We start from the raw sequence: 144179 nt of genomic DNA on the forward strand, positions 1-144179 counted from the left end.
AAGTTACACCCGGGGTGTTACAACACTCCACCACTACGAAAGGATCTCGTCCCGAGATCTAAGACAGAAAGAACTTCGGATATTCAGAACGGAGGTGGTCCTCGCGTTCCCAGGTGGCTTCTCGGTCGGAATGGTGTGACCACTTCACTTTCTGGAATTTGATATACTTGTTGCGAGTCTTGCGCTCAGTTTCTTCAAGAATAGCAATGGGATGCTCATGATAAGACAAATCTTCTTGAAGATCAATCTCTTCGAAGTTGATGGTGCACTCATGAGTCTTGAAGCACTTGCGTAGCTGTGACACGTGAAACACATCGTGCACGTTTGCGAAGTTGGACGGAAGCTCAAGTTGATGGGCGAGATCACCTATTTTGCCAATGATCTTGAAAGGACCCACATATCTAGGGGCAAGCTTCCCTTTGATACTGAAGCGACGAGTGCCTTTCATTGGAGAGACGTGGAGGTAGACATGGTCTCCGATCTCGAAAGCCAAGTCATGATGCTTGCTATCATAGTAACTCTTCTGGCGTGATTGCGTGACTTTGAGATTTTCATGGATGACTTTGCACATTTCTTCAGCTTCTGTGATTAAGTCATTGCCAAGAAGTTGGCGTTCACCAGTCTCTGACCAATTAAGAGGAGTACGACACTTTCTGCCATAGAGAATTTCGAATGGGGCCTTGCCCGAACTCGCTTGGAAGCTGTTGTTGTTGTAGGATAACTCGGCATATGGAAGACAATCTTCCCACTTCATACCGAAGGAAATGACACAAGCCCTGAGCATATCTTCAAGAATTTGATTGACTCGCTCGACTTGACCACTAGTTTGAGGATGGAAGGCTGTGCTGAACCAAATGTTGGTGCCCATGGCCTTCTGAAAGGAGTCCTAGAACATAGAAGTGAAGATGCTTCCAGGATCTGAAGATATCAATTACGGAATGTTGTGCAAAGAGACAATCCTAGAGGTGTATAGCTGTGCCAGCTGAGCTGCCGTAATAGATTCTTTTATAGGAAGAAAATGAGCCACTTTAGTAAGCTTGTCGATGACAACGAAGATAGCATCATTTCCACGCTTGGACTTGGGAAATCCAGTCATGAAGTCCATCTCAATATGGTCAAACTTCCATTCTGGAATAACAATAGGTTGGAGGAGACCAGCTGGCCGTTGGTGTTCTGCTTTCACTCTTTTGCATACATCACATTCATTCACAAATTGAGCAATTTCTCACTTCATTCGAGTCCACTGATACGACTGCTTGAGGTCATGGTACATCTTTGTACTTCCAGGATGAATGGATAGAAGGGAATTGTGAGCCTCATTCATAATGACTTTCCTTAGACCACCTTTAGGAACCACAATTCGATCCTCGAAGAATAGAGTGTCTTTGTCATCAATGCGATAGCACTTGTACTTGGGTTGGCTCTTGGCAATCCCATGTTTCACCTTCTTCACCATGGAATCAAGAAGTTGTGCCTCACGAATTTGATCTTCCAAAGTAGGAGAGACTTGGAGGTTGGCAAGAAAGCCTTGAGGAACAACTTGGAGGTTCAGTTTGTGGAAAGCTTCACAAAGGTCCAGTTGGAAGGGCTTAAGAATTAAGCTGTTGCAGTAAGCCTTCCTGCTCAAAGCATCTGCAATGACATTGGCCTTGCCTGGAGTATATTCAATACTCAGATTGTATTCTTGAATTATTTCAACCCAATGAGTCTGCATGAGGTTGAGGTTGGGTTGAGTGAAGATGTACTTGAGGCTCTTATGATCAGTGAGGATGTCCACTTTCCTTCCCAATAAGAGATGTCTCCACGTTAATAGAGCATGGACAACTGCCGCCAACTCGAGGTCATGAGTGGGGTAGTTCTTTTCGCTGGGCTTCAAATGGCGAGAGGTATAGGACACAACTTTCTTCTCTTGCATTAACACAATACCGAGACCTTGCAGGGAGGCATCACAGAAAACTTCAAAAGGTTTGGATTCATCGGGAGGAGTCAAGACAGGAGCTGTGACTAACTTCTCTTTTAGGGTGTTGAAAGCAACGTCACATTCAGGCGTCCAGACATACTTGACATGCTTCTGGAGGAGTTTGGAAAGAGGCTTTGCAATCTTAGAGAAATTCTCAACGAATCTTCGACAATAGCTTGCAAGCCCAAGAAAACTGCGGAGCTGCTTGACATGCTGAGGCGGTTCCCAATTCACAATTGCAGACACCTTCTCAGGATTAACAGCGATGCCTTTGGCGGAGATGATATGACCAAGGTAGAGAACCTCATCAAGCCAAAACTCACAATTTGAAAACTTCGCATAGAATTGATGCTCTCTGAGTTTGTCGACTACCAATCTCAAATGCTTGGCATGATCCTCCTTATTCTTGGAAAAGACCAAAATATCATCGAGATACACCAGGACGAAATCATTTGTGTAAGGGTTGAAGATGAAGTTCATCATGCGAGAGAACGTTGGAGGAGCATTGACACAGCCGAAATACATGACAATATATTCATAAGAACCATAGCTTGTTCTAAATGTTGTCTTGGGGATATCTTGTTCACGAATGTGAATCTGATGATAACCCATACGGAAGTCAAGCTTGGAGAATACTTGAGCACCCTCAGGTCTCTTGAAAAGCTCATTGATGTTGGGAAGTGGATACTTTTTCTTTATTGTCTTCTTGTTCAATGGACGGTAGTCGACGCAGAGTCGTTCCGTTCCATCCTTCTTCTTGACAAAAAGAACACCACAACCCCATGGAGATGAACTCGATCTGATCAGACCCATGCGCTCTTGTTCATTGAGTTGTTTTTCAACTCCTTTAACTCTTCTGGTCCAAGCTTGTAAGGACGGTTGCAAATAGGTCCCGTGCTAGGCTCAAGATCGATAACGAATTCAACTGGCCGGTGAGGAGGCATTCCTGGAAGCTCTTCTGGAAAGATGTCTTGATATTCACAAATGACTGGAATCTGAGAGATGGCATTCAACTCGCCCTTCTCATTGAGAGAAAACAGTCGAATGGTATCATCACGAGCGGCATAGATGATCACATCCTCAGAAAACAGTCAAAAACGATTACATTCTCAGACGAATGAGTCAATTGAATTTGCCTGGCAGCACAATCAAGCTGAGCCTTGTGCTTAGAAAGCCAGTCTATGCCAAGAATTAGATCAATATCCAAGTCACCAAGAACCATTGGAGAAGACAGAAATTTATAGTCTCCCATCTTGATGGAAACATCCGGAGCCATCATTTTGGTGTTCATGAACAAACCCGGAGAGGCAACCGCTATCGGCTTAGGCAAATCGACAGTATGAAAATCGTGCATGGATGCAAAAGTCTTTGATATAAATGAAATAGATGCACCAGTATCAAATAAGACTCTTCCAGGAATATCATTAACTGGAAGATTACCCATGATCACTTCTGAAGAATCCTCTGCCTGAGCTGCGTTCATCATGTTCGCCCTTGCCGACTTGGAATTATGCTTGACCACTGCATTGCTGGCAGATCTCACAGGACGAGGAGGCGGAAGGAGCCTTTGGTTGAAGCACTTGTTTGCATAGTGCCCTTTCTGCTGACACTTGTTGCAAGTAACCTCTGAGAGCGGACGGTGATAAGGAGCACTTGACCTTGGAGTATGAGACTGAGCTTTGTTCTGATAGCCTGGGTTGGGTGGGTGGGAAGATCCACTGCCACCTTTGCTCTTCTTCTGGTAGGGCTGACGGAACGGAGGAGGAGGCAACCAGAACTTCTGTTGCTTAGCTGCCACTTGAGTTGAAGAAGAAGATTGAGCTGCATCCCTGACTCTCTTCTTAGAGGCATCACACTTAAGCTGAGCGGCTTCTTGGTTTAGTGCCATGTTGTAGAATTCATCATACTTAGTCGGCTCAAGAAGCATGAGAGCTAATTGCAGATCTTCTCTAAGGCCACCTCTGAATTGATAAATCATACTCTTTTCATTAGGGACGTCTTGTTTAGCGAAGCGAGCCAGTTTCTGAAACTGGATATTGTATTGATACACGGACATGCTACCTTGCTTGAGATTGCGAAACTCCTCACGCTTACTCTGAGCAACACTTTGTGGATTGTGATGAGCTTTAAAGTCTCGACGGAAATCATCCTAGGTAATCAAACAACCTCCTCTGGAATCTCTGTATTGTTGATACCACTCAGCAGCTTATCCTTGAGTTGGAACGAAGCAAACTTGACAAAATCCTCAGGCCTGACATTGTTACACTGAAAATGTTTGCAGATATCCACGAGCCAGTCGTCGACATCTTTGGCCTCGACAAAGTTGCTGAAGGACTTCGGCTGGTTTGTGAGGAACTGGTTGAGGGTAGCAAACTGAGGCTGATTGTTGCCTTGGCCTTGATTTCCTTGGTTGCCTTGCCCTTGGTTGCGCTCTTGCAAGAGTTGCCAAAGCATCTGAGTGTTGGCGTTGGTGGCTACCATGACAACTTGCCATGCCTCGGAAGGCAGAGGTGGTGGCGGAGGTTCCGGATTCTAACGCTTTCGAGCCATCCTGAAGAGGTTGACATCTGTTGGCATCTTGAAAGACATATATTCAAGCCGAATCAATGAATCGAAATTGCAACATATAGCCTTAACATTCGAACAAGAATGAACGAATGAATTCCAAAGTAAACCATCACACGTCCATAAAGTTGAGAAGTGTCGGATGTGGGGTTCCGGCAAACCCTTAAGGTTCGAACCCTGGGGTGCGCGCGAAGTCTTTCCTTCCCACCAATCTACGCCCTAGCTCGCTAAGATCTCGTAGAAGAACTCAACGAACTCGCAACACAGAAAGACACAAGATTTATACTGGTTCGGGCCACCGTTGTGGTGTAATACCCTACTCCAATGTGGTGGTGGTGGATTGCCTCTGGGGCTGATGATGAACAGTACAAGGGAAGAACAGCCTCCTGAGGTTGAGGTGTTCTTGAGCTCAGTGAGTTTGTGTGTGCATGGATGGTCTGAAAGATCCATCCCTCGAATCCTCCCCCTCTCTAAGGTGGTGGCTAGTCCTATTTATATAGGCCCTGGTCCTCTTCCCAAATATCGAGCGGGAAGGGAGCCAACAATGGCGGGCTAATTCGATGGGGGACAACTAGTACAAGCTATCCTGACAAAAGTGGTCTTTGCCTGCCAAAAGCTCTATGGTGACGCCTTCTTGGGCTCCACGATGACCTCCGTCTTGCTGTACTCCTGGTCTTGATATCGTTGCACCAATATGGCAGCCTTTGCCTGATGCCTCGGTACTCCTCGCCTGCGCTTGCCTCCTTAGCACCAAAGAGGAAACAAGGACGCTGCGCACACTGGCGCCCGCCTAGCGCCTGCTGGTCTCGTGCGTCATCGCTCACATCATGAGGGTCTTGTGAGGTTTTCCCCACCTTGATGTCTCTGCTCCTCGTGAGCCTGCCCAGCTAGGCCACTCCCGAGTAGGTCTTGCGTCGTCCGCCTCGCGAGGCTTGGACCCTCGCGAGGGTCTTGGATTCCTTGCTGGTGAAGCTGGATCATACGGCCTGCTGGCTCAGCCACGCCGCGTGCCGCAGGCAGGCAAGTCTGGGGATCCCCGTTCCCAGAACGCCGTTAGTAGCCCCCAGGCCCAAGCTGCGCTCGGGCTTGGCTTCACGGCGAAGCCAAGGGCCAAGTTCGGAGCACCGCGGGCCCCAAAAGCCTGCGACCTCGATTGACGCGTGGTGGATGATTGTACGTGGGCGCCTCCGCTTCCCCATGTTGCCTCGGCAACTGCTCGACTTGACAAGTCCCTGTGACATGCAAGGAAAACCATCATTACCTGCGATCATGGGAGACGCTGGTTGGACTTCTATTGCTATCAATGGGGAGGGGGGCGGAGCCCCCGTTGCCCATCTCTTCCTCGCTTGCTTGCTTCTTCCTCCTTGCTCCACTGCTGACAACAATGGCACCCATCAGAAAGTTCTCTACTGAAGAGAAAGCAAAGGCTCCCCGCGATGATCCAGGGCCTCTTCCGCCGAAGAAGAGGTCGATGCATCGCCGTGATGAAGTGGCGATGCAGGTGGTGTTGAGGCCTTGGTGCGAGCGGCCTCCTCTGGGGTACCCGCTGCCCTTGTACGCCCAAGCCGAGGGCTCGGGAGGATGGAGTGATGAGCAGCGCCGCCCACGCCGCATCTAGGGCCGCCGCGCCACGGCGACGCGTGCCGTCGCCCCTGGGGTTCACGTCGCGGACTCCTCGCGCAAGTTGGTGCTGTGGGCACCGATGCCTCCAAGTTCCTGGATCCACTTCGCGCGGTTCTTCTACGACGTGATGCCGCTGAGGGGGCCTCTCGAGCTCTGGCTGCAGCATGCCGACTGCAGCGCTCCGGCGACTGGAGCAGAGATTGAAGCGGTCCCCACCGGCAAGATCTTCATGACGTGCGGCAGGGGTGAGATCGCGTGGGTCTGCCGTGCGAGGGGCGCCCTTGCGATCCACTTTGAGTACGACGGTGTCTCCACGCTCTTCTTCAAGGTCTTCGATGCCGAGGGCCGACGCATGGAGTGCTGCTCCGGAGAGGAGCGCGAGGCTGATGCGCGCCCCGCTCGCGACCACTCCTGCAGCAGCCCTTGGGAGTCCAGCAGCTCTCCTGGGTTCTATGAGACTCCGAAGACGAGCGACGACAGCTACGTGCCCCCGAGCTCTCGCCGCGCTCGGATCAGGGCTGCGGCGTCCGGCCATCGCCGCCACTGATCTGGATGGGGTTGGCGCCGGCCTCCCGTGGCCCACTGTTGATGATGGTGTCCACCACGGAAGTATGTAGATAGGATTCCCCTTAGTATCGGCTTTTGTTTCCTGCAATGAATCATGAATTACCCTATGGGGGCATGTAAGGGTCCGTAATGCCTTTTGTGCTTATCTTCCCTGTTATGAAAATTTGGTGAACGCATGTCCCGTTAAGGCTCGGTCCCCCCTTTCTTTCCTCGCGATAGATTGTTGCTCTACGCCGACAGGTCCCGGTCCCCAGGTAGGCTACAACCGTCGCTGGTATGCCAGGTCGCGTGCCGTGGTCAAGGCTAGGAGGTGTGTGGCCCGAGGTCCAGTAAGAGCCCCTGAGGCGCGAAGCTCAGGAGGTCCCCCTTAGAGCTCAAGAAGCCATGGTAAGACGAGAAAGGGAGTTGACGTAGCCGCAACGGGGCTGCGACAAAGCGTGAGTGACCATTAGGCCCAAACATTTAGCCAATCCGAGTGCGGGACCTATCTCGTTGAGCTCGTGGCGACTCCTGACGTTGCGCTAGGGTTGCACGCCTACTCGTGCGGCATAGCTAGGCTGGCCCATACGAGTTTCCCTCCCCTGATGCTCTCCTTAGTGCTCTACGTCCTCAGGTCCCGGCCCTCGAGCGAGCTCAGCCGCCGCTGGTATGCCAGGTCGCGATGCCGTGGTTAAGGCCAGGGGGTGAGGGATGGAGAGCCAGTAAGAGCTCCTGAGTCACGATGCTCAGGAGCCCCCCTTTTAATGCGCAAGCAAATTGCACGAGAGAAAAGGAGACTCGTGGTGCCGCCTGCTATCATTCCCACGGGGTCCCTGTGAACAGGCACAAGAAGAAACACGGTTTGCCGTCGCAGCTGTCAGCCTGCCTCTGGTTGCTCTGGATGAGGAGAAGGCCCTGAGGGCCTGGTGAGGTGACGTGCGCGGGGCATGCCGCGAGCCAGAGCTCGATCGCTCAGATTTGTCGATGTGGCAGGGACGGACCCATGCACCAGCGTCATGCCTGCGTGGAGGCCCCAGGGGGGGGACGATGATCGAGCAGGTGATGGCAATTGGCAGGTTAAGCATGTAGAGCATATCAGCTTGGATAAATGCAGGAAGATACATGCCACCAGGTCCGGCCTGAGCGGCTTGGGGATGATGCAGCCTGAAGGGCGCCCCCAACAAAGTAAGCTAAAGACATAAAGCAAAACGGGTACATGCCGCAGGGACGGACCCACGCGGCCTGGGAATAATGCAGCCCGAGGGGCGCTCCCAGCTAAACGAGCTTGGAAGATGTCACCTGGTTTTATAGACGAAGTAGAGTTGGTGCAGCTGAAGGCGTGCGTTGAAGAAATGACTCCTCATGAGCCGCCAGAACCCTGAGCCTCGGGAGGCTCTGAGGGTTCAGGAGGTTCCCTGAAGACCGTCGCCATCTCCTCCAGAACGGTGTGGTACCTGGCTTCCTGAGCCGCCAGGACACGTTGCATGTTGCGCTGATAGGCCGACGACATGCTCGGCAAGCCAAAGGGCATACGAACATAGTTGTGCGGTGGGCCCTCGCAGCGGCCCACACGCGAAGGCCAGAAACGCTCCTGAGATGCGGCCCTGTTGAGCCCTGGGACATCGATGCAGACACGTAGCCCAGCATCCTCGCCATGATGCGGAGCTGCGCCCCGTGGGCAGCTGTCGCCGCACACGGCTCTTGCTTCTTGCAGTTCCTGGATGGTCTTGGTGATGAACTCCTGAGTGGTGGGCACTCCTTGCTCTCTGCTCTCCTGAGGGTCACGTGCCGTGAAGCACGCTTCCAAGTGGTGCCCAAGTGCCTCCCTCGTGAGGTTGGCAAGGTCTGTGGCCCTCAGAAGAGAGCCCCCGAGCCCTGCCTGAGGAGGGCGCCGGGCGCGCCTTCTTATGCGACGGAGGGAGGCGCCCCTGGAGCGGGCACTGGTTCTGACGTGGCTTTTGCCGTGACGCCGTCCTCCTGAGGTCCTGCACGGAGCAGCTTCTTCTTCTTGGGGATGGCCTCCAGAGGGCCTTCATTTCTGCTATCTGGGTCATCGATTGCTGCGGCTTGAAAGGCGCGCTCGAGGGAGCACACCGCATCCCTCTCTTCACACAGGAACGTGATGATTCCTCCGCTTCCTGGCATCTTGAGAACGTTGTAGCCGTGATGAGTGATTGCCATGAACTTGGCCAGGGCTGGATACCCGAGGATGGCATTGTACGGTAGGCGGATGTGCGCGACGTCGAAGTCGATGAGCTCGATGCGGTAGTTCTTGCGCTCCCCGAAGGTGACAGGTAGGCGGACCTGCCCTATCGGCGTGGTGGAGCCGTCGGGCACTCCTGAGAAAGGCTTGGTGGGCTGGAGCTGCTCATATGGCACTTGGAGGTTGTCGAATGTGTCGACGGACAGGACGTTGAACCCTGCGCCGCCGTCGATGAGGGTCTTGGTGACCTGCACATTGCTGATCACTAGGGAACACAGCATAGGGAGGGTGCCAGCGGTGGCTGCGCACTTAAGTTGATCTGCCGAGTTGAAAGTGATAGCGCATTGGGACCACCTGAGCGGGCGCGTGGCCTCGAGCTTCGGGAGCGCCGCATTCACCTTGCGAGCAAACTGCTTGAAGACGCGCTGAGAGGCTGGGGCCTGGGCGCCACCCAAGATGCAGGCGATTGCGCGCGGCTCCTGGAAGCCCCCAGCCCCCTCGTCCAGGTGGTGGTCGTCGTTCCTTCTTGGTGGCGACAGCGGGGGAAGATCGGCGTTGCCCTGGGAGCGATCCTCATGAGGCGGGTCCCTCCAGGTGCCCTCACGAGGCTGGTTCTGCCAGCAGTCCTCACGAGGCCGGTCGCGCCACTCCTTGCAGGGGCCACGGTCGTCCCAGCGTCCGCCTCCACGTCCTCCTCCGCGGCCATAGCCCCGGTCGTTGCGCTCGGGGCGTCGACCGTAGCATCCTTCTCATATGGCTATGAGCTCTTGATAGTCGCTGGTTTTGTGGGTGTTCAGGTTGTGGAAGGCGCAGAACGGTCGGCTGTTCTTGGATGACTTGGGCTGATCTGTGCCCCGCTTGATGTCGGGCTCCGCTGCGAGCACAGCTACCTCCTTGCGCTTCACGTCGTTGGCCTTGGCTTTCTTCTCCTCCGCGCCCATGGATGGCGGCTCAAGGAGAGAGAGGCGCCCCTCCTCAGCTCTTGCGCACCTGGTCGCCAGGTTGAACAACTCCTGAGATGTGCAGAGCTCCTCGTGGATGGCGAGCTCTTCCTTCATCTTGACGTCGCGGACGCCGTCGGAGAACGCGGAGATGATGGCCTCGTCCGTGACCTTGGGGATCTTGAGGAGGGTGTTGTTGAAGCGCTGGATGTACTTCTGGAGGGTCTCTCCTGGCTACTGCCTGATGCGGCGTAGGTTAGGTCACCTGCGGCCGGTGGGCAGTCACGAGTGCCCTGGAAGTTGGCGATGAAGTGGTCGCACATCTCGTCCCAAGAGGAGATCGAGCCGTGCTGCAGGTTCAGGAGCCAGGAGCGAGCTCCATCCTTGAGAGCCATGGGAAACCAGTTCGCCATGACCTTTTCGTCGCCGTTGGCCGCTTCGATGCTCAGCTCATAGAGCTGCAGGAACTCCGCGGGGTCGGCGGTACCGTCGTAGCGAGGAGGCAGATCCGGCTTGAACTTGCCCGGCCAGGCGAAGCTATGCAACTCGGGAGTGAAGGCGCGGCAGCCATCTATGGTTGCTGGGGCCTGCTTCGGAGGTGGAGCTTGGTCTTGACGGGGTCCGTGCTGCACCGCTGCGGGCGATGTGCAGTCTTGACGAGGTGGCGCGGGGAGCGCAGGTCCAGCTTCTCGCAGCCGCGGAATTTATTGGCAGCTTTTCTCTTCACGCGCAGGCGCCGCGCGCGGCGGATCACGTCGCGGAGCCGCGCGCCTTGGTGCCAAGGCGATGTCTTGGGGCTGAGGTGGTGGAGGCGCACCATGAGCCCCGTCGCCCGCGGCTAGTTGAGGGGGAGGCAGAGAGTGGGACGGTGCCGGAGAACCCCTCGCAGCGCGGACGAGCTCGGCGACGCGTTCGAGCCACTCCTCGTAGAGGTCGTCGATGGGGTGGTAGCGCAGGAGCTCGTTCGCTGCGAGGAGCGCGGCCCGTGCCTCCATGGGAGCGCGGTGCGCGTGAGACGAAGAACCGGCAGGGGTCAGTGATGGAGTGGCGGTGCGGCCGTCCTGCCGCACCGAAGGATGCAGCGAGGACACTTGCTGCTCGTTCCCTGCCAGGCCGGTGGCAGCGTTGGCGGCGGGGGACGGAGAACGGCGATGTGGCCCACTGACGGGAGCCGTCTGAGCGACGCGGGCGGCGAGGGCAGCCCGACGCTCAGCTCGAGCATGGCGTGCGTCCGCCATGGAGACGACGGAGTGACGAACTGATGGAAGGGAAGCTACGGCGCACCCCTACCGGGCGCACCAAATGTCAGCCGTGGGGTTCCGGCAAACCCTTAAGGTTCGAACACTGGGGTGCGCGCGAAGTCTTTCCTTCGCACCAATCTATGCCCTAGCTCGCTATGATCTCGCGGACGAACTCGACGAACTCGCAACATAGAAAGACACACGATTTATACTGGTTCGGGCCACCGTTGTGGTGTAATACCCTACTCTAGTGTGGTGATGGTGGATTGCCTCTGGGGATGATGATGAATAGTACAAGGGAAGAACAGCCTCCTGAGGTTGAGGTGTTCTTGAGCTCAGTGAGCTTGTGTGTGCGTGGATGGTCTAAAAGATCCGTCCCTCGAATCCTCCCCCTCTCTAAGGTGGTGGCTAGTCCTATTTATATAGGCCCTGGTTCTCTTCCCAAATATCGAGTGGGAAGGGAGCCAACAATGGTGGGCTAATTCGAAGGGGATAACTAGTACAAGCTATCCTGACAAAAGTGGGCTTCGCCTGCCAAAAGCTCTATGGTGACGCCGTCTTGGGCTCCACGATGACCTCCATCTTGCCGTCCTCCTGGTCTTGGTCTCGTTGCACCAATATGGCAACCTTTGCCTGATTCCTCGATACTCGTCGCTGCGCTTGCCTCCTTAGCACCAAAGAGGAAACAAGGATGCTGCGCGCGCTGGCGCCCGCCTCATGTCGTGCGTCATGGCTCACGTCACGAGGGTCTCATGAGGTTTGCCCCGCCTTGATATCTCTGCTCCTTGTGAGCCTGCCCGGCTAGGCCACTCCCGACGAGGTCTTGCGTCGTCCGCCTCGTGAGGGTCTTGGATGCCTTGCTGGTGAAGATGGGCCGTATGGCCTGTTGGCTCAGCCACGCCGCGGGCCGTAGGCAGGCAAGTCCGGGGCCCCCCGTTCCCAGAACGCCGACAAGAAGCCACTTAGATAAAGGTAGATGAATAAAGCAACAAGGTATGGATATTAACAAATAAGTGGTAAGGATTACCCAATCACAAACCAAATATCTGCGGTAAGAAATACTAGAGCTACATGAATTCCCACCTATAAAACTCCCAAAACTTTCTGGTTATGCAATTAGGTGTTGGGGATACAGGGGAAGCATAATATCTCACCCAAAACTAGCAAAACCTACATCCAGCTGTATCCATCCTTCAACACATATCCAAGAAACCTTCGGAAATCATTTACCTCAACCGTCGAAAAGCATCCGTTATACGAGTTATGGCAATACTCCCGAACTCCCGCCCCAGTACTGGGTGGCGTCGAGGTTATCTCACTAACAACTGCATAAAAGAGATTTTCGATGTCGGCGAACTCAGGTATTCCAGAACTGCCACTATAAAATTGTGACGACAACACCTCGGAGCTCAACTCCCCGGGACACTGCCACAACCCCTAAATGTCAGGAGGCACCAAGAACAATGTTCTCGTCACAAAACCATCGGAACGATTCCAAGATACCCGCGTGATCCTAAATTTTTTTTCATGAAATTTGAGGAGAGAAGAGTCAAAACTCTACGTCAGGAGGCCTCACCAGAGCGACGAAGGGACTGAGATGTAAAAAGAATCCTACTCTCCGATATATATACTCCTAAAACTCAAAACATTTTGTTCTAGACACAACAACGTCAGCGATTCGATCAAGCAGGGGGCTCCTAAGTCGGGGAAGGCTCTGACACCAACTTGTAACACCCACAATGCTAGATCCCCGATCGTCCCAACGGGGCTCCTCTACTCATCATCCGGAAAAGAAACATAGTAACGGCCCGAATCCTCGTCGAACTCCCACTTGAGTTCGGTAGCATCCCCTTCACTGGCATCATCGGCACCTGCATCTATTTGGAAGCATCTGTGAGTCACGGGGACTCCGCAATCTCACACCCTCGCGATCAAGACTATTTAAGCTTAAGGGTAGGAAAGGGTAGTGAGGTGGAGTTGCAGCAAAGCACTAAGCATATATGGTGGCTAACTTACGCAAAAGAGAGTGAGAAGAGAAGCAAAGCACAGTCGAGAAGGTAATAGTGATCAAGAAGTGATCCTGAAACTACTTACGTTCAAGCATAACACAACACCGTGTTCTCTTCCCGGACTCCGCCGAAAAGAGACCATCACGGCTACACACGGGGTTGATTCATTTTAATTAAGTTAAGTGTCAAGTTTTCTACAACAAGATATTAACAAATTCCCATCTGCCCATAACCGTGGGCACGGCTTTCGAAAGTTCAAAACCCTGCAGGGGTGTCCCAACATAGCCCATCACAAGCTCTCACGGTCAACGAAGGATATTCCTTCTTGCGGGAAGACCCGATCAGTCTCGGAATCCCGGTTAAAAGACATTTCGACAATGGTAAAACAAGACCAGCAAAGCCACCCGATGTGCCGACAAATCCCGATAGGAGTCGCACGTATCTCGTTCTCAGGGCACACCAGATGGGCAATACGTCGGGTTGGCATAGACCCTGGTTGCCCAGGGGGCGCCGGACATCACCCAGTTTGGACCAACACTCAGAGGAGCACTGGCCCGAGAGTTTAAAATAAAGATGATCGTTGAGTCCATGGAACCCAAGGGAAAAAGGCTTAGGTGACAAATGGTAAACCCAAGGTTGGGCCTTGCTGGAGGAGTTTTATTCAAGGCGAACTGTCAAGGGGTTCCCATAACACCCAACCGCGTACCGAATGCAAAATCAAGGAACATAACACTAGTATGACAGAAACTAGGGCGGCAAGAGTGGAAAAAACGCCAGGCATAAGGCCGAGCCTTCCACCCTTTACCAAGTATAAAAATGCATTAAAGTAAATAAGAGATAATAATGATATCCCAACAATATCCATGTTCCAACAAGGAACAAACTTCAACTTCACCTGCAACTAGCAACGCTCTAAGAGGGGCTGAGCAAAAGCGGTAACATAGCCAAACAACGGTTTGCTAGGAAAGGTGGGTTAGCGGCTTGACAAGGCAATATGGGAGGCATGATATAGCAAGTGGTAGGTATCATGGCATAGCAATAGAGCAAACAACTAGCACGCAAAGATAGAAGTGATTTCGAGGGTATGGTCATCTTGCCTGCAAAGTTCTCAGAGTTGACAAAAGCTTGATCCTCGTTAACGTACTCAATAGGTTCCTCGATCACGTACTCGTCTCCCAGCTCTACCCAAAGCAAGAACACAAGCAAAAGGACCAACAATCAATCACGGTGTAATGCACAATCAACATGATGCAAAAACATGCTATGATATGCGAGATGTGATATGCAATGCATATGCGTGCTCCGGAAGGAAAAGATTGAACAAGGCATCAACTTGGCAAACCAAGTGTGCCGCTGGAATGATGAGATGATTTCGGTAGAAATCGATATAAATATCGCCGGAATCGGATGCATGGTTTGCAACTGGCAATCAAAACAAGAATGGCAAAATTCTACGATTAACAACACGATGCCATCTAGAATGCAACAAGAAACTAAGCTACTGCACTCCAACATAGAACCAAAGAATATGGCAGTTATGCACTCAAGATTCTTGACAAAACATGAACACTGAGCTATGGCTAAATCACACAATAGCAGGTTCAAACAAGCATGGCAAAAGTGTAAAAGATTTCAGCATCACAGACTTAGTGAAAATACTAACATGACAGAGAATAACATCAGAAAGCCATGTTTAGAGCAAGCAAACAACATGCTACAGGAACACATCATAGCAAACAAAGGCATGCCATGAATATACTAAATACATAGATCAAAAGTCCCTTACTGATCATGAGCCAAAAAGGCACATAAGATATGATGGCACCCATGTAAACATAGCAAGTTTTATTAACAGTTTCAGACTTGGCAGAAAACAGAGAATGGCATAAACAGAATTATGAAGGCATCTTTGCGTGCTCAAATCACTCATCACAAACCTTGCATGACAAGATAAGCATACTAACAGCAAGAAGACATGTTCATGAAGCTAACCATGTCAAGACCAATCTCATAGCATGCATGGATCACTAGCAACAACCATGGAAAAATTTATTAACATGTAAACAATTTGCCAAGAACATTTTATAGCAAAAGTAGAGCAAGATTAAGACATGCTAGGGCACTCCATAATTGCAAACAGGGGCATGGATGGATAGAGCATAATCATATGTTCAAAACATCCTTAGTGAAGATACTCAAAACAAGCATGGATATCACTGTAGCATCATGTTTACATGGTATAAAAATAACAGCAGAGCAAGGACTTAGCAAAATCCTAAGTCACTAAAATCAGCAATATCACGAAGACTACTTTGCATGCTTGTGCTAGTCACCACATTGATCACAAAAATAAATGGCAAGCACCCCTGTAAGATGGCAAGGCATAGTTCAAAACACATGTAGAGCTCATGCCCATATGATGCACACAACAAATGTGACAAAAATGACAATTCATCATAATCTGCTAAGTAACAGGAGTAAACATTTTATAGCACTCTTGCATCAATGATTTGGGCATCAATATGGACTCAAACAAGCATGTCACAATGAAATGAAATTAATAGCACCTCCCAATGAACATTTTGGTATCTCATGCGCATGAAACGCAGCTACGGTCATGGAGTTATGATGCCATGAACATGGTCATAAAACATGAGGGGGAAAGGACTTAGTGGAAAATTTAGACCTCGGGTGAACAGTGGTCAACGGAGCGGATTGGCTAGATCAGGTCGATGGAGGCGGAGCAGTTGGAGCAGACACGGGTCCGGCCGGCGAGATCTCTCCGGCGAGTTTGGGGCGGCGGATCCAGGGCCGGGGAGACCGGATCCGGTGGCCGGCGAGCTCGGATGGCGAGAGGCGGCGCAGGTGAGGACGAGGCGAAGCGGCGCCGGTGGAGGGCGGTGAGGCGGTGGCCGGAGCAGGCGACAGCAGCGGGCGAAGGCGGCGGTGCGGGACGACAGCGCTAGGAGGCGCGGGGCGGCTCGGGCCCGCGGGGGCCGGCGATGGGTCTCGGCGGGTCGCGGCGGCTGGCGGGGCGGGGATGCCACGTGGCGGCGGCTGGTTTCCCGAGCGACGACGGGCAGACGTGTCCGGCGCGGTCCGGATGCGTCCGACGGCGAGGAGGAGCGGGGCTAGGGTTGGACTACGTGAAAAATTTGGGGAGGGCACCTATTTATAGGTAGGAGGTAGGAGTGTCCAAATGGAGTGTAGTTTTCGCCCATGCGATCGTGATCCGACGGCGGAGGACATGGAAGAGGTTTGGATGGGTTATTGGGCCGTTTTGGAGGGGTGTTGGGCTGCAACACGAAAGAGGCCTTCCCGGTTACCCGGTTAATTGTTGGAGTATCAAACAGACTCCAAATGGCACGAAATTTGACAGGCGTCTACCGGTGGTGTACCAAGGCCACATGGCAAATCTTGGTCCATTCCGGGAATGTTTAACACCCGCTCCTGAAAAGAGACAAAAGTGGTACACCGGTGCCCGTGGGAGTGTTGGATTGCAAAATGGACAACAGGGAAAATGATCGGATACATGAGACGAACACGAATGCAAATGCGATGCACATGATGACATGATATGAAATGCATGACATGAACAAAATGCAAAATGCAAAATGAAGACAAAACCCAACCATGAAGGAAAATCTCATAACTTAAAGCTGAAAATGGCACAGTCGGAGTTACAATTATAGCTAGTTACATCCGGGGTGTTACAGAGGCTTAATTCAATGATATATTCATGCCCCAATCATGAGCTCTTAAGAGAAATTATTAAACAGAATTTTTATGCTCAGCTTTCTCGTAATGATCAAACCATGCTTGATACTTGTTGTGTTGGTTCTTTTATGAAGAAGACTATTGAATTCCGGTGGGATCTTTTGGAAAGAATTAAACGCAACACTGAAGATTAGGAACTCGACGAAGGTAAAGAGTTGGGTATTAAACTTAAATATGATTGTGTTAAATCTTTTAGGGATACCGATGCTTTTCAAAAGTTTGGCACTAAATATGGATTTGACTCTGAGATAGTAGCCTCCTTTTGTGAATCATTTTCTACTCTTGTTGAACTCCCTAAAGAGAAGTGGTTTAAATATCACCCACCTATTAAAGAAGGAACTGAAGAACTGGTACCGGTTAAAGAAGAAACTATACTTTATAATGTTGATCATGTTGTTCCTTCTGCTTATATTGAAAAACACCTTTCCCTGTTAGGATAAAGGAACATGCTAAAGTTTCAACTGTGGTTAACAAAGGCTATATTAGAACACCTAAACCTGTGAACATATTAAAGTAGAACCTAGTATTGCTATGGTTAAAGATCTCTTGGAAGAATATATGGATGGGCGTGTTATTTACTTCTGTGAAGAAGTTGCTAGAATTGCCAAACCTGGTAAAAAGGAAAAACATAGACCTGTTGTTGGCATGCCTGTCATCTTAGTTAAAATAGGAGATCACTGTTATCATGGTTTATGTGACATAGGTGCTAGTGTGAGTAGTATTCCTTACACATTATATCAAGAAATTATGAATGACATAGCACCCACAGAAATAGAAGACATAGATGTTACCATTAAACTTGCTAATAGAGACACTATATCACAGATTGGGATTGTTAGAGATGTTGAAGTCCTGTCTGGGAAAATAAAATACACTACTGATTTTCTTGTTCTTGGTTCCCCACAAGATGACTTTTGTCCCATTATCTTTGGTAGACCTTTCTTGAACACCATTAATGCTAAGATAGATTGTGAGAAACAAACTGTCGGTGTTTGTTTTGGTGATGAGTCTCATGAGTTTAATTTTTCCAAGTTTAGTAGAAAGCTTCATGAAAAAGAATTGCCAAGTAAGGATGAATTAATTGGTCTTGCTTCTATTGTTGTTCCACCTACTGATCCTTTAGAACAATATTTGCTAGACCATGAAAATGATTTACATATGCATGAAAGAAATGAAATAGATAAAAATTTCTTTGAACAACGTCCTCTGCTTAAACACAATTTGCCTATTGAAACTCTGGGAGGTCCTCCTCCACCTAAAGGTGGTCCTGTGTTTGAATTAAAACAATTGCCAAACACTTTGAAATATGCTTATCTTGATGAAAAGACAATATATCCTGTTATTATTAGTGCTAACCTTTCATAACATGAAGAAGGAAGATTATTGAAAGTTCTGAGGAAGCACCGAGCTGCTATTGGATATACTCTTGATGATTGAAAGGGCATTAGTCCCACTCTATGTCAGCACAAAATTAATATGGAAACTTATGCTAAACCCGTTGTTGATCACCAATGTTGGTTAAATCCGAAGATGAAAGAAGTGGTAAGAACGGAAATATTAAAACTTCTGGAAACAGGTATAATCTATCATATAGCTGAGAGTAGATGGGTAAGTCATGTTCATTGTGTTCCTAAGAAAGGAGGTATAACTGTTGTTCCTAATGATAAGAATGAACTTATTCCACAAAGAATTGTTACATGCTATAGAATGGTAATATATTTAAAAAAATTAAACAAAGCAACTAGAAAAGATCATTACCATTTTCCTTTTATTGATCAAATGCTTGAAAGATTATCTAAGCACACACACTTTTGCTTCCTTGATTGATATTCTGGCTTTTCACAAATATCTGTTTCTCAACCTGATCAAGAAAAGACCACTTTTACTTGTCCTTTTGAAACCTATGCTTATAGATGTATGCCTTTTGGTTTATGTAATGCACCTGCAACCTTTCAAAGATGTATGAGTGCTATATTCTTTGACTTTTGTGAAAAGATTGTTGAGGTTTTCATGGATGACTTTTCTCTTTATGGGAAGTCTTTTGATGATTGTTTAAGCAATCTTGATCGAGTTTTGCAGAGATGTGAACAAACAAATCTTGTCTTGAATTGGGAGAAGTTCCACTTTATGGTTAATGAAGGCATTGTCTTGGGTTAAAAAAATTCTAAAAGAGGTATTGAAGTGGACAAAGCTAAGGTTGATGCAATTGAGAAAATGCCATGTCCTAAAGATATAAAAGGTATTCGTAGTTTCCTAGGTCATGCTGGTTTCTATAGGAGATTTATCAAAGACTTCTCTTAAATTTCTAGGCCTCTCACTAGTCTCTTGCAAAAGGATATTCCATTTGTTTTTGATGATGATTGTCTAGAAGCCTTTGAAACACTCAAGAAAGCCTTAATTTCTGCACCTATTGTTCAAACACCTGATTGGAACTTGCCTTTTGAAATTATGTGTGATGCTAGTAATTATGTTGTTGGTGTTGTTCTAGGACAAAGAGTTGATAAGAAACTTAATGTAATTCATTACGCTAGTAAAACTCTAGACAGTGCTCAAAGGAACTATGCTACCACTGAAAAAGAATTCTTAGTAGCGGTGTTTGCTTGTGATAAGTTTAGACCGTATATTGTTGATTCCAAAGTAACTGTTCACACAGACAATGCTGCTATTAAATATCTTATGGAAAAGAAAGATGCTAACCCTAGACTTATCTGATTGGTTCTCTTGTTACAAGAATTTGATTTACATATCATTGATATAAAAGGAGCTGAGAACCCAGTAGATGATAATTTATCTGGGCTTGAAAATGTGCTTGATGACCCACTACCTATTGATGATAGTTTTCCTGATGAGCAGTTAGCTGCAATAAATGTTGCTCATAATACTCCTTGGTATGCTGACTATGCTAATTACATTGTTGCTAAATATTGACCACCTAGCTTTACATACCAACAAAATAAAAATTCTTCTATGATTTAAGACATTACTTTTGGGATGATCCACATCTTTATAAAGAAGGAGTAGATGGTATTATTACACGTTGTGTACCTGAGCATGAATAGGGACAAATCCTATGAAAATGTCACTCTTAAGCTTATGGAGGGCATCATGCTGGTATTGTAGTCTGGATTTTATTGGCCTACTCTCTTCAAGGATGCCCGTAAGTTCGTCTTATCTTATGATGAATGTCAAAGAATAGGTAATATTGGTAAGAATCTAGAAATGCCTATGAATTATTCACTTGCTGTTGAACCATTTGATGTTTGGGGATTTGATTACACGGGACCTTTTCCTTCCTCTAATGGGTATACACATATTTTGGTTGTTATTGATTATGTTACTAAATGGGTAGAAGCTATTCCAACCAGTAGTGATGATCACAACACCTCTATTAAAATGCTTAAGTTAATTTTTCCCAAGGTTTGGAGTCCCTAGATATTTAATGACTGGTGGTGGTTCACACTTTATTCATGGTGCTTTCCGTAAAATGCTTGCCAAGTATGATGTTAACCATAGAATTGCATCACCCTATCATCCTCAGTGTAGTGGTCAAGTTGAACTTAGCAATAGAGAAATAAAATTAATTTTGCAAAAGACTGTTAATAGGTCCAGGAAGAATTGGTCTAAGAAATTAGATGGTGCACTTTGGGCTTATAGAACGGCGTATAAAAATCCTATGGGTATGTCTCCTTATAAAATGTTTATGGAAAAGCTTGTCATTTTCCTCTTGAGTTAGAACATAAAGCATTTTCGGCAGTCAAAGAACTCAACTATGATTTCAAAGTTGCTGGTGAAAAGAGGTTATTTGATATTAGCTCATTATATGAGGGGAGAACCCAAGCTTATGAAAATGCAAAATTATTAAAAGAAAAAGTAAAAGGATGGCAAGACAAAAGAATCCAAAAGCATGAGTTTAAAGTCAGAGAGTATGTTCTTTTGTACAACTCTCATTTCAGATTCTTTGCAGGAAAACTCCTCTCAAAATGGGAAGGCCCCTATGTTATCGAGGAGGTTTACCGGTCTGGAGCCATCAAAATAAATAATTTCGAAGGTACTAACCCGAAGGTTGTCAATGGGCAACGAATAAAGCATTATATCGCAGGTACGCGTATTAATGTTGAAAGTAATGTTATCCAAACTTTGACACCGGAAGAACACATAAAAGAGTCCTTCTGGAACACTCCAGAATCATGCAAATAAGGAGGTACGTGATACGGTAAGTAAACGGACTCCGAAAAATCCACAAATTTTTTTTATCAGCTTTGGAATATTAAAAAAAATTGGAAATAAAGAAACTTCCAGGAAGCGTCCCCTGGTGGGCACAAGACACCAGGGCGCGCTAGGCGTGCCCAAGTGGGTTGTGCCCACCTGGGACACCTCCCGGACTCCTTTTTCTACTGTATGCTTGTCCTCCAAGATAAACAAAATCTATATGCGTGTACTTCCCGAACCTATTGATCACCGTATTGTGGAGAAATCATCTATTTTCTTTTCTTGCTGTTTTCTGTGCAGCTTTGAAAATATGTCGTCCCAAGACTCCGATGGAGAGAGCTATGTCTCACATCTCATTGATGACCCAAAGACCTATGTGAAGGAAATATGCCCTAGAGGCAATAATAAATTTATTATTTATTTCCTTATTTCATGATGAATGTTTATTATTCATGCTAGAATTGTATTAACCGGAAACATAATACATGTGTGAATACATAGACAACCAGAGTGTCACTAGTATGCCTCTACTTGACTAGCTCGTTAATCAAAGATGGTTATGTTTCCTAACCATGAACAAAGTGTTTTTATTTGATTAACGAGGTCACATCATTAGTTGAATGATCTGATTGACATGACCCATTCCATTAGCTTAGCACCCGATCGTTTAGTATGTTGCTATTGCTTTCTTCATGACTTATACATGTTCCTATGACTATGAGATTATGCAACTCCCGTTTGCCGGAGGAACACTTTGGGTGCTACCAAATGTCACAACGTAACTGGGTGATTATAAAGGAGCATTACAGGTGTCTCCAAAGGGAGATGTTGGGTTGGCGTATTTCGAGATTAGGATTTGTCACTCCGATTGTCGGAGAGGTATCTCTGGGCCCTCTCGGTAATGCACATCACTTAAGCCTTGCAAGCATTGCAACTAGATGAGTTAGTTGCGGGATGATGTATTACAGAACGAGTAAAGAGACTTGACGGTAACGAGATTGAACTAGGTATTGGAATACCGACGATCGAATCTCGGGCAAGTAACATACCGATGACAAAGGGAACAACGTATGTTGTTATGCGGTCTGACCGATAAAGATCTTCGTAGAATATGTAGGAGCCAATATGGGCATCCAGGTCCCGCTATTGGTTATTGACCGGAGACGTGTCTCGGTCATGTCTACATTGTTCTCGAACCCGTAGGGTCCGCACGCTTAAGGTTTCGATGACAGTTATATTATGAGTTTATGCATTTTGATATACCGAAGGTTGTTCGGAGTCCCGGATGTGATCACAGACATGACGAGGAGTCTCTAAATGGTCGATACATAAAGATTGATATATTGGAAGCCTATGTTTGGATATCAAAAGTGTTTCGGGTGAAATCGGGATTTTACCGGAGTACCGGGAAGGTTACCGGAACCCCCCGGGAGCTAAATGGGCCATGATGGGCCTTAGTGGAAAAGAGAAGAGGCAGCCCTACATGGGCTGTGCGCCTCCCCCTTCCCCTAGTCCTATTAGGACTAGGAGAGGTGGCCGGCCCCCTCTCTCTCTTTTCCCCCTCCGCGAATCCTATTCCAACTAGGATTGGGGGGGGGGGGAATCCTACTCCCAGAGGGAGTAGGACTCTCCTGGCGCGCCTCCTATGGCCGGCCAGCCTCCCCCCTCTAGTCCTTTATATACTGAGGCAGAGGCACCCCAGAAACACACAAGTTGATCCACGTGATCTATTCCTTAGCCGTGTGCGGTGCCCCCTGCCACCATAGTCCTCGATAATACTGTAGCGGAGTTTAGGCGAAGCCCTGCTGCTGTAGTGCATCAAGATCGTCACCACACCGTCGTGCTGACGGAACTCTTCCCCGACGCTTTGCTGGATCGGAGTCCAGGGATCGTCATCGAGCTGAACGTGTGCTCGAACTCGGAGGTGCCGTAGTTTCGGTGCTTGATCGGTTGGATCGTGAAGACGTACGACTACTTCCTCTACGTTGTGTCATCGCTTCCGCAGTCGGTCTGCGTGGGTACGTAGACAACACTCTCCCCTCTCGTTGCTATGCATCACATGATCTTGTGTGTGCGTAGGAATTTTTTTGAAATTACTACGAAACCCAACACTATGGGGACCTATCCCTTATGGTCGAACTACAGATGACGAAGAGGGTGCTCACTTGATGAAGATTGATGATTCAAGCTTGGAGGAAGAGGATGTCCCTCTACCTCAACCTGGGGATATGCATGTGGAATTCAAGGAGTCAAGTATTCCTAATGGAGCTAACTGGTCTAAAAACCAATCTATTGCTTTTTCATTTTATGCGGAAAATCAAAGGGGATTTATGTGACAAGATCTTGAAGCTGGAGTTGGAAGTCGATGATTTAATGGAGGAAACTGCTCTCCTCAACTATAATATGAAAAAGTTGAAGGCGCAATTGTCATCATCACCATCATCATCTTCACCACCAAAAGAGAACTGAGTATTGGGTATGGGCACTCCCCTTGGCTTCCGCCAAGCTTGGGGGTGGTGCCCTGGTATCGTATCATCCCACTATCTTATTACTTTTACTTGCTTTAGTTCGATCTTTTTGCTTTACATGGATAAAATTTATTTCGATCCTTTCTTCTTTGAGAGTTTTCTTAGTGATCTATCCTTGTAATCGTGTGCAAGTTATATAATAAAAGTTTAGTTTGAGTTTTTGCTTTCTTTACTTTCATATTGCAAATAAAAGGAAATAAATAATGGAAATATCATATACTAATCCTATGGTAGGTGATAGCACCACATAAGGAAAAGTATAAGTACAAAATTTTATTAGAGATTGACTAGCATTATTCAATGATGCAACTCATGAAAGAATTAATAAGGGAAGAGAAGATTCACATATAAATATACTATCCTAGAAACCTTTTGTGATTGTGAGCCCTCATCAAAATATTATATGCCAAAATTGATGACGTTGGACAAGGAAGACAACTTAATGATTTATGTTTGTTTATATTCACATAGAAGTCATATTGTCATAGATCCTTCAACATGTGGTGCTTGCCCCCTATATTTGCAAGCCAAAACAAATTCCGCACTAAGTAGAGATACTGCTTGTGCATCCAAAAACTCTTAAACCCAAATCCTATTTTCAAGTGTCCACCATACCTACCTAGGGATTGAGCAAGATCCCTCAAGTAAGTTGTTATCAGTGCAAAAAGGCAATAAAATTTCTTCTAAATGTGTGAGATCATTTAGTGTAAGAGAAAATTAAGCGTTGCACGAACTTGTGATGGTGAAGAATAAAAGCGAAAGACTACATAATAAAGGTCGCTATCACAAGGGGCAATGTAACGTTACGTTCTTTTGCACTAAGGGGTTTAGCATACAAACTAATAAGCGCTTGGCAACCTCTGCTTCCCTCTGTGAAGGGCCTATCTTTTACATTTATGTATTTACTTTTATGCAAAGAGTCAAAGTTTTCCTTCTATTCCTTTTTATTTTCTCCTTTGGAAAGCTTCATGTGGTGAGGAAAGATCTAGGCACATATGTCCAACTGAATATAGATAGCATGAATCATTATTGTTGACATCACCCTTGAGGTGAGTATGTTGGGAGGCAAAACTATAAGCCCCTATCTTTCTATGTGTCCGGTTGAAACGTTTTGCTCATGGGTACGCGGTGAGTGTTAGCAATCATAGAAGACTATATGATGGTTGAGTATGTGACTTGCCTAAAGGCTCCGATACGTGACCCTTCCTAAAAATATGATGAATTGTAGTTGCAAAGTTGACTGAGAACATAGTTTGTTGGTTTCGAATAGAGTTTTTGCTTTATACTTCGATTGTGTGATGAACTGTTACTTATTCATGGGAAGTATATGATAAAAGTTCTATGATAAGAGTCCTATGTTTAATTTTATTGCTATTATGATAATCAACATGATGCTTCTATGTCCGTATTTTGTTTTTTATCGACACCTCTCTCTCAAAGCACGTGGACATGTTTTTTGATTTTGATTTTTGCTTGAGGACAAGCGAGGTCTAAGCGTGGGGGAGTTGATACGTCCATTTTGCATCATGTTTTCTTACTGTTATTTATGATGTTTTTATCCATAATAAAGCTTTTTGGAGTAATTCTAATGCCTTTTCTCTCATAATATGCAAGGTATACACCAAGAGGGAGAATTACGGCAGTTGGAAATCCGGACCTGAAGAAAAGCTACATTGGGCTACCTATTCTGCACAACTCCAAATGAGCTAAAACTTCACGAGGATTTTTTATGGAATATATGAGAATTATTGAAACAAATAACTACCAGAGGGGGCCCACTAGGTGGGCACTACCCACCTGGGCGCACCAGGCAGACCAGAAGTGCCCTGGTGGGTTGTGCTCTCCTCGACCCACCTCTAGTGCCCATCTTCGGGTATATAAGTCATTTTGACCTCGAAAAAATAAGGAGAGGACTTTCGGGATGAAGCGCCACCGCCTCGAGGCGGAACTTGGGCAGGAGCACTTTTGCCCTCCGGCGGAGCAATTCCGCCAGGGGGAACTTCCCTCCCGGAGGAGGAAATCATCGTCATCATCATCACCAACAACTATCCCATCTTGGGGAGGGCAATCTCCATCAACATCTTCAACAACACCATCTCATCTCAAACCCTAGTTCATCTCTTGTGTTCAATCTTGTTACCGAAACTATAGATTGGTGCTTGTGGGTGACTAGTAGTGTTGATTACATCTTGTAGTTGATTACTACACTACTAGGAAAAGGGCTATAGCTAATATGGACATTAATGGCGCACCATGTATGTGGTGCGCCACTGCTATATAGCAGTGGTGCACCAGATACAGGTACGCCATTATTGACATATTACTAATGGCGCACTTGGTGTGTGGTGCGCCATTACTAGTTTTGAAAAAAAAATGTTAGCAGTGGCGCATCAGGGGATAGTGCGCCATTACTAGTTGACATAGTAATGGCACACCTGTACAAAGTGCGCCATTACTATGCGTATGACTGGGTCAAACCTTGGTCAAACTTAGTAATGGCGCACTTTGCATAGGTGTGCCATTACTATGTCAAACTTAGTAATGGCGCACCTATGCAAAGTACGCCATTACTAAGTTTGACCAAGGTTTGACCAAGTCATACACATAGTAATGGTGCACTTTGTACAGATGCGCCATTACTAAAACCAAATGCACCCCCGTGGACCGCCTTTCCAATTTAAAAAAAATAAAAGAAAATGATGGAAATGTCAAAAAAATAAAAGAAAATAAGTTTCCCACGTGATATGTGGTCTAGTTGTTGGGAAAATTTACAAATATGAATTTTGACTTTATTTGCAAAATCTCTTTGGAATTTAGTAAAATGGGCACAACTTTTGCATACGAACTCTGATTAAAAAGTTTTTTATATGAAAAAGCATCTACTCGAAAAGTTACATCCAAATTCAACTAGGGGAACCCCGTTGAAGATTTTCAGAATCCACAAAAACCTAACAGAATAAAAGATACGGGGCTTTTAAGATCTAGAGGGGGGAAAATGAAAAAATAAATTCAAACTTAGTAGTGGCGAACCATTTGCTAGGTGCGCCACTAGTAACAGAAAAAAATTAGTTTCGAATTTTTTTGGAAAAAATGTTCAAAATATGATACGTAATATAACCGGGAAGTTTGAAATATTTTTTCAAAATTTCATCACACTCATGAATATGAACAAAGTCCTAGACATCAATAAGGTTTAATAGGTTGATATGATAGATATATCAACAAGTGCGTGTTAAGTGAGCTGGTGCTGGGGTTGGATAGAACTACGAAGTTAAGCGTGCTCGGGCTGGAGTAGTGTGAGGATGGGTGACCTTCCTGGAAGTTTGTCCACGGAGTGCGATTTGACTTGAGATTAAGCATATTGACCCGAGATTAAGCCATAGTGACTCGGGATTAAGAAAAAAAACAAAAAAATTGAATTTTTTTTGAAAAAAAAATTCAGAAAAAAATTTGAATTTTTTTGTTAGTAATGGCGCACTTCTATGCGGTGCACCATTACTAAGTCAGATAGTAATGGCGCACTTCTAGGCATAGTAATGGCACACTATAGGTGCGCCATTACTATCACGCCATTACTATTTGTTACTAGTGGCGTGGTAATAGTGGCGCACCTATAGTGCGCCATTAATGGCAAAAATAGGTGCGCCACTAACAGGCCTTTTTCTAGTAGTGTTATATGGTTTATTTGGTGGAAGATTATATGTTCAGATCCAATATGCTATTTAATACCCCTCTGATCTTGAGCATGTTTATCATTTGTGAGTATTTACTTTTATTCTTGAGGTCACGGGAGAAATCATGTTGCATGTAATCATGCGAACTTGATATGTGTTCGATATTTTGATAGTATGTATGTTGTGATTCCCTTAGTGGTGTCATGTGAACATCGACTACATGACACTTCACCATATTTGGGCCTAAGGGAATGCATTGTGGAGTAGAAATTAGATGATGGGTTGCGAGAGTGACAGAAGCTTAAACCCCAGTTTATGCGCTATTCCGTAAGGGACCGATTGGATCCAAAAGTTTAATGCTATGGTAAGAATTTATTCTTAATACTTTTCTCCTAGTTGCGGATGCTTGCAGGAGGGTTAATCATAAGTAGGAGGTTTGTTCAAGTAAGAACAAAACCTAAGAACCCATCCACCCACATATCAAATTATCAAAGTAGCGAACACAAATCGAACCAACATGATGAAAGTGACTAGATGAAATTCCCGTGTACCCTCAAGAACGCTTTGCTTATCATAAGAGACCGTTTTAGCCTATACTTTGCCTCAAAAGGATTGGGCTACCTTGCTGCACTTTTTTTACTACTACCGTTACTTGCTCGTTACAAATTATCTTGCTATCAAACTACTCCGCTACTTACAATTTCAGCACTTGCAGACATTACCTTGCTGAAAAGCACTTGTCATTTCCTTCTGCTCCTCGTTGGGTTCGACACTCTTACTTATCGAAAAGAGCTACACTTGATCCCCTATAATTGTGGATCATCATCTAATGGGGTACGTTGCCGTGCTAAGCAGATTCATTTCCAAGTCTGCTGAGCATGCCCTGCCGTTCTTCAAAATCCTGAAGAAGGCGGGACCCATGAAGTGGACCCCAGAAGCAGACGCATCCTTACAAGAGTTGAAGACCTACTTGTCCTATGTGTCCACCTTGGTTTCCCACAAGAACCGTTGCTGCTACACCTGGCGGCAACCAACCAAGTGGTTAATGCAGCCTTGGTGGCACAGATGGAAGTGGACGAGGCAGGGAGCGAGCAAGGACCGGCAGAGCCAAAGAAGGATCACGACAGAAATTAGCACGGCGGCAAGAGCAACCCCAAGGACACGGCAAGGAAGAAAGTGGTGCGGTGCTTAGTGTACTTCTTCAGTTCCTTACTACAAGTGGCTAGGTTGAGGTACTCTGGAGTGCAAAAGTTGATCTTTGGTCAAATCATGAGATCACGGTTGTCACTCACTTCCCGTTGCAAAGGATACTCCAAAACCCTGAGGCTACCGACAGAATAGTGGAGTGGGCTTTGGAGTTATCTAGTTTTGGTCTGAAGTTTGAGAGCACATCGACAATTGAAAGCAGGGCATTGGCAAAGTTTATTGCAGAATGGACGCCAACCCCTGATGAAGAAGTACCGAAAATAGTTATAACCGGCAAGGAGGCGCGCCAAGAATGGATTATGTATTTCGATGGTGCCTTTTCCCTGCAAGGTGGCTGGCGTGATTCTCGTTGCCCCCTCCAGGGAGAACTTTAAGTACGTCGCCCAAATGCATTTTTCCTGAGAAGAGGCAACCAACAATGCAGCAGAGTATGAAGGGCTCCTTGCCGGGCTCAGGATTGACGCAGAATTGGGAATTGAGAAGCTGATCATTCAAGGAGATTCACAACTTGTGGTGAGACAAGTCAACAAGGTTTATCAAAGCCCATTGATGGAGGCCTAAATTGAGGAAGTGAGGAGATTGGAGGAGCGCTTTGACGGATTACAAACAGAGCACGTACCTCATGCAAAAAACAGCATAGCTGATCATCTATCAATGCTGCGCAAAAGCTTCCTATGGAACCAGGGACTTTTGTTCTCCATCTTACTCAACCCTTCGTATCCCCAGCAAAAATGGCCTGGAAAAGGAGAAAGATGGACTCCGGTAAGCCTCTCCCGGTAGAGCCTTCCGCTCCTAGCAGAGACCCTGCCGGAAACAACTCCTCACCACCTGTCGGCCCGCACCCTCCAGCTGGGCCCATGGTCCCTGCGAACGAGGAATGTGCCCCCGTAGTTGAGGACGTGCCGCTACTCCTCGTTGTCGAGCCCCAGGCTCCAACTTAGGGAAGGCACATAGTCCACTTTCTCCAAACCGGAGAACTTCCCGACGACCAGGATGAAGCTAAAAGAGTGGCCCGGAGGGCCAGTATGTATCAGTTTGTCGATGACACTCTATATAGAAGGAGGACCAACGGTGTGAAATTGAAGTGCATCTGGCGGGAAGAACGAAAGGAACTGTTGGCTGAGATACACAAAGGCATGTCTGGCTCCCACATTGGATAAAGGGCATTGGTTGGGAAAGCATTCCGGCAAGGATTATATTGGCCCACAGCCCTCCAAGATGCTGTCAAGCTAGTCACCAGATGTGAAGCCTGCCAGTTCCATTCCAAGAATATACACTTGCCTGCCCAAGCTCTTTAGACAATCCCTTTATCATGGCCATTTTCAGTCTGGGGGATCGATATCCTCAGGCATTTCCCCCGAGCGATCGGGGGCACCAAATTCTTGTTTGTTGCTATCGACAAGTTTACAAAGTGGCCGGAAGTGACTACCGTGAGAAAGGTGACCACTCATTCAACTATCAAGTTCTTGAAAGAATTGGTGTGTCATTTTGGAGTTCCTGCAAGGATCATTACCGACAACGGCACCCAGTTTATGAGCCGCGCCTTCATGAAATATGTTCATACCCTCAGAATCAAGATCTCATTTGCCTCCGTCGCACATCGCAGAAGCAATGGGCAAGCTGAGAGGGAGAACACTGAAGTGTTGTAGGGACTCAAGACAAGAACCTTTGATACGCTGCGGAAGCATGACAGGCAGTGGATCGATGAGCTGCCGATAGTTATGTGGTCCCTCAGAACGACACCTAATCGAGCTACCGGACAGACTCCCTTCTCCCTAGTCTATGGGGCAGAAGCAGTTATCCCCATGGAACTCATTTACGTGTCGCCTCGAGTGCTTGCCTACGATGAAGTAGCACAAGATCGGCACCGGCATGACGACGCTGTGCGACTCGAGGAGAACCGTCTCCGGGCTGCTACGCGTGTTGCACGCTATCAGCAGACCATGCGTCGCTATCATAGCCGTAGGGTTCATACCCGGTGTTTTGAGAAAGGTGACCTTGTCCTTAGGCGCGCTCAGTCTGCCAAGGGTACAAACAAGTTGACGCCGAAGTGGGAAGGCTCTTACTGGGTAGTACAAGTCACCAGACCTGGTGCCGTCCGTCTGGAGACCAGAGATGGCATTAAATTGCAAAACTCATGGAATATTGAGCATCTCTGCAAGTTCTACTCATAAGGTGCGGCTGTCGGGCCCTGCCCGGCAGCCACCCTTTTGTACAAGCCTTGCCTCAGTTGCATGTAACCCCTTGTACAAAGCCAGGAGATGACCCTGAGCACCATAGAAATAAACAAAGTGCTGGGGCCCCCAACCAAGTTGCATGCATGCATAAGCATTCCAAGAGTGTTGCATAAGCATCTCATAAGCATTTTCATATGCATATAGATAGGATCGCATCTTGCATCATTCCCATTTGCATGAAGTTACAGGTTCCTACTGTGGACTTGGCCTCTACAAGGAGTTGGGAAGATGGACCAACACTGCGATCCCCGGCAAGCCAAATAGATAAGTTTTACCTCTTGTCCATAAAGTGTTCTGTAAGCTTAAACTTGTGCATGAGAAAACCTCGTCGCACCTTTTGAAACTTAGGTGCTCCTATCCTTAACTTGAATGTCGCTTTAGTAAGGATGGTCGCAGTGGACTTTGTTGAAAGGAGGTTGACAGGGGGCTGGTCCCTCTAATTTTTTGCCCAGTAGGCTCGGTCCTCCGACAAGCAAAATAAGAAGGGTATCAGCAGGATAGCCTGCCGCGGAAGACTCATTTATTTAAAACTAAAGAGGTATCCCACCTCTGCATGGACATATACATGCACGAGTTCCTAGCAAGGTTCATCTTTTTCATTAATATGCTGATATTACAATTACACATCTTACAGAACACAAACATGGACTTGAGAGATTACATTATTTGAATCGAAATTTGGCAAGTGCCTACAAGTTTAAGGTTGAAAAAAAGATAAGTGCCTGGTAATCCCCTCTTTTCATTTTCCCTCCCGCCAGGCATTGCGGTGGACGGAGGAAAATACGAGAAAGACACCCAAGCAGGAGCCCATCCCGGCCCGGCCGTGGTCCGCCAGGTGCGGCCTGACAAGGTCGGGAGTGCTGAGGCTGCGAAGCAGGGGCATGGAGGGCAGAGCGGCACCCTCAGGTCGCCACCTCCAGGACCAGCGAGAAGCCCCAGCTTGGGCACCGGTGGAGTCATCCACCAAAGCCCAGTCGTAAGACTGTTGGAGGGGAGGCGAAGGCACCAAGAGAACATCCCTCCCCGGCTATCACCCTAGGAGGCTGGTGATGATGGTACCGGGAGGGACGGGAAGAGCGGAAAGACAAGGCGGCAGGTCGCCGGTCGGAGGCGAAGGCATACACACCATCGTACTCCGACATGACCCCCCGCCACCCGCTTTCTCCATCTTCCCTCATTTCCTCCTCACCACTCCTACTCCCGAGAAACGCCGGGACTCCAGCCCGGCGGCTTCTCCGGAGAGACGGCGAACGGCTAAGATGACCGAGGGGCTCGTGGTGCGCCGCTCCCCACCTTGGCGGGTAGGAAGGCGTGCCTCCCGTCGACATCAGTCCAAGACCTCCGGAAGGGGCAGTGCTGGGATTACCAATGATCCCTAGCCCTACCTCCCGGGAAAGCCCCAAAGACACTGAAGACCAAGCCACCAGTACCGCGAGCGACGGAGGCTCATGGCCAAACACCGCGCCACCTGGTGGGCTGCCAACCATGGAAGAAGGAGCAAGCTTTTTCCCGCAATGGGAAAGCTTGATATCTCCCACACCACAGGCAGTTTTTCCGTCGCGTCTTCTCCAGGCTTGGACTAGGCTTACTCCCCAAACATCAGCACAGGCGTTCAATTTCACTAACCTCAAGCTGGAGCCCGGGGCCTGGCCCAAGGCTCTTCTCTTCGACATAACCAGCAGGAAGCAGAAAACAGAGGAGGAGGAGCACAAGGACGAATGACCCCGTCCTCCCCTCACCCATCCTTTTTATAGGCGGGCCAGGGAGGGGAGCCGCTCCCTCAAAACGGGCGACCACCGTCCTCCTCCACCAATTCAAGAAGACCGGGCCCTCGCCTTGACGCTCTCCCGCACCATGCGCCTCCGTTACCTACCCCGCGCGATACATGCAACATACGTGGCTAAGGATAAGGGCATGGTGGGAATAGTGAATTGGCAGTTTCTACCCTGTGCGTTAAAGTCACTCATGGGCCATTACAAGGGCAGCCTCACCACTATTGGCTCTACACAACGTGCGGAGAAACCGAAAACTGGCCCAGGCTCAAGATTAATGAAGAAGCAAAGACAACCTCAAGAGACTGGCATCTTCCATGCCCCTGCGTGCGCACTTATTAGGCCTTGCCCCGATGACGCACGACAGCGCATTCAAGGCAGGCCCGGGGCTTCTGTCGGTGCAACAAACCTTGGGTCTGTTGCCCAGAATGCGCGCAGGCACGGGAACGCGATTTACGGCACCAAGCCATATCCGAATACAAGAAACCAAGATCTTCGAAGGACCAACATGCAGATCAAGAGGACCAAGATCAAGCTAGAGAAGCAGGATACCACCAGGAGAAGAGCCTCCCTTACCAGGCAGGCAAGCTCGGCGAGGGCGGGGTCCCCCTGGTAGAAAACGCCCAAGACGTCCCGGCAGGGCCTGCCGGGACTCGCGGAGGCAAAACCACCGCACCCAGCTACTCCGCCACAACCCATGTTGTCAATTAGTGTGGTGACAAGCCGCAAAGTGACTAAGTGACAGCCATTCGCCACATGGTGACCTCTTTCTACAGGAGAAGCCTACAAGCGACAGCCGTCCTGCGACGTGTCGAGCGAGCAAGTGTGAAGCTGGCAAAATAGCCCGGCAAGGCTTGACGGGCAAGCGATGATGTGACGTCGAGAAGCTCATTTAATGCGCCATGTCAGCCTACAGGGTTAGGTATGATAGCACTGTTTGCTATCTTATCAATGCATAATGACTACTTTGCCATTGTGGTGACCCCTTAACCTATAAAACGAGCCCATGGCAACCGTAGAAAGGTTTAGAAGGTTGAATCCCCACGCATTCATACGTGCGTAGCCACTACCGCTCCTAGGCAACCCTGTCGGGAAGGTGTACTATGCTCCACCACCATTCTTCCACCATCAGTCCACCAAAGCAGGAGTAGGGTTATACGCCTCAAGGCGGCCCGAACCTGGGTAAAATCGCCTGCGTGATCACTGTTGTGCTGCCCCACGCTATTCTGCTCTTTGTGCAATGTGACATCCCCCCTGCTGAACCAGCAAGGGACACTTGGTCCCATAGGTGGATGTGGTTTCCCACGACAAATACAAAATTCATTTGATATTGCTGGGTAAGCCAACATGCAGATACTTAAAAAGAAAACTTACTTCGAACAAAGTCTGGACGGATTATAACACCGGGGAAGTTAGCATATATCTCATGACCAGGCCCTTTTATGTGCAGTGCAATTATAATGCCAGCTTTTAGTACATAAAACTTATAAATTTCATTCCAAAGGCTAGTGCCAAAATAGGAGTCACCACGTTCGTCAAGTCTTATAGTAGCAACGATTGTAAATCCATGGTTTCTGTTCAGTATGACTTCCATGCAGTCTTGATTATGTTAAAGGGAAAGATTATGCACTACAGATTCTGTTGCATAGCAAGGGACATGCCGCAGAAAATGGTAGGATTGTTGAAGAAAAGATGTTAACATGCAAATATGGGCCCAAATTGAAAGAACTGTACATCAGTTGAAATCGAAGGACAAAAATCTATAATTCAACAGATAGGGTAAACATGATGTCATGGAAATATGAGAGTAATTGAAATAACAATACATCATTAATTTTCCTAATATGGAAAGAAGAGGGGGAAATCCCCTTTGACGTATATGGTGCATGTGGCACCTTTTATCCAAATGTAGCAATATTTAGAATACATTCAGGATAGTAGGCCATGCCAACCGATTTAGGGTGAGATTGAACAGACCGCGTGCATCCTCAAGTCATCTGGTACGGTGAAATGGAATGTCTGGCAGAGGCCGCAAGGTCCTGATGTGTCCACGCACTATAAACTCTATGAACGGAAGAAAACCCTCAAATCACCTCGAATAGAAATGAATTCACGGTGATTTCGGCCGAGTGATTAAAGGAGGCAGATGAACTGGGATAAGAGATGAGATAATATATCATTAAATTAATTACCCTGTTGTCCATGAGAAAGAACCCTCAGTACGGCAGATTCCCCAACCGCGCGGAGCTGGGTCGACCGCGAGCAGCATCGAGAAACTCGATGGCGATAGGCGGCGGCAAGTGAAAGTGGCGAAATGCGGCAAGCTTTGCCGGCAGCCTGGAGGCGGCGGCGGGCGGTGAGCTAAGTGGTTGTCGTCGCGATAGGCGGTGTCATGCATAGACGCGGAGGAGCTTGTGTAGGTGTGAATGGGGACCAGAGGGGGTGGCGGGCGGGGTGAGGGTTTTTGTGACGTGGGGTGGTGAGGGTTTTCTTTTTTGAATTGGGTGGTGAGGGTTTTCTGTCCCACAAAGAATTTTGGAGGCGATGGTTTGCTAGAGCCAACCATGTGTGATTGACGCAATAGGCAAAATGAAAGTCATTGCACACGGTTCCAATTTTGGGAACCATGTGTGATTGACGTACTAGCTCTGTCCTGTTTATTGGTCCCCTTTGTAATTTTTACCAAATATTTAACTAAGAAATGTTTATGCATGTCACCAAAAATTATATCATTGAACACTATGCTCAAATACCCATCCAACGATATAATTTTTGCTGACCCACACTAACATTTTGTCAGTTAAACCTTTGGTCAAAATTTAACACAAATTACAAAGGGGACAAAAAACCAAGACGGAGGTAGATTCCATCAACCCTACTGATTGCATCCATATCCCATGGTTAGACATAAGTAAACATACATTAAACACACTTAGATACAGATAATAAGCGTACATGTACACAAGCATAGTTCAACCATAAGTACATAGTTCAACCGTCATTAAGCATACTCAAGAGTACATAGTTCGATCCCACGTCTCATCTCACATGCCGGCACGATCCTGAAGCTTCTCCAGGTACTCGGTCTACGCATCGTGCACCACCCTGCGAGAATATTTCTACTTGAAGGAGCCAACGGCCCATCCTCTTGCATGCGCCAGAACACTTAGATACGCATCATGAAGCTTGTGGTTGCAAAATGGGCATCGATAGCCGCCGTTCCAGGTCTTAATATGCCTGTTATGCTTTCCCAAATAAAGCTCCCTTGGGATTTTCCTCTTGTACCTCCTCTGGCCATCTTCTTCCTTGCTGTCCACGTCGTCGGACAGCACCTATACAAATAGTAAAAAAAATTGGCATGAAATCAATGTATACATGCCGTGAAGTAGGATTAGGAATTTATGTCTATTTATTTATACATATCCAGATATTATGGTTCAATTTTTAAGCATTGTCATTTATGTATAGACCAATCTTGAAGAGAATAATGGCACAAACATATGTAGGTCATTTAAAATCAATTGTCATGTCCTGGCTAGGAATTATTAGCACGAACACTAACCCTAGTCGGATTACTAGCAGAAATCATTTGCACAGATGAAACAACTAATCACTTATCACTTGTACCATTCAAACAATCAATACACTACATGGACCTAACGAAACTTACTCAGGTTTCATGGATTGGGAGAACATAAACATAGGATTTCTATTCCAAAAAGGGTGAGGCGGGAGTAACCAGAGAAACCCTAGGATCTATTTGACACATTAATGGGTATAGACGACTAACCAGTTGTCTCTCGTCATCGGAGTCGTCGCCGAAGTGGTTGTCGGAGTTGTCATCGGGGTCATCGCCCGAGTCGTCACCAGAGTCGGTGTGGAAGTCCGCCTCTGGCTGTGTAAGCTCGACGCCATCGACGACTTTAGGGTGTAGCAATAACTCGCCGCTGGTGACGGCAACCTCTGTCTCCATCTCAATGTCGTGCTCCGATGCTTCAGCAGCCCCGGCATCGCCACTCCCTCCGATGGAGCGCATCAGCGACATCCTCATACATTGACGGCTTTGAGGACTGAGAGCGGCATCGAGGATGCAAGCGGAGAGAGAGGATTGTGTGTGCGGCAAGGATGGGAGGGGGGCGCTTGGGCACACCATTAATATGGAGTAGTGGGAGAGAGGTAGGCGGCGGTCAAACCGCTGGCTCGCCTCCCGGTGAGCCTGTGCACCGGACTGCTGGCATGCCTACCGTTGTTTCACATAGCTACTCGCATGCCTCCCGATGTCACTTGGCAGCGAGCATGCTCCGTAAAATGAAACACCTGCACGCACGCCTCCCAGCCTGCCTGCGTGGTGGACTACTCGCATGCATCCTGTCAACTCACCTGCTCACACGGCACACGAGTCGCGTGGCAGCACGTATATTGTTTTTCTATTTGGATGATTAATGATGCCGCTTTATTGCTTAACTGAAGCATGCCACGTATCCATTGTTGGTCTAACGCTAACGGTTCGAATAAATAATTCGTTTGGTATATTTGTTCCCAATTATTAATAATCTCTCGTTTGTAATTACATAAAGATTACATCAAAACTGGTCTCAAAATTGAAAAAAAAGTACAATGCCACTTTGTATTGGTGTCCATATGACAACACGATAAGTTTCATGAACTTCAAATAAGTTTTGGATGTACTAGAATTTAAAAATCAAGATTCTCGATGTTTGAAATTTCTTGCATGGGGAGTAAACCATGCACCCAGTGAGACACATGTGTTTTTGCAATCCATTTAGGTGCACTGTCACATGTGCATGTAGCTCAAATTTGATTTTTGCACATTATACCCGTAGAAAATCGATCAATTAATGCACTAAAATGCCTTAATGATCTCTATTTCTTCGAAATTAAAACGTCCATCCTTTGGTAACGTATGTTCACCACGGGATAATTTAACATGCATTGTAGTTGCGGTGGACTCATGGTGTGTGTGTGTGTGTGTCTCAGGGGTGGCATGTGGCTCGTAGTACACTACGAGTTGTGAGCCACCGTGTGGGTTGGCCGTTTTATTAGGCATGTGCGACATCGGAGTCATGAATTCGTTATTTAAGACATTACACAACCCTTTCATACATACATGTTTTGGCCACATGCAGTCGATGATTGTCCTACACGACACTCGATACTCGCGTGTGACGCTTTCTGTCGGCCCGCGAGGTCGTCGTCCATCACTTTGACGAACAACCGGCACTAAGGTTAATTTGACCAGAAAGGTAGAATATTTTTTGTTTGGGTTATGGTGGTATATAGTACGCGTAGAAGAGGTGGGAGGGGACTGGCATATATACTATACGTACGCGTCCGTGAACAAGTACACCTCACTCGGTGTAGGAACTTTTCAGTTTCCTAGGCACGTGCCACATCAAAGTTGTGAAATTGGCTATTCAAACATCACACAAGACCTCTTTGGCCCACATGCATGCAGGCGGTGGTTATCCTAGCTAGGACACTCACGTGTGACGCTTCCATCTATGGGCCCACGAGGCCATTGATAGGTCTCCAACGTATCTATAATTTTTTATTGTTCCATGCTGTTATATGATAATTCTTGGATGTTTTATAATCATTTTATAGTAATTTTATATCATTCTTTGGTACTAACCTATTGACATAGTGCAAAGTGTCAGTTGCTGTTTTTTGCATGTTTCTTACATCGCAGGAAATCAATACCAAACGGAGTCCAAACGCAGCGAAACTTTCTGTGGATTTTTTTTGGACCAGAAGACATGCAATGGGCCGGAGAAGCGCATGGGGGTGTTGGGTTGTGCCCACCTTAGATACCCCCCAGACAGCCTCTTTACTATATAAATACCACAATATTCCAGAAACCCTAGGGGAGTCGACAAAAAATAATTCCAGCCGCCGCAAGTTCCAGAAACACCAGGTCCAATCTAGACACCATCATGGAGGGGTTCATCATGTCCATTGGGAACTCTCTGATGATGTGTGAGTAGTTATTTGTAGACCTTCAGGTCTGTAGTTAGTAGCTAGATGGCTTCCTCTCTCTCGTTTGATTCTCAATACAATGGTCTCTTGGAGATCCATATGATGTAATTCTTTTGTGGTGTGTTTGTTGGGATCCGATGAACTTTGAGTTTATGATTAGATCTATCTCTTTTTATCCACTTATATGCATGATTGCTTATAGCCTCGTATTTCTTCTCTGACAATTGGGTTTTGTTTGGCCAACTTGATCTATTTATCTTGCAATGGGAAGAGGTGCTTTGTGATGGGTTCGATCTTACGGTGCTTGATCCTAGTAACAGAAGGGGAACCGACACGTATGTATCATTGCCATTAAGGATAACAAGATGGGGTCTATTTCTTCATAAATAGATCTTGTCTACATCAGGTCATCATCCTTATTGCATGACTCCATTTCCCCATGAAATTAATACACTAGATGCATGTTGTATAGCGGTCGATGTGTGGAGTAATAGTAGTAGATGCAGGCAGGAGTCAGTCTACTAATCTTGGACGTGATGCCTATATAATGATCATTGCATGGATATTGTCATGATTATTTGAAGTTCTATCAATTTCCCAATAGTAATTTGTTTACCCACCGTTTGCTATTTTTCTTGACAGAAGTCACTAGTGAAATCTACGCCCCCCGGGTCTATTCCTTAATATATTTTCCTTTGCGGTCTATTTTCCTTTGCTTTTATTTTCAGATCTATTAAACCAAAAATACAAAAATACCTTGCTGCAATTTATTTTATCCGAGATCTATTGTTCCCATCTATCATATTTTTATCACGTCTGTTTGCCAATTTGTGGCACCGTTACCCGAAAGGGATTGACAACCCCTTTTACACGTCGGGTTGCGAGTATTTGTTAGTTGTGTGCAGGTGGTATTTCCGTAGTGTTGCTTGGTTCTCCTACTCGTTCGATAACCTTGGTCTCATCACTGAGGGAAATACCTACCGTCGCTGTGTTGCATCATCCCTTCCTATTTGGGAAAATACCTACCGTCGCTGTGTTGCATCATCCCTTCCTCTTTAGAAAAGCGTTCTCTAGTGATTGCTTTCATAAAAGTGATGTAGATCTTAAAATGATTGGTGTTTCTTCTATTGATTCCTTGTTTAGTAAAATTAAGATGATTGAAAAAGGGATTTAAGAAGAGTCAACTTTAGCTAGAAGGCGTCCCGATAATTCGGAGGGTGAAAATCTTGTTGAGAAAATTGATAAAAGTGGGTTTGAAGAGGTCAAAACTTTAACTAGTGATGTGCCCACTCTTTTGGATTACAAACACTTTAATTATGATAGTTGCTCTTTGATTGATTTCATTTCTTTGTTGCAATCCATGATGAATTCACCCCATGCTTATGAACAAAATAAAGCTTTTACTAAACACATTGTTGATGCTTTGATGAAATCTTTCAAAGAAAAGTTTGAATTAGAAGTTTCAATTCCTAAAAAATTACATGATGAGTGGGAACCTACTATCAAAGTCAAGATTAAAAATTATGAGTGTTTTGGTTTATGTGACTCAGGTTCTAGTGGTTCTACAATTCCGAAATCTTTATGTAATGTGCTTGGTCTTATCGATATTGAAGAGTGTTCTTTAAATTTGCACTTGGCGGATTCTACTAATAAAAAGCCTATGGGAAGAATTAATGATGTTCTTATTCTTGCAAATAGGAATTATGTGCCCATAGATTTTATTGTTCTTGATACTGATTGCAATCCGTCTTGTCCAATTATTCTTGGTAGACCGGTTTTACGCATTATCGGTGCCGTGATTGATATGAAAGAAGGCAATATTAAGTTCCAATTTCCATTGAGGAAGGGTATGGAACACTTCCCTAGAACAAGAATTAGGCCACCATATGAATCAATCATGAGGGCATCTTATGGATCTAAAAACAAGGATGACAAAACTTAGATCCTTGCTTAATGCCTACCTAGGAGCGTGAAACAATAGCGTTTGTTGGGAGGCAACCCAATGAATAAATTTTATTTTTTCTTTTTGCTTCCTGTTATTGAGTGTTTGCGCAATTATGCTACTATTATGATTGTGTTTTAATTAGTGTTTGTGCCAAGTAAAGCCTTTAGGATCTTCTTGAGTGATAGTTGACTTGATCTTGCTGAAAAACAGAAACTTTTGTGCTCACGAAAATAATTTTAATTTTTAATCAAAGCGTGACAAAATACCAATTATTATTTCAGAAGATTAATATACAAATTTCTCAGGTGGTCATAATTTTTTAGAATCTTTGGAGTTACAGTAGTATTCAAAATACCCAGATTGCTACAGACTATTCTGTTTTTGACAGATTCTATTTTCTTTGCGTTGTGTGCTTGTTTTGATGATTCTAGGGTTTTCTTTGAAGAGTTTTTGCCATACAAAAGTTGGAATAAAGTAGATATAATTCAAGAATAAAATATGAATTGGTTTTCAACAACACTTATAGTAGTGATTTGTTTTCTTATACTAACGGATCTCACGAAGGTTTTGTTGAGTTTTGTGTGATTGAAGTTTTCAAGTTTTCGGTTATCTTACAATGGATGAAGGAATAAGGAGTAAGAAGAGCCTAACTTGGGGATGCCCCAGCATCCCCCACTATTATCCAAAAGAGAGCAAGCAACTAAGCTTGGGGATGCCCCCGAGTGGCATCCCCTCTTTCTTCTAAGGACCATCGGTATTTTACTTGAAGCTATATTTTTATTCGTCACATACTATGAGTTTTGCTTGGAGCGTCTTGTATGATATGACTCTTTGCATGTTTCGCTTTGTATTTTAAGTCTTGAATCCTTTCTAGACACACCTATTTGAGAGAGCCAAAATTATGCCATGACTTATTAGAATTGCTCTCTATGCTTCACTTAAATCTTTATGAGCTACGTAATTGCTCTAGTGCTTCACTTGTATCTTTTTGAGCACGGTGTGCTTTGTTATTTTTTTAAGAAATGCTCTCTTGCTTCCCTTAGATTTATTTGAGAGTTAGTAAATTTTTTTAATAAATTCTCTCTTGCTTCACTTAAATTAATTTGAGATAAAGAAATATTATGCTTACGATCTTCACTTATATTTGTTTGAGCTTATCAAAAGCAACACATGAAAATTAGTCCCAAAGTGATAGATATCCAAGAAGGATATAATAAAAACTTTCATGAAGATCATTGGACAAAATAAACTTGATTCCTTCTAATAGTTTTGAGATATGATGATGTGATATGTGAGTCATGTTGATGAGTAATTGTGCTTTAGTAAGGATATTGGTGTTAAGGTTTGTGATTCCCTATGCAAGCACGAAAGTCAATAATTATGCAATGAAATTACATCCTACTTGTGGTGCATTATTCGGTGTTAATTATGCTCAATGCACGCTTATGAGATTTTTTGTTTCTTGGTTGGTCGCTTCTCAATCTTTTGCTAGCCTTCATTTTGCACCAAGTATGATCACTACTTGTGCATCCAAAATCTTTTAAACCAGTTTTGCCAGATGAGTCCACTATACCTACCTATATGCGGTATTCTTTTGCCGTTCTTAGCAAATTTGTATGTGCCATCTCTAATTTCAAAATAAATTTCCCTTTTGTGTGCTCGTACCGCTCGTGAAGTGGTAAGGGGTGGCCGATATTTTCCATGCTAGATGTGTTATTCTCACGATGAGTGTTTATTCACTTGTCATTGCACGATAGTAAGGCAAAGGTATTAGGGATGCCCAGTCCCGAAATGAAAAAAAGAATTTACTTTATGTTGTCAAATAATAAATTCCTTGGAAAGTGTTGGTATGGAAGGCACCCGCGGATATGGTTAGCCATGGAAAGTGAAAGTATGGTGGAAAAAGGAATGAACTTTAATTTATGTTTGGGAACCGCCTATGATATATCTAGCATGGAAAGTGTGGGGAACTCTAAGTCGTTTTCGTTGGTGGGAAAAGTATGCCTCTCAAAATGTTTTTATCTCTCAATTTTCTCTTTGAGCTCTGGCACCTCTACAAATCCCTACTTCCCTCAGCGAAGGGCCTTTCTTTTACTTTATGTAATTTTTTTATTTGAGTCTCCATCTTCTCTTGTAAAGCGCCAACTAGGGGGCACTATGATCGTACTTGAGCATTGGGTGTAGCTAATATGCGAGTGTGTTTCATGAATGGACCAATGATTTAGCATGATGAGCTAGGGATAACTTATTTTAGCGTTGATATTTTGAAAGACATGGTTGCTTGTTGATATGCTTGAGTATTTAAGTCTCATGTCAAAACTAGACTAAGTCTCATGTCAAAACTAGACTATTGCTTTGAATCATACAAAAGTCCAAATGTCCATGTTATAAAGAAAAGAATATGAGATGACATGTTAGGCAGCATTCCACATCAAAAATTCTGTTTTTATCATTTACCTACTCGAGGACGAGCAGGAATTAAGCTTGGGATACTGATACGTCTCCAACGTATCTATAATTTTTGATTGTTCCATGTTGATATATTATCATTCTTGGATGTTTTATAATCATTTTATAGTCATTTTATATCATATTTTGGTACTAACCTATTGACATAGTGCCAAGTGCCAATTGCTGCTTTTTGCGTGTTTTTTACATCGCAAGAAATCAATACCAAATGGAGTCCAAACGCAGCGAAACTTTTTGTTGATTTTTTCGGACCAGAAGACATCCAATGTGCCGGAGAAGCGCCCGGGGGTGCTCCGAGGAGAGCACAACCCCCATGCGCGCCCTGGTGGGTTGTGCCCACCTCGGGTGCCCCCCGGACCGCCTCTTTACTCTATAAATACCCTGTCGGTGGAAACGACACCTATGGAATCACTGGGATCCCTTCTACGGTTCGCGGGCGCGGGGTTGTGCAAAGAGCGGGTCTAGTAGCCAGCACAAAGATCGTTTACCCAGGTTCGGGCCGCAAGGATGCGTAATACCCTAGTCTTGCTTTGGTGTATATTTGAGTGTTCTTGAGCTTCTGAACTAGCTGGGTGCGTGCGTAGTCCAAAAGATCCGAATCCTTCTCCAGTATGCCTCGGGCCTCCTTTTATAGTCAAAAAGGAGTGGCACACAGGAGGTGGAAAGGTAAATAGTGTACAAGCTTATCGCCTGTCATTACGGGACAAGGCGCATTAAATGCACTCCTTAGGTGTCTCGTTGATTTATTGGGGATGGCAACAAGGCTCGTCCCGTCCATCATCGTTCCGCCTTGCTCCGACACGCGTCCAGGCCAACGAGGCATGCAGCGCCACGTAAGCTGGCAGGCTACTGAGATGGCGTGGTGGTAGGGTCTTCATTAAGATCTGCATGCCACCACGCAGGTGCTTGACTAGCTGGATTAGCATCCACGTACTGCCATGTGGGCACTAGCCTTAGTTGATGGGTTGGCCGCTGAGCTGGGGCGGTGACGGGGCGGCAAGGTCTTGTCGTGCTCCCGCGTATATTCCCGGCAAAGGTCTTGCCGGGGTCTTATGATCGCCCTTGGCAAGAGTCTTGCCGGGGCCATGCAAGTGTTTTAGGCAAGGAGCCTTGTCGGGGCCTCGGAGGCATCCTCGGCAAGGGGGCTTACGATTGTCTTGTCTTCTGGTCACCGTCTAGTCTTGTGGGATCTTTGTCTTCACAAAGATTTGTATGGCACCATGGAGGTGCCCCCCGAGCCTTGGTTCCAATGTGGTTGATGGTGTTGGAACCCTTGGGCTCAAGGGTGGAGCGCTCTGCTGGTGTTGGGCAAGTTGCCCCGACAAGGCTCTTGCCGGGGCTGCGGAGGCCACCCCGGCAAGGGTCTTGCAGGGGGAGTCCACCTCGCCCTCTTGCTCTTTGTGTCTCTGGTCTTGGCGTTGTTCTGGTTGTCTTGTGCTTCTACTTCCTCTACCCCGCTAGGTATGGCCGTAGGCGCGGCTCTAACTGTCCGCCCACAAGTAAAGGGGTAAAAAAGAGAGCCCCTACTTTTGTGCACCGATAAGAGCCCCGGGGCTTGGGCCATACATAAGCGCAACACGTTGTTGGGATAGGCCCAAAATGGTGCGCGGGCATGTGGGGCTGAGTTTTACTACTATAACTTTCTCATCTATCGCACTTCCCCACGACCCGCGTCGAATGCGCAACGCGGGGGTCGTGTGTGATGTGGGGGTCATGCGTGGGGCGGTTGCTTCCCTCACGCGTCACATCGCAGTGTATGGTAAAGAGGCAGCCCGCGCCTTCCCTATAAGAAAAAGGGGAAACTGCGGGCGTGCTGCTCATTTACCCTCCGCGTCTCTCTAATTTCGAAACCGCCATCCCCCTTCTTACTCAAGCAAAAAATCTGAAACCCCCGCCTCCAACCGCCGCCGCCGCGCCCCCATTGCCCCCAATCTCCCACTGCTCCAGATTCTTCACCTCTTTCCTAGCCGCTATGGCACCCAAAACTAGTAAGGGCAAGGGAGTGGCCAAGGACGTCGATGAGAAGGAGATGCCCGAGAGCAAGTCGACGGCGCTTCGGACATAGATTGCCTTCTTCCCCTCGACGGTTGATGCGGTCCACCTCAGGGACTACTTCAAGCCTTTGTGGGGGGTGAAGACGACGGGGCATCCGGCTACGCACATCATCCCCGCCAATTTTGCCAAGGCCGGCCCGAATCGGTATACTTTCTTTGTTGACTACTTCTCCTGTGGGCTTTGCCCCCCTTTATCCAACTTTTTCAACGATGTCATGCACACCTTCGGCTTCCATCTTCTTGATTTCACGCCGAATGTCGTGGCGTGTATGGACCTCTTCGCCCACCTCTGCGAGGGCTTTGCCAGAATGCTTCCTAGCACGGCGCTTTTCTGCCACTATTTCTTTCCCCGTATCCTGGCGGGGGGTGCCATCTCTGGCTGCGTCACCTGGATCCCATGGACCCAGGAGAAAGGCACGTATCAAGAGGGTGCCTAGAAGGAGAGGTGGGAGGAGTGGCGGGGCCGGTGGCTATGGATCGAGGAGGAGGATCTGTAGGAATTCTGCCAAGTTCGTTAGAGCCCGCCAGTCCACCGCAAGGATTGGAGCGACGCCGACGCCGATGACAAGAAGCTCGAGATTGCTACCACTAGGATCCATTGCCTCACTATGGCCGGGCTCACCCTTGAGATGATTGGGGCCGACTTCATCCGCTGCCACATCACCCCACTGCATAACAAGGGGAGGCCGACCTGGCTCTTCAGGAACGCGGCCGATGTCATGAGGCTTCGCCCCAGCTTGAAGCACAACTTCACGATGATGGGGCACGCTCATTTTTGTCAGCGGCTTTTCTAGCTCGATGTGAGTGACGACGGCAGGGCTGAGAGAGCCGGCAAGGCCGCGAAGGCCGGCAAGGTCATCAAGGGGCCTCTGCTCGGGTTGCCGGCAAGGCCGCGAAGGCCGGCAAGGTCATCAAGGGGCCTCTGCTCGGGTTGCCGGCGGGAATGGTCCCACTGAGCAACAACTCTCGCCAAGCCGACACCATCGCCATGATGCCAGACTTCAATGTGCATGGCCTTGACCCAAGGTGGGCCGTGCCGGAGGAGGAGCGGGTGCAGGAGTTCTTCAACAACCTGTCGGAGAGGTATGTCCGCGATGATCCACTGCTTATCAAGGACACCACCAAGGAGGAGCTAGACTACATTGCCGCCAGGGCGGCGGAGGTGGCGCTTGCCAGGGAAGCTAGCAGCGTCGGCCACGTGGAGAATGAGGCCGAGGTGGCTGCGGAGGAGGAGGATCTTGCTAGATGGGCAGAGCCTGCTGGGGAGGCTAGCAGCGCCGGCACCGGGGCCCCTCTCATCGAAGACATGGTCGAGGAGTCGACCGAGGGAGAGGCCGCGGCCGACGACTCTCCGGCAACGGGGAGAAAGCATGTCCTACAGCGGGCCAGCTCTAGTAAGCCGGTCCGGCCCGGCAGGACCGGGCAGCGGCAAGAGGCCCAAGGGGAGTGAGGGAGTCCTGGATTAGGGGGTCTCCGGACAGCCGGACTATATACTTTGGCCAGATTGTTAGACTATGAAGATACAAGATTGAAGACTTCGTCTCGTGTCCGGATGGGACTCTACTTGGCATGGAAGGCAAGCTAGGCAATATAGATATGCGTATCTCCTCCTTTGTAACCGACCTTTTGTAACCCTAACCCTCTCCGGTGTCTATATAAACCATAGGGTTTTAGTCTGTAGGACAACATACAATCATACCATAGGCTAGCTTCTAGGGTTTAGCCTCTCCGATCTCGTGGTAGATCTACTCTTGTACTACCCATATCATCAATATTAATCAAGCATGACATAGGGTTTTACCTCCATCAAGAGGGCCCGAACCTGGGTAAAACATCGTGTCCCCTGCCTCCTGTTACCATCCGCCTTAGACGCACAGTTCGGGACCCCCTACCCGAGATCCACCGGTTTTGACACCGACATTGGTGCTTTCATTGAGAGTTCCTCTGTGTCATCACCGTTAGGCTTGATGGCTCCTACTATCATCGATAGCGATGCAGTCCAGGGTGAGACTTTCCTCCCCGGACAGATCTTTGTGTTCGGCGGCTTTGCACTGCGGGCCAATTCGCTTGGCCATCTGGAGCAGATTGAAAGCTATGCCCCTGGCCACCAGGTCAGGTTTGGAAGCTTAAACTACACGGCCGATGTCCGCGGAGACTTGATCTTCGACGGATTCGAGCCTCTGCCTTGTGCGTCACGCGGTCACGATGAGTACGATTTAGCTCTACATCAGACAGTGTTCAGGAGATCGCACCGGCAGCCGCTCTGACTCTCAATTTGGAGCCAGTTGCGCCGTCCATGGACGGGTGGATGGACCCCACCACGGAGGCCTTACCCTCAGCGGCGATCGAGCCAAACATCGACCTTACCTTGCACGAGAGCCGTATTGTTAAATTGCCAGATCCTTCTCCGGCCATGGACTCCGAACCGCCTGCGCCCGTTCCTAGCGAATCTGATTGGGCGCCGATCATGGAGTTTACCTCCGCGGATATTTTTCAGCACTCGCCCTTTGGCGACATACTAAACCCATTAAGGTCTCTCTCCTTGTCAGGAGGATCCTGGCCGAACTATGTCCGGCAGGACTGGGATGCGGACGACGAAGAAATTCGCGGCCCACCCACCACCCACTTAGTAGCCACTGTCGATGACTTAACCGACATGCTCGACTTCGACTCCGAAGACATCGACGGTATGGACAATGATGCGGGAGACGAAGAGGAACCACTGCCAACAGGGCACTGGATAGCCACCTCATCATACGATATATACATGGTGGATACACCCAAAGAAGGCAATGGCGACGAGACAGCGGAGGATGACCCCTCCAAGAAACAACCCAAGCACTGACGTCGGTGACGCTGCTCTAAGTCCCGCCAAAGCAAAAGTGGTGATACCGGCACAGGAGGTAATAACACTCCGGATAGTGCCGAAGACAACAACAACCCCCTCCAGCAAGAGTTAGAGCAGGAGGATGGAGGAGCCATCCCTCCTGAGAGAGCGGCAGATGGATAGGCGGAGGATGATAATTACATGCCCCCTCCGAAGACGAGGCAAGCCTCGGCGATGACGAATTTGTCGTGCCAGAGGATCCCGTCGAACAAGAGCGCTTCTAGCATCGGCTTATGGCCACGGCAAATAGCCTTAAGAAAAAGTAGCAGCAGCTTCAAGTTGATCAAGATCTGCTAGCTGACAGATGGACTGAAGTCCTCGCGGCCGAGGAATATAAACTCGAGCGCCCCTCCAAGAGTTACCCAAAATGCAGGTTGCTACCTCGACTGGAGGAAGAAGCGTATGACGCGGCTGATCGGCCACCTCGTGGCCATGATAGAGATGCATTCCAACCAAAAGCTCAGCCTGCACCCCGACGCCATTCAAATAAAAAAGCATGGGGAAACACACCAGACCTGTGAGACGTATTGGAGGACAAAGCAAAACATGCAAGATCAATCTACGGATCACGAGGGCGCACCACTATGCGAGACGATAAACGTCACGCCGGATACAGTAAAAGTAAATCTGGCCGGGCCGAACACAGTGGGCAAGACCCATTCCAGATGCGTCGCTATATAGCCCAATATAGAGGTGCCACACACCCCTTATGCTTCACAGACGAAGTAATGAATCATCAAATCCCAGAAGGTTTCAAACCCGTAAATATTGAATCATACAACGGCACAACAGATCCTGCGGTATGGATCGAGGATTTCCTCCTCCACATCCACATGGCCCGCGGTGATGACTTACACGACATCAAATACCTCCCACTAAAGCTCAAAGGACCAACGCAGCATTGGCTTAACAGCTTGCCAGCAGAATCCATTAGCTGTTGGGAAGATCTGGAAGCCGCATTCCTCGACAACTTTCAGGGCACTTATGTGCGACCACCAGATGCCGATGACTTGAGCCACATAATTCAGCAGCCAGAAGAATCGGCCAGGCAATTCTAGACTCGGTTCCTAACAAAGAAAAACCAAATCGTCGACTGTCCGGATGCAGAGGCCCTAGCAGCTTTCAAACACAACATCCGCGACGAGTGGCTAGCCCGACACCTTGGTCAGGAAAAGCCTAAATCTATGGCAGCCCTCACGACACTCATGACCCGCTTTTGTGCGGGAGAAGACAGCTGGCTGGCTCACAGTAACAATATGTCAAAGAACCATGGTACTTCGGATACCAAGGACGGCAATAGCAGTTCATGTCGCAACAAACATAAGCGCCGCATTAATAGCGATAATACTGAAGCTACATCAGTCAATGCCGGATTCAAAGGCTCTAAACCCGGTTAGCGGAAAAAGCCATTCAAAAGAAGCACTCCGGGCCCGTCCAGTTTGGTCCATATACTCGATCGCTTGTGTCAAATACACGGCACCCCCGACAAGCCAGCCAACCACACCAACAGGGATTGTTGGGTGTTCAAGCAGGCCGGCAAGTTAATTGCCGAAGACAAAGATAAGGGGCCACATAGCGATGACGAGGAAGAGCCCCGACAACCGAACACCGGAGGATAGAAGAGGTTCCCCCCACAAGTGCAGACGGTGAACATGATATACGCAACCCACATCCCCAAGAGGGAGCGGAAGCGTGCGCTCAGGGACGTATATGCGTTGGAGCCAGTCGCCCCAAAGTTCAACCCATGGTCCTCCTGTCTGATCACCTTTGATTGCAGAGACCACTCCACTAGTATCCGTCATGGAGGATTCGCCGCACTGGTCCTAGACCCAATCATTGACGGATTTCACCTCACTCGAGTCCTTATGATGGCGGCAGCATCCTGAACCTGCTTTATCAGGACACAGTGCGCAAAATGGGTATAGACCCCTCAAGGATCAAACCCACAAAACGACCTTTAAAGGCGTCATTAAGGTGTAGAGGCCCATTGCACATGCTCAATTACACTGGAAGTGGTCTTTGGATCCCCGGATAACTTCCGAAGCAAAGAATTAATCTTCGATATAGTCCCGTTCCGCAGTGGTTATCATGCACTACTCGGGCGAACCGCATTTGCGAGATTCAATGCGGTACCGCATTATGCATACCTTAAGCTCAAGATGCCAGGACCTCGTGGGGTTATTACAGTTAATGGAAACACAGAGCGCTCTCTCCGAACGGAGGAGCACACTGCGGCCCTCGCAGCAGAAGCGCAAAGCAGCCTCTCAAGGCAATCCACCATTTCGGCGTTTCAAGACCCGGACACCTTCAAACGCGCTCGGAGTAATCGACAACTAGACCGCCTGGAACGATCTGAGCTCGCGTAGCAATGCGGCCCCCACCCCAGTCCCAGCCAAACGGCAAAGTCCGTGCCATGCGTACATAATTACGCATTAAAAATACCATGGGCACAAGTACGGCACGCCCCAAGACGCGGCTTAAACCGCACTAGGGGCTTCCCGCTTTGTTATTTTTCTCTTTTTAGGACTTTAATCTCTGGAAACCCTGTCCGACAACATGATTGCCGAACACATGATGCAGCAACCAAGGAGGCAGAAAGCTACGTCAGACCACGGAACTCCCAGGTGGATTATGATAACGAGTGAAATATTTGCTTTAATACTATTCCTCAGCTTGCCCTTGGAAGGGACATAGTCCTACTTTTTGCTTATCGCACTATCTGTATCATTCTGCTTTAACACACCTTTTTGAATAAACAATGCATAACATTACGACTATTATTGCATTCTTGTTATATATATATGTGTTCATTAATAACGCCTTGCAACCGTACACTTTGGTATGGCCAATACACCAGGGGCTTAAGTACCCCCACAATATGGTGTGAGAAGTCCGAACACTTTCACAAGTGCGGCACCCCGAACTTATAGCATTATATGCATCAGCTCCGAATCATGTCTTTGGTCAAATGTTGGGTTTGCCCGGCTCCTATGTTTTGGTACCTTACGTTCCGCTCTATCGGCTAAGGTAGCGCTAGGAGAACTACTGCGATTGTGCCCCGGTTCTGCTAGGCTAAGCACCTCGGTAGAGAAAGCTAAAATTTCCTGTCATGATAAGGCGAGAGACTGGTCGCTGTTCGGCGAGGTTTCGAGTCCCTAAAGACTCATGCCGCTTAGAGTGAGGGGCCGGCCCTGTCCGGCTTAAAGGCGTGTATCGCGCCCCGAATTCGGCCTTCCGAATACCAGGGGCTTCGCCGAAATTTAAAATTATAGAATTCTATGGCTAAGTGAGAGTGATAAAGCATTATTAGTCCGATTGCCTTATTCGTTGTGCTGAGCACCTCCCTTGAAGGACCCAAAAATGGGAACAAGAGTGCTTAGGTTTATCCCGAACACCGCAGCACTCGTGGCATGGGGGCAGAAGCCGAGGACTAGCCATCTCTCAGATTGGATAAACAACCAAACATAAGGTAATATTTTAAATTCAAACAAGCGTTGCATAGCGCATATGAAACAAGTTTTTCATCATACAAGATCACACGAGCAAGTTTATTCAAATATTACATCCTTGGAACATTCGTCCACTACAAGACGGGCACCCTTCAGGACACCCTCGTAATAAATTTCGGGGGTGCGATGCTCCTTGCCCTGCGGTGGTCCTTCCTTAATCAGCTTCACAGCGTCTAGCTTGGCCCATTGCACCTTCACACGGGCGAAAGCTCGGCGTGCACCTTCGATGCAGACGGACCGCTTGACGACATCCAGCCGTGGGTAGGCATCCACAAGCCGCCTCACCAAGCCGAAGTAGCTGTTCGGAAGGGCGTCGCCAGGCCACAGCTGGACTATAAAGCCCTTCATGGCCTGTTCGGCTGCCTTGTGTAGCTCGACCAGCTGCTTTAGCTGGTCGCTCACAGACACTGGGTGTTCGGTCCCAGTATACTAGGCCCAGAACGACTTCTCCGTTGAGCTTCCATCCTCGGCCCAGTAAAACTTCGTGGCATTGGACACGCTGCGGGGCAAATCTGTGAATGCTCCTGGAGAGCTCTGGATTCGGGTAAGTAATCGGTAATTTACTTTTACATCCTTGCTTTGCATATAGAATGCCTTACCCGCTGCTATTTTCTTCATCGCGTCGATCTCCTGGAGGGCCTTTTGGGCTTCGGCCTTGGCACTCTTTGCGCTCTCGAGGGCCGCGGCAAGCTCAGACTCTCGTGTCTTCAAGTCAAGCTCCAACGCCTCGTGCTTCGTCACGAGGGCCTGGAGCTCTTGCTGCACCTCGCCCACCCGAGCCTCTTGCCTTTCCCGCTCGGTGCGCTCCTTAGACGCTTTATCTTTGACCTCAGACAGTGCTTACTTTAAGGTCGCCACTTCGGTCGTGGCCCCTGGCAAATTCATGATGATCCTGTCATTTTGCAATCGCATTCTTTTTATACATATCCATAGACTAGGTACTACTTACCTTCGTTCTCCTCGAGCTGCCTCTTGGCAAGGCCGAGCTCGTCCTGGGACCCTTTAAGGTCCTGCTTCAGTACGGTGACCTCCGCAGTCAGTGCGGCAGATGCCAGCAGCGAAGCCTGCATACGCATATTGACATACTTATATTAGACTCCTGCGATATTGTTTGATCCTCTGTTCGGCTTTTCTTTGTGAACACCGAACAGAGCATCAGGGGCTACTGTCTATGCAGTAATATTTTTCCTATATTTTAAACACTTACTTCAAAGCCTGTTAGAAGGCTGGCACAGGCTTCAGTCAGTCTGCTCTTGGCGGACTGAACCTTCTGGACCACCGCACTCGTAATAGTACAATGCTCCTCGTCGATGGAAGCATTGCGAAGCACTTCCAGCAGATTGCCCAGCGCCTTTGGATGGACAGAGGTCGCCAGTACAGGCGTCTTGCCCCTCTTGGAAGGAGGCCGCCTGCCCATGTCCGGAACCACTGGAGGTTCCGGCACGGTGTTCGGCTGAGGGCCGAACTCGAAACCCTCAGGGGCCTTGTCCCGTCTGCTCTCAGAGTACGGAAGGTCGCCTTGAGGCGCCTCTGGGACTGTCTCCCCTAGACCCGGTGCCTCGTGAGACAATACCTCGGTGTTTTCCGCAGGGTAAGGGGAGGTGGCGGTCGGAAGTGGATCGCTATCCATATCCGACGAGCCCAGGGAGCCGTCCGACGATACATCGATACGGGCTCGTGGCGGCCTGCATAATCATATTCGGCGTTAGGGGAAGCAGTACAACAGAGGAATGCTATGAGTCACTCTAGTATCCGAATACTTATGACTTCCCTAGGGGCTTGGCCCTGGGCTGCCACTCGTCTTCACTATCGGCGGCGGTGGTAGAACTTTCCGGAAGGAGAGTCCTTCCCTTCTTGGACCCTTCAGCCTCCCCAGTTGGGGCGGCCTTCCTCTTCTTGTCTCCCCTGTCTGGAGGGGGAGAATCTTCTTCTGCCTCCTCGTCTTCGGGGGAGGAGTGTGCCGTAGAGTCATCAGATGGTGAGTCTGATGACGCTTGGCGTCGGGAACTCTTTCGGGTTCCCTTGGCCTTCTTGGTCTTCTCCGGCACCATATAAGGAGCCGGAGTCAGCATCTTCGCCAGGACAGCGTCTTCTGGACCTTCAGGCAAAGGAGCTGGACAGTCGATCTGTCCAGCCGTCTCCTGCCAGTCCTGTCAAAGGTACGGGAGCTTAGATCCCACATAGAGTCAAACTATGGAAAACAAGTATCCCGTGAGAGGTAAAACTGCTTACCGCGCTGGCTTGGCGCTTCGCGCAGAATCTGCGGTCCTCGGTAGTGGGAGGGGGAACCTTAGCGCTCTTGAATAGCACCTTCCAGGCATCTTCATGAGTTGTGTTGAAGAGCCTGTTCGGAGTTCGATGCTGGGCCGGGTCGAACTCCCACAAGTTGAAAGCCCGTTGTTGGCACGGGAGGATCCGGCGGATGAGCATGACCTAGACTACGTTGACGAGTTTGAGCTTCTTGTTCACCATGTTTTGAATACATGTTTGGATTTCGGTCAGCTCTCCCGAACTACCCCAGGACCAGCCCTTCTCTTGCCAAGAGGTGAGCCGCGTGGGGATGCCAGATCGGAACTCGGGGGCTGCTGCCCATTTAGGGTCACGCGGCTCGGTGATGTAGAACCACCCCGATTGCCACCCCTTTATGGTCTCCATGAAGGAGCCCTCGAGCCATGTGACGTTGGGCATGTTGCCCACCATGGCGCCTCCGCACTCCGCCTGGCGGCCGCTCACTACCTTCGGCTTGACATTGAAAGTCTTCAGCCATAAGCCAAAGTGGTGCTTGATGCGGAGGAAGGCCTCGCACACGACGATAAACGCCGAGATGTTGAGGATGAAGTTCGGGGCCAGATCGTGGAAATCCAGGACGTAGTAGAACATGAGCCCCCGGACGAATGGGTGGAGAGGGAATCCCAGTCCGCGGAGGAAATGGGTAAGGAACACTACCCTCTCGTGGGGCCTGGGGGTGGGGATGAGCTGCCCCTCTTCTGGGAGCCGGTGCGCGATGTCATCGGGCAAGTATCCGGCTCTCCTCAGCTTCTTGATGTGTCCCTCCGTGACGGATGAGACCATCCACCTGCCACCCGCTCCGGACATGGTTGGAGAGGGTTGAGGTGGGAAATGCGGACTTGGGCGCTGGAGCTCGAGTATGCGAAAATGGATGAGCAAAGGAGGAGGAAGGCGTGTATGAAAAGGTAAATCCTTATCCCTTTATATGGGCGGACAAAACTATGCGTCCCCACTAGCCTGGTAAAACTCGCTTATCCCCCAAGCGCCGTAATCGATGGCGCGGTTGGGTTACCCACACCCGCATTGATGAGAATTCCGTGATAAGGGGACACGATCTCTGCTTTGACGAGACGTGTCAAAAAACTGCCTCGCGTTATGTGCGGGGCTAGTTAAAGGAAACAGTTCGAATAATCACCGGGCCATGACATAATGTCGTGTTGCCAAAACAAGTCAGCAGGTTAGATTTGTGGAAATATTATTCTCTCTACGGTGGTATGTGGAACTTATTTTGTAGGGTCGGACACTATCCTTGTATTCAAATTCTTCCATCGTATATTCGGAGGAGGAACCCGGCTTGCAATGTCGAAGACAATACTGCGCGCCGGACTCATCGTCATTGTAGCCTAGTTCAGGGGCTACTGAGGGAGTCCTGGATTAGGGGGTCTCCGGACAGCCGGACTATATACTTTGGCCGGACTGTTAGACTATGAATATACAAGATTGAAGACTTCGTCTCGTGTCCGGATGGGACTCTACATGGCGTGGAAGGCAAGCTAGGTAATACAGATATGCGTATCTCCTCCTTTGTAACCGACCTTGTGTAACCCTAACCCTCTCCGGTGTCTATATAAACCGGAGGGTTTTAGTCCATAGGACAACATACAATCATACCGTAGGCTAGCTTCTAAGGTTTAGCCTCTTCGATCTCATGGTAGATCTACTCTTGTACTACCCATATCATCAATATTAATCAAGCAGGACGTAGGGTTTTACCTCCATCAAGAGGGCCCGAACCTGGGTAAAACATTGTGTCCCCTGCCTCCTGTTACCATCCGCCTTAGACGCACAGTTCGGGACCCCCTACCCGAGATCCGCCGGTTTTGACACCGACAGGGAGTCCGTGCGCCTGACGAGGGCCGCAGCAGCGAGGAAGGTGGTGAAGGTCGTGGTGGCGAAGAAGAAAGGGACCGCCTCTTCTTCGTCCGAGCATCACCGGACTCGATCCCCTTCCCCTCCTCCTGCAGACGTCGACACGGAGGTCATATTCGATCTTGGGTCTCTCAGCCCAAGGAGGAAGAGGAAGGCAGCGGAAGAGGAGGTGGAGGATGAGTAAGCATCTTGTCTTTCATCATCTCTGTTCCTTCACACTGCCTAGTTTCCTTGACTTGTTTTCACTCTTGCAGGGACATGGAGACGCTGGCCCAGAGGGTGGCGAAGAGGTCCAGGGCCTCGACGGGTGGCCAGCCCCCGGCGGGCACCTCGAGTGCGCCGCTGGTGGTGGAGAGCAGCCCGAGTTCACCACTCGCTCCCCATCAACGTGTGTTGGGGTACGATCCCTTGGCGCTGACCTTGTCGTGGTTGCAGGAGGAGGACGGAAGCAGGAGGAGCCACTGAGGGCCACCCCCAACACGCCGCCCCAAGGGGCGTCCCTAGCAAGGGTGCCAAGCACCGAGCCCATGCGCATGGAGGAGGAGGAGGCAAATCTGGGCGCCGGTGGCTCCGTCCCGGCACCAAATATCAGCGAGGAGGGGGCCACTTCTTCCCAGCCTGGCGCGGGTGAGTTAGTTGCCCTCTGTCCCTGTTCTTGCTTTCTCTTTTCAAACATTGGTCTTGGCTTCGCCTCATTCCCCTCCTCGGTATCCAGACCCTTCCCTGGCGGACCGGGAGGACATTGACACCGTCATTGAGGAGGTCGCCAGGGACGCCGACGCCGAGGCCGCCAAGATTGCCGCCGAGGAGGCCACCAAGGGTGCTGCTGAGGATGCCGCCAAGGGGCCGGCCCAGGAGACCGGCAGGGCCGCTGCCGAGGAGGCCGGCAAGGGGCCTGCCGCGGAGGACGGCAAGGTCGCTACCGAGGAGGGGTGGTTGATGACCAACCTTCCTCCTTCGCTGCATCTGGCTCGGGAAAGCACCTGAAGGTGAGCGACGACCTGTTCGTCCACCTCCCAGGGACAGCGAGCACCCGGGCACCCACCGAGGGGGAGGTGTTTGACGACGAGTTGCTCGCCGCCACCGGGCTTGAGGTTGTTGACGAACCGAGCGCCGGTGGTGGTGGTTCCCAGGAAGAGTGGCTCCTCCAGGCCATGAGCGTCAACTTCCAGAAGCTCTAGGCGCTTCACCGTGCCCTCCTGGACAAGGCCAAGTCCAGGATGGCAGCGGTGGACAAGGCGGAGGAAGATCTCGAGGAGCATGTCGCCGAGACACAAGCTTGATTCCACCAGGCCTATGAGGAACTGAAGTCTGCCCAAGATCTGCTGGCCGAGCGCAAGCATGAGCTTGTCATGAAGCTAGCCGACATCGAGAAGGCCCAGGAGGCGGCGAAAGCACAGGTCACCAAGGACGAGGCCGCTCGGCACCAACATCAGGCCGTTCTGAACTCCCAGGAGGAGGACCTTGCCGCTCATGAGGAATAGTTCGCCGCGACACTCCATGGCAAGGAAGAGGAAGTCGAGAAGCTTGTCCTGCAGCGGACCTGGGAGCTGGAGCAGAGGCACGAGGAGGCACTCAATGCTCAGGCCCAGGTCCAAGCCGGCAAGGTGAACGAGCTGAAGGTGGAGCGGGACGGGCTGAAGAAGCAGGTCCTGGAGCTGACGGAGGAGAGGGCTGTGGCCAAAGGTGCCTTGGCTGACGCGCAGGCCACAGTCCCCGGCAAGGTCGAGCTACTCTCCGAGGCCAATGACTCCATCAGGGATGTGAAGCTGAAGCTGGAGGGCCTCGAGGGGATGCTTTCGGAGGTCAACGCCCGGGAGGACACCCTGACCAAAAATCTGGAGGCCGAGAGGCAGATGCGGAGGAACGCCGCCGCCAACCACACGGATTTTGTGAAGGGCGAAAACCTCTAGATCAGCCGCCTCACCGAAATTGCCGACAGGATCACCACGCAACTTGCTACCATGGGGATGCCGAACATGAGGTATGCCCCGAAGCCAAACGTGAGTCCCAATGCCAAACTGACCCAGTTCTTCAAGGGCGTTCTTGGAGCTCTGGAGCAATTCCTCTCCAACAGAGCGACCTCCCTGGCCAATGAGGCCCGGAAGCTCTGCCAGGGTGTCCTGACCAAGGTCCTCACCAAGGTGGCGTACTGGAACCCCAACCTCGACTTCGATGCCGCGCTGGAGAGCTTGCCAGAGGGTGTGGACCTCGCAGTGCTCGAAGAGTGTATCGAGCCCATCATCAGCCGTGTCAACGGAGTTTGGAGGATAGAGGGCCTGCGCCGGGACTAGGCACCCCGTTTCTCATCGCCGCTGCAGGTTCATGACCAAGACAATTTTTATCTTTAGTTAGAACCGCAGAAACAATTGACGTAATATAACTCTGAAGTACCTTGAAACGATGCATGTTATTTTCCTGTCTGATTGTTCTTTGTATGTACACCCTACACTTAACTGGATAGGCTTGCCGACACACGAACCCAGGCTGTGGTGTTTTGAGGACGGATCCTCGCAACCGGTTGGGTGTGTCTGCGGCCAAGTAAACCACCTTTCCGTTCTCAGCACGGCCGCTTGAATTGTTGAGCGGACTCGAAATAGAACAAGGGCGTTGCCGATAGCGCAAAGGCCACCTTGCCGTTCTCGACGCAGCCGCTTGAACTGTTGAGCGGACTCGAAATAGAACAAGGGCGTTGCCAGTAGCGGAAAGCCCCCATCGCGTGCATGTTTTTCATACCAAGAGCAGGATCTCCGAGGAAAACAACCTCATACATAAAAGAATTACTCAAAGTTTCGAATGACTTAGCTTTTCTGTCGCCGCGCGAGCGTTTACTGCATCCGCAAATGATGCCGCTCGTTCGGTCATCTTCTTCCTTGGGGCGACGACCACGACGAAACCACTGCGCCAACTGGACCAGATTTCAACAACAGCGCCCCCTACCTGGCACCCCAAAGATGTCGGTGAAAATGACACATATGGAATCACTGGGATCCCTTCTACGGTTGGCGGGCGCGGGGTTGTGCAAAGAGCGGGTCTAGTAGCCAGCACAAAGATCGTTTACCTAGGTTCGGGCCACAAGGATGCGTAATACCCTAGTCCTGCTTTGGTGTATATTTGAGTGTTCTTGAGCTTCCGAACTAGCTGCGGTGCATGCGTAGTCCAAAAGATCCGAATCCTTCTCCAGTACGCCTCGGTCCTCCTTTCATAGGCAAAAAGGGGTCGCCACAGTGGCACACATGAGGTGGAAAGGTAAATAGTGTACAAGCTTATCGCCTGTCATTACGGGACAAGGCGCATTAAATGTGCTCCTTAGGTGTCCCGTTACGTTATTGGGAATGGCAACGAGGCCCATCCCGTCTGTCGCCGTTCCGCCTTGCTCCAACACGCATCCAGGCCAACGAGGCATGCATCGCCACATAAGCTGGTAGGTTGCTGAGATGGCGTGGTGGTAGGGTCTTCATGAAGATCTGCATGCCACCACACAGGTGCTTGACTAGCTGGATTAGCATCCATGTACTGCCACGTGGGCACTAGCCTCAATTGATGGGTTGGTCGCTGAGCTGGGGCGGTGACGGGGAGGTAAGGTATTGTCGCGGTCCTGCATATATTCTCGGCAAGGGTCTTGCCGGGGTCTTGTGGTCGCCCTCGGCAAGAGTCTTGCCGGGGCCATCTGAGTGTTTTCAGCAAGGAGCCTTGTCGGGGCCTCGGGGGCATCCTCGGCAAGGGGGCTTGCGATTGTCTTGTCTTCTGGTCACCGTCTAGTCTTGTGGGCTCTTTGTCTTCACAAAGATTTTTACGTCACCATGGAGGAGCCTCCCAAGCCTTGGTTCCAATGTGGTTGATGGTGTTGGAACCCTTGGGCTCAAGGGTGGCGCGCTCTGCTGGCGTTGGGCAAGTTGCCCCGGCAAGGTTCTTGCCGGGGCTGCGGAGGCCGCCCCGGCAAGGGTCTTGCCGGGGGAGTCCACCTCGCCCTCTTCCTCTTTGTGTCTCTGGTCTTGGCGTTGTTCTGGTTGTCTTGTGCTTCTGCTTCCTCTGCCCCGCTAGGTATGGCCGTAGGCGCGGCTCTAACTGTCTGCGCACAAGTAATGGGGTACAAAATAGAGCCCCTACTTTTGTGCACCGACATACCCCAATATTCCAGAAACCCTATGGGAGTCAACGAAAATCAATTCCAGCCGCTGCAAGTTCCAGAAACACCAGATCCAATCTAGACACCATCACGGAAAGGTTCGTCATGTCCATTGGTGCCTCTCCGATGATGCGTGAGTAGTTCTTGGTAGATCTTTGGGTCCGTAGTTAGTAGCTAGATGGCTTCCTCTCTCTCGTTTGATTCTAAATACAATGGTCTCTTGGAGGTCCATATGATGTAATTCTTTTGTGGTGTGTTTGTTGGGATCCAATGAACTTTGAGTTTATGATCAGATCTATCTCCTTTTATCCATGAAAGTTATTTGAGTCTTCTTCAATCTCTTATATGCATGATTGCTTATAGCCTCATATTTCTTCTCCAATATTTGGGTTTTGTTTGGCCAACTTGATCTATTTATCTTGCAATGGGAAGAGGTTCTTTGTGATGGGTTCGATCTTACGGTGATTGATCCCAGTGACAGAAGGGGAACCGACACGTATGTATTGTTGCCATTAAGGATAACAAGATGGGGTCTATTTCTACATAAATAGATCTTGTCTACATCATGTGATCGTTCTTGTTGCATTACTCTGTTTCCCCATGAACTTAATACACTAGATGCATACTGGATAGCAGTCGATGTGTGGAGTAATAGTAGTAGATGGAGGCAGGAGTCGGTCTACTAATCTTGGACGTGATGCCTATATATTGATCTTTGCCTGGATATCGTCATGATTATCTAGATGTTTTCATGAAGACCGTGAAGGATGGGTGGCCGTCTATCACAAGGGGGTGGACTAGAGTCGTGCGTGCCTTCTGCATGGAGGAGGGCACAATATGGGCATTCCGCTTCACCTTGCTCAGCAACCAGAATGTATTTCACCTCTTTCTTTACCGTCTTTAATAGTACAAGTATACAATTGTGGTTCATCATTCTTTATTTGGTTCTTATGTAATTCTTGAACATATGTACCAATGAATCGAATAATGCATTGGTTATTTGAACCTGATGGATATGAATAAGGCTACAACATGCATTCAAATTCAAATTCAAATATGGTACAATTTGAAATAGCAGCAATTAATTTATGGTGAAATTACGCCCTCCGGGTCGTTACGGCACACACGGTTGGTAAAACACAAACGTTTGCAATGTACACCATAATCCGACACGGTTCATAGAGAGGAAACGTGTGCAAGTATGCACACAGTTGCCGTTTGCACAGCATGTGCGATGTCAGACATTATCACAAATGATGCGGGCAAACTGAACGTTCGTGTTAGTTGCCTTATCATACATGATTCGCAACCATGAACTGTTTCTGATGAAATATGCATCGTAAATGTTGCACAATAGAATAGCGTGTGTGATAGTTGTTGTGTACGACAATGTTACGACGACCCGACGTTTCGTAATCCTTTCCGACACTCATACGATGACTAGCTAACCTTCTTAATTAGTTATCGCATACAGTTTGGGAAAAGCGAATGTCTGTGATTGTATGCTTATCATACACATTCTATAATAGTGAACTGTTTGTGATGGGCCACGCATCATAAACGTAGCACCATAGAATACTGACTGCGATGGCAATGCGAGCACAAACGAGTAGGAGTACTATATGCTCCCTATCCCCGATAGTTTTTGGGTCATGTGGGAAGGACCCCCTATCGCCCACACTCACTTGGCGACGGTTCTAAATGCCATCGCGGAAAGGGGTTAAAAACCGTTTGTATAGCACTGACGCATACCAGTGATTGTCTACTATGCTTGGGGATGTTTTGAACAATAACCTGAAAATGTGGGAAGAATACTTGCCTCATATTGAATTTTCTTATAACTGTTTGTTGCATTCTACTACTAAGATGTGCCCTTTTGAAATTGTGTATGCTTTGCTACCTAGTGCACCTATTATTTTTTGCCTCTTCCATCTTTAGAGAGGGTTAATTTGGATGCTAAACAATGTGCTGAATTGATCTTGAAAATGCATGAGTTAACCAAGGAAGACATTGAGCGTATGAATGCTAAATACAAACTTGCTGGAGATAAGGGTAGTAAACATGTTGTCTTTGCACCTAGAGATCTTGTTTGGTTACATTTATGCAAGGACAGGTTTCCTGGTTTGCACAAGTCAAAGCTTATGCCACGTGTTGATGGTCCCTTGAAGGTGTTAGAGAAAATAAATGATAATGCATACAAACTTGAGCTGCCTGCAGATTTTGGGGTTAGTCTCACTTTTAAGATTGCAGATTTGAAGCCTTATTTGGGTGAGGAAGATGAGCTCCCGTCAAGGATGGCTTCAATTCAAGAAGGGGAGTATGATGAGGACATCAATACCATAGTTACAACCACATGCCCTGCTACTATACAATTGGACCAATTACTAGAACTCGTGCAACCCAATTAAATTATCAGGTACTTTCGTTTCTTGGGAATAATTCTAATGTTCATGAGAATATGATGCTACCTAAAATAGATACATTTGCGTTGATTACTAATGAAGGCCCTAGCATGGACAATAGGGATGATCACTGGAGCAGGATCAAGCATGGAGATGAAGGCGTGCTTGAAGGGAACCAAAACGATGTTTCTAATGGAGTTTTCAGTATTTTGAAGCCTCAATGATGACATACAAGGACATGGACAAAATATACAAGATGCCCTTTCATAAATCTCATCCATAGCTTATTGTAGGTGTTGCGCCACCTTAGTTTTGGGGTGTATTTATAGGAGAAAAGGGAGGGAATTTTGTCCACCCTTGCCATGGTGGGACTAAAACACCTCCTGAGTTATTTCCTCTACAATACGGACTCTAAAAATAGCCGATGAAGTATTATTTCGTTTAGACTTGGTTTTGTTTAGATTAATGTTTTCCGTAGTTGCAACTCACGTCCTTTGTATCTGTTCAATGACCAGACCAAGACGTCATATATCCCAACTTGATTAATAAAGCTTTCTTCTTATATTTGTAATATCTAGATTGCAATCTCAGTTTCTTGCTTGTTATTCGTTTGCTTGCGGGAAATAGACCCTCGTGGTTAGGTTGATCGCGCTCTGGCATGGGCAATAACCTCTCGGAGTTGGTTTAGCGATTTCTAAGGTGCGTAGTCTTCGCACATTCGTAGTCAGATCATCAAAGTCGACTTCCACAGAAAACGATAGCTATCTCATGGAAACATCAGGACACCTTTGCGCCTATCAAAGAGAACCTAAAAGGCTACTTCTGACTCGTCTGATGAGTCCTCTAATGAAGAAATGGGTGATGAAATTCCCATGTTTGACCAGGCTGCAATCCTTAACAAGCCAACATAGACCCCTTCCCCAGTGAAGGTTTTACCCTCTCCAAGGACTCACCAAGGCATGCTCCCATGCCTCTCACAAAAAAACCTTCGGGTTCAATTATGCAAACTTCTTTGAAGAGTGTTGTGAAGAGTATGCTTCTTACCGAAGGAGATGCCTCTGCCAAGAAGGCCAAGCACAATGTTCCTGCTCCCACAAAGGAAAAAAAGTATGACTTCAAGTTAATGATTGATATCATTTTAAGTGTTGTGTATGATGTTAAAATTGATGATGTGAATAGTTTTGGTTACCTGATGTTACAGAAATGGTAACCAAGCATTTCGTCGAGCTGAAGAAAATATCTAAGAAGTTCAAGAAATCTGCCAAGGACAAGCAAGCTCTCAAGAAAACGAGAAAATAAGCCAAAGCATAGTACAAGATAAAAGTCCTGAACAAAGAAATTGTTGATATCACAAAGGCCCTCAGCGCCATTTCGGAATGAAAAAGTTGAATGGCATTCCAAAATGTGCATGGATGTATCTTAGTTACATGATAGGAAGAACAAAGAAATTGATTGCAATGCAGATCTTGCTCGCAAGACAGTGCAGGAAGAAAAACGTCAAAAGGCACTAGCAAGAGCTGTCAAACCGAAGGGAAAGAAAGATCATCATATTCAGAATGTGACTATTGATGTTGTTCCAATCACATAAGTGCACCCTTGCAGCAAGTTCCACCCTCTCCACCTCATGAGGAAGAACCAGTGCAGCAAGTTGCCACAGAGGAGGTCATCGTTCCTGTGCCTACAGCTCAAGACGAGCAAAATGATGTCATTGACATCTCTATAGAGAAATGAGATGAAGAAAATGCACCACCACAGCCACAAGCCATGATGACCAAACTAATGAAGATATTGAGGTTCAAAAGCCTAATCCCTCGCCTCCTATGCAAGTTGACACTTGTTCTTTGAGCAAGAAGGATGACAAGATAGAGGGGGAGTGAGGGAGTCCTGGACTAAGGGGTCCTCGGGCATCCGGCCTGTTAGCCATGGGTCAGACTGATGGGTTGTGAAGATATGAAGACCGAAGACTGCACCCGTGTCTGGATGGGACTTTCCTTGGCGTGGAAGGCAAGCTTGGCGGCCAACTATGTAGATTCATTTCTTTGTAAGCGACCTTGTGTAACCCTAGATCCTCTCAGTGTCTATATAAATCGGAGGACTTAGTCCGGACCAGATATTCTCATTACCATAGCCATACAAGCTAGAACTCTAGGGTTTAGCCATTACGATCTCAAGGTAGATCAACTCTTGTAATACTCGTATTCATCAATATCAATCAAGCAGGACATAGGGTATTACCTCCATAGAGAGGGCCCGAACCTGGGTAACCATCGTGTCCCCTGTATCCTGTTACCATCGACCTTAGACGCATAGTTCGGGACCCCCTACCCGAGATCCGCCGGTTTTGACACCGACATTGGTGCTTTCATTGAGAGTTCCACTATGATGTTGACGACAGGAACGATGTCTCGCCTTGTTCTCAAGGATAATATCACCACCAGAGGAACGCTGGCTCCAGGCCAAACCCTCCGGCTGGGCGGCTTTACCATGACCGCCCATTCGGTCATTAAGCCGACGATGACCTCTCGGGTCATCGAAAACCCCCTTCGTATCAACTCCGAACACTCCAAGAAGATGGATCCGGCGGAGATTTCGTCCTTAAACAAGCTCCTAGATCGCATCGCCGCCCTGGGGGTCGCTACAGACTACGATCGGATTGGGCTTAAACCCGATAAGAGAGAAATCAAATCTCCACTGATCACCCACCAGATAGCGGTAGTCGAGGAGTGAGTCGACAACTCTTCCTCTGCACTAAGGACGGACTATGTCCGAATCTCCGGTCTCGAAGAGCCGGACACCTACCCGCGAGGAGATGCATCCTGCCCTCCGAACATAGAATCGGATGACGGACTCAAGAAATTAGTGGACATCCCGGAGCATGATCTGCTAAGTTCGGAAGACCTTCAGACTCCGAATCCAAAACTGGGCCAGGGTTCAGATTTGAATCCACCCACCCACCCGAATACAAGCGCTCTCATGAGCATACAACAACAATCCGAGGAAACTGTCCACCACTTCTGGGCCAGATTCCTTCTTGTCAAAAACACGATTAAAGATTTCCGCGACGAGGAAGCGATCTCAGTGTTCCACAACAATTGCAGGGACGAAGGGATCCTCAATGCCATCAACCGCCATCGCATCCTACACTTCGCTGGCTTGGCAACTATCGTACAGAAGTACAACACAATGGAAAGCGCCTGGAAAACCCAAGCAGCCCATTGGGAATCATCGGTCCCCACTCAACCCCTCATTCAGGCGAAAAGGGCGCACCCTTGCAACACGCCCGGTTCAATAGTAAAGAAATACAAGTCCAATATGGGGCGCGGAACCGTCCTGGAAGGATGGCTCGATGGGCCATGCAAAATACACACAACACCGGATAACAAACCAACACATAGCCTTAGAGCATGTTGGATACTTCGGCAAGTGGCCAAGAGCGGCGAGGATATCCTCACCAAGAATAACCCAGAACAACACCCCCAAAGGACAATGACCCCAAAGTACTGACAGTCTTCAAGACATTCGCCTCAAACAATAAGCGCAAAAGGGCACTTCGCAGCCTCGCTGAAGTCTGTCAAATCACCACAGTAAACCCTTGGAACGACACGGCTATAACCTTTAATGTCGGTGACGAACCAAAATACAGGACAGTCCGAGCACCAGCCGCTTTAGTCCTTAGTCCCATCGTGGACGGCTCTCGACTCACCAAGGTCCTCATGGACGGTGGCAACAGACTAAACCTCATCTATGAGGATACACTCCACAAAATGGAAATAGACAGGAGTTGCATCAAGCAAAGCAGCATGACCTTCCGACGAATCATTCCCAGTAGGGAGGCATGGTGCGCGGGAAAAGTCACACTTGACATGGTATTCGGCACGCCGGAGAATTATCGGTCTGAAGAAATCACCTTCCAAATGGCTCCTTTCAGCAGCATATACCACGCCGGCCTGTTGGGGTGGGATGCTTTTACGCGCTTCCAAGCGGTACCCCATTATGGATACATGAAGCCGAAGATGCCTGGGCCCGACGGTATAATCACTCTAGCTAGTGATCCGGACATAGCACTCCGCACCGAGAATAAAACCACATCCTTGGCCCTCGAGGCATTATCTGAAGCCCTCACGGCCGAAGAATTAACCGCGCTGTGCTCCACGGTGGACAGGGATGATGTGGTCCTAGACAAATGACCCGAATCCACCTCCTTCAAACCAACAGAAGAAATAGTCAAATTCCAAGTCCATCCAACAGACCCCAAGAAGACAGCATCCATCGGAGCACAACTAGACCCAATGGTTGACGCCGTGCTATGAGAGTTCCTGCGCAAGAATTTGGATATATTCGCCTGGCACCCTTCTGATATGCCAGGAATCGCAGGCGAGTTGGCCGAACATAGCCTCAATATATTAAAGGGATATAAACCAGTCAAGCAAACACTGCGGCGCTTTTCCGAACCCAAACGTCAAGCTATGGGGGAGGAGCTAGCCAAGCTAATTGAGGCCAGATTCATCAGAGAAATAAAACATCCGGACTAGCTGGAAAACCTGGTGATGGTACAAAAGAAGGACAAATCCTTGCGGTTGTGCATCGATTTTAAAGACCTCAATAAGGCTTGCCCTAAGGATCCCTTCCCCCTCCCCCGCATTGATCAAATCATTGATGCTACCATAGACACAGCTCACTGTGTTTCCTTGATGCATATTCCGGATACCATCAAACCAAAATGAAGGAGTCTGATCAAGCTGCAACAGCATTCATTACCCCATATCGGCCATTCTACTTCAACACCATGCCCTTCGGGCTCAAGAACGTCGGCGCCACATACCAACGCATGATTCAAACATGCCTGGAGAAGCAGATCGGCAAGACAGTTGAGGCTTATGTGGACGACGTTGTCATCAAAACTAGGCGCGTTGAAACACTAATAGACGATTTACATCTCACATTTGATAACCTCCGTGCGTATGACATTAAGTTCAATCCGGAAAAGTGTGTTTTCGGTGTCCCCGCTAGAAAACAGCTGGGCTTCATCGTTTCCAACAGAGGAATTGAAGCAATCCAGCCAAAATCTGAGCTTTGTCACAATTGGCTACACCAACAAACCTTAAACAAGTCCAGAAGCTCGCGGGTTCCGTGGCAGCTCTAAGCTGCTTTATCTCCAGATTGGGAGAAAAGGCACTTCCACTCTATCGCCTTCTATGGCGAACCGATCACTTCGAGTGGACGGACGCGGTAACAGCCGGACTGGAGGAAATAAAAACCCTTCTTGCAAGCAACCCAATCCTGGCCGCGCCAGACGTCGGCGAACCAATGTTATTATACATATCGGCAACACATCAGGTGGTGAACGCCATGCTCGTCGTTGAACGAGAACAGGACGGACACAAATTCCCGCTTCAGAAGACAATATACTACGTATCCACTGTCCTTACACCATGCAAATCCCGGTACCCCCATTATCAAAATATAGCATATGCGGTCTTCATGGCATCCCGAAAGCTCCGTCACGGTGGCTTCCGAAGTACCACTCAATGACATTATAAACAACCGTGATGCCACGGGCCGGATTGCCAAATGGGCCATTGAGCTCCTTCCATTTGATATTACATACAAACCACGTCGAGCTATTAAATCCCAAGTACTGGCTGACTTCGTCGCTGAATGGACAGAGGCCGAACTCCCTAAAGAGTACGGCGCATATTCCAATTGGGTTATGTATTTCAATGGCTCCAAAATGCTGGCAGGGCTAGGACCGGGCGTCGTTTTAACGTCACCTACTAGAGACGTCGTTCATTACGTACTCCAAATAATATACACAGACTCTGACAATGCAGCCGAATACGGGGCCTTATTCCATGGTCTCCAGATGGCTGTCTCCATGGGCATACAACGCCTGGAAGTGCGCGGGGACTCAAACCTTGCAATATCTCAAATAAATGGAGACTTCGGCGCCAAAGATCCGAAAATGGTAGCTTATCATAATGTCTTCATAAAAATGTCGGCCCGGTTCGAGGGGCTCGAGTTCCATCATGTGGCTCGAGAAAGTAATCAAGTGGCAGACGTTCTTGCTCGCATTAGGGCTAAGCACGACCCCGTCCGACCTAATATCTTTCTGGAAAGGCTTTTTAAGCCATTCGTGGTGTGGCAGGGGGAAAACAGCAACATTAGTCTGGATCTGAACACAACCCCAAATTCCGAACCCACCGATATCGTCGGAGTTTCAACCATCGAAATAACACCATCGGCCCATCTCGTTATGGCAGTCATTGCATCATGGACCGAGCCATTCCTGGCCTACCTTAATAAGAAGGAGCTTCTCGAGGATCAGAATGAGGCCCGCTGCATTGTCCGACGTTCGAAGGCCTACATGGTTCATGACAGAAAGCTCTAGAAGAAAAGCGTTATCGGAGTTCTTCAAAGATGTATCTCCGAGGAAGAGGGGCGGCAGCTCTTGGCGGAAATTCATGCCGGACTCGGCGGTCACCATGCTGTAGCTCGGGCCCTTGTTAGCAAGGCCTTTCGTACATGGTTTTATTGGCCGACGGCCCGAGTAGGTGCACAGGACCTTGTCCAACGTTGCGTGGGATGCCAACTCTTCGCCAACCAAAGCCATATGCCCCCCACTGCCTTACAAACAATTTCATCACTTGGCCTTTTGCGGTCTGGGGACTCGATATGGTTGGACCCCTTAAAGGAGGAAGCCATAAGAGAAAGTATCTGCTGGTCATGGTGCATGAATTCACTAAGTGGATAGAGGCCAAACCAGTCAAAACGGACGAGGCAGGACCGGTAATAGATTTCATATCCGGTGTGGTACACCGTTATGGTGTTCCACATAGCATCATCACTGGTAATGGCTCTAATTTCACAGCCGATGAAGTGAAAACTTGGTGTGCTAATCTGGGCATTAAGCTCGATTACTCCTCTGTCTATCACCCGCAGACAAACGGTCAAGTCGAACGGGCTAATCGTCTTATTATGAGCGGCATCAAACCTAGACTAGTGCGGTCTTTGAAAGAATTAGACAAGCACTGGGTGGAGGAACTTGACTCCATACTCTGGGGGCTGCGGACCACGCCCAACCGGACTACTGGATATACACCTTTCTTCATGGTGTACGGTGCGGAAGCAGTGTTACCCTGTGACATTATTCATGACTCACCTCGAGTGCGCATGTACGAAGAGAGAGAGGCTGAGCTAGATCGGCAGGACAGCTTAGATGACCTGGAGGAGGAGCGCGACATCGCAAAAGCCCGTTCCGCATTTTATCAACAGTAGGCTCACAAGTATCAAAGCAGAGTAGTGCGGGCCAAGACTTATAACATTGGTGAAGTCGTTCTACGCCTGCCGGAGAAGAAAAAGGACAAACTCAAGCCCAAGTGGGAGGGTCCCTTCATCATTGATGAAGTTCTCACCGGAGGAGCATACCGCCTGCGTGATGCGTCAGCAATCGACTAGAGCCGAATCCCTGGAACGCGGCCAGACTCCGAAGATTCTATGCGTAGCACCGAACTCTTTGTTCGTATCCTTCCTCTTATTGATTTTCATCATTTTTCTCTCTTTTCGTTTTTTCTCTTTAGCCTTAAAGGCTTTCATGAGGTTAGACCATGCACCCCCGACGCATACATCTTCAAGTATGTACGTCTCTCATACCTGGGGGCTTCTTGGACAGAAGCTTGCTATTTCTATTTTCCGAGCATAAAGCTCATCACATATGCGTTTTTTTCCCATATGTACCTTTTCTTTGCCATTATATGCATCGATATGACTTAAGTTTTGGCCAAGCTGGGTTGCCTGGCTCCTGTGCTTATGCCCTACGTTCTCGTTAGTTCAGCTAGGGCATAAAGGGAGCACCTCTGTGAATGTTACTTCCGGGTCATCCAGATGTGTACCTGAGACTGGGTGAAGCCGAAAGCTAGCGTTCTTAAGGGAATATTCGGTCGGTGAATTAAAGATGTTTTTGCACTCACTCCATCATGAACCCCCAGAAGTCATGTACACTGTGATTTTTTCATCATAGTCCGGACATGCACGTAGATGCATGCACACCCAGGGAAAGGAACCCTTAACGGAACTATTCTCTCTGGAAGATGTTTCTTACAATTTCAATGCAATATAACATAACTAGCTGGATACAACTTGTCTGTTCAAGCACCTATGACCCCTACACCTGGTTTCCATGCATACCTCGGTTTATTTTGCCGCTCAGGTATTTGGAAACACTCCGCACCTTCGGGTCGAGAGATAGAAACAAAAAGGTTGGCCATGGCAATCGTTTTACAATCCAGCTAGAAGGAAAGTACATAGTTGCTTAGGATTTAAAAACTTCCTCCTCTATACCGTCCAACAGGCGGTCTAATTTACAATCTTGTTGAGAGTATCTAATAGCCACCTCTACTTGGCCATATACTAAACTAACGATAATTTCTTCCCCATTTGACCCTAGCGGTCTGTTGGAAATATGCCCTAGAGGCAATAATAAAAGCATTATTATTATATTTCCTTGTTCATGATAATTGTCTTGATTCATGCTATAATTGTGTTATCCGGAAATCGTAATACATGTGTGAATAACAGACACCAACATGTCCTTAGTAAGCCTCTAGTTGACTAGCTCGTTGATCAACAGATAGTCATGGTTTCCTGACTATGGACATTGGATGTCATTGATAACGAGATCACATCATTAGGAGAATGATGTGATGGACAAGACCCAATCCTAAACATAGCATAAAGATCGTATAGTTCATTTGCTAGAGTTTTTCCAATGTCAAGTATCTTTTCCTTAGACCATGATATCGTGTAACTCCCGGATACCGTAGGAGTGCTTTGGGTATACCAAACGTCACAACGTAACTGGGTGACTATAAAGGTAGACTACGGGTATCTCCGAAAGTATCTGTTGGGTTGACAAGGATCAAGACTGGGATTTGTCACTCCGTATGACGGAGAGGTATCACTGGGCCCACTCAGTAATGCATCATCATAATGATCTCAAAGTAACCAAGTGTCTGGTCACGGGATCATGCATTACGGTACGAGTAAAGTGACTTGCCGGTAACGAGATTGAACGAGGTATTGGGATACCGACGATCGAATCTCGGGAAAGTAACATATCGATTGACAAAGGGGAATTGCATACGGGGTTGCTTGAATCCTCGACATCGTGGTTCATCCGATGAGATCATCGTGGAGCATGTGGGAGCCAACATGGGTATCCAGATCCCGCTGTTGGTTATTGACCGGAGAGTCGTCTCGGTCATGTCTGCCTGTCTCCCGAACCCGTAGGGTCTAGACACTTAAGGTTCGGTGACGCTAGGGTTGTGAAGATATGTATATGCAGTAACCCGAATGTTGTTCGGAGTCCCGGATGAGATCCCGGACGTCACGAGGAGTTCCGGAATGGTCCGGAGGTAAAGAATTATATATAGGAAGTGCTATTTCGGCCATCGGGACAAATTTCGGGGTCACCGGTATTGTACCGGGACCACCGGAAGGGTCCCGGGGGTCCACCGGGTGGGGCCACCTGCCCCGGGGGCCACATGGGCTGTAGGGGGTGTGCCTTGGCCTATATGGGCCAAGGGCACCAGCCCCAAAAGGGCCCATGCGCCTAGGGTTTGGGGAAACCCTAAAGGGGGGTGCCCCCTTGCTTGGGGGGCAAGCCCCCCACCCCTTGGCCGCCGCCCCTAGGAGATTGGATCTCCTAGGGCCGGCTCCCCCCCTAGACACCCCTATATATAGTGGGGGAGATGGAGGACATCATACCTCAGCCTTTTGGCGCCTCCCTCTCCCCTGTTACATCTCTCTCTCGTAGCATAGGCGAAGCCCTGCTACTGTGACGCCCTGCATCCACCACCACGCCGTTGTGCTGTTGGATCTTCATCAACTTCTCCTTTCCCCTTGATGGATCAAGAAGAAGGAGACGTTACGCTGACCGTACGTGTGTTGAACGCAGAGGCACCGTCCGTTCGGTGCTAGGATCTCCGGTGATTTGGATCACGTCGTGTTCGACTACCTCATCCCCGTTCTTTGAACGCTTCCGCTCGCGATCTACAAAGGTATGTAGATGCATCCGATCACTCGTTGCTAGATGAACTCATAGATGGATCTTGGTGAAGCCGTAGGAAAATTTTTGTTTTCTGCAACGTTCCCCAACAGTGGCATCATGAGCTAGGTCTATGCGTAGTTCTTCTTGCGCGAGTAGAACACAATTTTTTGTGGGCGTAGATGTTGTCAACTTTCTTGCCACTACTAGTCTTATCTTGCTTCAACGGTATTGTGGGATGAAGCGGCCCGGACTAACCTTACACGTATGCTTACGTGAGACCGGTTCCACCGACTAACATGCACTAGTTGCATAAGGTGGCTGGCGGGTGTCTGTCTCTCCTACTTTAGTTGGAGCGGATTCGATGAAAAGGGTCCTTATGAAGGGTAAATAGAAGTTGACAAATCACGTTGTGGCTTTCACGTAGGTAAGAAAACGTTCTTTCTAGAACCCTAATTCAGCCACGTAAAACTTGCAACAACAATTAGAGGACGTCTAACTTGTTTTTGCAGCAAGTGCTTTGTGATATGATATGGCCAAAGTTGTGATGAATGATGAATGATCTATATATGATGTATGAGTTGTTCATGCTATTGTAATAGGAATCACGACTTGCATGTCGATGAATATGACAACCGGCAGGAGCCATAGGAGTTGTCTTTATTTTTTGTATGACCTGCGTGTCATTGAGAAACGCCATGTAAATTACTTTACTTTATTGCTAAACGCGTTAGCCATAGTAGTAGAAGTAATAGTTGGCGAGCAACTTCATGGAGACACGATGATGGAGATCATGATGATGGAGATCATGGTGTCAAGCCGGTGACAAGATGATCATGGAGCCCCAAGATGGAGATCAAAGGAGCTATGTGATATTGGCCATATCATGTCACGTTTATTATTTGATTGCATGTGATGTTTATCATGTTTTGCATCTTGTTTACTTAGAACGACGGTAGTAAATAAGATGATCCCTCATAATAATTTCAAGAAGTGTTCCCCCTAACTCTGCACCGTTGCGACAGTTCGTTGTTTCAATGCACCACGTGATGATCGGGTGTTTGATCCAAACGTTCACATACAACGGGTGTAAGACAGATTTACACATGCAAACACTTAGGTTGACTTGACGAGCCTAGCATGTACAGACATGGCCTCGGAACACAGAAGACCGAAATGTCGAGCATGAGTCGTATAGAAGATACGATCAACATGAAGATGTTCACCGACGTTGACTAGTCCGTCTCACGTGATGATCGGACACGGCCTAGTTGACTCGGATCATGTTATACTTAGATGACTAGAAGAGGGATGTCTATCTAAGTGGGAGTTCATTGAATAATTTGATTAGATGAACTTAATTATCATGAACTTAGTCTAAAATATTTACAATATGTCTTGTAGATCAAATGGCCAACGTAGTCCTCAACTTCAACGCGTTCCTAGAGAAAACCAAGCTGAAAGACGATGGCAGCAACTATACGGACTGGGTCCGGAACCTGAGGATCATCCTCATAGCTGCCAAGAAAGATTATGTCCTACAAGCACCGCTAGGTGACCCGCCTGTCCCACAGAACCAAGACGTTATGAACGCTTGGCAGACACGTGCTGATGACTACTCCCTCGTTCAGTGCGGCATGCTTTACAGTTTAGAGCCGGGGCTCCAAAAGCGTTTTGAGAGACATGGAGCATATGAGATGTTCGAAGAGCTGAAAATGGTTTTTCAAGCTCATGCCCGGGTCGAGAGATATGAAGTCTCCGACAAATTCTTTAGCTGTAAGATGGAGGAAAATAGTTCTGTCAGTGAGCACATACTCACTATGTCTGGGTTACATAACCGCTTGACTCAGCTGGGAGTTAATCTCCCGGATGATGCGGTCATTGACAGAATCCTCCAGTCGCTTCCACCAAGCTACAAGAGCTTTGTGATGAACTTCAATATGCAGGGGATGGAAAAGACCATTCCTGAGGTATTTGCAATGCTGAAATCAGCAGAGGTAGAAGTCAAGAAGGAACATCAAGTGTTGATGGTCAATAAAACCACTAAGTTCAAGAAGGGCAAGGGTAAAAAGAACTTCAAGAAGGACGGCAAGGGAGTTGCCGCGCCCGGCAAGCAAGCTGCTGGGAAGAAGCCAAAGAATGGACCCAAGCCCGAGACTGAGTGCTTTTATTGCAAGGGAAGTGGTCACTGGAAGCGGAACTGCCCCAAATACTTAGCAGACAAGAAGGCCGGCAAAACAAAAGGTATATATGATATACATGTAATTGATGTGTACCTTACTAGTACCCGTAGTAGCTCCTGGGTATTTGATACCGGTGCAGTTGCTCACATTTGTAACTCAAAGCAGGGGCTGCGGAATAAGCGGAGACTGGCAAAGGACGAGGTGACGATGCGCATCGGGAATGGTTCCAAGGTCAATGTGATCGCCGTCGGCACGCTACCTCAATATTTGCCTTCGGGATTAGTTTTAAACCTTAATAATTGTTATTTAGTGCCAGCTTTGAGCATGAACATTGTATCGGGATCTCGTTTAATTCGAGATGGCTACTCATTTAAATCCGAGAATAATGGTTGTTCTATTTATATGAGAGATATGTTTTATGGTCATGCTCCTATGGTGAATGGTTTATTCTTAATGAATCTTGAGCGTAACACTACACATATTCATAGTGTGAGTACCAAAAGATGTAAGGTTGATAATGATAGTCCCACATATTTGTGGCACTGCCGCCTTGGTCACATAGGTGTCAAACGCATGAAGAAGCTCCATGCTGATGGACTTTTAGAGTCTCTTGATTATGAATCATTTGACATGTGCGAACCATGCCTCATGGGTAAAATGACTAAGACTCCGTTCTCAGGAACAATGGAGCGAGCAACCAACTTATTGGAAATCATACATACTGATGTGTGCGGTCCAATGAGCGTTGAGGCTCGCGGTGGCTATCGTTATGTTCTCACCCTCACTGATGACTTGAGTAGATATGGGTATATCTACTTAATGAAACACAAGTCTGAAACCTTTGAAAAGTTCAAGGAATTTCAGAGTGAGGTTGAGAATCAACGTGACAGGAAGATCAAGTTTCTACGATCAGATCGTGCAGGAGAATACTTGAGTCACGAATTTGGCACACACTTAAGAAAATGTGGAATAGTTTCACAACTCACGCCGCCTAGAACACCTCAGCGTAATGGTGTGTCCGAACGTCGTAATCACACTTTATTAGATATGGTGCGATCTATGATGTCTCTTACCGATTTACCGCTATCTTTTTGGGGCTATGCTTTAGAGACTGCCGCATTCACTTTAAATAGGGCTCCGTCGAAATCCGTTGAGACGACACCGTATGAATTATGGTTTGGGAAGAAACCTAAGATGTCGTTTCTAAAAGTTTGGGGATGCAATGCTTATGTCAAGAAACTTCAACCTGAAAAGCTCGAACCCAAGTCGGAAAAATGCGTCTTCATAGGATACCCTAAAGAAACTGTTGGGTATACCTTCTACCTCAGATCCGAAGGCAAGATCTTTGTTGCCAAGAATGGATTCTTTCTAGAGAAAGAGTTTCTCTTGAAAGAAGTAAGTGGGAGGAAAGTAGAACTTGATGAAGTATTACCTCTTGAACCGGAAAATGGCGCAACTCAAGAAAATGTTCCTGAGGTGCCTGCACCGACTAGAGAGGAAGTTAATGATAATGATCAAGATACTTCTGATCAAGCTCCTACTGAAATTCGAAGGTCCACAAGGACACGTTCCGCACCAGAGTGGTACGGCAACCCTGTCTTGGAAATCGTGTTGTTAGACAACGGTGAACCTTCGAACTATGAAGAAGCGATGGCGGGCCCGGATTCCGACAAATGGCTAGAAGCCATGAAATCCGAGATAGGATCCATGTATGAAAATGAAGTATGGACTTTGACTGACTTGCCCGTTGAACGACGAGCCATAGAAAATAAATGGATCTTTAAGAAGAAGACAGACGCGGATGGTAATGTGACCATCTATAAAGCTCGGCTTGTCGCTAAGGGTTATCGACAAGTTCAAGGGGTTGACTACGATGAGACTTTCTCACCGGTAACGAAGCTAAAGTCCGTTCGAATCATGTTAGCAATTGCCGCATTTTACGATTATGAGATATGGCAAATGGACGTCAAAACGGCCTTCCTTAATGGTTTCCTTAAGGAAGAATTGTATGTGATACAGCCGGAAGGTTTTGTCGATCCTAAGAATGCTGACAAAGTGTGCAAGCTCCAACGCTCGATTTATGGGTTGGTGCAAGCATCTTGGAGTTGGAACATTCGCTTTGATGAGATGATCAAAGCGTTTGGGTTTACGCAGACTTATGGAGAAGCCTGCGTTTACAAGAAAGTGAGTGGGAGCTCTATAGCATTTCTCATATTATATGTAGATGACATACTTTTGATGGGAAATGATATAGAACTCTTGGACAGCATCAAGGCCTACTTGAATAAGAGTTTTTCAATGAAGGACCTTGGAGAAGCTGCTTATGTATTGGGCATCAAGATCTATAGAGATAGATCAAGACGCCTCATAGGTCTTTCAAAAAGCACATACCTTGATAAGATATTGAAGAAGTTCAATATGGACCAGTCTAAGAAGGGGTTCTTGCCTGTGTTACAAGGTATGAAATTGAGCTCAGCTCAATGTCCGACCACGGCAGAAGATATAGAAGAGATGAGTGTCATCCCCTATGCCTCAGCCATAGGTTCTATTATGTATGCCATGCTGTGTACCAGACCTGATGTAAACCTTGCCGTAAGTTTGGTAGGAAGGTACCAAAGTAATCCCGGCAAGGAACACTGGACAGCGGTCAAGAATATCCTGAAGTACCTGAAAAGGACTAAGGAAATGTTTCTCGTTTATGGAGGTGACGAAGAGCTCGTCGTAAAGGGTTACGTCGACGCTAGCTTCGACACAGATCTGGATGACTCTAAGTCACAAACCGGATACGTGTATATTTTGAATGGTGGGGCAGTAAGCTGGTGCAGTTGCAAGCAGAGCGTCGTGGCGGGATCTACATGTGAAGCGGAGTACATGGCAGCCTCGGAGGCAGCACATGAAGCAATATGGGTGAAGGAGTTCATCACCGACCTAGGAGTCATACCCAATGCGTCGGGGCCAATCAAACTCTTTTGTGACAACACTGGAGCTATTGCACTAGCCAAGGAGCCCAGGTTTCACAAGAAGACAAGGCACATCAAGCGTCGCTTCAACTCCATTCGTGAAAATGTTCAAGATGGAGACATAGAGATTTTTAAAGTACATACGGACCTGAATATAGCAGATCCGTTGACTAAACCTCTCCCTAGGGCAAAACATGATCAACACCAGAATTCCATGGGTGTTCGATTCATCACAATGTAACTAGATTATTGACTCTAGTGCAAGTGGGAGACTGTTGGAAATATGCCCTAGAGGCAATAATAAAAGCATTATTATTATATTTCCTTGTTCATGATAATTGTCTTTATTCATGCTATAATTGTGTTATCCGGAAATCGTAATACATGTGTGAATAACAGACACCAACATGTCCCTTGTAAGCCTCTAGTTGACTAGCTCGTTGATCAACAGATAGTCATGGTTTCCTGACTATGGACATTGGATGTCATTGATAACGAGATCACATCATTAGGAGAATGATGTGATGGACAAGACCCAATCCTAAACATAGCATAAAGATCGTATAGTTCATTTGCTAGAGTTTTTCCAATGTCAAGTATCTTTTCCTTAGACCATGATATCGTGTAACTCCCGGATACCGTAGGAGTGCTTTGGGTATACCAAACGTCACAAGTAACTGGGTGACTATAAAGGTAGACTACAGGTATCTCCAAAAGTATCTGTTGGGTTGACACGGATCAAGACTGGGATTTGTCACTCCGTATGACGGAGGGGTATCACTGGGCCCACTCAGTAATGCATCATCATAATGAGCTCAAAGTAAACAAGTGTCTGGTCACGCGATCATGCATTACGGTACGAGTAAAGTGACTTGCCGGTAACGAGATTGAACGAGGTATTGGGATACCGACGATCGAATCTCGGGCAAGTAACATATCGATTGACAAAGGGAATTGCATACGGGGTTGCTTGAATCCTCGACATCGTGGTTCATCCGATGAGATCATAGTGGAGCATGTGGGAGCCAACATGGGTATCCAGATCCCGCTGTTGGTTATTGATCGGAGAGTCATCTCGGTCATGTCTGCCTGTCTCCCGGACCCGTAGGGTTTACACACTTAAGGTTCGGTGACGCTAGGGTTGTGAAGATATGTATATGCAGTAACCCGAATGTTGTTCGGAGTCCCGGATGAGATCCCGGACGTCACGAGGAGTTCCGGAATGGTCCGAAGGTAAAGAATTATATATAGGAAGTGCTATTTTGGCCATCGGGACAAATTTCGGGGTCACCGGTATTGTACCGGGACCACCGGAAGGGTCCCGGGGGTCCACCGGGTGGGGCCACCTGCCCCGGGGGCCACATGGGCTGTAGGGGGTGCGCCTTGGCCTATATGGGCCAAGGGCACCAGCCCCAAAAGGGCCCATGCGCCTAGGGTTTGGGGAAACCCTAAAGGGGGGCGCCCCCTTGCTTGGGGGGCAAGCCCCCCATCCCTTGGCCGCCGCCCCCTAGGAGATTGGATCTCCTAGGGACGGCTCCCCCCCTAGACACCCCTATATATAGTGGGGGAGATGGAGGACATCATACCTCAGCCTTTTGGTGCCTCCCTCTCCCCTGTTACATCTCTCTCTCGTAGCATAGGCGAAGCCCTGCTACTGTGACGCCCTGCATCCACCACCACGCCGTCGTGCTGTTGGATCTTCATCAACTTCTCCTTTCCCCTTGCTGGATCAAGAAGAAGGAGACGTTACGCTGACCGTACGTGTGTTGAACGCGGAGGCACCGTCCGTTCGGTGCTAGGATCTCCGGTGATTTGGATCACGTCGTGTTCGACTACCTCATCCCCGTTCTTTAAACGCTTCCGCTCGCGATCTACAAAGGTATGTAGATGCATCCGATCACTCGTTGCTAGATGAACTCATAGATGGATCTTGGTGAAGCCGTAGGAAATTTTTTGTTTTCTGCAACGTTCCCCAACACGGTCCGACCCAGGCCATGTGATTCGGATCCAGCTTGGTATATCATGTTTTCACCATGGCACAGGCCTCTCGCGCACCCTCTCGACAGGCCGATATCTTCCATAGTCGGATACGCCACCGCGCTCCCTTGAATAGCTCTACAAGCTTCTCCATACTTCCTGGAGGGGAGTCTGATGGCCATAAGGCCTTGGATACACTCAGCATTGCCTGCCAAGCTTGCTCGTGCAACTGCGACAGCCCTTGCAGAAGATCACTTGATGATCCGGACACCTCCTCTTCGGGACGGCCCGTCAATACACCTGCAATCACAGCTATATCAGCTACTTTTACTTCCAAACTGTTATAAGGTAAATACGGCCACATACTGAATATGTCGCCCCGCAGTTTTTTGTTCTCCTTCATGGAGTTGGCCAGCTGGGCCCGCACATCCTTCAGCTCTTCGCCCAGCCGGGTGTTTGCATCTTGGAGTTTGTTTTTCTCCTGTCTAACACGGGTCAAAACCCGCTCGCCTGTGGCATGCAGTCTTTTCGACTCTTTTTCCTCCAATGGGTCCGACGATCCTGTTATGAGATAAAGCCGCAGCGTTAATACGGTCGCTATGCAATAACTGTTTCTCGATGGAGGGAAATATCACCGGAAGACATCGCTTTGGATTTTTCCAGTTCGGCGATCACTATGTATAACTGCGTTCGGCACTTTTCTAGCTCTTGGGCTAGCATGTCGTTCTTCTCCGACAGAACCTGGTCATACAGCAATCCTCAAATCAGTTGTCCCAACTACTTTAAGTCTTGGGGGCTACTGGCATATGATTATCATAGTCAGACAAAGTAAACTTACCTGGACATCTTTTAAATGCTGCTTTGTAGCTCTGTTAAGCCCATCTCGAGCAGCTCAGATATATGCATCAGCCGAGCTGAAGGCGTTAAATGCCTCTTCTGAAAAGCCAGGGTCTTGTAAAACGGCCCTGCGGCACCGATGATTCATGGCGCTCTCCACTTCCGAGTTGGTGAGGGATACATCATCCGAATCCACGGCCGGAGGACAGTCCAGCATAACCCCTGCATCAGCCCCCATCTTGACGGCAGGATCTGGATCATGGCTGCGGGAAATATGACCGGCCGGACCCCCGGATATAGTCCGGCACACCTTTTTCCTACACCTTTTGAGAGAGACTCACATGATTTGAAAATTATTAGAATACTCCATGTGCTTCACTTATATCTTTTGAGCTATATAGTTTTTGCTCTAGTGCTTCACTTATATCTTTTAAAGCACGGTGGTGGTTTTATTTTATAGAAATAATTGATCTCTCATGCTTCACTTATATTATTTTGAGAGTCCTTTAGAACAACATGGAAATTTTCTTTTAGGAATAATATAAAAACTTTCATAGAAGTGCATTGAATACTATGAGAAGTTTGATACTTGATAATTGTTTTGAGATATGGAGATGGTGATATTAGAGTCGTGCTAGTTGAGTAGTTCTGAATTTGAGAAATACTTGTGTTAAAGTTTGTGATTCGCATAGCATGCACGTATGGTGAACCGTTATGTGATGAAGTAGGAGCATGATTTATTTATTGATTGTCTTCCTTATGAGTGCGGTCGGGGACGAGCAATGGTCTTTTCCTACCAATCTATCCCCCTAGGAGCATGCGCATAATACTTTGTTTCGATAACTAATAGATTTTTGCAATAAGTATGTGAGTTCTTTATGACTAATGTTGAGTCCATGGATTATACGCACTCTCACCCTTCCACCATTGCTAGCCTCTCTAGTATCGCGCAACTTTCGCCGGTACCATAAACCCACCATATACCTTCTTCAAAACAGCCACCATACCTACCTATTATGGCATTTCCATAGCCATTCAGAGATATATTGCCATGCAACTTTCCATCGTTTCGTTATTATGACACGCTTCATCATTGTCATATTGCTTGCATGGTCATGTAGTTGACATCGTATTTGTGGCAAAGCCACCGTTCATAATTCTTCATACATGTCACTCATGCATCATTGCACATCCCAGTACACCAACGGAGGCATTCACATAGAGTCATATTTTGTTCTAAGTATCGAGTTGTAATTCTTGAGTTGTAAGTAAATAAAGTGTGATGATCATCATTATTAGAGCATTGTCCCAAGTGAGGAAAGGATGTTGGAGACTATGATTCCCCCACAAGTTGGGATGAGACTCCGAACGAAAAAAGGAAAGGCCATAAAAAAGAGAAGTACCAAAAAATGAGAGAAAAAGAGAGAAGGGACAATGCTACTATCCTTTTTCCACACTTGTGCTTCAAAGTAGCACCATGATCTTCATGATAGAGAGTATCCTATGATATCACTTTCATATACTAGTGGGAATTTTTCATTATAGAACTTGGCTTGTATATTCCAATGATGGGCTTCCTCAAAATGCCCTAGGTCTTCATGAGCAAGCAAGTTGGATGCACACCCACTTAGTTATTTTGTTGAGCTTTCATACACTTATAGCTCTAGTGCATCCGTTGCATGGCTATCCCTACTCACTCACATTGATATCTATTGATGGGCATCTCCATAGCCCGTTGATACGCCTAGTTGATGTGAGACTATCTTCTCCTTTTTGTCTTCTCCACAACCACCATTCTATTCCACCATAGTGCTATATCCCTGGATCACGCTCATGTATTGCGTGAAGATTGAAAAAATTTGAGAACATCAAAAGTATGAAACAATTGCTTGGCTTGTCATCGGGGTTGTGCATGATTTAAATATTTTGTGTGGTGAAGAGAGAGCATAGCCAGACTATATGATTTTTTAGGGATAACTTTCTTTGGCCATGTTATTTTGAGAAGACATGATTGCTTAGTTAGTATACTTGAAGTATTATTATTTTTATGTTAATAATAAACTTTTATCTTGAATCTTTCGGATCTGGACATTCATGCCACAATAAAGAAAATTACATTGAGAAATATGTTAGAAAGGATTCCACATCAATTTTTTTATCATTTACCTACTCGAGGATGAGCAGGAATTAAGCTTGGGGATGCTTGATACGTCTCCAACGTATCTATAATTTTTGATTGCTCCATGCTATTATATTATCTATTTTGGATGTTAATGGGCTTTATTTTACACTTTTATATCATTTTTGGGACTAACCTACTAACCGGAGGCCCAACCCAAATTGATGTTTTCTTGCCTATTTTAGGGTTTCGAAGAAAAGGAATATCCAATGGAGTCCAAACGGAATGAAACCTACGGGAATGTGATTTTCTCAGCAAACGTGATCCTGGAGACTTGGAGTGTGCATCAAGAAACGATCGAGGAGGGCACGAGGCAGGGGGCGCGCCTACCCCCTGGGCGCGCCCTCCACCCTCGTGGGCCCCTCGTTGCTCCACCGACGTACTTCTTCCTCCTATATATATATATCCACGTACCCCCCAAACATCCAGGAGCACCACAAAAACCTAATTCCACCACCGCAACCTTCTGTACCCGAGATATCCCATCTTGGGGCCTTTTCTGGAGCTCCACCGGAGGGGGCATTGATCATAGGGGGCCTCTACATCAACTCCATGGACTCTCCGGTGATGTGTGAGTAGTTTACGATATCATGTGGTGAATAAAAATATAGCCTTAAGTAAAGTTATCGATAAACGAAGATGAAAGAGGGGATGCCTTCCGGGGCATCCCCAAGCTTAGGCTTTTGGTTGTCCTTGAATTTTACCTTGGGGTGCCTTGGGCATCCCCAAGCTTAGTCTCTTGTCACTCCTTGTTCCAAAATCCATCAAATCTTTACCCAAAAACTTGAAAACTTCACAACACAAAACTCAACAGAAAATCTCATGAGCTCCGTTAGTATAAGAAAACAAACCACCACTTTAAGGTATTGTAATGAACTCATTCTTTATTTATATTGGTGTTAAACCTACTGTATTCCAACTTCTCTATGGTTCATACCCACTGATACTAGCCATAGTCATCAAAATAAGCAAACAACACACGAGAAACAGAATCTGTCAAAAACAGAACAGTCTGTAGTAATCTGTAGGTTTCGAATACTTCTGTAACTCAAAAAATCCTGAGGAATCAAATTACTGCCGAGAAACAGAATCCTAAATAATTTGTATATTGATCTACTTCAGTTGGAATTCGTATTTTATCGCTCTTTGGTAAAAAAATGAAAATTATTCTCATGAGCGCATACTTTCTGTTTTTTTCAGCAAGATCAAATAACACTCACCCAAGAAGATCCTAAAGGATTTACTTGGCACAAACACTAATTAAAACATTAAAAACACAATAATAACTGAGGATAGATGATTTATTTATTACTAAACAGGAAGAAAAAGCAAGGAACAAAAATAAAATTGGGTTGCCTCCCAACAAGTGCTATCATTTAACGCCCCTAGCTAGGCATAAAAACAAGAATAGATCTAGGTATTGCCATCTTTGGTATGCAATCCATATGTGGATCTCATAATAGATTCATAAGGTAATTTAATTTTCTTTCTAGGAAAGTGTTCCATGCCTTTCCTTCACGGAAATTGGAATCTCATATTTCCTTCTTTCATGTCAATAATTGCACCAATCGTTATAAGGAAAGGTCTAATAGGACATGTAGGATTGCAATCTATATCAAGAACGATGAAATATACGTGCACATAATTCATATTTTCAAAACTAAGAACATCATTAATCCTTCCCATAGGTTTCTTAATGGTGGAATCCGCAAGGTGCAAATTTAAAGAACAATCATCAAATTCACGGAAACCTAGCACATCACACAAATTTTTTGGAATTGTGGAAACACTAGCACCCAAATTACATAAAGCATATCATTAATGATCTTTAATTTTAATTTTAATAGTAGGTTCCCACTCATCATAAAGTTTTCTAGGGATGGAAACTTCTAATTCAAGTTTTTCTTCATAAGATTGCATTAAAGCATCAACAATATATTTAGTAAAGGCCTTATTTTGATCATAAGCATGAGGAGAATTTAACTCGGATTGCAAAAAGGAAATACAATCTATCAAAGAGAAATTATCATAATTAAATTCCTTGAAATCGAAAATAGTGGGTTCATTGCTATGTAAAGTTTTGACCTCTTCAATCCCACTTTTACCAATTTTTGCATCAAGATCTAAAAACTCTGAATCATTGAGACGCCTTTTTACTAAAGTTGACTCATCTCCAGTCCCATCTTTATCAAGATTCATATTGGAAAACAAATATTTAATAGGAGACACATCAATCACTTTTAGATCTTCATCATTATTATTATGAAAACTAGAAGAACACACTTTCTCAAAGCAATATTTTTTAGCACGCATCCTAGCGGTTCTTTCTTTGCACTCATCAATGGAAATTCTCATGGCTTTGAGAGACTCATTGATATCATGCTTAGGAGGAATAGATCTAAGTTTCAAAGAATCAACATCAAGAGAAATTATATCCACGTTCCTAGCCAACTCATCAATCTTAAGCAATTTTTCTTCAAGCAAAGCATTGAAATTCTTTTGTGAATTCATAAATTCCTGAACACAAGTCTCAAAATCAGAGGGCATCTTATTAAAATTTCCATAAGAGTTGTTGTAGGAATTGCCATAATTATTAGAGGAATTACTAGGGAACGGCCTAGAATTAAAATTTCCTCTATACGCGTTGTTACCAAAATTGTTCCTACCAACAAAATTCACATCCATAGATTCATTATTATTCTCAATCAAGGTGTACAAAGGCATATCGTTAGGATCAGAAGAAACACTTATACTAGCAAACAATTTCATAAGTTCATCCATCTTTCCACTTAAAACATTAATCTCTTCAATAGCATGAACTTTTTTACTAGTGGATCTTTCGGTGTGCCATTGAGAATAATTAACCATAATATTATCTAGGAGTTTAGTAGCTTCTCCTAAAGTGATTTCCATAAAAGTGCCTCCCGCGGCCGAATCTAAAAGATTTCTAGAAGCAAAATTCAATCCAGCATAAAAAATTTGTATAATCATCCATAAATTCAAACAATGTGTAGGGCAATTACATATCATTAATTTCATCCTCTCCCAAGCTTGTGTAACATGCTCATGCTCAAGTTGCTTAAAATTCATAATATCATTTCTAAGAGAGATGATCTTAGCGGGAGGAAAATACATAGAGATAAAAGCATCATTGCACTTATTCAATGAATCAATAATATTTTTAGGCAAAGAAGAGAACCAAGTTTTAGCACGATCTTTAAGAGAAAACAGAAATTGCTTCAATTTAACATCATTATCCACATCTTTATTCTTTTGCATATCACACAAATCAACAAAGTTGTTTAGATGGGTAGCGGCATCTTCACTAGGAAGGCCAGAAAATTGATCTTTCATAACAAGATTCAACAAAGCGGTATTGATTTCACAAGATTCAGCATCGATAGTAGGAGCAATCGGAGTGATAATAAAATCATTATTGTTGGTATTGGAAAAGTCACATAATTTAGTATTATCTTGAGCCATTGTGACAAACAATCAATCCGACACACAAGCACAGAAGAAGCAAGAGAAAAGAGACGAACGGAAAAAGGGCGAATAAAACGGCAAAGGTGAAGTGGGGAGAGGAAAACAAGAGGGAAATGGAAAATAATGTAATGCGAGGGGTAAGAGTTTATGATGGGTACTTGGTATGTCTTGACTTGAGCGTAGATCTCCCCGGCAACGGCGCCAGAAATCCTTCTTGCTACCTCTTGAGCATGTGTTGGTTTTCCCTTGAAGAGGAAAGGGTGATGTAGCAAAGTAGCGTAAGTATTTCCCTCGGTTTTTGAGAACCAAGGTATCAAATCCAGTAGGAGACTATACGCAAGTCGCCTAGTACCTCAACAAACAATCAAGAACCTTGCAACCAACGGATAAAGGGGTTGTCAATCCCTTCACGACCACTTGCAAAAGTGAGATCTGATAAAGATAACAAAAAAATAGTTTTGGTATTTTTGTTGTATAGATTGAAAAGTAAAGATTGCAAAATAAATAGTAAACTAGAATTATAGATCGAAAAATTATATGATGTAAAGTAGACTCGGGGCCATAGGTTTCACTAGTGGATTCTCTCAAGATAGCATATATTATGGTGGGTGAACAAATTACTGCCGAGCAAATGATAGAAAAGCGCATAGTTATGAGAATATCTAGGCATGATCATGAATATAGGCATCACTTCCGTGTCAAGTAGACTGAAACGATTCTGCATCTACTACTATTACTCCACACATCGACCGCTATCCAGTATGCATCTAGAGTATTAAGTTCATAAGAACAGAGTAACGCATTAGGAAAGATGACATGATGTAGAGGGATAAACTCAAGCAATATGATATAAACCCCATCTTTTATCCTCGATGGCAACAATACAATACGTGTCGGTTCCCTTTCTGTCGCTGGGATCGAGCACCGCAAGATTGAACCCAAAGCTAAGGACTTCTTCCATTGCAAGAAAGATAAATCTAGTAGGCCAAACCAAACTGATAATTTGAAGAGACTTGCAAAGATATCAAATCATGCTTATAAGAATTCAGAGAAGAATCAAATATTGTTCATAGATAATCTTGATCATAAACGCACAATTCATCGGATCTCAAAAAGTGTTACATTGAATAGATCTCCAAGAACATCAAGGAGAACTTTGTATTGAGAATCATAAAGAGAGAAGAAGCCATCTAGCTAATAACTATGGACCCGAAGGTCTGTGGTAAACTACTCACACATCATCGGAGAAGCCATGGTGTTGATGTAGAAGCCATGGTGTTGATGTAGAAGCCCTCCGTGATCGAATTTCCCTCTGGCAGATCGCCGGAAAAGGCCCCAAGATGGGATCTCGCGGGTACAGAAGGTTGCGGCGGTGGAAAAGTGGTTTTGTCGCTCCCCTGGATGTTTTCAGGGTATAAGAGTATATATAGGCGAAAGAAGTAGGTCGGTGGAGCTCCATGGGGCCCACGAGGGTGGGGGCGCGCCTCCCTACCTCGTGGCCACCTCGTTGCTTCCTTGACCTCCACTCCAAGTCTCATGTATTGCATTTGTTCCAAAAAAGATCCTCGCGAAGGTTTCGTTCCATTTGGATTCCGTTTGATATTCCTTTTATGCGAAACACTAAAATAGGCAAAAAAACAGCAACTAGCACTGGGCCTCCGGTTAATAGGTCAATCCCAAAAATAATGTAAAAGTGCATATTAAAGACCATTAAACATCCAAAACAGATAATATAATAGCATGGAACGATCAAAAAATATAGATACGTTGGAGACGTATCAGGCCATGGGCCGTTGGTTGCGGTCACTTATCCCCGCCCTCCCTTCGGCATGCTTGGCCTGCTCGGCCCCCATTGGCTTGGCTCGCTCAGGCTATATATGGGTGAGGAAAGGATCCCTCCCCCATTTCTAGGATTTCCGGCCTCTGCTGCTGACCTCTGCAAGTGTCGCGCCCCCATTCGTCGCTTCCTCAGATCTAACCATCCCCCTCCACTCCCCTTGTTCGCGGAGGCCCTCATCATGGACAAGTCCAGGGTCTCCTCGAGCCAGGTGTTGTTGGGCAGCAAGCGCCGGCGTGAGCATTCGCCGGCCGAGGGTATCGATCTGGAATACGAGGCTTCCCTGCACTCCAAGTTGGAGGCCGACCAATCGGCATGCGAGCAGGTGGCTTGTGACCGCGAGGCTTGAGCAGCGGGCCCAGAATAGCTCCGGCGCAACAAGCGGGGGCGGGAGTAGGAGGTGGCCAGATCTGGCCTTCCTGTGTCCAGATCTGGCGGTGGGCCATCGCCGGTGGTGGATCCCTGGGAGATGGTGGCGTCCGGGGGTGCTGTTGGATCGTCTTCATCGGGGCCGCTGAAAGCACAAGTGCTCCTTGGGTGATTTTGGTAATTAATGTCAACATATCTCTTGTTGGAATAATACTTTTATCTAGTATATTTCAGAAAGTTCAACAAAGGCGTGGCATGGACAAGAGGATGTGGAACCCCTTCAAGAAGCTAAGGACAAGGATTGGCAAAATCCCAAGACTCTTCATTTTCAATTTAGTGATCCAAGATCACATTGAGTCCATAGGAAAGACAATACTGTTAAAAGGGGATGAGGTGTTGCTTAATGGCTTGTTTGCTCAAAATTCTTAGTGATATGCTCCAAAACCCTCAACCACTTTCTCATATCCACATATGTCCCAAACCAAAAGTCAAACTCGGCCCCACCGATTTGATCTATCCGGCGCCACCGAGTTCAGTTGACATGGCCACTGCCAGAAACCCTAATTAGTTCGGTCTCACCGATGGGATCTCGGTCTCACCGAGATGGGCTTGCAAACTCTCTGTTGCCTGTTGCAATAATTTCAGTCTCACCGAGATATGCAATCGGTCCCACCGAGTTTGCCTGACCAACTCTCTGTTTTGCTTACTAGCAAAATCGGTCCCACCGAGTTTGTGTAATCGGTCAAACCGAGTTGAGGTTTTACCCTAACCCTAGCACATCGGTCCCACCGAGTTGATCATACCGGTCCCACCAAATATCCTAACGTTCACATTATTGAACTAAATCGGTCTGACCGAGTTTATCGATTTGGTCCCACCGAGTTTGGCGAATTGTGTGTAATGGCTAGATTTTGTGTGGAGGCTATATATACCCCTCCACCCAACCTCCATTCGTGGAGAGAGCCATCAGAACTTGTCTACACTTATACCATTCATTTTCCGAGAGAGAGCCACCTACTCATGTGTTGAGACCAAGATATTCCATTCCAACCACAAGAATCTTGATCTCTAGCCTTCCCCAAGTTGCTTTCCACTCAAATCATCTTTCCACCAAATCCAAATCTGTGAGATAGAGCTGAGTGTTGGGGAGACTATCATTTGAAGCACAAGCGCAAGGAGTTCATCATCAACACACCATCTATTACCTTTTGGAGAGTGGTGTCTCCTAGATTGGTTTGGTGTCACTTGGGAGCCTCCTCAAGATTGTGGAGTTGAACCAAGGAGTTTGTAAGGGCAAGGAGATCGCCTACTTCATGAAGATCTACCCAAGTGAGGCAAGTCCTTCGTGGGCGATGGCCATGGTGGGATAGACAAGGTTGCTTCTTTGTGGACCCTTCGTGGGTGGAGCCCTCCGTGGACTCGCGCAACCGTTACCCTTCGTGGGTTGAAGTCTCCATCAATGTGGATGTACGATAGCACCACCTATCGGAACCACGCCAAAAATCTCCGTGTCTCCAATTGCGTTTGCACAGTCCAATTCCATCCCTTTACTTTCTTGCAACTTGCATGCTTTACTTTCCGCTGCTCATATACTCTTACCATGCTTGCTTGAAATGTATTGTGAATGTTTAAACTTGTGCTAAAACTCCACCTCAACTTAAAGAGATTAAAAACGGTTACTTTTCCTTGTTGAGGGTCCATCCCCCCTCTAGACACCTCTTCTCGATCCTACAATTGGTATCAGAGCTTTGGTCTCCATTGCTTTGGTTTAAACACCATTGGAGGAAGATGGATGAGTCTACATTGGGGAGTCTTAGACGTAGAGTGCCTATACTTGATGGAGAGTTCTTTCATGAGTGGAAAATTGAGATGCTTGAGATTTTCAATGAATATCACTTGAACAAGCACATTACTACTCCTTGTGTGCACCTTGTTGACCCCTTGCATCCTACCCTTGATGAGTCTATTGACATGATCTGTAATCTTAGAACCATCAATTTAATCACTAGAGGATTACCTAGAAACTTGATTGCTAGCTTGCCCTCTCTTGATTGTGCTAATTACACCATATGGAGATTTCTTGAGGAATGATTTCCAAATTATTCCTTGTAAAACTTAGATGAGATTATTCATAAGTCTATTGCTTTGAGTAACATGAATTCCAATTATCCTAAGTTTGGTGATTATTTATTTGAGCTTACTAACCTCATGTGTGCCAAAGGAGATGTTGGAATCATTAGCAATATCATCTCCGAAGCCATTAGAATTCATAAAGATGAACATTGTAATGATCACTTATCTAATGAATCACTCTCTCTAGGAATTGATCAATCACAAGACGATGTTAAACATAGATACTATGATGAGGACGATGATAGTGACTTTGATCTCGATGAGTGTATGAGACATTTTGGTCTTATGGTTAATCTTCGCGGCTAGCTGGCTGGAGGAAAGGAATGGGTTCTTGATAGTGGATGTACCGATCACATGACCGAAGATAAGGACATGTTTCATGAGCTTGCTGAAAACAATGGCCCTCGAAAGTATGTCACTTTTTGTGACAACTCAAAGGGTAAGGTGGTTGGCCTTGGTAAGGTGGCCATCTCACATGATAGCTCCATACAAAATGTTATGCTCGTTGAATCCCTTAGCTATAGTTTACTTTTCGTATCTAGACTTGATGACTTTGGTTTCAATGTCCTATTTACTGAAGTAGATTGTAAATCTCTGCTAAATATGCCACGTCACCTCCATCACTGTTTAATCTCGCGTCGGTTCAAAAAATTTTCAGATTCAAAATTTAAATAATGTCAAACAACAAAAGTTTTCAAACGTTAAAACAAAATTGTTCGGTTAGTGTCAAATATTATGTAGGTAATTATTGTGTAGAAAATGCTTTTTTAGAAAATGCCTGAACATTTTAAAATGATTTAAAACAGAAAAAGAAATAAATAAAAAGAAAAGGAAAAAAAGCAAAGCCCCCTCCCCCCGCTGGGCCACTAGCCCAACCGGGCCAGGACCACCAGGCCGGCCCACCCCCACTGCCCCATAACCCCACTACCCCAAACCCTAATTCCCCTGCCACCCCACTTCCCCCCCATGTAGCCACTCCCCTCCCGATCCGATCTGGATCAGGATCGATCCCGTCGCCCCTGATGCCCTTCGCCGTCCACCGCCGCCAGGAACACCACTCGATGCCGGAGCCACCTCGCCGGACTGCTTCCTCGTCTTCGATGCGTCGTCCCCGTCCCCCACCACAACCCCCACTACCTAGACCCCACAGCCCACGGTGAGGCCCCGGTTTCTCCTCCTCCTCCCCTGCTCGCAACGGCACCCCGAGCCCGACGCCGCCGCTGTCGGCGTGCGCACCGCGCCTGTAGCCGTGCCCGCTCGCGCACGCCCGCTCCTCGACGCGCCCGTGGCATGCCCCGCTGCCGCCGTCTGCTCGTCCCGCGGCCCTTGCTCGCCGATGCGTTGTTGCGCGCCCTGCCTCCGCCCTCCCGCTCCCACTGCGCCCGTCTTCGCTGGCCTCACCCCACTAGCCTCGCCCCACTGGACCGGCCCCCGCCGCGCTCCGACAGTCACAATGCTTGTTTCTGCCAGCGCCGCAGCTCGATTCCCGCTTGCACCGCACCGCTCGCAGCCGTCCCGTGCTCGCGCGCCTGTCCGTGGCCTCAAAGGGGCTGCGCCCGACGCCGACCACCGCTCACCCTGCCTTGCACCGACGCTAGACACCGCATCCCCCGCGTGCCCGACTCCACACTGTCGCGAGCACTTCTGCAAGCCTGCCCCTAACCTCGCCTCCAACTGCCGCTGCGGCCTCCCGCCTCGCTGCCGAGCGATGGCTCGTCGTCGCCGTGCGCGTGCCACCGCGGCCCGACCTCCCATACGCTCGTGCCCCGTCTTCGCCCGGCTAGCCGCCGTAGTGGCTGCGCCACTGCCGCCCTACTACTCCAGTCTCTGCCATCGCGGCGCTCATCGCCAGCCCCATGTTGCTCCACCACCGCAGTGCCCCGCTCCTCCTCCGCCGCCCGGCGCCCGCTGTCGCATCGACGCCCGTTTGGGCTGGGCACCAGCGCCCCTACGCCCGCACGCCCGCAAGACCACGCGCTCGCTTAGGCCCCAGGGGCCACATACAGCTGGGCCGCCCCCTGTACCTATGATAAACGGGGCCCACACCCCCCCAGAACGTATTAAAAAAAGAGAAAACGAATTTTTAAAATAATAATAATAATAAATTAATGAAAGAATTAATTAACTTAATTAATTTTGATTAATAAAACTTATCAATTAACAAAACTAATAAAACTTGTTTAGTTTAGTCTTAGTCAATGACAGTGGGACCCACATGTCAATTTGACTTAGTCAGCTGACTATTTGACTGCTGACGTCATGCTTTAGTCTGACGTCAGCAAGTACTATTCTGGATAATGTCGGATTAAAATAATTAAATAAATCCTAAAAATGATTTAAATCTTTTATAATTAATATAAAATAAAACATAGCTTGGATGGCAAAACTTTGTACATGAAAGTTGCTCAGAACGACGAGACAGATCTGGATACGTAGCACGTTCGTCCGCCACATAGCCCTAGCATAGTAAACACGCAAATTTCCCCCTTTGATTCATCTGTCCGAAAACATGAAACACCGGGGATATTTTCCCGGATGTTTTCCTCCTTCACCGGTATCACCTCCTACTGCGTTAGGGCCCACCTAGCACCGCTCATTGTCATGTCATGCATCGTTATGCATCTGTTTGCATTGTATCCATTGTTCCTTCCCCCTCTTCTCTCCGATTGACTACGAGACTGACGCCGCTACTGGTGCCCTAATCGACTACGTTGTTGACGACCCCTACTTGCTAGAGAAACCAGGCAAGCCCCCCCTGATCACCAGATATCGCCTATTCTTCTCTCTACTGCTTGCATTAGAATAGTGTAGCATGTTACTGCTTTCCGTTAATCCTATTATGATCCATAGCCTGTCCTTGCTACTATTGTTGATACCTTACCTGCAATCCTAAATGCTTAGTATAGGATGCTAGTTTATCATCAGTGGCCCTACATTCTTGTCAATCTTCCATGCTATACTATCGGGCCGTGATCACGTCGGGTGTTGATCATGGGTATATACTATACATATTACACTTGATACATGTTGTGACTAAAGTCGGGTCGGCTCGTTGAGTACCCGCGGTTGATTCACAAATTGGCGGATGAAAGGACATACTTTCCCGACGGCCCTCTGTGTGGATCTTTGTGGCAGAGCGACGGGGCAGGTTGAGACCACCCACGAGAGAGGTGGGCCTGGCCCTGGTCGGTGTTAGCGGTTACTTCAAGATAACAAGCTTAACGAGATCTTGGTATTTGATCCGAGTCTGGCCACTGGCCTATACTCACTAACCAACTACGTGGGAATAGTTATGGGCACTCGACGTCGTGGTATCGGCCGAAGCCTTCGTGACGTCAGCGACTGAGCGGTGCGCGCCGGGTTGGACCGCGTAACACAACTTCCTTTGTAATGGAGGTTGCTAGGTCTGCAAACCGGACATGTACGCAACGTGAAGGTGTGCAATGGGCGATGGGCCCAGACCCCCGCACGCATAGGGTTTAGACCGGCGTGCTGACCTCTCTGTTGTGCCTAGGTGGGGCTGCGACGTGTTGATCTTCCGAGGCCGGCATGACCTAGAAAAGTGTGCCCAGCCAAAAGGGGTCGAGTGTGTTGGGAAATGTGGTGCACCCCTGCAGGGAAGTTGATCTATTCGAATAGCCGTGTCCCTTGGTAAAAGGATGACCCGGAGTTGTACCTTGACCTTATGACAACTAGAACCGGATACTTAATAAAACACACCCTTCCAAGTGCCAGATAAAACCGGTGATCGCTCTCTCACATGGCGACGAGGAGAGGATCACTGGGTAGGATTATGCTATGCGATGTTACTTGGTGAACTTACCATCTACTCTCTTCTACATGCTGCAAGATGGAGGCGGCCAGAAGCATAGTCCTCGACAGGACTAGCTATCCCCCTCTTATTCCGGCATTCTGCAGTTCAGTCCACATATACTACCCCCTTTCATTTATACCAATGCATATGTAGTGTAGCTCCTTGCTTGCGAGTACTTTGGATGAGTACTCACGGTTTCTTTGCTCCCCTTTCCCCCCTTTTTCTATATCCGATTGTTGTGACCACACGTTGGAGTCCAGGAGCTAGACGCCACTGTCGATGACGACTGCTACTACTCAAGAGGTGCCTACTACTACGTGCAGGCCGCTGACGACGACCAGGAGTAGTTTAGGAGGATCCCAGGCAGGAGGCCTGCGCCTCTTTTGATTTGTATCCCAGTTTGTGCTAGCCTTCTTAAGGCAAACTTGTTTAACTTATGTATGTACTCATATATTGTTGCTTCCGCTGACTCGTCTATGATCGAGCTCTTGTATTCGAGCCCTCGAGGCCCCTGGCTTGTAATATGATGCTTGTATGACTTATTTTATTTGTATAGTTGTATTGTGATATCTTCCCGTGAGTCCCTGATATTTATCGTACACGTTTGCGTGTATTATTAGTGTACGATTGAATCGGGGGCGTCACAATTTGGCATCAGAGCCGACTACCTGTAGGAATCCCCCTTCCACACTCCTTGGCCGAAGTCGAGTCTAGACATTACAAAACTTTTTACTAACATGGCTGTGTGTCTTACGGGCCCACGTCGCCATTTGGGTGGTATTAGGATCTTTTACTCCTCGATCTTTACTCTGGGACTCTGAACTCTCTTCTACTCAGGTTAAACGAATTTACTAACTCTAACATTAGGATCCCGTGACCACGTCCACCCCAAAGTTGGATAAGCCCTAGTTATTTCTTAGAGTAGTATATTGAACAATATCCACATTGTCATTTGAATCCTTTGAAACATCTTTGTTTTCAGATGGAACCCACGAGGCAGGTTGTGCGCCACACGGCGGCCATTGGTGTCTCAAGATCACCTGTTGTGTTAGCTGAGATGATGACCTATCTAGGTTATCGCTGGCACCCTGAGTACACCATCTACAAGGAGTACCAGGACTTTAACCATGAGCAGTACCTTGCCATCGTCCACCTCTACTCTCGGGAGTATGACTCCACTACCGTGCTGCACACTTCTCATGGTGTTGGAGTGACTATCGACATGGCAGTCCATGATGCTGCTTATGCTGCTCTGACACGTCTTCGTGGAGAGTATCGGGAGTTGGACACCTCCCCTTTCAGGCACATTGCTATCGCATCCGATGTTGGTGCGGCGGGATACTACACTTCTGCCTACTCCACTGTCACCCGAGAGCCCTTCTACCATCAGAACCTGGTTCTGCATGCTGATGGGATGGATAGAGCTAACCAAGCTCTTCGCCACGAGTTGTACACCACTCGTCTGCACCTTTACCATGCTCTGACGCGGTTGCACCCCTTTGTCCAATCTGCTGATCTGTCATGTTTTGTGCTTTACCCTGCCAGGACCGTGATGCCACAGGGTGTTGGCTGGCCAGATGTGGGAGGCTACTCTCCCGCACTTGGTCCTCTTCTGCCTCCTGTGTGTCGGATTCTGCACCAGAGTATCCGCGGACCCCAGGCTACTGACGTGGAGGACTTCCCGTCGCGTCACTACCAGCTGTCAGGCTACACCTACCTCCATAGTTCCTCCGGGGACTGATGTAGGCTTGCTTATTAGTATTAGATGCATTCGTCGTGAGCCTGCGTGCCGCCTATGATGTCTTTAGTCTGTGTACTGAACTTTGTGTACCGAACTCTATGCATGACCCCTTTTGTAAGATATGCCAAGTACTATGTAGTATCTATCTTGTTCCTTTCATTATGCATGCCTCATCGTGAATGATGCTTGTCTTTGCGAATTTCTCAATGCTGAATTACCCCTGTTATATTTTAGTAGGATGGTTAGACCAGGTGGTCGTGGTCATGGTGGCCATCCCCCACCACCGCCTGAGTACATGGCTGGGATGATGCAACAGTTTGAACTGAATCGCTAGTTCATGTAGAATATTATGGCTCAGTTTCCTCGCCCCAATATGAACTAGCAGCCAGCCCAAGTGACTCTACATGATTTCATGCGCCTCAACCCAACTGTGTATCGCAGCTCAACTCAGCCTCTGGATGTTGATGACTGGCTCCGTGACATCACCTATGAGACGGAGTCTGCTGATGTAGCCCCTGCCAGCTATGTCACCTTTGCTTCCTTCTTCTTGAAAGGACCCGCTACTCAATGGTGGGACAGCCACAGGCGTACTCTGCCGGTTGGAACAATCATCACATGGCCAGACTTCCAAGCTGCTTTCCGTGGCCGTTTCATTCCTCAGGGAGTCATGGACTGGAAGAAGCGTGAGTTCCGCAGCCTCACCCAGGGCAACAAAATTGTCGAAGCTTCTCAGCGGGAATTTTTGGATTTATCCCGTTATGCTAAAGAAGACATTGCAACTGATGCACGTGGACAGGAGAAGTCCTGTGATGGCCTTCAAGCTGACATCAAGCTCGCACTTTTAGAGCATGACTTTGCTGATTTCGCCACCTTGGTGAACAAGGCCATCAATGTCGAAACTGGTCTGTAGGAACACCAGAGCTCTCACAGGCGCAACCGTGACACAGGCTCATCTTCGGGCCTGTCCTCGGAGAAGCGTAGGATATGGATTCCCAATAGCATGTACCAGCCAACTGCACCTGCTCCAAGGTAGTCCTATGCTGCACTGCGTCTTCCTCCCCTACCAACTAGGCAGCCAAGACTTCCAGCTCCACCACCCCGAGCTCCTGTTCCTACTCCTAATAATGGTATGTGCTACAAGTGTGGTCAACTAGGTCACCTCGCCAGGAACTGCTTTCAGAAACAGAATCAACTGGCTCTTCCCATAGCTGGTCATGGAAGAAACCATCCCCGCAACACCAATGCCAGGTCTTATGGTCGTGTTCATGCCAGCCACGTTGATCTCAATGAAGCTCAAGACCAGCCTGCTACTGTGATGGGTACACTCCTCGTAAATTTAGTACCTGCATCTGTTTTATTCAATTCAGGGCATCACATTCATTCATGTCAGAAGATTTTTCATACAAGCATGACGTTAGATGTGAGGAGATGAACACTTCGGTAGTGGTAAAAAACCCCGTGGGACAATGTCAAACCTCCATGGTTGGCATCGACGTCCCCATGGAAATCGAAGGGCTGGAATTCTATGCCTCTCCCATTATTCTGAAGTCACCTAACATCGACCTCATTCTGGGAATGGATTGGTTGAAAGCGCATACTGCTTCTATAGTTTGCGCCACTAAGACCGTCCATCTGCTACACCCTTCCGATGAAATAGTTACTTACCAGGATCATTTGGTTCAAAATGCCGAGGCACGGCTTTATGCCTTGAATGCATTGAACGCTGCACCACTCGAGGGCATTGAAAACATTTCCATCATTCACGAATTCCAAGACGTCTTTCCAGAAGAACTTCTAGAGATTCCCCCTGCTAGAGCTGTCGAATTCATCATCGACTTAAAACCAGGCACCACCCCTATAGCCAAACGACCCTACAAAATGCAGCTGAACGAACTCATTGAGCTTAAGGAGGGACAAATCTCTTCGCAAAGGTTTCATTCACCCTAGTTGCTCTCCTTGGGGAGCACCTTCTCTCTTTGTTAAGAACAAGGATGGGACAAACTGATCGGTCCAAGATTATCGTCCTATTTTTTTGATAGAAAGACTATAAGGGAACCCCCTACTGTATAATTGGTGCAACAAACCCAAATTGCAAGTACTGTGCCTTGAACTTGGGTGGGTGGGAAGGCATCAGCCCCTTCCCACCACTAGGCTATGCCTTAGTCTGCATTATTGTCCTATTAACCAAGCCACCATACAGAACAAATATCCCGTCCCTCAGATCAATGATCTTTATGATCAACTGGCTGGTTCATCAGTGTTCTCCAAACTCGACTTGAGGTTGGGTTGCCACCAGATCCATGTTCGTGAAGAGGATATCCCAAAGAACGCCTTCGTGACTCGGTATGGATCATACGAGTACACCGTCATGTCTTTCGGCTTAACGAATGCTCCAGCAACCTTCTCTCGTCTGATGAACTATATATTCATGGATTACCTCGACAAGTTCGTCGTGGTTTATCTGGATGATATCCTTGTATTTTCCAAGAACAAAGAAGAACATGCTGAACATCTTCGCCTTGTGTTGGAAAAGCTTCGATAGCATCAAATCTACGCTAAGTATTCCAAGTGTGAATTGTGGCTCCCCGAAGTAACCTATCTTGGGCATGTCATCTCCAAGGATGGTATTGCCGTAAACCCTGAATGTTTCCAGGCTATTCTCGATTGGATTCCTCCGAAGAATGTCAAGAAAGTCCGAAGTTTTCTCGGTCTCGCTAGCTATTATCGTCGATTTGTCGAGAACTTCTCCAAGATTGCCAGGCCCTTGACTAACCTGTTGTATAAGGGCGTCAAGTTCAAATGGATCGACAAGTGCCAGGAAAGTTTCCAGGCGCTCAAAGACAAGTTGACTTCTGCCCCAGTGCTAGCTCCACCTGATACTAAGAAGGACTTCGTCATTTACTGCGACGCTTCCCGTCAAGGATTAGGATGTGTCCTAATGCAAGAGCGTAGAGTGATTGCTTATGCCTCTCGTCAACTGCGCCCTCACGAAGAAAACTACCCAGTTCATGACCTCGAGCTTGCTGCTGTCATTCATGCTCTGAAGCAGTGGCGACATTAGCTTCTTGGTAATCCTTGCGAGATCTTCACCGACCACCAAAGTCTGAAGTATCTGTTTACTCAACCAGACCTGGACCTCTGTAAGCAGAGATGGATGGAGACTGTTGCAGACTTTGACGTGGGTATATCCTATACCCCAGGCAAGGCTAATGTAATGGTTGATGCCTTGATCTGCAAGTCTTACTACAACCACCTCCAGGTTCACAATGTTCAGCCCTCGCTTGTCGAAGAATTTAGAAAGCTGAATCTTCATATAGCCCCCCCTGGTGCACTCGCTCCCCCTCCCCTAGAGTTCCAAAAGACGAATCTTCATGTTGTTACTAAGGGTTCTCTAAATACCCTGGCTGTCGTACCAGATCTCATAGACGGTATAAAGACTATTCAAGGTTATGACTCTGAAGTCCAGAAGATTAAACGCCATCTCGCAGAAGGAAAGCCCTCATTCTTCACTATCGCCGATGATGGCGCCTTGTACTTCAAAGGCCGCCTAGTGGTACCATGTTCGAGGAAAAACCTGGATCAGACTAAAAAGGTTATGAAAGAAGCTCATGATACGCCTATGTCCATCCATCCTGGTAGTACAAAGATGTATCAGGATATTCGTCAGAGATTCTGGTAGTCTAATATGAAGCAAGGCATTGCTCGTTATGTTGCTGAGTGTGATGTTTGCCGTTGTATCAAAGCAGAGCATCAAAGGCATGCTGGAACCCTGCAGCCTATCTCTATCCCTGAATGGAAATGGGACCATGTTGAAATGGACTTCGTCACTGGATTTCCCAAATCGCAGAAAGGTAATGATGCTATTCTTGTCGTCATTAACCGGCTTTCTAAAGTTGCGCATTTTCTGGCGGTCAAAGAAACAATCACTGCTAGTCAGCTTGCAACTCTCTACATGTCCAGAATTGTTTCACTTCACGGTATTCCACTAGTTATCAGTTTAGACTGTTGCAGCTTGTTCACTTCAAGATTCTAGGCAAGTTTCCAAGAAGCTATGGGAACTCATCTGTCGTTCAGTACTGTGTTTCATCCTTAGTCGCAAGGTCAAGTTGAACGTGTCAACCAAGTTCTTGAAGACATGCTTCAAGCTTGTGTAATTTCCTTCGGCAAGAAATGGAAGGAATCTCTTCCATATGCCAAGTTCTCTTATAATAATAGCTATCAAGCTAGTCTGAAGATGGCCCCTTCGAAGTGTTATATGGACGAAAGTGTCAGACCCCTCTGAACTGGTCAGAAACTGGGGAACGTCCACTCTTCGGTCCGAATATTATCCAACATGCCGAAGAACAAGTCTACATTATTCGTGAGAATCTCAAGACCGCTCAGTCACGTTAGAAGAGTCAGTATGACCGTCATCATAAAGACATGGTCCATCAACCTAGCGAAAAGGCTTATCTTCGAGTTACACCAATGAAGGGTGCTCACCGCTTCGGGATCAAGGGCAAGCTAGCTCCGCGCTATATCGGTCCCTTCACTATTCTTGAAAGGGGTGGAAAAGTGGCATATCAACTGGAGCTTCCGTTGAACCTTTCTCATGTTCACGATGTGTTCCACGTGTCACAGCTCCGCCATTGCTTCAAGGACCCAATCCGAGCAGTGGATCATGACGTGCTCGAATTGCAATAGGACCTCTCCTGTAAAGAGCATCCGATCCACATTCTTGACCGAGCTGAACGCCGCACACGTCAGAAAGCGATCAAGTTTCTCAAGGTCTAGTGGTCGCATCACTCTGGAGATGAAGCCACTTGGGAGGGCGAGGACCGCCTGCGTGATGAATACCCCGCACTGTTTCCCTCTACCTCCTAAAATCTCGGGACAAGATTTCTTGTAGTGGAGGAGTTTTGTAACGCCCGGATAATTAGGCTATAGTAAATCTCTGCTAAATATGCCACGTCACCTCCGTCACTATTTAATCTCGCGTCGGTTCGAAACTTTTCAAATTCAAAATTTAAATAATGTCAAACAACAAAAGTTTTCAAATGTTAAAACAAAATTGTTCGGTTAGTGTCAAATATTACGTAGGTAATTATTGTGTAGAAAATGCTTTTTTAGAAAATGCCTGGACATTTTAAAATGATTTAAAACAAAAAGGAAATAAACAAAAAGAAAAGGAAAAAAAGCAAAGCCCCCCTTGTGACGCCCCAAGACCGGAGCTTCCGATGACTTCCTTGTTTTCCGAGATTCATCGTGTGTTTTGTTTGGTTCGTTGCATTCATCCTTGCATCATTTGCATTGCATCATGTCATCATGTCATTTTTTATCTCAACTAAATAAATGGCATGGATCTTTGATCCATTTAAATCGAGGGAATTCACATGATGAGTTCTCTTTATAACATACCCTCCCGATATTTAGGGAGCTATATTAAACCATTCCATTGGCTTGGAATCACCCACAAACACATATGCACCGTTCTTCAAATTTCTTTTTATCCTTCTCAACTTCCCCTTCTTCCTTTGGGGCCTTTTAGTAAAATTGAGTGGCAATTTTACTTTACCCATAAATGTTCCAAATCTTCCCATAAATCACATATATTGTGTAGGGTCACCTCCTATAATTTCAACCCATTTGGAGTTCATTTGAATGGGTTTCGAAATTCGAACTTGCCGAGTTAAATCCAACGCATGTGAATTTTACTTCCTCTAAAAATCGTCAGGCTTTTTTTTGTCAAATTCCTCGTATTTTTGTGAGTCCGGGAAATCATCTACATGTCCAACTTCTTCCCCTAACACCTCCTTCCTTTTTTCTTCTCTTCTTTGTTTTTTTTTTCTGTTTTAGAAATAATTTTGAGGGAGAGAGAGCGCCCCTGCCAGCTTTCCCAGGGCCCCACTCCCATCAGGCCCATCCAGCGCCGGCCCACCTAACTCCTCCAACCCTAGCCCGATCAAACCCCCATCTTGCTCCCCTGCTCGATCCCTCCAGCACCGCCAGGAGCTCGATCTCCCTCTCGTTCCTACCGCGCGCCGCCTCCCTTCGTCCTTCCTCCAGAGCCGCCTCCTGCCCATTTCCCTTCGCCTCTCTCTCAACCCCCCTCGATCTTCCTCCCCTCGTCTCCCTCTCCTCCCTTCCACCTCGAGCCAGGGGAGGAGCCCCCGCGCCCAATCCCCTCCAGCACCGCCGGCGGCGACCGAGCCTCCCCCCGGCGCGCCCCTGTTCCTCCTCCGTCTGGTGCCTGTGAAGCTAGCGCCAGGGGTAGGAGTTGCGTTCGTCCACATCACCTGCGCCTCCTCCTCTCCCCTTCGTCAAGGTGACCATCTCCTCCTGACCTGCAGGTCGCCAAGTCCAACGCCAGCCGGCGCCCCTTCGCTCGACCCACGCGACTGCTCCTCTGCCTCTTCCCAGGTCGCCTCGTCATGGATTTGGCTTCGGCCAGAGACGTCCATCCCCGACGCCTCCTCCACATCGTCCTCCACCGGCCAGTACCCTCCAGCGCCGCTGCTTCCTTCCTCCGGCTACTCGGTCCCCCGTTTCATGAACGAGGAGTCCAGCAAGACGACCATCTTCAGCTGCTACCTCGAGCAGTCCCGCAACGGCCATCACCTCCCCGACGCCCTTGCTGCTGCTACTAGACCACCTTGGTGCCATCAGGGAGTACCATGGCCGCCATCGAGACACTTGGATTCACCAAGATCGGTAAGTACCACGACTTACAGCACACGAACGACCACCGCTCCGAACGCCAAATTACAGAATGACCCGCGAAGCCCCTGGACGCCATGTACCACTACAATTGTTGTGTTGCGTTTCAATCTTTGTCAAGTACCCATGGACGCCAAGTACCACGATGTGGGTGCCCCTCAAGTTCGGCTACACAAAAATGCCAAGTACCCCTTCATGTCGGCAAGACCCGCAAGTCGGACCCCGAACAATCGACGACTCGTGAACCGTGTACAACTACCGTCACCGACGACCCGAGTACCGCTACCGTCGACCCTCGAAGACCCAGTGGACGTCAAGTTCTATGTCGTGACCCCGAACATCTACGAAAACATTGTACGACTACTTCCGTGGCCGAAGACCCGTGTACAACTACCGTCGCCGTGTACGACTACTCCCGCTACGGATGTCCCGAGAACGTCTACTTCCTCTACTTTGCACCGAACGAGAACCGTCCCGTTTGCACTCTTCGAAGGTATAACCTCGAGACGACGCCCGTGAACGAATGAATGCATCTTGTATGATATGCACCCTTGTTCGCCTCGAGTCCGAATTGTCGGTGCACGTTGCCCCTCTCTTGTCTTGGCACTGACAAGTGGGAAACCGATATCCGGGGGTACCCCACCATCCTTGCATGACATCGCTCCCTTCATTTTTCCTTTTGCACCGGTATCTCCATGAGCTACCGGTACCGATATGTTGCCGTGGCATCATTTTTGGATTCGTTGCCATGGCACCCCTTTCGTTTCCGCCACGATGACAAATGCTTCATATTATGTTCATGTCAACTATTAATAAAAATTGCATAAACTTGCACATGTCATCCGCATCATGATAACAACTTCAATAATGTTTATAATTGTTGTTTGCTTTAAATTGCTAAATGCACACGGGGATTTACTGGAATTTTTGTTTGTTTTATCCAGCCCCATTTAAATTGTTTAGATAGTATAGTTTTGTTATACTTCACCTCTTGCCATGTTTGACAACATTTAATACTGTTGGGTACATAAATGAGAGAGAAATATATAATTGATATGGTGTGTTGTCAATATGCATCCCGTTGCATATTGAGCTCCACTTAACTTGTAGTTTTGTTTGTGCACTTTGCCATGACATGCATATTTAAACCGGACATGCATCATACTTGGTTGTGCATCATGCCATGCTTATGTGGTGGTTGTTTACTATGTTGTTTCCTTCTTTCCGGTGTTGCTTCTTCGGGTTAGTTCCGATAACGTCGCGTTTGTGAGGATTCGTTCGACTTTGTCCGTTTGTCTTCTTCATGGACTCGTTCTTCTTCCTTGCGGGATCTTAGGCAAGATGACCATACCCTCGAAATCACTTCTATATTTGCTTGCTAGTTGTTCGCTCTTTTGCTATGCCGTGATACCTACCACATGCTTTATCATGCCTCCAATATTGCCATGTTTAGCCTCTAACCCACCTTGTCCTAGCAAACCGTTGTTTGGCTATGTTACCGGTTTGCTCAACCCCTCTTATAGCGCTGGTAGTTGCAGGTGAAGGTTGAAGTTTGTTCCATGTTGGAACATGGATATGTTGGGATATCACAATATCTCTTATTTTAATTAATGCACCTATATACTTGGTAAAGGGTGGAAGGCTCGGCTTTATGCCTGGTGTTTTGTTCCACTCTTGCCGTCCTACTTTTCGTCATACCGGTGTTATGTTCCTTGATTTTAAGTTCCTTACACGGTTGGGTGTTATGGGGACCCCTTGACAGTTCGCTTTGAATAAAACTCGTCCAGCAAGGCCCAACCTTGGTTTTACCTTTTGCCTCACCACCACCTACTTTTCCGTTGGGAGTCACGCTCCCGAGGGTCATCTTTATTTTAAGCCCCCCAGGCCAGTGCTTGTCTAAGTGTTGGTCCGAACCGAGCTGCCTACAGGCCACCTCGGGGAAACTTGAGGTTTGGTTTTACTCGTAGCTAGTCTCATCCGGTGTTGCCCTGAGAACGAGATATGTGCGACTCCTATCGGGATTGTCGGCACATCGGGTGGCTTTGCTGGTCTTGTTTTACCATTGTCGAAATGTATTATAACCGGGATTCCGAGTCTGATCGGGTCGTCCTGGGAGAAGCAATATCCTTCGTTGACCGTGAGAGCTTGTGATGGGCTAAGTTGGGACACCCCTGCAGGGTTTTGAACTTTCGAAAGCTATGCCCGTGGTTATGGGCAGATGGGAATTTGTTAATATCAATGTCCGGTTCTAGAGAATTGAAACTTAACTTAATTAAAATGCATCAACCGCGTGTGTAGCCGTGATGGTCTCTTTCCGGCGAAGTCCGAGAAGTGAACACGGTTCTCGTGTTATGCTTGATCGTAAGTAGTTTCAGGATCACTTCTTGATCATGATACCTTATCGATCGTGCTTTGCTTCTCTTCTCGCTCTCATTTGCGTAAGTTATCCACCATATATGCTAGTGCTTGCTGCAGCTCCACCTTACTACCTTTTCCTACCCTTTAATGTTAAATAGTCTTGATCGCGAGGGTGTGAGATTGCTGAGTCCCCGTGACTCACGGTTTACCTCCAAAACCAGTTGCAGGTGCCGTTGATACTAGTGCAGATGACGCAGCTGAGCTCAAGTGGGAGCTCGATGAAGATCGTGTTCGTTGGGTTGTTTTTGTTTCCTTTCGATCAGTAGTGGAGCCCAGTTGGGGCGATCGGGGACCTAGCAATAGGGGTGGTCTTTCGTTATTTTGGTTCCGTAGTCGAACCTTGATTGTATTCTGGATGATGTAATGCTATATTTATGTATTGTGTGAAGTGGAGATTTTAAGCCAACTCTTTATCCCTTCTTATTCAATACATGGGATGTGTAAAGATTACCCGTCTTGCGACATGCCTACTATGCGGTTATGCCTCTAAGTCGTGCTCCAACACATGGGAGATATAGCCGCATCGTGGGTGTTACAAGTTGGTAATGAGAGCCTTCCCCGACTTAGGAGCCCCCTGCTTGATCGAATCGCTGGCGTTGTTGAGTCTAGAAAGAAAATGTTTTGAGTCTTATAAGAATATATATATATATATATATATATCGGAGAGTAGGATTCTTTTTACTACTCAGTCCCTTCATCGCTCTGGTGAGGCCTCCTGACGTAGAGTTTTGACTCTTTTCTCCTCAAAATTTCACAAATTTTTTTTTAGGATCACACAGGTATCTTGGAATCGTTCCAATGGTTTTGTGACGAGAACATTGTTCTTGGTGCCTCCTGACATTTAGTGGTTGTGGCAGTGTCCCGGGGATTTGAGCTTCGAGGTGTTGTCGTCACAATTTTATCGTTGCAGTTCTGGAATACCTGAGTTCGCCGACATCGAAAATCTCTTTTATGCAGTTGTTGGTGAGATAACCTCGACGCCACCCAGTAATGGGGCGGGAGTTTGGGAGTATTGCCATAACTCGTATAACCGATGCTTTTTGAAGGTTGAGGTAAACGATTTCCGAAGGTTTCTTGGTTATGTGTTGAAGGATGGATACAGCTGGATGTAGGAATTGTTAGTTTTGGTGAGATATTATGCTTCCCCTGTATCTCCAAGACCTGATTGCATAACCAGAAAGTTTCAGGAGTTTATAAGTGGGAATTCAAGTAGCTCCTAGAACACCTTTCCAACAGACACATGATACGATATGGGATCTATCATATGTTTGTTCTGGCTTATTCTGCAAGCCAATCCTTTGTTTTATTTTTCAGTTGTGGTATTCGAGTTGCTTCGAAGCCAAATGTTGATTCCATACCTTTTCTAAGCGGTGTTCTCATATTTCTATGTGAATACCAATCCTTCATGATAACTGAGATTGTCATGTCAATCCTTTTCAACTGGTGTGCTCTTCTTCAAGTGGATCCGATCATTTTAACATCCGCAAGATCACCTCTCGGTTTTCCCAACTTTTTTTATTTCATCTGTCCCAAGTTGCCTTTATTTTCCCGCCCACCCACCCCTTTTTCTTCAAGGATTCAGATGTCTTAATCAAGTATCCTTTTATTGATGTGAAGTTTCTTCATTCTTTCCTCAATGTTCTTACCCGGTGGTTCTCATGAAGATGCTCTACAAGTTCATCATTCTGCGTTCTCTTCTCCGGTGGATTCAATTCAAGCTTTGTCGATCATATCCTTTCCTCATTTCAAATGTTTTCTCATGCCGATGCACCTCTTAATCATTTACCTCTCGCTATTCAATTGTTCCGGAGTGCTGAAGATATCTCAGAAGATTCATGTTTCCATTCTCGATCCGTTCAAATTATTTTGAGATTGTTATCTCATTCAAGCCATTTAAATCAACGGGTGAAATCTCTCTTTTAAACATTCAACGGTGTTTCTCTTGAGTGGGCCCTAACCCACAGGTCTTTCCCAGGATCTTACCTGACTCTTCTAATCTTTTCCGGAGATATCCTCAAATTCTTCTCCAAGTTGACGTAAGAATGAATTATCATAAGCCATATGTCTTTCCCCAAGATCTTTCAAATTCTTTTCATTCTTGATCCAACCTTTATATTCTTCATTATTCCGGAGTGTCTCAACAATTCATGATGGTGTTTCTCGTCATCATTCTCGGATTTTGAAGACCGAAGAAGATTTTTTCCTCCAAATCTTGCTCCATTCTCTTCAAGATTCATGATTCTAGCTTGATGCCATCCTCTCATATTTATATCTGATTGGGAGAATTCTTTTCACCCATCCAGAGCAATTCAGGAGTCTTTTTAGTTTGTTTCTCCGGAGCAAACCATCAAAGAATTATTCATTCCAGCTTTTCAGCTCTCGTTTCTCTAAATATTACCGATGCATCGATCAAATATCCTCTAATCAGTTCATGATCTCTTCATTCTCTTGTATCTAAACTCTCTCATGTATCTTCATTCATTTGCTAATTCTTACCGGTGATTCATTCCTTTACTTCGTTCATTTTCAATTCTTATGGTGGTTCATTGAGTTTACGCTATATCTCTCTCAATCCTTTCTACCGGAATAAGTTGTATGCAATGCATTGCTTGTCATCAATTTAAATTGGTGAAGGATACGCATAACATAATTATTATTCTTGCTTCATCCTAATGATGGATTCATTCTTCCGGAGTTAGTTCACGATGAGTAAATTCTCGGTTCAAGTGCTTCATACTTTTCTCGGAGTTCCAAGATCTCTCAACTATATCACCACGAAGATTCATCTAAATCTTTGCACGGATTCACCTTGTGTTTTCAACTTGTCTTTCTTTCTATCATCCTTTTATTACCAGAGTTCTTCATGGAGGCTCTACATGGTGGCTCATTAAGGATTCTTTTCACTCTTCATTTGTTCTTCAAGTTTTTTCTCGAAGTTAAGATCCGCCAAGCTATACTCTCAAATAAACATGGTGTTAAACATGTCTTGTTTTGAGGAGTTCAAGCATTCTTCATCTTGCATTCCGAAGTGCAATTCTTTCATATCTCATCTTTTGAGGTGGTGTTATGTCATTCTTGATAATTTCCCTTCGTGTTTCATGATTCACAAGTTATCAAGAATGAGGTAGTTTAAATCCATTAATCTCTTCATTGGAGTTATCTTGGGTTATGTTTCACCTAAAGCTTTCCCTAAGGATTCTTGCTATTTGTGGTGCTTATAAATGACCCAAGTTCTTCATTTATCCTCCCGGCAAAATAAGTTTCTCGTCTCCTTGTTGATATCAATCCAATCTATTGTTTTCGTTAGTGGCAGAATTTCACCTCATAGTTTTGAGATGTTCTCCATAAGCCCACTACAACCTTGTTCTTTTTGTCGTTGGTTTTCCAACAACTCTGTTCGACTCTTCCGCTAAAGATGCTTTTTCAAGCTCATTTGAGGCAGAAGATGTGGTTTTCTCCTCCGTTCCTTTGATTCCATTCTTACATTCATTCCGGAGGCATTGTATTGTTGCTATATTCACCCATCATCTCATTTTGTCAAAGATCATGTTCTTTCCTTTGCTTATCCATTCAAGCGGAGTGCCATGCCCTCTTTTCAAGGTCTTCCCATTTTGTCAAGTTTCGCCTCCCTTCTCAACCGGAGTGCCGTCTGAAATCTTTCTTACCCCTTGTTCCATTCTTTCAATAGTTCCGGAGGCAGTGTGTTGTTGATTTCATCAAGCATACTCTCATCTTGTCAAGTTCATGTTGAATTCCTTCCATTTACGGTCGGAGTGCTGCCCAAATTATATCATTCTTATTCCTTCTTTATCTTGTTTTAACCAGAGTGTTATGTCTATCATTCCTCTTCTAACCGGAGTCTCATCCAATTGCTTTCTTTTTGCCAAGCTCATATTCTTTACCTTCCTTTTTCCAACCGGAGTGTTGTCGTAATTGATCCTTATCGTTCCTTGTACATCTCGTTTCATCTGGAGTGCTTGCATGTACTTCTTGTCCATTGCAACCCTTTTCTTATGTCTTTCAACCTACAAGGCTCTAGTAAGGTCCCTTGTTCTTCTTTCTAACGGAGTGTTTTCAACTTGGCTCATCTTCGTTGCATTCTTTCTTTCAATTTGTTCAACCTCGCAGGGTTCTTTGGTTTCACTCATTTGGTCAAAGAAGAAACTTAGTTTTACCTCTTCCCCTTCCTCTTCCGTTTCCCTCCGGTGCCATCCTAGATCTTGGGACGAGATCCTCTCGTAGTGGTGGAGTGTTGTGACGCCCCAAGACCGGAGCTTCCGATGCCTTCCTTGTTTTCCGAGATTCTTCGTGTGTTTTGTTTGGTTCGTTGCATTCATCCTTGCATCATTTCCATTGCATCATGTCATCATGTCATTTTTTTTATCTCAACTAAATAAATGGCATGGATCTTTGATCCATTTAAATCGAGGGAATTCACGTGGTGAGTTCTCTTTATAACATACCCTCCAGATATTTAGGGAGCTATATTAAACCATTCCATTGGCTTGGAATCACCCACAAACACATATGCACCGTTCTTCAAATTTCTTTTTTATCCTTCTCAACTTCCTCTTCTTCCTTTGGGGCGTTTTAGTAAAATTGGGTTGCAATTCTACTTTACCCATGAATGTTCCAAATCTGCCCATAAATCACATATATTGTGTAGGGTCACCTCCTATAATTTCAACCCATTTGGAGTTCATTTGAATGGGTTTCGAAATTCGAACTTGCCGAGTTAAATCCAATGCGTGTGGACTTTACTTCCTCTAAAAATTGTCAGGCCATTTTTGTCAAATTCCTCGTATTTTTGTGAGTCCGGGAAATCATCTACATGTCCAACTTGTTCCCCTAACACCTCCTTCCTTTTTTCTTCTCTTCTTTGTTTTTTCCGCTTTAGAAATAAGTTTGAGGGAGAGAGAGCGCCCCTGCCAGCTTTCCCAGCGCCCCACTCCCACCAGGGCCATCCAGTGCTGGCCCACCTAACCCCTCCAACCCTAGCCCGATCAAACCCCCCTCTCGCTCCCCTGCTCGATCCCTCCAGCGCCGCCAGGAGCTTGATCTCCTTCTCGTTCCTACCGCGCGCCGCCTCCCTTCGTCCTTCCTCCGGCGCCGCCTCCTTCCCGCTTCCCTTCGCCTCTCTCTCGACCCCCCTCACTCTTCCTCCCCTCGTCTCCCTCTCCTTCCTTCCACCTCGAGCCAGGGGAGGAGCCCCCGCGCCCAATCCCCTCCAGCACCGCCGGCGGTGATGGAGCCTCCCCCGGTGCGCCCCTGTTCCTCCTCCGTCTGGTGCCTGTGAAGCAAGCGCCAGGGGTAGGACCTGCGTTCGTCCACATCACCTGCGCCTCCTCCTCTCCCCTTCGTCAAGGTCGCCATCTCCTCCTGACCTGCAGGTCGCCAAGTCCAACGCCAGCCGGCGCCCCTTCGCTCGACCCGCGCGACTGCTCCTCTGCCTCTTCCCAGGTCGCCTCGTCATGGCTTTGGCTTCGGCCAGAGATGTCCATTCCCGACACCTCCTCCACATCGTCCTCCACCGGCCAGTACCCTCCAGCGCTACTGCTTCCTTCCTCCGGCTGCTCGGTCCCCCGTTTCATGAACGAGGAGTCCAGCAAGATGACCATCTTCAGCTGCTACCTCGAGCAGTCCCGCAACGGCCATCACCTCCTCGACGCCCTTGCTGCTGGTGCTAGACCACCTCGGTGCCATCAGGGAGTACCATTGCCACCACCGCGACACTTGGATTCACCAAGATCGGCAAGTACCATGACTTACGGCACACGAACGACCACCGCTCCGAATGCCAAAGTACATAATGACCCGCGAAGCCCCTGGACGCCATGTACCACTACAACTGTTGCATTGCGTTTCGTCTTCGTCAAGTACCCATGGACGCCAAGTACCACGATGTGGGTGCCCCTCAAGTTCGGCTACACAAAAACGCCAATTACCCCTTCATGTCGGCAAGACCCGCAAGTCGGACCCTGAACGATCGAAGACTCGTGAATCGTGTACAACTACCGTCAACGACGACCCGAGTACCGCTACCGTCGACCCTAGAAGACCCCGTGGACGTCAAGTTCTATGTCGTGACCCCGAACATCTACAAAAACAGTGTACGACTACTTCCGTGGCCGAAGACCCGTGTACAACTACCGTCGCCATGTACGACTACTCCTGCTACGGACGTCCCGAGAACGTCTACTTCCTCTACTTTGCACCGAACGAGAACCGTCCCGTTTGCACTCTTCGAAGGTATAACCTCAAGACGACGCCCGTAAACGAATGAATGCATGTTGTATGAGATGCACACTTGTTCGCCTCGAGTCCGAATTATCGGTGCACGTTGCCCCTCTCTTGTCTTGGCACCGACAAGTGGGAACCCGATATCCGGGAGTACCCCACCATCCTTGCATGACATCGCTCCCGTCATTTTTCCTTTTGCACCGGTATCTCCATGAGCTACCGGTACCGATATGTTGTCGTGGCATCATTTTCGGATTCGTTGCCGTGGCACCCCTTTCGTTTTTGCCACGATGAAAAATGCTTCATATTATGTTCATGTCAACTTTTAATAAAAATTGCATAAACTTGCACATGTCATCTGCATCATCATAACAACTTCAATAATGTTTAAAATTGTTGTTTGCTTTAAATTGCTAAATGCACATGGGGATTTACCAAAATTGTTGTTTGTTTTATCCAGCCCCATTTAAATTGTCTAGATAGTATAGTTTTGTTAGGCTTCACCTCTTGCCATGTTTGACAACATTTAATACTGTTGGGTACATAAACGAGAGAGAACTAAATAATTGATGTAGTGTTTTGTCAATATGCATCTCGTTGCATATTGAGCTCCACTTAACTTGTACTTTTGTTTGTGCACTTTGCCATGCCATGCATATTTAAACCGGACATGCATCAAACTTGGTTTTGCATCATGCCATGCTTATGTGGTGGTTGTTTACTATGTTGTTTGCTTCTTTCCGGTGTTGCTTCCTCGGGATAGTTCCGATAACGTCGCATTTGTGAGGATTCGATCGACTTCGTCCGTTTGTCTTCTTCATGGACTCGTTCTTCTTCCTTGCGGGATCTCAGGCAAGATGACCATACCCTCGAAATCACTTCTATCTTTGCTTGCTAGTTGTTCGCTCTTTTGCTATGCCGCGATACCTACCACATGCTTTATCATGCCTCCCATATTGCCATGTTCAGCCTCTAACCCACCTTGTCCTAGCAAACCGTTGTTTGGCTATGTTACCGCTTTGCTCAGCCCCTCTTATAGCACTGATAGTTGCAGGTGAAGATTGAAGTTTGTTCCATGTTGGAACATGGATATGTTGGGATATCACAATATCTCTTATTTTAATTAATGCATCTATATACTTGGTAAAGGGTGGAAGGCTCGGCCTTATGCCTGGTGTTTTGTTCCACTCTTGACGCCCTAGTTTCCGTCATACCGGTGTTATGTTCCTTGATTTTGCATTCCTTTCACGGTTGGGTGTTATGGGGACCCCTTGACAGTTCGCTTTGAATAAAACTCCTCCAGCAAGGCCCAACCTTGGTTTTACCTTTTGCCTCACCACCACCTACTTTTCCCTTGGGAGTCATGCTCCCGAGGGTCATCTTTATTTTAAGCCCCCCCGGGCCAGTGCTTGTCTAAGTGTTGGTCCGAACCGAGCTGCCTGCGGGGCCACCTCGGGGAAACTTGAGGTTTGGTTTTACTCGTAGCTACTCTCATCCGGTGTTGCCCTGAGAACGAGATACGTGCGACTCCTATCGGGATTGTCGGCACATCGGGTGTCTTTGCTACCATTGTCGAAATATCTTGTAACCGAGATTCCGAGTCTGATCGGGTCGTCCTGGGAGAAGGAATATCCTTCGTTGACCGTGAGAGCTTGTGATGGGCTAAGTTGGGACACTCCTGCATTGTTTTGAACTTTCGAAAGCCGTGCTCGCGGTTATGGGCAGATGGGAATTTTTTAATGTCCGGTTGTAGATAATTTGAAACTTAACTTAATTAAAATGCATCAACCGCGTGTGTAGCCGTGATGGTCTATTTCCAGCGAGTCCGGGAAGTGAACACGGTTCTCATGTTATGATTGATCGTAAGTAGTTTCAGGATCACTTCTTGATCATCATAGCTTATCGACCGTGCGTTGCTTCTCTTCTCGCTCTCATTTGTGTAAGTTTGCCACCATATATGCTAGTGCTTGCTGCAGCTCCACCTCACTACCTTTTCCTACCCTTTAAGCTTAAATAGTTTTGACCGCGAGGGTGTGTGATTGCTGAGTCTCCGTGACTCATAGTTTACCTCCAAAACCAGTTGCAGGTGCCGTTGATACCGGTGCAGATGACGCAATTGAGCTCAAGTGGGAGCTCGATGAAGATCGTGTTCGTTGGGTTGTTTTCGTTTCCTTTCGATCAGTAGTGGAGCCCAGTTGGGGCGATCGGGGACCTACCAATAGGGGTGGTCTTTCTTTATTTTGGTTCCGTAGTCGGACCTTGATTGTATTCTGGATGATGTAATGCTATATTTATGTATTGTGTGATGTGGCGATTGTAAGCCAACTCTTTATCCCTTCTTATTCAGTACATGGGATGTGTAAAGATTACCCCTCTTGCGACATGCCTACTATGTGGTTATCCCTCTAAGTCATGCTCCGACACGTGGGAGATATAGCCGCATCGTGGGTGTTACACCCCTCCCCACCCACCCCCGCTGGGCCACTGGCCCAACCGGGCCACCGGGCCGGCCCACCCCCACTGCCCCATAACCACACTACCCCAAACCCTAATACCCCCGTCACCCCACTCCCCCCCACGTAGCCACTCCCCCTCCCGATCCGATCTAGACCGGGATCGATCCCGTCGTCCCCGACGCCCTTCGCCGGCCACCGCCGCCAGGAACGCCGCTCGACACCGGAGCCACCTCGCCGTACTGCTTCCTCATCTCCCACCCACCACAACCCCCACTGCCTAGACCCCACGGCCCGTGGTGAGGCCCCGGTTTCTCCTCCTCCTCCCCTGCTCGCAACGGCACCCCGCGCCTGACGCCGCCTCTATGGGCGCGCGCACCGCGCCTGTCGCTGTGCCCACTCGCGCACGCCCGCTCCTCGACGCGCCCGTGGCGCGCCCCGCAGCCGCCGCCCGCTCGTCCCGCGACCCTTGCTCGCCACTGCGTTGTTGCACTCCCCTGCCTCCGCCCTCCTGCTCCCGCCACGCCCGCCTTCACTGGCCTCGCGCCGCTAGCCTTGCCCCACCGGACCAGCCCCCTCCGCGCTCCGGCAGTCACGCCGCTTGCTTCTGCCAACGCCGCAACTCGGTTCCCGCTCGCGCCGCACCGCTCACAGCCGTCCCGTGCTCGCGGGCCCGTCCGTGGCCTCAAAGGGGCTGCGCCCGACCCGACCACCGCTCGCCCTGCCTTGCACCTCCGCTGGCCTCCGCATCCCCCACACGCCCGACTCCACACCGTCGAGAGCACCTCTACAAGCTCGCCCCTGACCTCGCCTCCAACTACCGCTACGGCCTCCTGCCTCGCCGCCGCGCGCTGGCTCGCCGTCGCCGTGCGCCCGCCACCGCGGCCCGACCTCCCCTACGCTCGTGCCCCATCTTCTCCTGGCTAGCCACCGTAGTGGCCGTGCCACTGCCGCCCTACTGCTTCGGTCTCTGCCACTGCGCCGCTCATCGCCGGCCCCACGCTGCTCCACCACTGCAGCGCCCCGCTGCTCCTCTGCCGCCCAGCGCCCGCTGCCGCATCGACGCCCGTTCGGGCTAGGTGCCAGCGCCCCTGCGCCTGCACGCCCTCTTAGGCCCCAGGGGCCACATACAGCTGGGCCCGCCACCTGTACCTATGACAAACGGGGCCCACACCCCCAGAACGTATTTAAAAAGAGAAAAAGAATTTAAATAATAATAATAATAATAATTATTATTATTAATTAAAGAATTAATTAACTTAATTAAATTTGATTAATTAAACTTATTAATTAACTAAACTAATTAAACTTGTTTAGTTTAGTCTTAGTCAATGACAGCGGGACCCACATGTCAGTTTGACTTAGTCAACTGACTATTTGGCTGCTGACGTCATGCTGATGTTATGTTGATGTCAGCAAGTACTAATCTGGATAATTTTGAATTAAAATAATTAAATAAATCCTAAAATGATTTAAATCTTTTAAAATTAATATAAAATAAGCCGTAGCTCGGATGGAAAAACTTTGTACATGAAAGTTGCTCAGAACGACGAGACGGATCCGGATACGCAGCCCATTTGTCTGCCGCGCATCCCTAGCATAGAAAACACGCAACTTTCCCCCTTCAATTCATTTGTCCGAAAACGCGAAACACCAGGGATATTTTCCCAGATGTTTTCCCCCTTCGCCTGTATAACCTCCTACTGCGTTAGGGCCTACCTAGCACCGGTCATTGTCATGTCATGCATCATCATGCATCTGTTTGCATTGTATTCATTATTTCTTCCCCCTCTTCTCTCCGGTAGACTACGAGACTGACGCTGCTGCTGGTGCCCCGATCGACTACATTGTTGATGACCCCTACTTGCCAGAGCAACCAGGCAAGCGCCCCCCCCCCCCTTGATCACCAGATGTCGCCTATTCTTCTCTCTACTACTTGCATTAGAATAGTGTAGCATGTTACTGCTTTCCGTTAATCATATTCTGATGCATAGCCTGTCCTTGCTACTATTGTTGATACCTTACCTGTAATCCTAAATGCTTAGTATAGGATGCTAGTTTATCATCAGTGGCCCTACATTCTTGTCAGTCTGCCATGCTATACTATCGGGCCGTCATCACGTCGGGTGTTGATCACGGGTATATACTATACATATTACACTAGATACATGTTGTGACTAAAGTCGGGTCGGCTCGTTGAGTACCCGTGGTTGATTCACAAATTGGGGGCTGAAAGGACATACTTTCCTGACGGCCCTCTGTGTGGATCTTTGTGGCGGAGCGACAGGGCAGGTTGAGACCACCTAGCAGAGAGGTGGCCTGGCCCTGGTTGGTGTTCGTGGTTACTTCAAGATAACACGCTTAACGAGATCTTGGTATTTGATTTGAGTCTGGCCACTGGCCTATACGCACTAATGATATGTCTCCATCGTATCTACTTTTTCAAACACTTTTGCCCTTGTTATTTATGTGCACAAACAAAAGTTCTCGGAAAGACCTAAAAGTTCACGGAACGTCTTTTTGGAAATAATAAAAAATCCTTGCAAAAGATGAAGACCAGGGGGCCCACACCCTAGCCACGAGGGTGGGGGACGCGCCTGCCCCCCTGGGCATGCCCCCCTACCTCGTGGGCCCCCTGGAGCTCCTCCGACCTCAACTCCAACTCTATATATTTGCTTTCGAGGAGAAAAAAATAAAAAAGAAGGATTCATCGCGTTTCACGATACAGAGCCGCCGCCAAGCCCTAAAACCTCTCGGGAGGGCTGGTCTGGAGTCCGTTCGGGGATCCGGAGAGGGGAATCCGTCGCCATCATCATCATCAACCATCCTCCATCACCAATTTCATGATGCTCACCGCCGTGCATGAGTAATTCTGGACGGTGATGGGTTAGATGTGATTTATCATGTAATCGTGTTAGTTTTGTTAGGGTTTGATCCCTAGTATCCACTATGTTCTGAGATTGATGTTGCTATGACTTTTCTATGCTTAATGCTTGTCACTAGGACTAGAGTGCCATGATTTCATGTCTGAACCTATTATGTTTTCATGAATATATATCAGTTCTTGATCCTATCTTGCAAGTCTATAGTCACCTACTATGTGTTATCATCTGGCAACCCCGAAGTGACAATAATCGGGACCACTCCCGGTGATGACCGTAGTTTGAGGAGTTCAGGTATTCACTATGTGTTAATGCTTTGGTCTGGTACTCTATTGAAAGGAGGCCTTAATATCCCTTAGTTTCTGCTAGGACCCCGCTGCCACGGGAGGGTAGGACAAAAGATGCCATGCAAGTTCTTTTCCATAAAGCACGTGTCACTATATTCGAAATACATGCCTACATTACATTGATGAATTGGAGCTAGTTCTGTGTCACCCTAGGTTATGACTGTCACATGATGAACCACATCCGGCATAATATTCTCTATCACCGATCCATTGCCTACGAGCTTACCATATATTGTTCTTCGCTTATTTACTTTTCCGTTGCTACTGTTACAATCACTACAAAATACCAAAAACATTAGTTTTGTTACCGTTACCTTTTGCTATCGTTACCACTACTATCATATTACTTTGCTACTAAATACTTTGCTGCAGATATTAAGTTCCCTAGTGTGGTTGAATTGACAACTCAGCTGCTAATACTTGAGAATATTCTTTGGCTCCCCTTGTGTCGAATCAATAAATTTGGGTTGAATACTCTACCCTCGAAAACTGTTGCGATCCCCTATACTTGTGGCTTACCAAGAATATTTTCTGGCGCCGTCGCCGGGGAGCATAGCTCTATTCTTTGAGTCACTTGGGATTTATATCTGCTTATTATTATGAAGAACTTGAGAGATCCAAAAACCAAGATTTATCCCTCAACTACTAGGGGAGGTAAGGAACTGCCATCTAGCTCTACACTTGATTCACCTTCTGTTTTGAGTAAGCTTGCGACACCTAAACCTGCTTCTACTATTCATTCTGATATGTCGCATGTTATTGATGATGCCACTTCTGCTATGCATAATACTTATGATGAAACTGCTTCTATGCTTGATACTACTATGCCACTTGGTGAATTTTTGATGAGCAACTTGCTAGGGTTAGAGAGAATGAAATTATTGAAACTGATAATATTGATGAAAGTGATGATGAAGACGCTCCCCCTAATAAATATGAATTGCATGTTGTTCCTGATGGTTATGTTCTGGATGAAGAATCTGCTAGAGCTATTTTAGCTTGTAATGATAGATATGATCTAAAGAGGTTATTAGCTAAATGGAAGCAGCAATCCCTTAATGCTAGAATGAAACCTGACCCTGCTTTTGCTACTTCACCTATCTGTGTTACTGATAAGGATTATGAATTCTCTATTGATCCTGATATAATTACTTTGGTTGAATCCGATCCTTTTTATGGCTATGAGTCTGAAACTGTTGTGGCACATCTTACTAAATTAAATAATATAGCCACCCTATTCACTAAAGATGAGAGAACTCGCTACTTTTATATCCTTAAAATATTTCCGTTCTCATTAAAGGGTGATGCTAAGATATGGTTTAATTCTCTTGATCCTGGTTGTGTGCGTATTCCCCAGGATATGATTTATTACTTCTCTGCTAAATATTTCCCTGCTCATAAGAAACAAGCTGCTTTAAGGGATATATATAATTTTGTGCAAATTGAAGAAGAGAGCCTCCCACAAGCTTGGGGGAGGCTACTCCAATTACTTAATGCTTTGCCTAATCATCCTCTTAAGAAAAATGAAATACTTGATATCTTTTATAATGGACTAACCGATGCTTCCAGAGATTACCTGGATAGCTGTGCTGGTTCTATTTTCAGGGAAAGAACACCGGATGAAGCTGAAATTCTATTGAATAATATGTTGACTAATGAAAATAATCGGACACTTCCTGAGCCTATTCCTAAACCAACTCCAAAGAAGAGAGGTATTCTATTTCTCATCCGTGAGGATATGGAAGAGGCAAAGAAATCCATGAAACAAAAGGGTATTAAAGCTGAAGATGTTAAGAGTTTACCTCCTATTGAAGAAATACATGGTCTTAATTTACCGCCTGTCGAAGAAATGCATAATTTTAATCCATCTCCTATTAAAGAAATACATGGTCTTGATAAACCGACACAGGTAGTAAAGGTAAATTCTCTCTATAGATATGATAAAGTTGAAACCCATTTACTAAGTTTGCTAGCCCATGCTTAGATGAGTTTGATAAATTTATGGTTAAGCAAGAAGACTTCAATGCTTATTTTGGTAGAGAATTAAAATGCAGTGCTGATATGCTTGAGTACTTGGGTGATTATATGGCTAATGTTAAAGGTGAACTTAAACTTATTAGTAAACATGCTTCTATGGTTACCACTCAAGTAGAACAAGTACTTAAAGCTCAAAATGATTTGCTCAATGAATTGAATAGTAAGAATAACGATAATGCTGTTAGAGTTATGACTAGAGGTGGTACAATGACTCAGGAACCTTTGTATCCTGAAGGCCACCCTAAGAGAATTGAGCAAGATTCTCAGAGAAATAATACAGATGCACCTAGTCCTTCTAAAAGGAAGAAAAAGAAAAATGATAGGACTTTGCATGCTTCTAGTGAACCTATTACTAAAACACCTGAGAATCCAAATGATATTTCTATTTCTAATGCTGAAACACAATCTAGTAATGAACCTGAAACTAGTGATAAAGTTAATGATAATGTTCCTGTTGATGCTCAACCTAGCAATGATAATGATATAGAAATTGAACCTGCTGTTGATCTTGATAACCCACAATCAAAGAATCAACGTTATGATAAGAAAGACTTTGTTGCTAGGAAACATGGTAAAGAAAGAGAACCATCGGTTCAGAAACCCATGCCTTTTACTCCCAAACCATCCAAGAAAAAGGACGATGAGGATTTTGAGTGCTTTCCTGAAATGATTAGACCTATCTTTTTGCGCATGTGATTAACTGATATGCTTAAAATGAATCCTTATGCTAAGTACATGAAAGAAATTGTTACTAATAAAAGAAAGGTACTGGAAGCTGAAATTTCCACCATGCTTGCTAATTATACTTTTAAGGGTGGAATACCAAAGAAACTTGGAGATCCAGGAGTACCCACTATACCATGCTCCATTAAAAGAAACTATGTTAAAACTGTGTTATGTGATCTTGGAGCCGGTGTTAGTGCTATGCCTCTCTCTTCATATCGTAGACTTGATTTGAATAAGTTGACACCTACTGAAATATCTTTGCAAATGGCTGATAAATCAACTGCTATACTTGTCGGTATTTGTGAGGATGTGCCTGTTGTGGTTACAAACGTTACTATTTTAACGGACTTTGTTATTCTTGATATTCCCGAGGACGATAGTATGTATATTATTCTTGGAAGACCCTTTTTGAATACTGCAGGGGCTGTTATTGATTGCAACAAAGGCAACGTCACTTTTCATGTTAATGGTAATGAGCATACGGTACACTTTCCGAGGAAACAACCTCAAGTCCACAGTATCAATTCTATTGGAAAAATTCCATCGATTATTTTTGGAGGTTTTGAATTTCCTCTTCCTACTGTCAAGAAGAAATATGATATTCTCATTGTTGGGGATGTGCATATCCCCGTTGAGGTAACCTAGTGTTATTCGAAAATTCTCCGGTTCCATGTTATTCGGAATGAGTTTGTTAACAAGACCTGATCAACCTTGTTAGTGGATTCCTTTTGATGAGCATGAGATGGATGAATTTAGAAAACACAACTCTCTGTACCCTCCTTTTACTTTCTGATATTCATATTAAATAAAATAAAATAGTATTTTCTGTCTGTTATCTGAATTATTTGTGCAATATAAAAATACCCCGAAAATAAAAGTTCTCCAAATGCCCCGAAATTTAAATATGATTTTTTTCTGGAATATTTGAGAATATTTGGCACTCATAACACAGCACGAGGGGCATCCACCTAGCCACGGGGATGGAGGGCGCGCCCTACCCCCTGGGCGCGCCCCCTGCCTCATGGGCCCATGGTGGCCCTCCTCCACTTATTCCTGCACCCACACGCTCCTTCTTCCTCCCACAAACACGATTATCCAGTTCAAACCCAAGTCCAAGCTCATTTTGCTGCCATTTTCGATCTCCTTGCTCAAAGCACCTCTCACAAAACTATTTGGGGGATTGTTCCTTGGTATGTGACTCCTCCATTGGTCCAATTAGTTTTTGTTCTAGCACTTTATTCATTGCAAATTTGTGCTGCCTAGGTGACCATGTTCTTGAGCTTGCATGTCAAATTTATATGGTTCCAAGTAGTTTTGATGCATGATATAGGCTCTAGGCACTTGTAGGAGTAGTTTCTATCAATATTGTTGAGTTTGGTTCACTTTTATTTGAAGTTACTAAAAATTTTGGAATTTTTTAGAAAATAATGAAGAGATTTTTGAGGGGATCATCGAGCCAAAGCTCGAAGGAAAAGCAAAATGAAAAAGCAGAGAGGCCCAAATATAATCTGCCTTGCACCACGGAGGTTCGGCTGTGTGAATGGCCTTTTGATGATTTCTTAAGAGTATCCGGGATTGATGATGATTTTTATGAATTGGCTGAGAATGCAGGACTCACTGCCTTCCTCCACGACCAACGCGAACAGTATCTCTTACTCACCAATATCTTTGTGCAAAACTTTCATTTCCATGCTAGGAGCTCACCACCTACGGTGGAGTTTTATTTATATGATGAGCATAAGGAGATGTCACTTTATGATTTTTGTCGGGTTTGTTTGATCCCTTTCGAGGACACAATAGAGGAACCACATCGCGGCGATGTGGATGGGTTTATTGATACCATCACTGTAGGGGAAACGAGGAAGGTTTCCGATGCACGAATCACTAGCATACATTTTTTCTGTTTTACGCTACTTTGCAATATTTGCTAGTCGTTGCTTAATTGGTCGTGGAAACTGTGGAAACCTTAGTGCTCCTGATATTATTATTTTGTTCCATGGTTTATTCTGTGATAACTCTGCTAGTATGGGCGGTATTATTGCTAAACGGTTAAGTCTGAACCGTACAAAGGGCCCCATCTTTGGAGGCATCTATGCTTCACGCCTAGCTGCACATTTTAACATACCTATTAGGCATTATGAGAAGGAAGAAAAATTGCTGCCTCCTGTTTATTTAGATTATAAGAGTATGGTGGCACGCGATTTTATTGTTAAGAATAGGGAAGGGGAGCTTGAATACAAATTGTTCTTTGATAAATATCATCCTGAGACAATTACCCTGCCTGCTCCTTCCTTGTTTGATTTATCTGTAGGCAAGTACCTTGTTCCATTAGAGGCTATTCATGCCCACCGGAACCCTACATCAGCCACATAGCTAGAGTCGGAACCACAAGTTGATTGCTACCTCTTGAGCACTATGTTGGATTTCCTTGAAGAGGAAAGGATGATGTAGCAAAGTAGCATAAGTATTTCCCTCAGTTTTTGAGAACCAAAGGTACCAATTGAAAGTGCAACTATCCCTAGGTGGTTTTGGTAATTCATAACAACATATAGCTCATTGAGCTAATGCTATTCCAAGATGATTATTTCAGGAAAGCTCAATGATTGGCATGGCATGGATATGAAAGTGGAACCCTCAAAATGCTAAGGACAATGGATTGGCTCAAGCTCAAAAGCTTAAGACTCTTCATTTCATATTTTAGTGATCTAAGATCACATTGAGTCCATAGGAAAAGCCAATACTATCAAGGAGGGACGAGGTGTTGCTTAATGAGCCTCTTGCTTCACGTGCTTAATGATATGCTCCAAAACCCTCAACTACTTTCCCATATCCACATATGACCTAAACTCTAAGCCAAACTCGGTCCTACCGATTTTTCCTATCCGGCGCCACCGAGTTTCAATTGTCATTAGCCACTGCCAAACCCTAGCAATTCGGTCCTACCGATAAGGATCTCGGTCCCACCGAGATGGGGTTGCAAACTCTCTGTTTCCCTTTCGTAACTTTTCGGTCCCACCGAAAGAGCGAATCGGTCCCACCGAGATTGCAATGTAAACTCAGTGTTTCCCCTTTGTAACTTTTCGGTCTCACCGAGTTCCACTCGGTCCCACCGAAAGAGAAAATCGGTCCCACCGAGTTTGCCTGACCAACTCTCTGGTTAGCTAATTACCAAACTCGGTCTCACCGAGTTTGTGTAATCGGTCTCACCGAGATTACGTTATGCCCAAACCCTAATCGAATCGGTCCTACCGAGTTGCATGTCAGTCCCACCGAAATTCCTAACGGTCACTAGGTTTACCTTTTCGGTCTGACCGAGTTTTCTGATTCGGTCCCACCGAGATTGGTAAATTGTGTGTAACGGTTGGATTTTGTGTGGAGGCTATATATACCCCTCCACCTCCTTCTCATTCGATGAGAGAGCCATCAGAACACACACATCATTCCTACTCATATGTTCTGAGAGAAAACCACCTACTCATGTGTTGAGATCAAGACATTCCATTCCTACCATATGAATCTTGATTTCTAGCCTTCCCAAGTTGCTTTCCACTCAAATCTTCTTTCCACCAAATCCAAATCCTATGAGAGAGAGTTGAGTGTTGGGGAGACTATCATTTGAAGCACAAGAGCAAGGAGTTCATTACCTACACACCATTTGTTACTTCTTGGAGAGTGGTGTCTCCTAGATTGGCTAGGTGTCACTTAGGAGCCTCCGACAAGATTGTGGAGTTGAACCAAGGAGTTTGTAAGGGCAAGGAGATCGCCTACTTCGTGAAGATCTACCGCTAGTGAGGCAAGTCCTTCGTGGGCGTTGGCCATGGTGGGATAGACAAGGTTGCTTCTTCGTGGACCCTTTGTGGGTGGTTGCTTCATCGTGGACCCTTCGTGGGTGGAGCCCTCCGTGGACTCGCGCAACCGTTGCCCTTGGGTGGAGCCCTGTGTGGACTCGCGCAACCGTTACCCTTCGTGGGTTGAAGTCTCCATCAACATGGATGTAGGATAGCACCACCTATCCGAACCACGGGAAAAACATCCGTGTCTCCAATAGCGTTTGAAATCTCCAAACCCTTCCCTTTATATTCTTGCAAGTTGCATGCTTTACTTTCCGCTGCCAATATACTCTTTGCATGCTTGCTTGAATTGTGTGATGATTGCTTGACTTATCCTAGAATAGATAAAATCTGCCAAGAACTAAAATTGGGAAAAGGTTAAGTTTTTATTTGGTCAAGTAGTCTAATCACCCCCCTCTAGACATACTTTCGATCCTACAAGTGGTATCAGAGCTTTGGTCTCCATTTGCGTGATCTCCATAGCTTTGGTGGTCATAGCCTTGGTTTCACAACCTAGGAGAGTATGGCGTCTAGCGAGGGAAATTATCACCGTAGAGGTCCTTACTTTGATGGTACTAATTTATCTAGTTGGAAGCATAAAATGAAAATGCATATTCTTGGACATAACCCCGCCGTTTGGGCTATTGTGTGTGTTGGTTTGCAAGGTGACTTCTTTGATGGGAAAGAACCAAACCGTGAAGCTACCGCGAATGAGTTGAAGATGTTGCAATACAATGCTCAAGCTTGTGATATTCTCTTCAACGGAATGTGCCCCAAAGAATTCAACAAAATCAGCCGCCTTGAGAATGCAAAGGAAATTTGGGACACTTTGATTGATATGCACGAAGGTACCGACTCCGTCAAGGAATCCAAGTTGGATGTGCTTCAAAGCCAACTTGACAAGTTCAAGATGAAGGATGGTGAAGGTGTCGCTGAAATGTACTCTAGGCTTGCTCTCATCACAAATGAGATTGCCGGCTTAGGAAGTGAAGAGATGACCGATAAATTCATCATCAAGAAGATCCTAAGAGCCTTGGATGGAAAATATGATACCGTGTGCACATTGATCCAAATGATGCCCAGTTACAAAGATCTCAAGCCAACGGAGGTGATTGGAAGGATTGTTGCTCATGAGATGTCACTTAAGGATAAAGAGGAACTTCACAACAAATCAAGCGGTGCCTACAAAGCCTCATGTGAAGCCCCTACATCATCAAGTGAGAAACAAGACTTCAATGAAGAATTGAGCTTAATGGTGAAGAACTTCAACAAGTTCTACAAGAGTAGAAGCAAAGATAGAAGCTCCAAGTCAAGGTCCTACAATGACAAAAGATCTTCTAGTCGAGAGCGAAACTGCTACAATTGTGGAAGACCCGGACACTATTCCAATGAGTGTACGGCTCCCTACAAGAGAAGAGAAGATTCTCCAAAAAGAAGAAGCAAAGGATCACCATCAAGAGAGAGAAGGAGTAGAGATGATCGTTATGAACGAAGATACTCACGGAGAAGCAAGGATTCGGAAAGGAAGGAAAAATCATCAAGGAGCTACACAAGACGAAGACATCAAGCTCATGTTGGTGAATGGGTATCCGGCTCCGACTCCGACAGCCACTCCGAGAGAAGTTATCACTCCGACTCCGAAGACACTCAAGATGAAGGTGTTGCCGGTCTAGCACTTGTGTCAACCAACTCCTATGACATATTTGACTCACCAAATGAAGGAATTGGAAGATGCTTCATGGCCAAAGGTCCTAAGGTAACACACCCCGAGTATGTTGATTTCAATAGTGATGAAGATGACTTGTTAGGTGATGATTTGATTGGTGACAACTCTAGTGATGAATACTATGATGAAAGACCAATTAATCATGCTAATCAAGATAAAACGAATGACAATGATAAGGAGAAGATTGAGGCTCTAACTAAAGAACTAAAAACTCTTAAGTTAGCTCATGACACTATCTTCGAAGATCATCGAGAACTTTTAAGGGCTCATGAGAAGCTACGCTTTGAAAAGCTCAATCTTGAGCAAGAGCATGAGTTCTTAAAGGCAATCAATGATGATCTCCGCAAGAAAAGTTCTTCTTACATTGCCAAGCATTTACTCTTATCCACTTACATGCCTCAAGTCAAGTCTAGTAACAAGAAAGGTTCTTCCTCTAGTAGTAACAATGATCATGCTAAAATCCAATATTGTTGCTTCTAGTAGTTCTCTTGATTCCACTAATGATTCTCTTAGCCAAGTTACACTTGAGCAAGAAAATAGCTTATTGAAGGGAATTATAGAGAAAGGAGTGTACAAGAGCCTTTCCGGGAGTAAGCAATTCGAGGAAATTGTGCACAAGCAAGGAATGCACCGGAAGAATCAAGGTGTTGGTTTTGAACGAAAGTTCAATGCCAATGGAGTTGAATGGGAAGAAGATCAATACCCCAAGACGAAGTTTGTCCCTCAACAAGAGAAGTATACTTCTTTCAAGGGGACACAAGCTCAAGATGATCTTCCACCACAAGACTACGAGCAAAAAGGCAAGGACAAGCTTCAAGAGGAAATTGATGCATTTGAAGAAGCTCCTAAGACCTTAGTCAAGTGGATTCCCAAGACTACTTCAAGTTCCACTTCATCAAGTACGACTACAACTCCAAGGATTCCCATCAAGATGATGTGGATCCAAAAGAAGAAGAACTAGAGAGTTCTCGAGGGTGACTCCGCCAACATACTTCACTCTTATCATTTTGGCAAGAACAAGTGCAATCAACTTCCACATCTTGCACTAGTTCAAGGAGTCACAAACCCTCTTGTTGGTAAGACAAGGGACAAGGTAACCTAAAGTCTTCATGGACATCATCTTTTGTGTGCATCACTCTTTGTCTATGGATATCCTTGTTTGTTCCTTGTGGGACTAACCCATGTAGGTATTGAAAGTGCAACTCACTCAAATGGATAGCTCCAAGAGATCTACATCAACATTGAGCATCCACATCTTCAATATCTACATGAAGTCATCATCGACAAAACCCAAGGTTAGTTCATCCCTCTTAAGGGGGATATCACATCTAGGGGGAGCTTTACTCTAAGACTTGAGCTAAAGCAACTCTAAAGATGTGAACAAAACAATGCTTTATGTAAAAGTGGTAACCCCACTTGAGCTTAAACGATGAGTATGACCTACGATCAAGTGTTCTCACTTGACTCCTAAGTCAATATGCTCATATATAGATGACCTAGTCATCGCAAATTGCTTGATAGATGCTAGAATTGGTTGTGCATGCTTTGCCACATATTTCATTTGCTATCTTATTGTGTGAGCATGTTGGTTGCACATTTTACTCATTCAAGGACATCCACTTGTTGTTTTGATTGTTTGGCTTTCTTCTTTTGCCAAGTGGATGGACAAGAATGCCTAAGAACCTCCTCTAGCTATCTATGCTTTTCTCGTCTCAAACTCTATTCATGCTGCATCACAAAACTTGATCAAGTCAGATTCGAACCACTCTGTGTGAGGAGCGCTCGGAGTCCCCGATTCGTCATAGACTTAAACTTCCAAAACCTCTTTATGAATCTCGGTCTGACCGATACTCCATTTTCGGTCCTACCGAGTTCATTAAGTTGATCTAGATTTTTGATCTCGGTGCAACCGATTTGAACTTTTCGGTCACACCGAGTTGCAATAACTGCACACAGTTTTGCATCTCGGTGCCACCGAGTTGTTCCACTCGGTCACACCGACAGGGTCGGGCTATATATAGTGACAGGCAGAATTTTGGAAATTTCTCCGAAACCTCCTCGCCCGCGCGATAGCCTGCTCTGCCCCCGAGGTCTCCGGATCGTCTCCTCGCCGCCAGCAGCCTCCATTCGCTGGTCTTCGCCGCCGTCAACGGATTTCTGCCCCGCCGTTGCTGCCGTAGCAAGTCCACGCCGAACTAGGGTATGGACTTGATCATTGTGCTATTCCTCAATCTGATTCCTAGCACATTGTGATCATCATGAATCTTGCCACGATTGATAAACTTCTATCCAGTCAAAACGCTCATAGATTAGGTTTAATTTGAAAATTTTAGGGTTAGGTTTCCACCGAAACCATCTCGGACCCACCGAGTTGAAAAACTCGGTCCCACCGATCTGGCTTTTGCCATTGCACAAGTTAAACTCGGTCTGACCGAGAATAACTTATCGGTGCGACCGATTTTGGAATTCTGTGAAACCCTAGCAGTCTCGGTGCCACCGAACTGTGACTCGGTCTGACCGAGTTCACCAGTTCTGGTGCCAAAACTGCTTCGGTGTCACCGAGTTTGAAAATCGGTAGATCCGAGATGCTTTCTATGGAAAACTAAAACTAAGTTTTTGAATTAATCTTTTGCAAAAATCTCTGCTTTTTGTGATGCTCATCCACTCTATCTCTTCTATATTCTATTCACAGGGTCAGCAGTCAGTTTGCAACATGTCTGATCAAAGTGACAGCCAGAACCTCTCAGAGCAGCAAGTTGTGATGAGTGAGGGCACTAGCCCCTCAAGTTCTTCTGATGATGGCAGCAGGAGCACACCCAGCAATTTGCCTAAGGCTGCCACACGTCAAAGGAAGAAGAGAACGTCTGATTCTGAGGATGAAGACTATGTGGCAGAGGAAGAGGCCACTTCCAAGAGGGTTGAGCCAGCTCAAGGCTCAAAGCCAGGCCTGAAAATCAAGAGGCCAGCAGGCAGGCAGCCCATGTCTAAGGCTAGAGCATCAACTGAGAAGCCTGCACCTGCTCCCATTGAGCCCATTGCTGCTGAGGGTAAGAAGAGGAAAGAGAGAGTAAAGAAGACTGTAGCCAAAGTGCTTGGGAGAGCCTCCATCATGGTAGAAGAGGAGGAGGAAGAAGAGGTTGTTGCACCAGCACCCAAGGCAGCCAAACTTATGGGAGATGCCATAAGGTCAGGGAGAGCTGCATCCAAGCCCAAGGAATCTCCTAAGGCTCCATCTAAGCCTAAGACAGCTCCAAAGAGAAACACAAGGGGTATACCTGCTGCAGAAAAGAACAAGGCCCCAGTGCTTGAAGCTATTGAAGAAGAGGAAGAGAGTGTCCTTCGGAAGCTCAAGCCCAAGATCCCAGACCACAATGATGCTCATCCTGTGGCTGAGGACATGAAGCTCAGGAGAGACTCAGGGCTCAGGAAATGGAGAGAAGCAGATCCATATGCTTCTAGGAGAAGGACTGCCGTGGACTACAGATTTCACACAAAGGAGCAACAAGATTTTTATGAGACTGTTTTGCTTGACAAGAAGCCAATCGTTTGTGACATGAGATGGGTCGACTGGACCTATATCAAGGAGAATGAAGAGCACTATCCAGGAGTTCAGGACAGCTTCAGAGCATGTGGAGTAGAGGACTTTGTTGGGCAGAAGCTCACAAAGTGGAATGAGGAACTCATCATGCAGTTCTACTCCACAGCTCACTTTTATCCGGATGGAAGGATTACTTGGATGTCTGAGGGTACAAGGTACCAATCTACAGTGGCTGAGTGGGCACAGATCATCAATGCCCCAGAAGAGCAAGATGAGGACTTGGACATCTATGCCAAGAAAAAAATGGACCATAACTCCATGTCCAACATGTACAAGGAAATTCCCAATGAAGCTCTTGACTCATTCAAGTTTGGCTCAGTGCACTATCTGCTCTCAGGATTGCCTACTATCAATTGGATACTAAGGCACACTCTGTTGCCTAAGTCTGGAGATCACAAGATGATCAGAGGTCACGCGATCAACCTGCTTCATGTCTTTGACGTGCCTCAGAAATTCAAGGTCATGAGTCTCATTGTGGAAACCATTAAGAGGACAGCTGCAGATCAGAAGAGGAGCTGTGGATATGCCCCTCAGATTCAGGAGCTCATCAACTCCAAGATGGGCACGGGCGTATATCTGTTGGATAAGGAACACCTGCCCATCCGTCTAGATTTTGAGAACAATGAAGTTGTGATGACAGAGAATGAGCCATCGTCTGCACAAGCATTTGCAAAGAAGGAGAAGGCGAAGAAGGAGAAAGCTGCCAGGATGCCTACTCAAGAGGAGGCATCTGAGTACTTCTTGAAGACCAAACAAGAGCAGCTCAGTTACTTGATTGCATCCTCGCTGAGAATTGAGCAAAGTGTAGCCAACCTCACTAAAAATCAGCAGAGCCTAGGAGGATCATGGAACAGAAGTTCTATGACTTGGATGTCAAGGTAACGGAAGTCCAGTCTGCAGTGGAGCAGCTCCAGGAGGACATGAATGAGAGGAGAGGCAGGACCACAACTCATGCTTTTTCTAGAGTGCCACGAGGTCCGAGGTCGTCTGCACTGCTAGTTGCTGACACCAGAGCTACAACGTCTGCACCAGCCACAGCCTCAGCTCCAGCGTCTACCTCAGCTCCAACTCCAGCGACTACTTCAGCATCTACTGAAGCCTTCGTCCTTGGAGTGATCCGGACTCCACCACCACCTGAAGATCAAGCCTGAGCGACGACTTAGCACTATGCATTTTCTAGGAACTTTTTGGTAACTTGTTGCCAAAGGGGGAGAAGATGTATAGATCATAGGCTTCGAGAGAGAGAGTGTTGCTTTTCTCTCTTGCTTTATTTGGTGGTCTTTCGAACTTTTTTTGCATTTGAGTGCTTGATACTATGTCATTATTTGTGAGACATCGATGATCATGTGTTTGATCATAAGCTACACTTAATGTTTGCTTAATGCTTGCTTAAATATTATCATGCTATCTATCGTTTGTGATCATTCACTATTCTTGGTGATGAGTGCATGTATTTCATTCTTATCATTTTGAGCGCTCCACCAAGATGTATGTGACATGGAAGAGTAACCCATGACTTTAACTCTTTGTGCATTTGCAGTCAAAAGCAAATTTTAAATATGCACAAATTTAGGGGGAGCTCTTACTTATCACATACTTCTCAAAGCGACGATATACTTCATGCTTATTATCATTTGTCGAAGCTTTGATCTATATGTTGTCATCAATTACCAAAAAGAGGGAGATTGAAAGTGCAACTATCCCTAGGTGGTTTTGGTAATTCATAACAACATATAGCTCATTGAGCTAATGCTATACCAAGAAGATTATTTCAGGAAAGCTCAATGATTGGCATGGCATGGATATGAAAGTGGAACCCTCAAAATGCTAAGGACAATGGATTGGCTCAAGCTCAAAAGCTCAAGACTCTTCATTTCATATTTTAGTGATCCAAGATCACATTGAGTCCATAGGAAAAGCCAATACTATCAAGGAGGGATGAGGTGTTGCTTAATGAGCCTCTTGCTTCATGTGCTTAATGATATGCTCCAAAACCCTCAACTACTTTCCCATATCCACATATGACCTAAACTCTAAGCCAAACTCGGTCCTACCGATTTTTCCTATCCGGCGCCACCGAGTTTCAATTGTCATTAGCCACTGCCAAACCCTAGCAATTCGGTCCTACCGATAAGGATCTCGGTCCCACCGAGATGGGGTTGCAAACTCTCTGTTTCCCTTTTGTAACTTTTCGGTCCCACTGAAAGAGCGAATCGGTCCCACCGAGATTGCAATGTAAACTCAGTGTTTCCCCTTTGTAACTTTTCGGTCTCACCGAGTTCCACTCGGTCCCACCGAAAGAGCAAATCGGTCCCACCGAGTTTGCCTGACCAACTCTCTGGTTAGCTAATTACCAAACTCGGTCTCACCGAGTTTGTGTAATCGGTCTCACCGAGATTACGTTATGCCCAAACCCTAATCGAATCGGTCCTACCGAGATCCATGTCAGTCCCACCGAAATTCCTAACGGTCACTAGGTTTACCTTTTCGGTCCGACCGAGTTTTCTGATTCGGTCCCACCGAGATTGGTAAATTGTGTGTAACGGTTGGATTTTGTGTGGAGGCTATATATACCCCTCCACCTCCTTCTCATTCGATGAGAGAGCCATCAGAACACACACATCATTCCTACTCATATGTTCTGAGAGAAAACCACCTACTCATGTGTTGAGATCAAGACATTCCATTCGTACCATATGAATCTTGATTTCTAGCCTTCCCAAGTTGCTTTCCACTCAAATCTTCTTTCCACCAAATCCAAATCCTATGAGAGAGAGTTGAGTGTTGGGGAGACTATCATTTGAAGCACAAGAGCAAGGAGTTCATTACCTACACACCATTTGTTACTTCTTGGAGAGTGGTGTCTCCTAGATTGGCTAGGTGTCACTTGGGAGCCTCCGACAAGATTGTGGAGTTGAACCAAGGAGTTTGTAAGGGCAAGGAGATCGCCTACTTCGTGAAGATCTACCGCTAGTGAGGCAAGTCCTTCGTGGGCGTTGGCCATGGTGGGATAGACAAGGTTGCTTCTTCGTGGACCCTTTGTGGGTGGTTGCTTCATCGTGGACCCTTCGTGGGTGGAGCCCTCCGTGGACTCGCGCAACCGTTGCCCTTGGGTGGAGCCCTGTGTGGACTCGCGCAACCGTTACCCTTCGTGGGTTGAAGTCTCCATCAACGTGGATGTAGGATAGCACCACCTATCCGAACCACGGGAAAAACATCCGTGTCTCCAATAGCGTTTGAAATCTCCAAACCCTTCCCTTTATATTCTTGCAAGTTGCATGCTTTACTTTCCGCTGCCAATATACTCTTTGCATGCTTGCATGAATTGTGTGATGATTGCTTGACTTATCCTAGAACAGATGAAATCTGCCAAGAACTAAAATTGGGAAAAGGTTAAGTTTTTATTTGGTCAAGTAGTCTAATCACCCCCCTCTAGACATACTTTCGATCCTACACCAATCCAGTAGGAGGCTGTGCGCAAGTCCCTCGTACCTGCACAAAACAAATAACTCCTCGCAACCAACGCAATAAGGGGTTGTCAATCCCTTCACGGTCACTTACGAGAGTGAGATCTGATAGATATGATAAGATAATATTTTTGGTATTTTTTTGATAAAGATGCAAAGTAAAATAAAAGCAAAGTAAAAAATCAAAAGAAATAACTAAGTATTGGAAGATTAATATGATGAAGATAGACCCGGGGGCCATAGGTTTCACTAGTGGCTTCTCACAAGAGCATAAGTATTTTACGGTGGGTGAATGAATTACTGTTGAGCAATTGACAGAATTGAGCATAGTTATGAGAATATCTAGGTATGATCATGTATATAGGAATCACATCCGAGACAAGTAGACCGACTCCTGCCTGCATCTACTACTATTACTCCACTCATCGACCGCTATCCAGCATGCATCTAGAGTATTAAGTTCATGAAAACAGAGTAATGCCTTAAGCAAGATGACATGATGTAGAGGGATAAATTCATGCAATATGATAAAAACCCCATCTTGTTATCCTCGATGGCAACAATACAATACGTGCCTTGCTGCCCCTACTGTCACTGGGAAAGGACACCGCAAGATCGAACCCAAAGCTAAGCACTTCTCCCATTGCAAGAAAGATCAATCTAGTAGGCCAAACCAAACTGATAATTTGAAGAGACTTGCAAAGGTAACCAATCATACATAAAAGAATTCAGAGAAGATTCAAATATTGTTCATAGATAATCTTGATCATAAACCCACAATTCATCGATCTCAACAAACACACCACAAAAAGAAGATTACATCGGATAGATCTCCACAAGAGAAGGGGAGAACATTGTATTGAGATCCAAAAAGAGAGAAGAAGCCATCTAGCTACTAACTATGGACCCGAAGGTCACGGGTAAACTACTCACACTTCATCGAAGAGGCTATGGTGTTGATGTAGAAGCCCTCCGTGATGGATGCCCCCTCCGGCGGAGCTCCGAAACAGGCCCAAGATGGGATCTCGTGGATACATAAAGTTGCGGCGGTGGAATTAGGTTTTTGGCTCCGTATCTGATCGTTTCGGGGTACATAGGTATATATAGGAGGAAGGAGTACGTCAGTGGAGCAACAGGGGGCCCACGGGGGTGGAGGGCGTGCCTGGGGGGGTAGGCATGCCCCCCTACCTCGTGGCTTCCTCCTTTATTTATTGACGTAGGGTCCAAGTCTCCTGGATCATGTTCATTCTGAAAATCACGTTCCCGAAGGTTTCATTCCGTTTGGACTCGGTTTGATATTCCTTTTCTGCGAAACTCTGAAATAGGCAAAAAACAGCAATTCTGGGCTGGGTCTCTAGTTAATAGGTTAGTCCCAAAAATAATATAAAAGTGGATAATAAAGCCCAATAATGTCCAAGACAGTAGATAATATAGCATGGAGCAATCAAAAATTATAGATACGTTGGAGACGTATCAAGCATCCCCAAGCTTAATTCCTGCTCGTCCTCGAGTAGGTAAATGATAAAAAGTATAATTTTGATGCGGAGTGCTACTTGACATAATTTTAATGTAATTCTTCTTAATTGTGATATGAATATTCAGATCCGAAAGATTCAAGATAAAAGTTCATATTGACATAAAAATAATAATACTTCAAGCATACTAACTAAGCAATTATGTCTTCTCAAAATAACATGGCCAAAGAAAGTTCATCCCTACAAAATCATATAGTTTAGTCATTCTCCATTTTCGTCACACAAGAATGCTCTCATCATGCACAACCCCGATGACAAGCCAAGCAATTGTTTCATACTTTAGTAATCTCAAACCTATAAACTTTCACGCAATATATGAGCGAGAGCCATGGACATAGCAGTATGGGTGGAATAGAATATGATGATGGGGGTTATGTGGAGAAGACAAAAAAGGAGAAAATCTCACATCAACGAGGCTAATCAATGGGCTATGGAGATGCCCATCGATTGATGTTAATGCAAGGAGTAGGAATTGCCATGCAACGGATGCACTAGAGCTATAAATGTATGAAAGCTCAACAAAAGAAACTAAGTGGGTGTGCATCCAACTTGCTTGCTCACGAAGACCTAGGGCACTTGAGGAGGCCCATTGTTGGAATATACAAGCCAAATTCTATAATGAAAAATTCCCACTAGTATATGAAAGTGACAAAACAAAAGACTCTCTATCATGAAGATTATAGTGCTACTTTGAAGCACAAGTGTGGCAAATGATAGGAGCATTGTCCCTTCTCTCTTTTTCTCTGTTTTTTGGGGGGCCTTCTCTTCTTCTTTTTATGGCCTTTCTCTTCTATTTTTTTATTTTTTTAATTCCTCACTTGGGACAATGCTCTAGAAAATGATGATCATCACACTTCTATTTATTTACAACTCAATGATTACAACTCGATGCTAGAACAAAAGATTGTTGGAAATATGCCCTAGAGGCAATAATAAATTGGTTATTATTATATTTCCTTGTTCATGATAATCGTTTATTATCCATGCTAGAATTGTATTGATAGGAAACTCAGATACATGTGTGGATACATAGACAACACCATGTCCCTAGTAAGCCTCTAGTTGACTAGCTCGTTGATCAATAGATGGTTACGGTTTCCTGACCATGGACATTGGATGTCGTTGATAACAGGATCACATTATTAGGAGAATGATGTGATGGACAAGACCCAATCGTAAGCCTAGCACAAGATCATGTAGTTCGTATGCTAAAGCTTTTCTAATGTCAAGTATCATTTCCTTAGACCATGAGATTGTGCAACTCCCGGATACCGTAGGAGTGCTTTGGGTGTGCCAAACGTCACAACGTAACTAGGTGGCTATAAAGGTACACTATAGGTATCTCTGAAAGTGTCTGTTGGGTTGGCACGAATCGAGACTGGGATTTGTCACTCCGTGTAAACGGAGAGGTATCTCTGGGCCCACAAGGTAGGACATCATCATAATGTGCACAATGTGATCAAGGAGTTGATCACGGGATGATGTGTTACGGAACGAGTAAAGAGACTTGCCGGTAACGAGATTGAACAAGGTATCGGGATACCGACGATCGAATCTCGGGCAAGTATCGTACCGATAGACAAAGGGAATTGTATACGGGATTGATTAAGTCCTTGACATCGTGGTTCATCCGATGAGATCATCGTGGAGCATGTGGGAGCCAGCATGGGTATCCAGATCCCGCTGTTGGTTATTGACCGGAGAGTTGTCTCGGCCATGTCTGCACGAATCCCGAACCCGTAGGGTCTACACACTTAAGGTTCGATGACGCTAGGGTTATAGGGAAAGTATGTACGTGGTTACCGAATGTTGTTCGGAGTCCCGGATGAGATCCCGGACATCAAGAGGAGTTCCGGAATGGTCCGGAGGTAAAGATTGATATATAGGAAGTATGGTTTTGGCCACCGGAAGTGTTCCGGGCATCACCGGTAGTGTACCGGGACCACCGGAGGGGTCCGGGGGTCCACCAGGTGGGGCCACCAGCCCCGGAGGCCTACATGGCCAATAGTGGGAAGGGACCAGCCCCTAGGTGGGCTGGGGCACCTCCCACCAAGGCCCAAGGCACCTCCAAGAGGGGAAGGGGGCAAACCCTAGGGCAGATGGGCCCTAAGGCCCACCCCAGGTGCGCCTCCCCCTCTCCCCCTTGTGGCCGCCAGCCAGATGGGATCTGGGGGCTGCCACCACCCCTAGGGAGGGAACCCTAGGTGGGGGCGCAGCCCCTCCCCTTCCCCTATATATACTTGAGGTATTGGAGGCTGCAAGACACACAAGATCCTCTCCCTCTTGGCGCAGCCCTACCTCTCTTCCTCCTCGTCTCTCGTAGTGCTTGGCGAAGCCCTACTGGAGTCCCGCGCTCCTCCACCAACACCACACCGTCGTGCTGCTGCTGGATGGAGTCTTCCCCAACCTCTCCTTCTCACCTTGCTGGATCAAGGCGTAGGAGACGTCTCCGGGCTGTACGTGTGTTGAACACGGAGGTGCCGTCCGTTCGGCACTAGGATCATCGGTGATTTGGATCACGACGAGTACGACTCCATCAACCCCGTTCACTTGAACGCTTCCGCTTAGCGATCTACAAGGGTATGTAGATGCACTCTCCTTCCCCTCATTGCTAGATTACTCCATAGATTGATCTTGGTGATGCGTAGAAAATTTTGAATTTCTGCTACGTTCCCCAACAAAGATGACTCTATACGAATGCCTCCGGTGGTGTACCGGGATATGCAATGAACCAAGAGTGACATGTATGAAAGAATTATGAACGGTGGCTTTGCCACAAATACTATGTCAACTACATGATCATGCTAAGCAATATGACAATGATGAATGTGTCATGATAAACGGAATGGTGGAAAGTTGCATGGCAATATATCTCGAAATGGCTATGGAAATGCCATAATAGGTAGGTATGGTGGCTGTTTTGAGGAAGATATAAGGAGGTTTATGTGTGAAAGAGCGTATCATATCATGGGGTTTGGATGCACCAGCGAAGTTTGCACCAACTCTCAATGTGAGAAAGGGCAATGCACGGTACCGAAGAGGCTAGCAATGATGGAAGGGTGAGAGTGCGTATAATCCATGGACTCAACATTAGTCATAAAGAACTCACATACTTATTGCAAAAATCTACAAGTCATAAAAAATCAAGCACTACGCGCATGCTCCTAGGGGGATAGATTGGTAGGAAAAGACCATCGCTCGTCCCAGACCGCCACTCACAAGGAGGACAATCAAAGAACACCTCATGTTTCAAATTTGTTACATAATGTTTACCATACGTGCATGCTACGGGACTTGCAAAATTCAACACAAGCATTTCTCAAATTCACAACTACTCAACTAGCACGACTTTGATATTATTACCTCCATATCTCAAAACAATCGTCAAGCATCAAACTTCTCTTAGTATTCAAAACACTCATAAGAAAGTTTTTACTAATCTTGAATACCTAGCATACTAGGATTATTTAAGAAAATTACCATGCTATTTAGGACTCTTAAAATAATCTAAGTGAAGCATGAGAGATCAATAATTTATATAAAACAAATCCACCACCGTGCTCTAAAAGATATAAGTGAAGACTAGAGCAAAACTATATAACTCAAAAGATATAAGTGAAGCACATAGAGTATTCTAACAAATTCCAAATCATGTATGGCTCTCTCAAAAGGTGTGTACATAAAGTATGATTGTGGTAAACTAAAAAGCAAACACTCAAATCATACAAGACGCTCCAAGCAAAACACATATCATGTGGTGAATAAAAATATAGCTCCAAGTCAAGTTACCGATGGAAGTAAACGAAAGAGGAGATGCCTTCCGGGGCATCCCCAAGCTTTGTCTTTTAGGTGTCCTTAGATTATCTTGGGGGTGCCATGGGCATACCCAAGCTTAGGCTCTTGCCACTCCTTGTTCCATAATCCATCAAATCTTTACCCAAAACTTGAGAACTTCACAACACAAAACTTAAAGTAGAAAATCTCGTGAGCTCCGTTAGCAAAAAAAAGACCACTTCAAGGTACTGTAATGAACTCATTCTTTATTTATATTGGTGTTAAAACTACTGTGTTCCAACTTCTCTATGGTTTATAAAATATTTTACTAGCCATAGATTCATCAAAATAAGCAAACAACACACGAAAAACAGAATCTGTCAAAAACAGAACAGTCTATAGTAATCTGTAACTAGCGCAAGATCTGGAACCCCAAAAATTCTAAAATAAATTGATGTACGTGATTAATTTATCTACTAATCATCTGCAAAAATAATTAACTAAATATCACTTTCCAAATAAAAATGGCAGCAGTTCTCGTGAGCGCTATAGTTTATGTTTTTTACAGCAAAATATCAAGACTTTCCCCAAGTCTTCCTAACGGTTCTACTTGGCACAAACACTAATTAAACACAAAAAACACAACCAAAACAGAGGCTAGGTAAATTATTTATTACTAAACAGGAGCAAAAATCAAGGAATAAAAATAAAGTTGGGTTGCCTCCCAACAAGCGCTATTGTTTAACGCCCCTAGCTACGCATAAAAAGCAAGGATAGATCTAGGTATTGCCATCTTTGGTAGGCAATCCATAAGTGGCTCTCATAATAGATTCATAAGTTAATTTAATTTTCTTTCTAGGAAAGTGTTCCATGCCTTTCCTTAACGGAAATTGGAATCTAATATTTCCTTCCTTCATCTCAATAATTGCACCAATCGTTCTAAAGAAAGGTCTACCAAGAATAATAGGACATGAAGGATTGCAATCTATGTCAAGAACAATAAAATCTACGGGCACATAATTCCTATTTGCGACAATAAGAACATCATTGATTCTTCCCATTGGTTTCTTAATAGTGTAATCCGCAAGGTGCAAGTTTAAAGAGCAATCGTCAAAATCACGGAAACCTAACAAATCACACAAAGTCTTTGGAATCGTGGAAACACTAGCACCCAAATCACATAAAACATAGAACTCATGATCTTTAATCTTAATTTTAATAGTTGGTTCCCACTCATCATAAAGTTTTCTAGGGATAGAAACTTCCAACTCAAGTTTTTCTTCATAAGATTGCATCAAGGCATCAACGATATGTCTAGTAAATGCTTTATTTTGACTATAAGCATGAGGAGAATTTAGCACGGATTTCAACAAGGAAATACAATCAATCAAAGAGCAATTTTCATAATTAAATTCCTTGAAATCCAAAATAGTGGGTTTAGCAACATCTAGGGTTTTAATTTCTTCAATCCCACTTTCATCAAATTTAGCATCAAGATCTAAAAACTCCGAATTTTTGGAACGCCTTCTAGGTAAAGGTGGATCATATTCAGTCCCATCATTATCAAGATTCATATTGCAGAACAAAGATTTAATAGGGGACACATCAATAACTTTTAGATCTTCATCTTTATTTTCATAGGAACTAGAAGAACACGCTCTTATAAAGGCACCTTTCTTAGCACGCATCCTAGCGGTTCTTTCTTTGCACTCATCAATGGAAATTCTCATGGCTTTGAGAGACTCATTGATATCATGCTTAGGAGGAATAGATCTAAGTTTCAAAGAATCAACATCAAGAGAAATTCTATCAATGTTCCTAGCCAACTCGTCAATCTTAAGCATTTTTTCTTCAATCAAAGCATTGAAATTATTTTGCGAAATAATAAATTCTTTAATATTAGATTCAAAATCAGAGGGCGTCTTATTATAATTTCCATAAGAATTGTTGTAGGAATTACCATAATTATTAGAGGGATTACTAGGATAAGGCATAGGATTAAAATTTCCTCTATACGCGTTGTTACCAAAATTGTTCCTACCAACAAGATTCACATCCATAGATTCATTATTATTCTCAATAAAAGTAGACAAGGGCATATCATTAGGATCAGAATAAACACTCTTACTAGCAAATAATTTCATAAGTTCATCCATCTTTCCACTCAAAACATTAATTTCTTCTATCACATGCACCTTTTTATTAGTAGATCTTTCAGTATGCCATTGAGAATAATTAACCATAATATTATCTAGGAGTTTAGTAGCTTCTCCTAAAGTGATTTCCATAAAAGTGCCTCCCGCGGCCGAATCTAAAAGATTTCTAGAAGCAAAATTCAATCCGGCATAAAAAATTTGTATAATTATCCACAAATTCAAACCATGGGTAGGGCAATTACGTATTATTAATTTCATCCTCTCCCAAGCTTGTGCAACATATTCATGATCAAGTTGCTTAAAATTCATAATATTGTTTCTAAGGGAGATGATCTTAGCGGGAGGAAAATACTTAGAGATAAAAGCTTCTTTGCACTTGTTCCAAGAATCAATACTATTTTTAGGCAAAGACGAAAACCAAGCTTTAGCACGATCTCTAAGCGAAAAAGGAAATAGCTTCAACTTAACAATATCATTGTCCACATCTTCCTTATTTTGCATATCACACAAATCAACGAAGCTATTTAGATGGGTAGCGGCATCTTCACTAGGAAGGCTGGAAAACGGATCTTTCATGACAAGATTCAGCAAAGCTGCATTCATTTCACAAGATTGAGCATCAGTAAGAGGAGAAATCGGAGTGCTAATAAAATCATTGTTGTTGGTATTGGTAAAGTCACACAATTTAGTGTTATCTTGAGCCATCGTGAGAAGCAAGCAATCCAACACACAAGCAAACAGAAAGCAAGCGGGCTAAAAGAGGCAAATAGAGAAAGAGAGGGAGGATAGAGAGAGAGAGAGGGCGAATAAGACGGCAAGGGTGAAGTGGGGGATAGGAAAACGAGAGGCAAATGGCAAATAGTGTGTAACGACCTGACCCAAAATCGGTCAAGTCTCTGTGTAGCTGTACCATCCCAAGATCATGCTGGCACACACAGTACATTGATGAAAAGATTCAAAGTTCAATCACACCTGGATTTATTACACGATTCTCATATCTAGTCTTTATTACAATAGAATAAATTCGGCCGAAGGCCAACTCATGAGAAATAAACTAAATAAAGCTGCAGAAGCGTAGACGAATAGCGAGTCCATCCGACTCCATAGGGCAATCGCCAAGCGTAGATCGTAGCCTCACTCCTGGTCGGAAAACTCCTCTACGACATAAGACGTTGCAGCCGTGTAGGTCAGCATTTTGAATATGCCGGCAAGTCATAGAGAGAACAACAACAAAATTTCTAACACTATATGCAATTTGGCTGTGGGGCTCTAAGTTTTATGTTTTTGCGAAAAAGCCAATTTTTCCGTATAACAAAGTACTTGCTTGCAATTACTACAAAATGTTGGTTGTTATTGAGATGGTTCCGCCAACCAATGTCTCATTCCCAATTATTAACTAACTCCTCAATTAATTTAGTTCAGCGTTGAGATTTCCGAAATACTCCAATTTCCAGAGGCTCATTTGTCCGTAACCGGGGACACGGCTAATCGATTAGGTCGTTACTCTACAGAGTCTTGTGCACTTTACCCGCAAGAATCGTTCCCTCCTTTATGTCCTCGCACTGCCTGGTGTTTGAAGACGGGATGAACGAAACAGGGTCTTCCGTAGGGTTTCTCTGAGCACTGCCGGTACCCATCCATGTCCTACCGTTCTTCTACATCTGCTGGCACCGTCCGTCCAGAGTCACGCCTAGGGTCAACCTAGCCAGAGCCCATAATGGCTTGCGGCTGCACAGGTAAGCTTCCGGTCAAAGGGTATCCATCCGTCTCTTCGTGGCTAGGTGAAGCTTTCCGCAAGATGTCATGGCGCTCCTCCATGCATCCCGGCCATCCGCTGGTTCCTCCAGGGTGCCCGTCAACCGTCCTCCACCCAGCAGTGAATTCGAAGTCCATCTTGAGCTTGAAGTCATGGGGTTGTCATCATCTTGACTCTCACATCTCCCTTATGAAACACTCAACCAACCCCGTCTACGAGCATAGAAAAATAAACTACGTCGTCCCGGGCAATGGTAACAAGGGGAAGTGGGTTCATCCTACCTCATGATACTACTCAAGAACATAACTTAAAATTCTCCTACTGCATGCATGGTGGGGAGGAATAATTCTAATGCAACAAAATCATAGGTATTGTAAAACATGATCAAATAACTTGCCAGGCTGACGGTCTTCAAATGCTAGTGACTCGAGATAGCAAGCTTCGCACTCTGGAAATTCTATCGAGTCAAACAATAGCACAAATAAGTATTTCACTAATGACATATCAGCAAACTAAAGGAAAACACACAAGCACTCAAACCAAAATCAAAGAAAACTCGAGGAAAACAAAATCAAGGTTTCCATCACATCAAGCTACAACAAAGAAATAGTTTTAACCTACTAACACTTTTCTTTACAGATCCAAAACAATGGTTTTACTAACTAACATAAAGGAAAACAGCATACAAACTAGGTGCAAAAAGATTCAAACCAATATCTATTATAGAACTCCTGTTATACCTAAAACAAAACTATTACGAAAATAAAATAAAAAACTTTTATTTTGCTGTAAATAAATGTTCACTCTCTGTAACTACAGAAACTAATCTAAAATAAATTATAACATAGGAAAAATAAAATTTAAAAATAACTAGAACAGCAGAAACTAACAGCAAGCTAAATAAACTAGAAAAGCTTGTTTTCGCATAAAAACTATTTTTAATAAAGACTAAAAATTCCCAAATAAATTCCTACTGCTAGACAAAGTCAAAACAAAGCAGTGACCAAAAGAATCACTTAAAAAATAATCCTAACTCAATTTATAGCAGAAAAACTAATCTGACTAAAACTAATATAAACCAATTTTTAAAAACCTAAACATGGCCGAATCTAATTTCTACAGCAACTATAGGAAATTTGCAAACTAGAGCAAAAAGAGTCAACTAAAAATATTAAATAACTTAAAAGATATAGATTTTTCAAGACTGGAACTATTCTGTTTTAAAAACAGAAACTAAAATAAAACTAAACAAAGCTAACGTGCTAATGGGCCGAGAGGTGAGCGATCGGAAACTAAATAACACTCGGGCGATAAATAGACTAAACCGTGCACGCGCTTAATAATAGAAAACCGACCGGTTCGATCTAACTAAACCAGGTAAATAAACCGGAAACAAACCGTGAACTAAAACCGGTCTAATAAAAATAACCTAACCCTTCGCTACTCTAATCTAAGCTGTGCCTTGCAGATCGAACGGTGGAGGGGGTCCGGTGGCTTACAGCAGCGACGATGAACGACGGCGGCTCGGGCGACGGTGGCGGGGGGGTCCTCCGGTGGTCCGGGGCGGCGGCGGAGTCGTCGGGCGGGTGCGGTAGCTCGAGTGGAGGTCGAGCATGGAGTCAGGGGAGCTCGGGGACGACGGAGGTGGTCGGGGCGACGTCGACTGCTCCCTGGTGAGCTGCAGCTCCGGCGAGCGGCGGTCGAGCTCGGGGGCGACGGCTTCGGCGGTTCCTGGGTGATGAAAAGGTGTCAAAGAGGTGCGGAAGGTAGTGGAGGTTCGGGTGAAGGTGCTGGGAGGGGCAGAGAGGGCTCACCAGCGTCGGGTGTGGCGGCGAACCGAGGCGGCGGTGGCGAGATGCGTTTGGTGACTGCGGTGGTTGTGGTGGGTTTTGGAGTAGGGTTTTTAGGGGGATCGACAGAGGAGGCCGAGGGGTATTTATAGGGCACCTTCGTGGAGCAGGGGGCGACTCGAGATCACGATCCCGAGAGGATCGCGGTGTCGGGTGCGCTCTGCGCGTGCTCTGACGCGGCAAGTCGTGGGTGAGGGGTTAGGGATAGGGCGGGCCCCGCGGGTCAGTGGGACAGAGAGAGAAGGGGGCGAGTGGGCGACCAAGGGGAGACGGGTTCGGGCGTGCGCCGCGCTGGGGCAGGCCGGCTCGGTTGGTGGTGGGCTGCGGCTCAGCGCTGCTGGGCCGGTTGGCCTGGGCGTCGGCTGGGCCGGTTGGCCTGGCTCGCGCCTTGGCCTTTTCCCCTTTTTTTTGAATTAAGGCAGAGAGAGAAAAAAATAAAATAAGAGAAATCTATAATATTTTTATATAGGACATATATATATCAAAATTCTCAGGGGAAATAATCCTATAGCATGGACATTTTTATAGAGGCAAAACAGAAACTAAAAAAACATTTTCTGCAAACTCCAAATAAAATTCAAATTTGAATTCAAACCTTTTGGCAATATTTTCTTCTGACATTTTTGGAGTGTCATGTTAGCTCCTCTCATACTTTTTCTCAAGTATTTTTCAGGGATATTGAGGTAGATTTTTAAATGCCAAGTTGAATCCAAATTCAGTAAAAATTCAAAAGCCTCTGAAAATTTCCAAATGCCACTCAATTCAAACAAAATGCATAGATGCTTAATTTATAATTGTAAAACATTCCAAATTGAAAATTTGGGATGTTACAAACCTACCCACCTTAAGATGAATCTCGCCCTCGAGATTCGGGTTGGCTAGCAAATAGGTGCGGGTGGTCTCGGCGGAGATCTTCTTCTCGCTCCCAGGTGGCTTCCTCCTCGAAATGATGACTCCACAGAACCTTGCAAAACTTGATGATCTTGCTGCGGGTAACTCTGTTCGCAGTCTTGAGAATCCTGACGGGTTTCTCCTCATAAGTCAGATCACTGTCGAGCTGTATGGCCTCTAGGGGCACTGTGTCTCTCA

The sequence above is a fragment of the Triticum urartu genome, chromosome 3A, assembly GCF_056163025.1.
Source record: "Triticum urartu cultivar PI428250 chromosome 3A, HENAU_Tu73, whole genome shotgun sequence".
Classification (NCBI taxonomy): domain Eukaryota; kingdom Viridiplantae; phylum Streptophyta; class Magnoliopsida; order Poales; family Poaceae; genus Triticum; species Triticum urartu.